Below are 144,179 nucleotides of genomic sequence, written 5' to 3'. Positions count from 1 at the left end.
CTCTCAGCCCTTAGGACCTTGGGCACAGAGTAGATATTTTCTCATTGGAAGGGGGATGACAAGTTTGTTATTTGGGAAGAAGGAATATTTAGAATGCCTTGTTTCTTTTGGGTTGACAGGGATCCTTAAGCTGAGATCAGCTAGTTATGTCTGCAGAAGGCTCGAGTAAGATGAGAGGTATTGTGTGTGCTAGGGGTTTATCATTCCCGCTATGGTGAACAACAAGACATTACATCCAACAGAGGAAAGAACTTTATTGCTAGGTTGGGTGGCAATGGAGGGTACTACTTTTATGTAAACTTGGCCTTGAATGTCACCCCATGGGTAAACAAGAGAATGTGTGCTTGGCACATATGATGTAAATGGCAAGGAGGGACACCTATGTGGGATGGTTTTTCCATGTCTCCTGCCATCCTGATTACAGTGTGGGAGGAAAGCCCTGTTGCCATAGGTTGAGGTTAAGCTTTAACTTGGCCCAAATTAAATGGCTGCAGATTATGATTAATTGATTTTGATTAAAGTGGATTTTAATATCTATTGCCTATCCTTATAAATGTAATTTCTTGCTGAAGGCATTCTTTATGTAGAGGTTTAAAAGAAAAATTGATAAATAAAGCCCAGCTGTTGGATTTCTATTTCCTCTCCAACTCCTGCCTGTACCATTGTTGCCAGCGCTTCTCAGAGCCTTCCTTGAAACTGTCCTGTTTTACATGTCCTGGTCATTCAGTTACTGGCTCCTTTGTTCACCAGTAAACTGAGGCTCTGGCTAGCGTCGTGCCACGGGAACAGCTCCCTGAGAAGCGAGTTTGGGCGATCTCTCATAATGTGGCCTACTTCCATGCCCTGAAAGCATGTTTCTTGATGGGGACTCCTGGCCCCTGAGGGCTACTGGTTCTCCCACGTCTCACCAAATGATGCTCTTAGTGAATTAAAGCTGTTCTCATTTTGCTCACGCCAGGTTTCAGAGTGCTTTTTCAAGAAACATGCAGCCCTGCCTCCACCAAGGCTTGTCCGGGACTCTACATTTTTATAAAGCACCAACCTATTTGTTTTTCTATTTCCTTCTGTGGCTCCCTTTCTGTTCAAGGCTCTTGGCAAAACTGTGAAGTAACTGCTGTTGTTCTTCCCAGCCTTCCTTGCTGTGTCCCATTGCTCTGTGGAAGCTCTGCAACCGTCTTCCATGGAGAGTTTCCCATTCCTGAGCACTGGCTCCTGCAGTGAGCCAGACCTGCCTTAGCGATGTATACCCTAACACCCATTTAAATTCTCTCAGTAAATCTCTCTGCTGTTTTAAAGAAGAGGGAAATTGAGGCTCAGGGAGGTCAAGTAACGTTGCTAGTTTCCTCCCCAGTAAGAAAATGGGTTCGGCTCAGGTGTAAAGTCCGAGCTGTGGAGTGTCCCCCGTAGGCTGTCACCCACCCCGCCCCCTGACCCCTCTTTTCTCCCGTTCCCTATAACATCTGCTCTCAGCAGCCTCTATTTTCCTAGCCGTTGTCATCTGTTCTCATTCATTTTCTATTCCGTTATTTTCCTCGATGACAGTGCTGCCTCTTTAAAATACAAATCCAATCACATTCCCCCTTAGGATAAAATTATTCCTGGCTTCCCATTGCTTTCCAGACAGAATCCAGGCAAGCACAGCCTCTCGGGCCTGAGGGGCCTTTACTCTCCTCCATTCTGTCCTCTACTCCTCCCCGACTCCATCAGGGATGCTCACCCCTTGCACGCTGCACAGAATTGTTGGCAGCCCCTAGAAGATCCCCTGACTCTCTTTCACCATCATTCCTTTGCCTGTGATATTCTCTGCTACCTAAAATGGGCACACTTCTGCCTGACCTTGGAGATTCAGCTGAGGAGTCGCTGCTCTGGGAAGCCAGCTGGGCTGGGCCATTCTGTGTGGAACCCCTCCCTGCAGGACAGCCTGCTCTGGGTTTGGTGCTCTGGAGGCCCCTCCTGCAGCCAGACCCTGCCTGCCCAGCCTGTGCCCCTCATCTAGACCATGACCGGAGTGTCAGGACCTGGAATATTCTTCCCAGAGGGCCCCAGCCTGCTTCCAGGGCCTGAGGGGTCAGAGTGACAGCCAAGGGGAGGCCACTTTTCAGGAGAGGAATGTCATGTGAACTTAGGCTTACAGACTGGGTTGGACACGAATATGCTTGGGAGGCCTTTTGTGATGTCCCATGAAGCCAGGATGGGAACAGAAAGTGGGGATGGTGAGCTGGGGCTGGGAGCACGCCGCTGCTGGGTGCTACAAGTACTAAACATGGCCTGCAGATACCGCTGTGCTTCCTTTCCTCCCTTCCTTCCTTCCTCCCTCCCTCCCTTCCTTTATTGTTGTAAAAGAACACCTAACACACAATTTACTGTATTAACCCTTTTCTTTTTATCAATATTAAGAAGGATCTGCTAACACTCGGGGTGCGGCTTTTTCATACGAGGAATTCTGGAGGTGAGACCACACCTGGGCAGCCAAGGCCGGGGAGTTTGATTTTGATTGAGAAAGAGTAAAGTTTGGATTGGAAGGCCAGCTCTGGGCAGGTGATGGCTGGGGTTGGTCAGAAGCAAGGTCAAAAGACAGGGCCTTGGAATTATTGTCAGCACCTTGAAACGAGACTTTCAAGTTCAGGTCCAGAGAGGGTCGTGACGCAGGCTAAATCCCTGCAGGGTCCTGAGGCTGAATGTTATGCCAGGAAAACACCTTTTAAACGGCCTTTGCTCACTTTCCAGGCCTGGACTGGGTGTATCCCTGATCAATATACTTTGAGAGACAGTGACAAGCTGGAGGTTTCCAGAGTAGGGTAAACAGGGCTCTGGACGTGTGCCCTGGAAGAGTGCGAGATGTGTGCTCTGAAGAGAAGACTCACTGGGGCCATTGATTCGTCTTCAAATCAATGTTATATATAATTCATAGCATAAAATACTGCATAACTAACTGGAGAAAGAGCCCCCAACGCACCACGAATCAGAAGAAGCCAGTTACGGAACAGTGTGCTTGGAGTGTCCTCATGTTTTAAAACTGTTAACAAACATATACGTATGCATACCTGTGTATGTGTGAGTATTCATACGTGTGTGTGTGTGTGTGTGTATAAATGTATTGGATACAATGTTTCAGAAGTCGAGCCGTTTGTAAAACTCAGCTTTTCAGTCTACAAAAATGAATTTTCTTTCATCTCTCCATCCGCATTCACCTTAGAAAAGAAGTCCTCGTTTCTGTGAGGGTAGGAAAACGGAAACCTTGCCACCACAGGGCACTTAATCATTTCTGGCCTGAACTTTGAGCTTTTGGGGGAAATGTCAGTTAATTGAAGGTTGTCACCGTGACACTCTCTCCACGAGGTGGTGGCCGTGTGTCTGGTCAGGGAGTGTCTGCTGGCTCCATCCTGGACCTCCCGCTTCTGGGCTGGTCCAGGTGGGCCTGGTCCAGTGTCTGTGCCTGCACAGTGGTCTCTGCCAGCCAGAGATGCAGGTTTCCTTGGGCCATGATGGCTTCACACTGGTTTCCTGTTGCAGGTGCCTCTCAGAGGTGCGGCCGCGGCTCCTTTCAGCCTCTGACGGTCTTGTATGTGACACTACTGATCCCTTGGGGTGACAGAGAGATGCTGGGTCCCTTTCCATGGCCCCTGATCCTCAGGGAATTGGTGATTATTGATGATGATGGGGTAGAGTGGTCTATCTTCTCATTCTTAACTGGTGAGGGGGACACTTGGGCCAGTGTTCTGACTTCAGAAATCTGAAATCAAGGGGAAGACACAAATCCCCTATATTCAGAGTCACCTTTAATCTCCAGGGAGGGTCTGATCCATCACTCCAGAGGGGGAGGGGCACACAGTTCTTACCCTTCTTTTTCTAACAAGTGACTCCCTGTTCCCCTGCCCTCCTCCATCGTCACTGTATCTACAGTACTGCACTGGACTGGTCACCAGAAAGAGCAAGCACTAGAGAGTTGGGACTTTTAGAGCCGTGACCTCTGGGAGAGGTGGGGGGCTGGAGCTTGAATTCAATCACATGGCTAATGATTTAATCAATCATGGCTATGTAATGAACCCCCAATAAAAACTCAGGATACTGACGCTGGTGGAGCTTCCTGGTTGGGGAGCACATTGATGTGTGGGGAAGGTGAAGCGCCCTGGCTCCACGGGGAGTGTCATAGAAGCCTTGAGTCTGGAACCCTCCCAGACCTTGCCCTAAGCCTGTGGGGTCAACACTAACTCCAGGTTGTTGGTGTCAGAATTTTACTGCAGTGCACCCAGTTGGGGTGAAACAGCACAAGTGTATATACCTAGGAGTGGAATTGCTGCCAGGTTATTTTCCAAAGCGTTTGACCAATTCACATTGCCATCAGTACTGTATAAGTGTTCTGGTTATACAGTACACTGGTTACTCCTTGCCCTATACAAATGGCAGACTGTCTAACTTATGCCAGTCTGGAGGTACCATTGCTTTCTTACTGTGGTTTTAACTTGAATTTCCCTTTTACCCAAGGAGATTAAATATCTTCTCATACAGTCATTGGCCATTCAGGTTTTCATCTTTTATAAAGTGCCTGTTTACCTGTTTTGCTTATTTTTTTTCTGTTGAAATCAGTAAATAAAATCTATCATCTTTTTCTCATTGATTATTTATACATGATATTAATTTCTGTCTTGACTTTCCACTTTCATTTTGATGTCTTTTGAAGAATTTAAATATAGTAGTGTTTATTAATCTTTTTCTTCATGGTTTGTGCTTTCTAGGTCTTGTACAAGAAATAAATCTTTACCTTCAAAGTCTTTTTTTTAAAAAACTACTTCCACACATTTTATTTTATTTTGTTTTTAACATCTTTATTGGAGTATAATTTCTTTATAATGGTGTGTTAGTTTCTGCTTTATAACAAAGTGAATCAGCTATACATATACATATATCCCCATATCTCTTCCCTCTTGCGTCTCCCTCCCTCCCACCCTTCTAGGTGGTCACAAAGCACTGAGCTGATCTCCCTGTGCTATGCAGCTGCTTCCCACTAGCTATTGGTTTTATATTTAGTAGTGTATATATGTCCATTCCACTCTCTCACTTTGTCCCAGCTTACCCTTCCCCCTCCCTGTGTCCTCAAGTCCATTCTCTAGTAGGTCTGTGTCTTTATTCCCATCCTTCCCCTAGGTTCTTCATGACCATTTTTTTTTTACATTCCATATATATGTGTTAGCGTATGGTATTTGTTTTTCTCTTTCTGACTTACTTCACTCTGTATGACAGACTCTAGGTCCAGCCACCTCACTAAAAATAACTCAATTTCGTTTCTTTATATGGCTGAGTAATACTCCATTGTATATATGTGCCACATCTTCTTTATCCATTCATCTGTCGATGGACACTTAGGTTGCTTCCATGTCCTGGCTATTGTAAATAGAGCTGCAATGAACATTGTGGTACATGATTCCTTTTGAATTATGGTTTTCTCAGGGTACGTGCCTGGTAGTGGGATTGCTGGATCGTATGGTAGTTCTATTTTTAGTTTCTTAAGGAACCTCCACACTGTTCTCCATAGTGGCTGTATCAGTTTACATTCCCACCAACAGTGCGAGTACCTTCAAAGTCTTAAAGATGTTTTACTGTATTGTGTTCATAATTAAAATTTTTGATTTTCACATTTAAATGTTTAATGTACCCGGAATTTATTGGTGTGTATCACGTGAGGTAAGGGCCCAATTTCATTTATTTCTACATAAATAACCAATTATCCCAACACCAATTATTGCTTGGTCCTCCTTTGCTACTAAAGTGTCAGCTTTATTGTAAATCAGTTTTTCATGTATAAGAAGGTTTGGTTCTGGTTTTCTATTCTTTTTGTTTTAATTGAGGTATAATTGACATACAGCCTTATATTAGTTTCAGGTGTATAACATGATTTGATATTTGTGTATATTATGAAATGATCACCATGATAAGTCTAGTTAACATCCATCACCACATATAGTTACAGAATTTTTTTCCTTGTGATGAGAACTTTGAAGATTTACTCTCTCAACAACTTTCAAATATGCAGTGTAGTGTTATTAACTATAGTTGCCATGCTGTGCATTACATCCTCATGACTTATATTTTATAACTGGAAGTCTGTACCCTTTGTATCCCTTCACCCACTTCACTCACCCTCTACCTCCTGCCTCTGGCAACCAATCTGTTCTCTGTAACTATGAGCTTCATGATTTTTTTTTTAGATTTCACATGTAAGTGGGATCATATGGTACCTCAAGATCCATCCATGTTGTCACAAATGGCAAGATTTCATTCTTTTTTATGGCTGAATAATATCCCATTGTATACACCACATTTTCTTTATCCATTCGTCTGTTGATGGACACTTAGGCTGCATCCATATCCTGGCTGTTGTAAATAATGTTACAATGAACATGGAATTTTTGAATTGGTGTTTTTGTTTTCTTTGGATAAATACCCAGAAGTGGAATTAATAGATCATATGGTAGTTGTTTTAGTTTTCTGAGGAACTTCTATACTGTTTTCCACACTGGCGGAACCAATTTACATTCCCATCAACAGTGTATGAGCGTTCCCTTTTCTCCATATCCTCACCAACACTTGTGATTTGTTGTGTTTTTTTGTTTTTTTTTTTGCGGTACGCAGGCCTCTCACTGTTGTGGCCTCTCCCATTGCGGAGCACAGGCTCCGGACGCGCAGGTTCAGTGGCCATGGCTCACAGGCCCAGCCGCTCCACGGCATGTGGGATCTTCACAGACCAGGGCACAAACCTGTGTCCCCTGCATCGGCAGGGGGACTCTCAACCACTGCGCCACCAGGGAAGTCCTGTTGTGTTTTTGATAGCAGTCTTTCTAATAGGTGTGAGGTGAGATCTCATAGTGGTTTTGATTTGTATTTCCCTGATGATTAGTGATGTTGAATATCTTTTTATGTACCTATTGGCTGTCTGAATATCTTCTTTGGAAAAACATCTATTCAGGTCCCCTGGCCAATATTTAATCAGATTTTTTTTGCTGTTAAGTTGTATGAGTTCTTTATATATTTTGGATATTAACTTCTTACTAGATATATGATTTGCAAATATTTTCTCCTATTTAGTAGGTTACTTTTTCATTTTGTTGGTGGTTTCCTTTGCTGCGTCTCACTTTCTATTCTATTTCGCCGATCTATTTGTCCATTTTGCACAAATACCATACTGTCTTCATTGCTCTTTTTGGTGTATGCTGAGATGAATTACTTCTACTCATTCTAATGTCTTGATTATTCTTGATCTTTTGTTCTATATATGTACATATTGGAATCAGCTTAGCAAATTCCATTAAAATAAAAACTCTTGGAATTGTGATTAGAATGTTATTAAATCTAAAGTTTACTTTGAGGATAATTGACCATTACATGATATTAAGTCTCTCAATCCATTAATATGGTATGCCTATTTATCTGTTTAGGTATTTTTAAATAATTTACAATGTAGGTCTTGCACAATTTTAATAAAATTTATTCTTAAACATGTTAGTCTATATGTTGATATATGATTTTGTAAATTGTATACTGTTCTAAATTACATCTTTTTTTTTTTTTTTTTTTTGCGGCATGCAGGCCTCTCACTGCTGTGGCCTCTCCCGTTGCGGAGCACAGGCTCTGGATGTGCAGGCTCAGCGGCCATGGCTCATGGGCCCAGCTGCTCTGCGGCATGTGGGATCTTCCCGGACCGGGGCACGAACCCATGTCCCCTGCATCAGCAGGCGGATTCCCAACCACTGCGCTACCAGGGAAGCCCTAAATTACATCTTTTAAAAATTATATTTTGAACTTTTTTACCAGTATATGGAAATGAAAAATATTTTTACATTTTGGTTTCAAATCTGACAAACTTCTCAAACTCTCTTACTAATTCTAATTATCCATAGATGCTTTTGGGTTTTCTGTGTACTTAATAGTATAATCTGCAAACAACAATAGTTTTGTTTCTTTCTTTCCAATCCTTATATATTTTCTTTTTCAAAAATTTTCTTTTAGAAAAGAAAATTAGAAAAATTTTCTTCTTTTTATTATTCTGGTGTTTTTTTAGGCCTCAAGATCAGAGGGTCAAGTTAATTATGCTTCTCAGTTCAGGGTGAATTATCATAATGGATTCATGCAAGGCACTTCTCCTCCATCATTTATTTATTCCTTGTTTCTAACACTCTCCCATCCCACTGCCCTCCCCCTACTCCAGAGACAGCCACTCCAATATGTTTAATGTGTAGACTTTATTTTGTATGTATTCTTGGAAGAGAGATATTATTTTTTTTGTAGGAATATATTTTTAACTTGTGCTATATAGATCATTCTGTTTCTTTTTATATTTAAATATATGAATACTTAATCCACCATTTCTAACTGCTTCATAGTAAATATATTTTGTCTCTTCATCTCTCAGTAATGGATGTCAGAAAACCCCTTTGCCACACAAATACAGCTACAATAAACATCTCCATATATATTCCCTTACAGACCTGCATAAGGGTATATTTGGAATCTAACGAGGGAGTGGAATTGCCAGCTCACGGGGAATGCATATTCCTAATTTGATGAAGTGGTCCCCATGGTGTTTCAGGACAGCTATTGTCAGCAATACCTGCTGTTTCTGTGTCTTCACATGTCCTCTGATATTTAGCATTATGCCATCTTCCTAATTTTTGCCAATCTAATAAATGTAAGTGGATATTTTATTGTTATTTTAATTTGCATTTCTTTGATTCCTAATGAGTTTGAACATCTTTTCATAAACTTGTTAGATTGGGGATTTCTCTTTTGTAAGATGCTTGTTTATATTTTTGCTCATTTTTCTATTGTGTTTTTGTTTCTTCCTTGTTGATTTGCAGACATTCCTTGTATATTTTATATATTATTCTCTTGTTGATTTTAGTCATCACAAATATCTTTTCCTAGTCTGTCTACTTTCTATTAAGTTTGTCCATGATGTCTTACATAGAACAGAAATCTTTCATTTTGATGTAATCAATTTTATTCCCCCTTCCGTTTTTTTTTTGCCTTATGATTTATGTTTTTGAAAATTTGTTTACAAAGTTCTTCCTTGCCCTGGATCACAAAAATGTTCTTCTGCATTTTCTTTGATTAATTTTATATTCATATTACCTTTCATATTTAGGTCCATCAGAAGTTCACCTTCTTATGTAGTATCAGGTTTAAATTCGGATTTAATGATTCATTCTTTCCACTTGATTCATGGTGTCACCTTTGTTTCACATTCAATTCCTATACACAAACGTGTATATGCATTTTGTGTGTGGGTGTGTGTATGTGTGTATCCATAGATTTGGCTTAAACCTGTGGGTTTGACCCTGAGCTCTCCATTTTCTTCCATTGGTATACTTATCTATTCTTTCTCTACGACCAAAACGTTTTTGTTAATATGTCAATATGACTTTGTAGACTGTCTTAATATATTTTCAGAAAAGACCATTTCTTTATTTTTATTTTATTTTATTTTATACATATATATTTTTTGTGGTACGCGGGCCTCTCACTGTTGTGGCCTCTCCCGTTGCAGAGCACAGGCTCCGGACACGCAGGCTCAGTGGCCATGGCTCACGGGCCCAGCTGCTCCACAGCATGTGGGATCTTCCCAGACCAGGGCACGAACTCATGTCCCCTGCATTGGCAGGCAGACTCTCAACCACTGCGCCACCAGGGAAGCCCCATTTCTTTATTTTTAAAAGGTGACTTACCTATCCCTGAATATTTATTCTTGTATGTAAATTTTAAAATTTATTAAGTTCCTAAAAAATCCAAACAGAATTTTATTGTATAGAGTTTATACACTAATTTGGGCAGAATGTCTATAACATTAAATCATGCCATTAAAGAAAATGAGATACAATATCTCTGCATTTATTTAGATAGTTTTAAATGTTCCTTATTGAATTTTAAAGTTTCTCCATAGATGTATATCCTCAGTGAAGCTTTTTCTTAGATACTTTATAGTTGTATTGATTTGGGGAACTATGTTTTATTTTTAATTATATTTTCTATATGGTTAGAAAGGTCATGTAGAGATAAGCTGTTGAGTCTTGTAGGTTAAACCTCTCTCTGGGCCCTGATTAGGTATGTGTGAAGCCACTCTCATCTCTATGTTTCTTAATCTTTCTTTCCTACTTTCTATTTGTTTTTCCATGTGCTGCTTTTTGGATAATTTATTCATCTGTAACTTCCAGTCAAGTAATTCTCTCTTCAGCTGTGTCTAAGGTACTCCACCTCTGTAGTCTATTTTTAGAAAAAAAATTCCCTCAAGTTATCTTTCTTTTCAAAAGTAGGTTTATTGAGATATAATTTATGGCTGATAAAATCTCTAATTTTAATTGTTCAGTTTTATCAGTTTTGACAAAATTATATAATAGTGTAACCATCACCAAAATCAATATATAAAGCATCTCCAATCCCTTCAAAAATTCCTCATAATCTTTTATAATCAATTCCTTCCAACTCTTCCAAGTTCCTGGCAACCATTGATTTATTTTCTGACTTTATAATTTTGCCTTTTCCAGAATGTCATTTAAATGAAACCATATAGTATATAGCCTTTTGTATTTGGCTTCTTTCACTTAAGCATAATCTTTTCCAGACTTATTCATGTATCCTGTAGTTTATGTATTAGCAGTTCATTCCATTTGGCCACTGAACAGTATCCCAACGTATGGATGTACCACAATTTATTTATCCATTCTCCAGTTGATAGAATTTAGGTTGTTTCCAGTATTTGGCTATTATGAATAAAAGCGCTATGAACATTTGCTTACAGGTCTTTGTGTGAACATATGTTTCATTTATTATGAGTAAACACTTAGGAGTGAGATTTCTGGATCACATGGTAAATGTATGTTTAATGTTATAAAACACTGCCAGAACTTTTCCCAAAGTTTCCATACCATTTTGCATTTCCTCTGGCAATGTATGAGAGCTCCAATTGCTCCACATCCTTGCCAGCATTTGATATTGCCAGTTTTTTTTAAGTTCAGCCAATGTAGTGAGTGTACAGTGTTTCTGCAGTATATTTTCAATTTCAATTATTATATATATATTATATATATATATATTTATTTATTTAATTTTTCTTTTTTGGTGGTATGTGGGTCTCTCACTGTTGTGGCCTCTCCCGTTGCAGAGCACAGGCTCCAGACATGCAGGTCCAGCGGCCATGGGCTATGGGCCCAGCTGCTCCACAGCATGTGGGATCCTCCCAGACCAGGGCATGAACCCGTGTCCCCTGCATCGGCAGGTTGACTCTCAACCACTGCGCCACCAGGGAAGCCTCATTTATTATATTTTTTATTTCTAGAGGTTCTATTCATTTTCCCCCAAATATTCTTAGTCTTTTTAAGATATGCTTTCTCCTTCCTCAACTCTCCTTTACTTTTAAAAATTATTATATAAGTTTTAGGTGTACTGCATTATAATTCAACATCTGTGTATACTACAATGTGCAACTTTACTTTTAAAAGGCATATTAAACTGAGTTTATGTTCTGTGTCTAATAATCCCGGTATCTTACCATGTTTTAAGGTCTTATTCTGCTGTCTTTGTTTTCAGCTGGCTTTGGTTCATGATTTCTTGTTGTTGATTATGAGCTATATTACTTGCAACTTTACCTGTGGAAATACTTTGAGGGTGGGGTTGAAGATGACTTCCTTCAGATAAGGAAGGCATTGCTCGCTGTCAGGTGTCTGAGGAATTACCATCCCAGGACTATTTAAACTAAATTCTCACCCTGAGATTTTTCAAATCAACCAGTTATTTTGAATTCAGTCTGTGAACCTGCCTGAGTCTGACTTGAGATTACACACTCTCAGGGGAGATTTCTTTTTTCTCCTCTACTCGCCACAAAGACTTGAGACAGATCATTTTCCTTGTAGTCCTTAGAGAGGTGGGTTTATTTCCAGAGCACTCTTACACTGGGGGATAGCATTTAGGTAGCATTCCAGCTTTTTGTTGGGGGTCTCCAATTACACACTATTTTGAGGGGACTCTGGGCTTTGCTCTAGCAGCAGGAAAGACGGGAAGGAAATGGAAATGAATTGGCAACCACCCCTATCTACTACAAACACTATTTTAAATAAAAATCACATTAAAGTAATGAATGGAAACACATCCTAAAATGAGGAAATGCAAGGACACAGGAGTAGGAACAGAATCTTTATAGGTTTAAAGATTTTTTTTCTTTTACCTAATGATTTATCCAATTTTTCCATTCTATTTTAAGATTCTTTTCCCATATAGGCTATTATAGAGTACTGAGTAGAGTTCCCTGTGCTCTACAGTAGGTTCTTGTTAGCTATCTATTTTATATATAGTAGTGTGTATATGTCAGTCCCAATCTCCCAATTTATCCCCCCCCCAACCCCCAAGAATCCTTGTAGGTTTACCTGAAGACATGGAGTGAGTTGACTCCAAGGTCTTACACATCTCTTCCTGCGTTAAGATTCACACATCATTATCCCATTCTAGAAATGTTCCTTGAGTTCTTTGCAGTGTGTTGATAAGAGGTCAACTAGCAATAGCAAAGCATTTACTTCCTGTCCTTTAAAAAATATTAGTAGATGGGGCTTCCCTGGTGGCGCAGTGGTTGAGAGTCCGCCTGCCGATGCAGGGGACACGGGTTTGTGCCCCGGTCCGGGAGGATCCCGCATGACGTGGAGCAGCTAGGCCTGTGAGCCATGGCCGCTGAGCCTGCACGTCCGGAGCCTGTGCTCGGCAACGGGAGAGGCCACAACAGTGAGAATCCCGCGTACCACAAAAAAAATAAATAAATTAATTAATTAAAAAAATAAAAAGTATTAGTAGAAGAATATAGTAGAAATAGTATGGTAGAAATTAACACTTTCCAACTCAGATGTGAAAACCCGTCTGGGAATGTCAGTTATTTCCAATACTGACAGAGATTGAATTTCTTTCTTTCTTGTTGTCTGATGAACTTGTTAAGATAAATACTAGAAGCAGAATTGCAAGGTCAGCTGTATGTTGATTTTAAATTTGGAGAAGTATTACCTAACTTTCCTTCAGATACCCTACTATCAGCAGAATGTGAGCGTTAATTTTCCTCTCTACCCTAGTCAACATTGGCTATAATTAAAAAAATTTGTTTTTTGCATAGTCTTTTGTAGTCTTGTAACAGTTCTCATAAGTTATTTCTAACTGTCATCTATAACTAACTAATCAAATTCAATGTTCAAACCTCTACCAGGCCAATATTTCTTCTTTCAAATGCTTTGTTCTATCTTTTCAAGATGGTGTTTGGGTATAGATATAGATGTATGTGATTTCGTGGCAGCTAAGGGGTCCTTTTGCCATCCCCTGGATTCTTGATGACTCCTCTGGAGAGAATCTTTGTCATGCCTGCTCAATGGGCATCCTACTGGCATCTGCCTCTTACGACTGTTGAAGATGGGACTTGGTTCTGTCACTACCCCATTGGCTAAATCCCACCTAGGTTCTTGTTGGCCTCACAGAACTTGAGTCTCGCCACACTTTCCATCTGGCTGCTGGCTTGGGCCATCCCCTCTGCAACCTCTGCCTTCCATGGGCTTCCCTTAACTCTCACTGCAGGCCTGATGCCTTGCAACACTCTACTACTTCCTGCGTTCCCTAGGGTAAAGCAGTGTGAGGATTCTGGCAGCTCTCTCACTAGGGAAACATCCTCACGGTATCCCAATGTACACATGCTGAGGCAAGGCAGATAAAGGCTGCACAGCCTAGCAAATAGTAGGTACATAAAGTCTATTTTCCTTCCCTTCTCTTTCTACAGTAGGCAACCAAATGTCTGGCTCTGATCCTGTCACTAATCAACCATGCTAGAATAGTGGATTAAGAAAGAAAAGGAAATAGTTCCACTGCTGAGAGATAAGCACTCTGACCATTCTGATAGATATTCATCTCCAGACTTTTTTTCTGTGAATATTGAAATCTATGTTAAGGTTGGGGTAGGGGGAACGTCCTTCCTCTTGTCTCCATCTTTCCAAATGTTAGGACCTCTAGTAGAGTAACATCCTAGCCTTTCTCTAATGCCTCACTTAATCCTCTGAAGAGAAGGAGCTGGGAGAAGAAGCTGGGTCTGTGAGGCTCAGTACCTCCACCTTCCAGAGATAGGCTGAGAGCCCCTATTCTGCCTTGGGGCTCCCTGCTTTGAGTTTTACAGAGACAAGATTTGGTCCTGCTGAGGGAGCCTGTGTTTGTCCAATGTAGCCTGTGATCGAGTAGGCAAGGAAGTCAGTTGTGGGGTTCTGTATTGGGAAGTTTGTAATAAGTATTTTCTCTCTCTCTGTCATAGAGTGTTTAACCCCCTATGGATGGTAATTAAGTTGTTTCCATATTTTACTATTAAAACACAGGCTTTGTAAACATTCTTGTATATATTTCTTTTCTGCTTGCCTGATGAACTCATTAGGATAAATTACTAGACACAGAATTGCAGGGTCAAATGTATGCCGATTTTAAATTTGGAGAGGTATTACCCAATTTTTCTTCAGTTACTCTCTCATCACCACAGTGTGGGAGTTCCTTTTCCTCCACACCTTAGCCAACATGAGCTATAATTAATTAAAAAACTTTGCTCATCTGCTAGCTTAAATATTGTTTTAATTTCCATTCATTTTATTACTAGTGAGCTTGAACATATCTTCAATTTGTTTTTCTTTAATTTGCTTGTGCATGTTCTTTGAAAATTTTTCCATTAGGGTGGGTTTTCCCTCTTCTTTGATTTGTAAGAGTGATTTTTGTGTTAAGAATCTCAATCCTTTTTTTTTTTTTTTTTTTTTGCAGTACGTGGACCTCTCACTGTTGTGGTCTTTCCCGTTGCAGAGCACAGGCTCCAGATGCACAAGCTCAGCAGCCATGGCTCACGGGCCCAGCTGCTCCGCGGCATGTGGGATCTTCCCGGACCGGGGCACGAACCCCTGTCCCCTGCATCGGCAGGCGGACTCTCAACCACTGCGCCACCAGGGAAGCCCATCTGTCCTTTGTTGATGGCAGATTAGTGTAGCGATTGACAGCTTGGGTTTTCCAGATGTGACTTTGGACCAAGTCACTTAAATTCTGTTGTCACTTCTTCATCTCTACGTTAGTTCGTATATATCTATATCCCTGTCACTTCTACACCTCTACGTTAGTTACAGGTATGAATATCACTGCTCTCCTCTCACACCCTCCCCCTCAACTGCTCCAGGAGTAATGTGGATAGACAGTATTGGTAGTAGCCAGAGGATCGGATGACTTTACATGATAGTGACTTATCTAGAGAGGGCAGCAATCATAAAGAGAAGAACAAGGCAACGTTTTGGAGGAGGGATGTAGAGAGAAGATTGGAGGTAGCTGCCACACTCTGTGGCCTGTCGGGAGGATAGATGGGCTAAACATTTTTTAGGGATGTTTTTCTGAGTGTTATAACCTCTTTGTAGGCTCTGACCCTGCAGAGCTACTTATTAAATAGTGTTCTTTTCCTGAGCTTTGATTCAGAATTGTATGTCTTCATTATCTTCCACTGTGTGTCACTGGATTTAGAAAGAGCAAGAAGGCTCACTTGACCAGGGTATTAACTGAAATGGGGTATGTAAGGTGAATGTTGAAGATATTTTCCCCAATCTGTTATTAGCCTATGCTAAGTTTATGGCATTTTGCCATAAAGAAAAATTGTTTTAACTTTAACTATTTTAAAATAATATCTTCTAGGCTTGTGCCAGTTGGGAAGTATTTGTCTGCAGATAACAGAAGACACAGCGTAGAGGGGCTTGAACTGTAATCAAAAGTGTCGGCTCATGTGAAAGGAGGTCTAGCAGTGGGATGGACCTCAGATACAGGACTCAGAGCTTTTCGTCTTTCTGCTCCACCTTTCACAGTGTCAGTGACATCTTAAGGTTGATTTCTCTTGTGGTTATAAGATACCTGCCAGTAACAGTCAGGGTTTCATCCCTGTCCTGCTCGTGTCTGGGTTGGGGGAAGAGAGAGAAAGTCTAGTTTGCCCTGTGCTTCTCTTTTTTTTTTTTTGCAGTACGCGGGCCTCTCACTGTTGTGGCCTCTCCCGTTGCGGAGCACAGGCTCTGGACCCGCAGGCTCAGCGGCCATGGCTCACGCGCCCAGCCGCTCTGCGGCATGTGGGATCTTCCCGGACCGGGGCACGAACCCGCGTCCCCTGCATCGGCAGGCGGACTCCCAACCACTGCGCCACCAGGGAAGGGAAGCCCCCAGATGACCTTTTAAACCTACCTTTTTAAATTGAACAATTAGCATATGCACATAGTGAAATTTTGTAATTGTGGAAAAGTATAGGTGGGCATACGATGCTCACAATGCTCACTTGCTTTTTTCATGTAATGTATCAGGGAGATAATTTTATGTCAACGCCCATAAATCTCTTTCATTCTTCCTATTATTCCATTTTATGAATGTTTCATAATTTCTTCCATCAGTCTCCTGTGGATGGACTTTTATGTTGTTTCTAATCTTTTGCTAATACAAACAATGTTTCAATTAATGAATATCTGTGTCCATATATCTTTGCATGAGAGCAGATATGCAGAAGCGGAATTTCCAGCTCAAAGCGAGGTGCCTTTGAAATTTGGATAGATATTTACCAATTGTCTTCCACCGAGTGGCACCAAGACTGTATAAGAATGCTCGTTTCCTCACATCCCATCAACTCTAGGTATTACCACACTTCTAGATCTTTGATTATCTGATAAGCGAAATATTATTTTCATGTGTTTTTGTTATTTAAATGGGCATTTTCTCATTTATGAGAAAGGTTGGGTTACTTTGTGTTATTTTCTTATGCTTAAAATTCACTTTTACATCTTCTCCTCGGGGCCGGCCACACAGACATCCATATTTAAGTGGTTTCCTCAAAGAATTCTGGCTTCAGCATCATGCAAAAAAAAAAAAGGTTTTTAACTCTAAGATTTTAAACAGATGTTTTAGGGACTTCCCTGGTGGCATAGTGGTTAAGAATCAGCCTGCCAATGCAGGGGACACGGGTTTGATCCTTGGTGCGGGAAGATCCCACATACTGCAAAGCAACTAAGCCAGTGTGCCACAACTACTGAGCCTGTGCTCTAGATCCTGTGAGTCACAACTACTGAGCCCACGTGCCACAACTACTGAAGCCCGCACACCTAGAGTCCATGTTCCGCAACAAGAGAAGCCACTGCAATGAGAAGCCCGTGCACTGCAACCAAGAGTAGACCCTGCTCACCGCAACTAGAGAAAGCCCACGTGCAGCAACGAAGACCCAACGCAGACAAAAATAAATAAAATAAAATAAATTTATAAAAAAAGATAAAGTGATGTTCTAATAGAAAAGAGATTAAATAAAGCATCTCTGGGAGTGATAAAGAAGGTCAGTGCTGTTCTCTTTGCAAAAATTTGGCTTGTTCAGACGTTTCAGGAATTCCTGAAAATGTCTTGGGCACAGAGTGGAACAGGTGTATTTCTTTACCATCCAGAGGCCTGGTTAAAATGGTTTTTAACCCTTCCATTGAACGATTACGAATCGCATCAAGTCTGAGCTTTTGGTGGAGACACGAGCTCTCCTTGTGTAGGATGAGGCGTTTACAGCTCCAGCATGGGACTCTGATGGAATCCCTCACAGGATGCCCTGTTCTCACCCTGCTGTTGTTTTCATCCCATTCCTAGGGCCTAGTTGATCCTCTGTGAGTCGCTTTCAAATACCAGCTCCTATGGGTCTTGTTAAAATACTTTATCAATGCCCATCTTTCTTGCCAGGGATGACCTTTAACTCAGCTTTGCTGTCACTACCTGACTAGGATAACCTCCAAAGGAAGGTTGCCATGGCGATCCTGCATTCAGCTCAACCAAATCTGGCTTCTGTATCTTATTAAATGTTCCCTAAAAAGGAAATCACACAGAGACACGGAAGAGGAGGGTCATTCACGTGTAGCTGTCATGTTCTCTCGCCCTCTCCCCCTCCCTGATTACCAGTGTCTCTTCCTCCTCCAACGTGAGTTAGTTCACTCATGGCCCCTCTGCTTCTTTTCCTAATCCCAGCTGCCATGGTAAGTGCTTAAGTCTTAGGACTCGAGGGGGTGGAGGGTGGTTAGGCAAATGTCAATTTGCCTTTCAAAAGACATTTTTGCAGCTCAAATCTAACACCACTGGCAAATGTCAGAAGTGGATGTATAATGAGGCTATGTTAGAGACACTAATTGGATGGATATTCTTTTTTTTTTTTTTTATTGTGGTGCTTTTCCCCTTTTTCCTGGGGACTCTGTTTTCACAGTGGCTCTCATTAAATCTGAAGAGATTATCTCCTTTAAACTACAAGCTCCATGCCCCTTGTTCTGGGAGAGACAATTGCTGCTGTGGGCTTTCAGGAGATTGTTCTGTATTCACCCGATGGTTGAAGGAAGAGGGGAGAAGGCAAGAAATATGTGACACGCACAAGAGTCTGCAGGAGGGTAGGTCAGGCACTCCATTTTTGGCTAACAGTCAGTCTGACGAAAGGGATGATTGGGCATCAGGGAAGATAAAGTCTGCTCTCAGAAATAGCACAGGGACTCTGCTCAATATTATGTAACACCTAAATGGGAAAAGAATTTGAAAAAGAATAGATCCATTTATAGGTATAATTGAATCACACCTGAAACTATCACAACACGGTTAATCAACTATACTCCAATATAAAATAAAAAGTTAAAAAAAAAGGCAGTGCTGTCCTCAGTCCCTGAGGGGTCCCTACCCCTCCACCACCCCCACCCCCGCCCCGCCTCTGGGAGCAGGGGGCCCACATCTGCTCTGAGAGGAGGGGAGGCCTGACTCTCATCCAGCACACAGGACACAGAGAAGAGCAGTGGGATGCTAAGCAGGCAGAGAAGAGAGCTCTGCTGCCTGGGGCCAGGTCCTCGCCTCCTTCTGGAAAGTCTTTCCCACCGTTAGTTTGCTAGGGCTGCCATGACAAAATACTGCAGACTGGGGAGCTTAAACAACAGAAGTATATTTTCTCCTGGTTCTGGAGGCTGGATGTCTAAGATCAAGGTGTTGGCCAAGGCACTTTCTCTTGAGGCCTATCTCCTTGGCTTGCAGACAGCCGTCTTCTCCTTGTATCTTTACACGGTCTCCTCTCTGTGTGTGTCTGTGTCCTAACCTCCTCTTCTTATAAAGACGCCAGTCCTCTTGGATTAGGGCCCACCCCAATGAATTCATTTTCACTTAATTACCTCTTTTAAGGTCCTGTCTCCAAACATAGTCACATTCTGAGGTCCTGGGGCTCAGGACTTCAACATATGAATTTTGCTGGAACACAGGTCAGCCCATTATACACACCTGTTCCTGACCAGCCCTCTTTTCTGGGCCACTCTTGCCCTCACGTTGTGTTTGTGGGGGGAACAGCCACATGTCTCAGAAGGAAGCAAACCAGGACAGTGTTTGGAACCTCATTTTTACCAGATGTCAATCGTTGTTATGATGGAATGCCAAGAAAACTTGATGTTTAAATAATATAATAATCTGCTGTTGAAAACATAATAAAATATAATGTTCCAATAAAATAATCAAAGTGGTAGATGAGGTTGCTCATAATATTCTCTCACGGTCCTCTGTTCTTCTCTTCTGTTGCACTCAGCAGAGCCCTAATTGATACATTGCCTGTAGAATGATTATTTTCTTGTTCATCCATTCCTGGTGATGGATACTCCATCTGGGCGAGAACCAACACTGTTCTCTTCACCCTGTATCCTGACCACCTTGCACAGGGCCTGGCACACAGTGTGTGCTTAGAAATAAACTGTGAGTTAATGAATTTATATGCATTCTTATGTCTCCCTCTCTCAGAAAATAAATGACCATGGCATCAGATGCTTTTCGAGCAAGTGAGTGTCCACCTTCCACATACACTGGGGAAATCCACCCACAAGTTCTGAATGGGGAACACTTCTTTAGAGAGGAGGGGCACCCCCTCCTCCAGAAGTCTGCCTTGGCCCCAAAGTTAAACACTGACTCTTCCCTTTCCTTTCTTTTTTTAAGTCCAGGCCGTGTGGCATGTGGGATCTTAGTTCCCCTACCAGGGATCGAACCTTTACCCCTGCATTGGAAGCGTGGAGTCTTAACCACTGGACTGCCAGGTAAGTCCTCTTCCCTTTATTTTCTAATAGACTAACACAAACACCGATCTTTTTAAAAGCTTCACCAAGACTTGAAGGAATTACATGAAAGAAAATAAAACCTTAAAATTGGCTCTGGGGTTTCACTTCCTGCAAAACACATCATCCTGTCTCTGTCCTCACTCCCCTCCCTATAGCAAGCTTTTGGCTGAGCCCCAGGTCTGCCCAAGTTATGAGGTCTCTCCTTCCACACCTGATTCGGTCTGGTGTTCCTATCCCCTCACCCCAACTCCCACCTTAGTTCTAGAGCTCCCACCCCTGTGTCTGGCCAGGTTGGAGCTGTCAGAAGTGAGCTAGCATCAAAATCATCTTTGGAGAGATATCCTCTAACTCCTGCAGAGCTCTCCTTCTACGTTATCAAAACTGCAGATCCACAACCCAATAGAAGCATTTGCTTCCAGATTTGTTCATCCAGATGCCTACACGGGACTTGTGTCTGCACCCTGTAAAAGAGGCACCGGAATGCTCTTTCCCAGAAGCAGGGAGAGCCTGTTCCAAAGGAAAATCGCAGCTTCTGTCCCAAAGCCACCTGAAATGAATACTTCAGGCTCTGGCTTCTGGCCATTCGAGTCTCAGAAATATTAGGACTCAATGTCAGAGACCCTTGTTTTGCAAACCTCTTCACCCATAAGCTAGGGCCAAGGTGACACTCTCAGACATTAAGGGACAGTGAGTTGCCTGGAAAGTTCAGCTTACAGCAAAGGCAGTAAGACTGTCCAGTGAGGAGTTGCTGGCACAGAAACAGCATGGTCTCGGGTCCCTGACGCTTACCTGGGTCACTCAGAACATGTCCCCCACGCAGGGTGAAGCCTGCTAAGTCTGAGTGCAGTGGGGAGGAAAAGAGGGTATTGTAATCAGCCCTTCACTCCACAAACGCAGGACAAACTCAGAGCACCCTGGCTCAGATCTTAAAAGACAGGGCTTTCCTGGGGATGGGGACAGCGGGGGCCTGTGCCCAGCTCCTTGGAGGAGGGGAGCCACACAAACACCCAGAAGCTCTGGGGAGGGCCAGCCCTGTCTGCATGAGGGGGATGCTCTGTCCTAAAATACTCTGCTGCCCATTCCAGTTCACAACCTGCTTTCCAGGGACGGGGTCCTGGTTTGTCCCTACCATGACCACAGGCTGCCTTGTCTCCAACCCTCTCTTATTTGTATTTATTTATTTTTAATTTAAAAAAATTTTGTTTATTTATTTGGTTGTGTCCGGGTTTAGTTGCGGTGCGTGGGCGGCACACAGGCTTCTCTCTAGTCATGGTGCATGGGCTCTAAAGCCTGCGAGCTTAGTTGCCCCGGGGCACGTGGGATCTTAGTTCCCCAGCTAGGGATCGAAGCCGCGTCCCCTGCATTGGAAGGTGGATTCTTAACTACTGGACCACCAGGGAAGTCCCTTTCCAATCCTCTCTTGTATCACCTTCTACAAAGGGTGGCAAACAGACCACACCTGGGCTGTTCCTGTGTGGCCACCTGGAGGGTGGTGACATATTTCTAAAAGATGTTGACTGTTTTTGTCCCTTGATTATTCCTGTCTTTGCTTCCCCTACTCCACCGTGATTATCTTGCAGCCACAGCAGCAAGAAGTTATGTCAAACTCAACAAATCCAACAGAGTCCCACACGCGACTGTCCTTCAGGGAAGGTGAGATCCCCAGGGAGTGAGCATGATTATGGAGACATCAAGGGTAGAACCCGGAAGCTGGGTGACCATCCTCAGCCCCACCAGCCCTACCCTGAGGCCCAGAAGAACAGAATCAGTCCTGGACCCTCCGACAGGCATAGAGACAGTGGAGGGCTGGCCTGAAGCGCATGGAAGAGAGGAATGAAGGGGGTGCTGGTGGATGCCTGGGTTGATAAGTTGACACCAAGGACCAGATGGCACCCCTGCCCCCATGCCGTGCACCAAATAAGTCCCCAGGATTTAGGCATAGTCACAGGGAGGTGAGGAAATTCTGAATTGATTGAGTTAGCGTTTCCCCCAGCCCTGTGGAGTGATGGCTCAAAATAGAAATAAACTTGAGTTATAGAAAGATGAGGCAAGTTTTATTACTTGCGCACCGAACTGAGGAATGCGATTCGTGTCTGCAACACATGTTTCAAGACTGAAAGGCCCTTTCTTCAGGGGGCAGAACGCTGGGCTTATTTACAGATTCGACGTTGGAGAAGGAGGGAGGGGCGGTCTTGAATTAGGGAGTAGAGGACACAGGCTTGTATGCTCAGGGGTAGAGTGGGGATGAGGGAGAGGCACGTGGAGGGGGGGAGGGTGCGGATGGCTGGTTAGCTTCTTTGTCCCGGGAAGGTGGTGAGGCAGCGGGCCAGTGACTCAGCATATCATCAGTTTTCCAGGACCTGGGCTCAGTAGGCAATTTTCTTTTAGAAGCAGGAGATGGCTCTGAGCTGTGCAGCCAGGCCCTCTTCCTGGGACCAAGCTCCAGCTCAGCTCAGCTCAGCATCTCCTCACACTACTTGTTAACTTTTATAATACAACCATGCCCATGAAACATTGCCACTTGCTGGGTCAGCTGCTGACAAATAGCTTCTCGATGAAGAACTCCGATGGGTGTGCTCTGTGATAGGGGAACCTGAAATAAATTGTGCTAAGCCTCATGCTGGGTGTTGAAATGAAGACAGAGAAGAGAAGGGACCACAAAAAGAAAAAAGAAAAGAAAGAAAAGAAAAGAACGTCTGACTTTCCAGCAAAGAAATTCCCTGATCCATTTTTACAAGAAATCCGTATTTTACTCTTTTAGGATAAATTCTTTTAGAATGGATACTGAAGAGCTAAAACCATCTCCTTTTAATTTCCTTATTCCTTTCACCTCCATCTTGAAGGCACCAAAAGACACATAACAAACAGATGCAATGACCTCCTTGAAACCAAGCAATAAGCAAGGAACGATCGCCTTGCACGTGCCGCGTGCCTCCTGCAAAAGAAAAGCTGCTTCTGACCAAAGGGTTCTATTAACACTCTCTCCTGGAAATGATTCAAGCTTGAGTTCCCTCGAACTGTACCTTCTGTGATCACCTAGGTGGTATAGTTAGCTTAATGGGTGCAATTATGAAAATGGCTCTTGTTAACCGTAAGCCCGGTAGCTTTCCACAGTAACTGTGTTTCCTAGCAAGAAACTGGGGAATGTGTCCCTGACTCCAGGTCTTCCAGGATCCTTACGGGTAGAAGGAGGAAAATGGGTCTAAAACCCTGGATTTCCAATGGTGTTGTTTGGAACCTTTAAATTGCTTAGAATCTTCAGGGTTTGTCCTTTGGAGGAGAAGAAAGCTAGGAGTCACCTACTCCCTCTTAAGATGGAGGGGTTCTGTTTGTCAGTTTCATTTGAGGGAGGTAAGGTCTATGCTGCTGAAATAGATTTGAAAAGCACGTGACTATGACAACCAAGAATGGACCGTCAATCAGTCTTCCCTTCAAAGGGAAAGTTGGGCAATGTGGGGTTTTTGGTGAACTTCTGCCTGGATCAGGGGAGTCTTGATCTGAGTCATATAATACGGTACTGAGGAAACCAGTCCCATCCATGTGGGAATGATGCCATTGAGGTTTTGTGCAGGTTTCTGCCCTACACTGCTTGACTGAGGGTCATGACTAGAGTGTGATGGCTTTTCTTGTCAGTCCTAGTTTGAGTTAACTAGTACTTTAAAGAGGGTGGGCTGTCCTATGGAGAGATGTAACAGCTTAAGTGGGTGTTCATAGGGACAGCTGCACCACCTTTTGCTGTTCAATCTCAGCATAGCCTTTGGGGCAGGAATACTGGTGTTCTTGGTCTGCCAGTCACTATCTCTTTGACCTTGGCACCTTTTTTAAAAAAAAAAATTATTTATTATTTAGTTATTTTGGCTGCGCCAGGTCTTAGCTGTGGCATGTGGGATCTTTAGTTGCAGCACACAGACTTCTTAGTTGCAGCACATGAACTCTTAGTTGCGACATGCATGTGGGATCTAGTTCCCTGACCAGGGATTGAATGCCGGGACCCCTGCATTGGGAGCACAGAGACTTACACAGGGAAGTTCCTGACCTTGGCCACTTTTTAAACTTCAGCCTCTTCATCTGAAAAGTGTGGAGGACAGAGACTATCTTATGAAGTTATTGTAAGAATGGAATCAGATACTTCACATGTAATGTGTAGCATGATGCCTGGCACAGAGCAGGATCTCAGTGTATCATTCCCTTTATCATCATTATCCTGAGAGTGGATGCCTAGCTCATTGACTGAACAGTGCTGAGGCTGCACATGAGCTCATGGAGATATTCCAGTGGAATATGAGGCATGGAAGCCCAGTGCAGTCATTCAAGGATGAACTCCAAGTTCTCTCCTGTTGCATTCAGGAAGGGCAAGGTCTCCTGCTCACTGGGTATGCTACTGATGCTAATGACAAGTGGTCCTTGGAGATTTACCGGGAGGGCATGAACAAGATGGCTCCATTAGGCAGCTTTTGAAAGAGCATTTTCTTGAATTCTCCCTCCCAACCTGGTGTTGGGAAGTTGAAGTAGGATCATCTGTGTCCAGTGCTGTGGACTTTATGAAATGCAGCTCATTACAGAAGCCAAAATGCTTAGTGGATTTCCTGAGGGGAAATGGTACAAAATAACTTAACAGAGAATGGCTTGAAAGAAGGAACAAAAAGGCGTTTTGTTCCTTAAAGGAGAATGTTGAACACTCAGTCCAAACACCCCCATAATAATTCATTACTTTACACCAAGCAGACATCTTTTAAATTAGGCAGAATACAAATGAGACTTGTTTTGTGCCGTTAATTTCAATGGTTTTACAAAATATTTGAAGCACTGGCTTTTCTGCCTCCTTTGGAGGCAGACCAAGTCAGGCTGAATCTACTTGTATTAAAAGCCATTCATGGGACCCAGCCAGCCCCATCTTACAGATGGAGCACCATATGTTTGGGCTTGCCCCCGCCCTACCCCCATATGGAGTGGTCATGTGCAGTCCAAGAATAGAATGCACTATTTCTCTACGTCTGCATTTCTGATTCACCTCTAACCTACAACCACTTTGCATTCTGGACGGAGGTAGGCAAGTTCATCTGGAAAAGATTCAGAGAGATGCTGAGAGTCAGAAGGGATGATTTTGGTGTTCTTTTGTCCCTTCTAGACTCAAGACATCAAATGCAATCGCATCCAAGAGCTTAGTGCATCTATAAAATGGGACTTGGAAGTATTCCATTTTTACTTTTCCAGGAATATATTAGGCCTTTTAACTTGGAAGCGTAACACTGACTTTTTATTAAGGTCGGGAGGCTCTAGAAAGAATGAATTAAGTGGTTCTGGCCCACTCCAAAGCATTTGATCTTAATTTGATGCTTCTTGGGGGGAATCCCAGAATGGAAAAGCAGAAGTACTGTTGCTCATATGAGACTGGTGAGTGTGGAATCTGAATCATATCTACAGCTAGAGTAAGCCTTGAGTGTTTGGAGGGACTTGATGGGAAGAATGGACCAAAGGTAGGTAAGAGAGAAATGCTCGTTTTCCCATTTATTCAGGCTGGAATGGTTGAAAGAGCATGGAACAGGGAAGTCTGGTCTTTTCCCTGCTTTTGACCTTGAGCAAGTGATAGGACAACTTTCCTCACCTGTACAATAAGGGAATCAGGTAGAACTGGCCAATAGATTTCATCTTTCATGCCATCTTGCATTGATGGGTACTGACTGAGGCTGGGCTTTGTGGGTGGCGTGGTGAGATGAATTAGATGTTTGCCATGAGCCCAGGATCTGAGAGAGAGTGTGTTTACCACTTATTGTATTCAGCCTCAAATGTCTCCAAGGTCCCCTCCAGGAGTAACATTTTGTAACTGTGATTCAGTTTGTTCAACAATTGACCTTCAGAGGCATGGGCCCCATTTGGAAACCTCTTAGTGACTGAAGAAGGGCACTTCAGCTTCCAAATCATTCTCTAACACCAGGAGAGCCTCTGTACAAACTCCTATTTCCATTGGCCCATTGCTATGAAGTTTTACTTCCTCGCTAAGGTACTGTTCTAGCAACAAACAATTTGATGTCATGGTAACACAGATGCAGCTAATATGAAATTCTGATTTCAAGGAGATTGTAAGCCAGAAGCGAGAGGCAGATAATGGAAGTTCATCTTGTTTCAGATTGCTATAGTGTGGCCCACATCTTCTTACAGTTCTTGAAGTTTCAATCAGCCGTAATCACGGTGCTCGAGTTACCAGATGTCTATTTTCTGGGTCCTTAGAGAGGGAGCTCTACAAATCTAGGTCTCTGACATCATCTGACCCTGTAGGGTGGGCTTTCAAGTAAGCTGCCTGAACCATTACCTGTCACAGCATGTTAAAACAGGACTTTCTGTCTCCTTTAGCTGAGATGCCAAAGGCCAAGAACAAAACAAAAGCAGCCAAGCACCTTCATATTCCAAAACCAGGAGCTAGACATCTAAGCAGGGCTTACAAAGGGAGTGACTTAAACCAGTGTCCTGACCCTCAGTCCATCACCCATCTCAAGGGTATAAAGGAATCAAAACTGGAAACTGAAAAGAGAGGATATTTGGGGGGAGAATTGTTGGTATGTGAGGCGACCCACCCCATATCCCAATCCACACTCTGTAGGGGAGAGGAGCCATCTGGAGGACCACCTGGAAAGTTATTATTCCCTGGAATTGGAGGACACTGTGGACTGTGACCTGATATATGTATGAGTTAGAAGTTAAGGTACCAGAGCTGGGAGAATCAGGGCTGCTGGGTGGCAGTGTGGTGAATCTCCCATGTGTCAAAGGAGATTTGTCCTAGAGATTCCTTAAGAGGGACTTTGACCAAGAGATACAATTGGAAGGGTGCCAGACCAGATGTCTGATAATACTTGAGTGCCCACATTTTACATTGTATACCTAAATGGTGTTTGAAAACCGTGTGTGTGTGTGTGTGTGTGTGTGTGTGTCTTTGTGTTAGTCAGGAGAGACTAGACTTGTGTTTTGAAACAATCTCCAGTTTTCAGTGGCCTAACACAATAAAGGTTAATTTTGCACATCACATAAGCAGTGAAGGTTGCTATTGAACTCTATTCCACACTCAGAGACCCAGGCTGATGGAGGTTCCCTCATTCTGGAGTTGTTTCATCTCGATCCTGCAGTCTCTTTGTGCACCTCATAGGGAAACAGAGAGCCAGATGGTTGTATGCTGGTTCTTATGTTTTATTCCAGAAGTACCATGCCACGCCTGCCTGTAGTCAACTGGCCAGATCTAGTTACAGTTAACCCCCAACCGAAAGTGGGGTGGGTAGCGTGGAGGGCAGGTGGAATGCTTCTTGACCGTTGCTGCCTTTGCCACAGGCTTTTTGATTGTGAGCTTCAGTGTACAGGGATCTGGCTGGCCTCAGGTGTCAGTATCTTTGTTTTTTTCTCTTGAGTTGGTCATATTCCAGAAGAAGTCTCTTCTACTCTCTTACCTAGAGAGTGAGGCCTAGTAGCCAATCTCTGGAAGAGGGAAGGAGGCGGAATGGGTGGTGAGGGGAGTCTCAGCACTGAGTATGCATAGGGTCATTCAGTTCCACTGTTCTGTACATATTCTTTGGTTTCATCTGCTTCAATGTTAGCTGTGGGAGGAGCCATCACCCAGTTTCTTAGAGGGGAGAGGAAATCAGAGGGTCTAATCACTTCTTTAAAGTCTTTTAACCAGTTTTCCTGTTTTTAGCCTCATCTTCATACCCAAATTCATGGGCACCTGGTGCCACCTTTCCTGCTGCCAGCTTAGAGCATAGCCAAGCCATTCACCCATCTGTCTTTCATCTTCCCAATTTCTCATTTTCTCTCCCATTCTTTATGTGCCAGAGAATTTGTATCCCTTTTTAAATATTTTAATAGGGTTTCTGAAGGAAGTAGAGGTGGATGGATGCTTTAAACCCCCATCTTGAGGCAGAAGACACGTTCTCACAATTTTTAGAAAACCCCCTTTCTAATAGGACGCCCACGCCTTGAGTTGTGTATACGTCTTACTTCCAACTGTTTTTATTGGAACTTGGGACAGCTCTGTCCGACTGCCATTCAGGAAGAGAAAATGAGCATTTTTACTCACTCTGTCTTCCTCCTCTTTAGCAAGGGTAATAAGTAGATTTCTTAATTTTGGAGCATTTTTGCAGATGACAGACCATGGTTAATTCAAGGAAGCTTGGTAGAGTAGGGCCAATGTATGTGGAAAAGGGTGTTTCCTTTCTCATCAACCAGATCACATATTCATCTACCCAATATGCCCTCAAGACCTAAAACGCTGTGCTCTGAATGGTACCATAAACCTTCAGAGTGGGAAACAACAGCATAGTGTGGCTTTATCATAAACGTTTTCAATGTAGAAGAGGCAGAGGGTCTCTTAATGTTTTAAGAGTTTATTTAATGGCTTATTTGAAGCTTGATGAGAGCCCACTTTGTTCTCTTTATAGGGAGTTATAAAAGACCTGATTTCCAGAAACACATTGTAATTTAGCTGGCTCTTTTTTTCTCAGAGAATATGGTGGAATGAAGGGAGACTTTGGGGAGTGGGTGGTGTATGTGAGACACAGGGACACCATGTTGAAGTTACAGCCTGGACTGAGCTCTCACAGGCTTTATTTTGTCTCCAGTAGAAACGAGTCATTGTTTGTGCTTTCCAAAGGGAGGACAAACAAATGCTTTGTGCTTGGGGTTTAGCTTCTGAACCCTGGTATAGTGTTTAGAAGATTATTGGGACTCAGTTAATCAACACTGCTTTCACATGTGATCATTTGACATCTTCCAGTTCCCTGGTGTAGAGCTAAGGCCCTCTGAGTTGAGCTCTGATGGCAGTCACCTGATGCCACACCTAGGAACCAGGGGCTAGAATTATGGAGCTAGAACAATGTCCTCTGCACCATCCAGGCCAGCTTTCTGCCTTTAGCACATGCTAAGGAAAAGTTCGGTTTGAATCTAGCCTATGACTTAATGGTTCCCGGGGAAACCTCACTGTAGTTCCATAATGGAAGTCACATTGTTCTTTAGATTCTCTCTCAGGATTGGCAAGGACAACGCCTAAGTCATAAGCAGGCAGGGCTCCTCTTTGTGCCCCAGTTCTAGAAAAATGCTAGACCCCCCTCATTGTGCATGCCCTTTTCAATAGGCTGAGTTCAGAGTTACCATCTGGTATAGGCAGGAGTGGAGCTGGTGTCTCGATTTCACCTTGCTTCCTCCAACATCTTTTCATCAGTCTTGATGACTGTCCTGTCAATTTATTACCTTAAATATTTTTGAAAAGGCACCACTTTGTAGAATGGGCTTCTCTTCTGTCCTCTACCCCCACCTCCAGATATGATTCAGGGGAGAGCCTCCTGTTAGTTTTTCTCCGTTTCTTTTTTCTTTCTTTTTTTTTTTGTGGAACGAGGGCCTCTCACTGTTGTGGCGTCTCCTGCTGTGGAGCACAGGCTCCAGACACGCAGGCTCAGTGGCCATGGCTCATGGGCCCAGCCGCTATGCGGCATGTGGGATCTTCCCGGACTGGGGCACGAACTCGTGTCCCCTGCATCGGCAGGCAGACTCTCAACCACTGCGCCACCAGGGTAGTCCTTCCCCCTTTCTTTTTAACTGAGAAAGCGAATTGTGAGGCACACCACTCTTTACCATGCTGCATTTATTCCTGCCATTCATTTCTTCCTCTTGTAAGTGGGAGGCTCACATTTAAGACTGTACATCCTTCATGTCCACGGAGAGGGTAAGAATAATGCCCTTGTTCAGGATGGGAAACTGGAGATTATGGTCACATTAGTGGGATCCTGACTGATGACATCATTAGGTGCTTCGATCCTGCTCCTCATAGCCAAGAAAAGTCCTTTTGTCCCTAGGTCAGAAGAAAAAGTATAGGCTCCTGCTAGCCCAGCTGAGCAATTTGAGGAGCTCCCACTGCTTTCCGCCTCAACTCCTCTTCTCTGTCTATTGTGACTCCCATTAGAGGGTGGCAGGAGACTTCCACTATCCCTGAAAAGGATCAGGAAAAAGCTGAGTTGCACCTGAATGGCCTATGCAGTTGACAGCAATCCTGGGAAACTGTAGTATTTCCTGAAAGATTGGATTGGAGACTAGCAGAATTTCAGAGGTCATCACAGACCTTCTGAAGAGGCACCTTGGAAGTTGGAGTGGAGGGTGGCTGGGACTCCTCCATGTACTAGCTTGGAAGTTAACAACATCAAGTTAAAAGTGGACAAACCCCAGATAACCAGGGATCAGTTGAAGCTGGTAGAGGAGACATGGACAGCCAGCATCAGGACCATCTGAGGCAGAATACCACTGGAGAGGGGGAGACAAAGCTGCATGGAAATGCTATGAAATAAGACACCCATACTGGCTGCCCCTGGAGTGGGAGAAATTTGTTCCTAGCAAGTTTCTGAAGATGCACTGCAGGAAGGACAGTATAGGTTATGAAAGTTTGTGTCCTAAATATTATATGAGACAGGAGAATGTTGTAGAAAGAGCATGGGCTCAGAAGTGAGATCAGTTGTCACTTGTTGGTTGTTACGTCCTTGGACAAATTACCTAACAAGTCTGATCTCCATTTATTCATGTGGAAAATGTGGAAATGTGGAATATATATCTATATACCACTAACTTAGTGCTTGGAGAAATGTGGACACTTGGTGTATTAGATGTGGGAAACTAACATTCATCCCTACTCCCTTATAAAGTCTCTGCTATATTTGTGGGGTTGGAATTCTGAGAACTACACTTCCCAGCATCCCTTATCAGCAGGATTCTAATTTAGATTCAGAATGGGAGGCATCCAGGTGTGATTTAGAAACAGAAAATACAAACAGAAGTCGCTATTGCACCTGCAAATTTTTGGACAGTTACATGAACTTCAGAAAACAGTAGACATGAGCTTTTGCCAGTGGCTTCTGGGACTGCCCCCAAAAGTTGACCCACTTTAGGGCAATGGGCAGCATAGATCACTAGTGGCAGTTTTTTTTTGGGGGGGGTCTCTGTACTTTCTCATTTCCTGAAAGTTAGTTTTGACTTTCCCTGACTTTATCTTCTCAGTTTATCCAATAGTATTGTAAACCTCTAATTCCCTGCACTAAATCCCTTCCTGTTCAAAATACCTAGGGAGGTTTCTGTTTTCCTGGCTGAATCTTACTAACATATCTGAGTTTTAAAAATACAGAAAGAATGGTGAGAATGAATGGTCTTATGTTTTCCTAATAAAAAGAGGAACATTTGCAAATCTGAAAGATGACACTGAGGTCTAGAATTGTAACAATTGGCATTGAGAATTGGGAAAACTTGGCTCAGGTTTAACCAGGAGAGCTTGAGGAAGAGAGGATAGGAAGTCATAGGTATCTGGGTAAGAAGTGAAATTTTAATTGTTTATCTTTCCCTGCCACTGGACAAGGAATTCTTGACAGCAGAATGATCTCAAGCAGAATAAATTGAACAAAGAAAAATGTAACCTGAATGGAAAAATAAGCTTCCTAATACTGATGTACATGAGACTGTAGGTGGAGAAGAGGTGATTGAAATAAAGAGATTTACCCCATAATAGATAGAGGTGCACCCATGTAACCTACGGTGGGAGGAAGAAACCTATAACTGCAACGAAATGATATCTCTTTAATGTTTTATTAGACAAACCTCCTGACCCTTTTAAAATAAATGTCATCTGCACCCCATTCAAATAGCCCTTTCAAAGTTGGTTAAATTATAAGTTTGTCTTCCTATTCTCTAAGGGAAAGCATGAGCCCTTCCTTCCATGCAGACCACAAGGCACTTCTCAGAGAGGATCTCAGGTGGCACCTTGGTATAACAGAAAGCCTGTAATTTTGATGCATTCAGCAGTGGAGGTGCAGTTGTCAGTCTGCTTCTACTTGTGAGAATTCTCTTCACCCTCTTCTTCCATGCAGCTTTTCAGTAAAGACAAAGCCTTATTTTTTTTAAAAATTGAAGTACAGTTGATTTACAGTGTTGTGTTAATTACTGCTGTACAGCAAAGTGATTCAGTTATACATTGTTTTTTTTAATATTCTTTTCCATTATGGTTTATCATAGGACATTGAATATAGCTGCCTGTGCTATACAGTAGGACCTTGTTGTTTTTCCATTCTAGATATAAAAGCTTACATCTACTAACACCAACCTCCCACTCCATCCCTCCTCCAACCCCCTCCCCCTTTGCAACCACCAGTCTGTTCTCTATGTCCATGATTATGTTTCTGTTTCACAGATAGGTTCATTTGTGTCATAGTTTAGACTCCACATATAACTGATGTCATATTGTATTTGTCCTTCTCTTTCTGACTTACTTCACTTAGTATGATAATCTCTAGTTGCATTACGTTGCTGCAAATGGCATTATTTCATTCTTTTTTTAAATGACTGAGTAGTATTTCATTGTATATATATACCAAATCTTCTTTATCCATTTAGGTTGTTTCCATGTCTTAGCTATTGTGAATAGTGCTGCTATGAACATAGGGGCACATGTATCTTTTTGAATTATAGTTTTGTCTGAATATAGGCCCAGGACTAAGATTGTTGGATCATGTGGAAATTCTATTTTTATTTTTCTGAGGAACTTCCATACTGCTTTCCACAGTGGCTACACCAACTTACATTCCCACCAACAGTGTAGGAGGGTTCCCTAAGACAGAACCTTATTTTAAACTCTGAGTTTGTTACCTTATTTTCCACAACAAAATCAATCCAGATAAAAGAGCAAATACAAAAAGAGACTTCATCAAGTAACAGAGATGTGTCTCTTCCATGATCTGTTCATGACTGTCCACACCAGACTGGGGTTGAGAGAGGCAATTTCAATATTTTGAATTGTCCAGATGGCTCCTCCAATCTGAGCTTCCACTTTCCTCCGGGGCTTGAGTGCAGTTCCCTCCAATGTTCACAGCTGACTGGATGGGGGTGGAATACCTAAGGGGTGAGGTCCAAGAAATTCCTGTCTTTGCCCACCTGGGCCACCCAAGGGGAGATTTCTTTGAAGAGACTCTGAAATGAGCCAGGGATCAGTCGCTCTGGGGTCCACTCAGTGTGCTGGGCCAGATGGAAGACAGCAGTAATGAATGAACATGAGCTAGGGAGGACATGGCTAGTCAAGGCCACAAGGAGCGGGCAAATGGAGATGCTACATCAGAAGATAGGGCATAGTGATGCCAGTGGCTCAGGACATGAGAGGGAGCAGACTCAGAGCCCTCTCGTCTTGGACATAGTCAGAGGAACTTGTGGTTTCTGGGTTGGGCATATTTCATGTATAATTTTGAATTCTCATGCCAGAGTACAAGAGATGCATTAAGGTGTCTGGCTACCTCTAACTCCAACTTTTTCTACCATTCGGTAGATTTGGTTAGATAATCTGTTGTTTTGGAGGACACACATATATTAGGATAAGTAATGACCATGTTGATAATATATTTCTTGAGGAACTATTTAGGGTGTTTGTAAAGACATAAGGTTGTCCTTATATATATGTGGACATATTCTGTCTGTTGCTTTTGGTAGAATTAAAAGTGTTAAGTAAATCAAGAGAGCAGATCCCCTACAGTAGGGACTGGGGTAAAGTGAAGAGATTAGGAGGAGGGAACCACAGTGCGTGGCCACGATGAGGAGGTCCAAGAGCACAGCTTATTGTTGATCGGGTGGAGCCGAGAATGCAGCCAGGAGCACCCTCAGCAGCCTGCACCCAGCCCAGTTGCTATGGTTAGAGGGTCTCCTGCAAGAAAAAGAGCATAGTCCTGCTCGCCCAGCTCAGAGATCTATGGAGCTGCCACTACTTTCATCCTTAGCTCCTCCTTTCTATCCGCTTGACTCCCACTGGTGAGAAGCAAGAGAATACTATCCTCCATGAGAATGACCAGGAGAGAGAGGATATGGGCTTCAGTGGCCAATGGAGTTAACAGCCATCCTGGGAAACGCTGTAGCATTTCCTCAAGGACTGGACAGGTGACTGGTATTACAGTGAGAAGAGCTGCAAACCAACCACGGAAACTGTGATTAGAAATGGAACACCGAGGTCTTGTTAGCCACACCTTGGGGGAAGGCACAGTGGGAAGAAGATGAAGCCATGAGGGGTGGGCTTGGATTGGAAGAAACAAGCTGACACAGTGGACAACAGCTGCCTACTGAGTGGGCACCTGCCTGTCCTTCCTCCCCCTGGCACGGCAGAGACCACTATCCACAAATCAACATTCTCATGAATCCAAGTGGCCTCCCCTGGGGCAGCGTCAAGACCTAGAGGGGTGGCGGGACTGGTGATGGCAGGGCTGATTCCTTTGGTGGCTTTTGTGAATTGGCGGAAATTGGCAGCAGTGTGGCAGCCAGCTGCTTGAGCTGTCCCCTGTCCTTTGCTGTCACCAAGGAGGGGAAACTTCCCAGAGAGGGTAGTCGAGAGTCTATCCATCTATCAAAATTCCATGCATTCAAGGCCCAGCTCATCTATCATCTCCTCTGTGAAACCTGTTCTGAATCCCCCCAGCTTGGATAGGTGGTTCCCTTTTATTTTGCTCTGCCTTGGTTGTACATAATTGTTCCATTAGACTTGAACCTGCAGGGGCAGGAATTATGTCTCCCACAATGACCGGAACAGGGCTAGTTCCTTGCTGCCTCTCAGTGTGTCCATGAAATTGAATGAATGACTGGAAGATGACGTGGTTAGGCACACTGGGAGCCTTCTCCTTACCTGTTCTCGTTGGTGCCATCTGTTGAGTGGCTCGTTAGTTGGGGGTTGTGTACTGTACATGTGGACTACACCCCAGAGCTGCCCCAGAGCTGGACGGTCACCACGCTTTGGGAGTATGGGAGGATAAGGCCAGAGTGTCCCATCCCTCCCTCTCCCTTTGTGGTCCCTGTGTGTGTAGAGGAAAGGGGAGCTGTCTTCATAGGTGCGTGAACTAAGTCCCTAGGGCTTGTTTCCAAGTTCTGCTTCCCCTCAGTAGTAGAGGTCGTCATAAAGAATGGTAAGTTGAAGAGGAAGAATCTGTAGTGCGTGAATTAGAGAACTAACAGCAAGGGGAACACTCATTTACTGCAGGAATTCAAATGCCCCCTCCTCTGTGAAGCATGTCCCCTAGTGTCCTCCCGGGTGAACCTTCCTACAAGCAGAGTTCTTTGCTCATTTCTTTCTGTTCTCTCTCTCTCTCTTTCAGCAGCAATCTGCTCATTCCTCTACATTAACCCTTACAGCGCTGTACCATATCTCCACCCTCCCTCCTCCACTCCCACCCCTGGGCTATGAGTCCCTCAAGACCATGGACAGAGTGTTCATGTGTCATGACACCCGGTGGGAATGCCCTGATGTTTCTTAAAGGAATGGATATAGAGATGAATGAATGAGTGAGTGAATGAATGCATGGGCCTCAATTGCTGTGCAGATAGGGAGGCAGAGATTCATAGAAGGAATTCTGAACCTGGGTTAAACCCTAGCTTGACCACTTCCTAGCCATCTGATAAGCCATGGGCCTTGGCCGCCACATCTGTAAAATGGGGATAAATAATCCTGACCTTACGGCGCTGATGGAGGAGGGAGATTATCTAGTCAAAGGTCCCAAGGCAGTGGCTGACACATGCTAGACACTCAACAAATGGACAATTCTAAGACTACTTGACTCAGGGTGTTGCAGGGATACCAAGCCATTTGGAAAAAGGTGCCTCTTCTGGAGTGCAATAGGGAGGGAATTGAGGGGGTGCCAACACTAAACTAGGGGTGCCGACTGACATTCAAAACCCTCAGCTCTCTGTTCCATTACTATGAACACTCCTGCAGCTCTCTGGTAGAGGGAGGTGGAGAAACCTACCTATTCTGTTCAGGTACGGACACCGAGGTCTGGGCAGCCCATCTGGTGAGTAGCCAGAGAGAAATGTTTTCAGGAAACAGGGAAGCACCAGAACATTCATTCATTCAACAGGCATTCCTTCATTATTGGGCACCTACTGCCTGTCAGGCCCTCCTACTTGCTGCAAAGACAGCCAAGGAGGTGAGCTGAGCCAGGTGGGAGCTGAGAACTCTCCACACACTAGTCCTTGTCCCTTGAGCCTGGGAGAGTGGCTGGAAAAGAAGGCAGTGAGTTGCCCTGCATTTATCAGCTGCCTTCTGTGGGTGAAGGACTCAAGGTGTCTCATCAGGTTCAATTCCAAGAGCATCTGAGCCAGGAGGTGTCTTTTCTCAGTTTACTGATGAGGAAACAGAGACAGGAGGTGAGGCAGCTGGACCCAGCCCACGCTGCAGACAGAATGCTGTAAAGGAGAGGTTAGACCTGTGTGGTCTGAGGTCCCCAAGTTTCCCAATGCTGCAGAGGGCTGGAGGCCACCTCTCGGCTGTAACCCAGTCTGGTATGAACACCTAATTTTGAGGCATGCTGTTGGAGCAAAGGTCCTAACTAGGATAGCTGGTGACATCTTGCAGAGGCCACAGGGAAGCACCAGGACATTTCCCAACCTGTATCTGTGGTCTTGCTCATCATTCATGCCTTTCTGTCCTCTGTTTCATTGGTTTTACTTCTCGTTTCCAGCCCGGCCTCTGCCAGAAGGTGATTCCACATTTTTCTAGCAGCCCATGGTTTGGCTGCCCCCATCTCATTCCCAGACACCAGGCCAAGCGACCCAGCATGTGCAGGTGGGAATGTGTAATTCCAGCTTCCCTGCCAAGTTCAAAAGGCAGCAGCTGCATCCACAGGGCCCAAGGCTGTGCAGCCAGTGCCTGTCACTGTCACTGCACTAATGAGAGTTTCCACTGGGGGTGACAGCTTGGGGTGTGGAGGGGCTAGCGGCTGCAGCTGGTGTGGGAACAGCACCTGTGGATCACTCACCACAGCTGGATCACTCACCAGCAAGGCTAATGCAGACCCCAGGGCATCAAGGGATACAGGTCAAAGTGAAGCTTAGGGGCTTCCTGAACCCCTTTGGAACCTGAGGACTTGGGTTCAAATCCCAGCTCAACCACTTCCTAGCTTTTTGATCTTGAGCAAGTTAACCAGCTTCTTTGCCTCAGTTTTCTCATCTGCGAAGTGGGAATATTAATAGCATCCACATGAAAGGGGTGGCCGTGAGGTTTAAATGACTTAGTCCATGTAAAGCATTTAGTTAGAGCTCAATAAACATTATCTGTTCTTTTCTGGTTCTCTGCCACCCGCTCCGTGCCCCATCACCCTTCTGCCTGCCAGCCCTCACAGATACTATTCAAAATAGTTGTTTCCCATCACTGGTCTTGCCTGACTGTCCTAAGATGCCTCTCCTTCTCCGTGTGCCTCCCACGTTTCTAGAATTGAATTTGAAATCTGTACTCACAGGGCCACACAGATCATGTTCTCCGGGTTAAGGGATGTACCCATGGAAAACAAGAGGGAGAAAAGGCAGCCACTTCTCTAGGCTTGGCTTCCACAAAAACACCAATGTGATGAGGCTCTGGTGTCTTGCCCAGTGGTCCAAAATGCCCAAGCAGCCCTCCTGCCTGGAGCGTGTGCGAGCAGGGGTGATATGCGAAATATTCAACAATTCAGAGGGGCCCTGACCAATCAGAGTGGACTCTGGCCACAGTGCTGGATCACGGGGTACTGGGGGCTGGGGTCTGTAGCTCTTGACCAATTGGCAAGGAAGTAGTTTAACAATCGACATTGCTGCACAGGTATGTTCTGGGTCTATAGCAGCTCCCCTGGTGGGAAGAGTCGATGAGGGGCCTGTGTGGAGTCTGGGTGGAAGGAAGGCAAGTCCTGTTCTCTCTCCATGACCACATGGTAGAAGGTTGAGAGAATTAAGTGGTCTTGAGGGGCTAGCAGGGTGGGCTGGTGTTAACTGTGTTGGCTTTGACATCAAACTATCCACTTATGAGTTTTGGCATCTTGAGCAAGTTTTTAACCTCTGAGAAACTTGGTTATCTAATCTGTGAAATGGGGGCAATGAAACACACAGGACTATTGCTAAGGATAAGTGTGATAGAAATCACCAGAATGCAGGGCCTAGCTGAGGAAGTGGGAGCAATCTCTGTTCCTCTTTAGGATGCCTTGGTGTTCTCTCCATCAGGTGGGACTCCTCCCAACTTTGGGGATCAATGAGGTACAAGTCTTTCTTCGAAGCACTCACACACCTGTGCAGCTCATGCTTGTTCTTTCATTCATGCAATGGGGGTTTACTAAGTGCCTTCTCTGTGCCGGGCACAGTTCCAGCAGCTGGAGAGGTTCCAGGGAACACACCAGACAGGGCCCCTGTCCTCATGGAGCTTGCATTTTGGAAGGAGAAGCAAGCAATATGGCAGCCAAGCCTTTCCTCCTGCATCAGGCACTCAACAGTCCTGAGTCCTGGACGTGACTGACACAGGAGCAGCAACAATAAAACCTGCTAACCTGAAATCAAGGAAGAAAACCCTCAGAAGCCATAAATGAAAGCATGGCCTCCAACCAGAGGCCTGAGCTGGGCTGCTGTGGAAGAGGTGCCGGGGTTCAGGAACTGGATCTGGGTCAGCACTTTCCAGCTGGGGCTGCACCTCAGCACTAGCTGGGGAGCTTCTGGAGATGCACAGGCCACACCCCAGACCAATCCCATCAGAATCCCGGGGTGTGGGGTCCAGGTACCAGTGTGTTTTAAACTCCCCCAGTGGCTCCAATGTGCAGCTGAGCTGGCCAAGGTCTTTGAAGTGGGGCTGGGGATGAGCCTCCCGTGTAGGGCAAGAGTCATGAAGGTCTCTGAGTAGGTGGAAGGAGACTGGAAAAACTCCTCCCACCAGCTCAGCTAAAGGGGTAAAATGCTGGTCATCTACCTGCAGGGGCCACAGGGGACAAAGTGTCACTGTGAGAATTCAGAGCTCGTCTGTGCCTCCTGAGAGGGCCAGGAAAGTGGTCACACTGTCGTCTGTTGCCAGTGCCCCAAGAAAAGACATTAACCATAACCGTGGAGGGTGGCCACTTCTGCCACCCAGGGCACAAGACACTGCTATGGAAAACAAGTCCCCACTGAACAGTCTAGAAGGGCAGGCAAACAATAAACAGGGGAGCAAATATGTCAGTGTTTCCCAATCCTGGCCGTGCACTAGAAGGAGTTTTTTTTTTTTTTTTTTTAAACTTATGTCCCTCATTTGTTTCTGGAGATATTGATTAAACTTGTCCCCATTGTGGCCTGGATATGGGGGTCTTTTATGAATTTTCTCAGGATTGAGAACTACAAAATAAGTGAGATAATTCAGATGGTTTATAAGGACCACCTAGCAGGATAATGTGTATGTAATAGAGAGTGATTGGCTGAGAGAGACTTGCGACAGACTCCCCCGGAGGTGACGTTCAGTTTGAGACTTGAAAGATGAGGTAGGTGTGTCCTGCAAGGAGCTGGAGAAGAAGCTTTCCAGGCAGAGGGGACAGAATGTGCAAAGGCTGGAATGAGTCTGGAAAGTACTAGGAGAAGCAAAAAAGCCTGTGTGGCTGGTGTGCAGTGAGCCAGAGGGGAGGGGAGCATTCAAGACTACATAAGCCATGGTAAGATGCTTCGAATTCTCTTCCAAGGGCGAAGGAAAGCCACTGATATGTTTAAGCAGGGCAATTACATGAGCAGAATCCTAAAACTCGTGGCTGCATGCATTTCATTGGCTCCCACTTACCCCCACCCGACTTTTCTCTCTGCCCCATCCTTTATTTGCATTTTCACAATTACTCTGGGAAGAAGGTAGGTAGCTGTCTTCTCCATTTTATAGCTGAGAAGGCACCAGTGTTGAATGACTCATCCGTGTCCCCTGGGTTCTTGAATGGCAGGCTTCTGGATCATCTCGTACCCGTCCCAGAGCTCTTGCCCAGAGATACTCCTGAGCACGAGAAGTCACAGTTGTTGTTACAGCGAGTCCCCGACATATGAAGCTCCAAGCTGCGAACTTTTGAAGATGCAAATGTGCATTCGCATGTCCAATTACGTTAGTTCACATGTCTGGTGTACATTGTCACGTGTGTGCATCCTCTGCAAGTAGTTGTACTTTTGTGTGTTGGGTTGGCCAATATGTTCATTCGTTTTTTTCCATCAGCTGGCTCTAATAGCACTTAGTTGTCTTTAACTTCATTCGAAACGATTTTGTTAGATTGTATGTGACAGCTGTCATATCAGCGTGCATTTAAAAAAAGACTTATCAAACTTGGTGAATTTTTGTGTAGCCATTTTAATATTGAAGATGGAAGGAAAAAAAGCAACATTTTTGGCATACTATTCTTTATTATTTCGAGAAAGGTAAAAACACAACCAAAACACACACACACACACAAAAAGATTTGTGTAGTGTATGGAGAAGGTGCTGTGACTGATCGAATGGTCGTGTCAAAAGTGGCTTTCGAGGTTTCATGCTGGAGAGTTCTCCTTGCTGGATGATGCTCCACGGTTGGATAGACCAGCTGAAGTTGATAGTTATTGAGACACTAATTGAAAACAATCAATGTTATACCATGTGGGAGATAGCCAACATACTCAAAATATCCAAATCAAGTGTTGAAAAGCATTTGTACCAGCTTGGTTATGTTCATCGCTTTGATGTTTGGGTTCCACATAAATTAAGCGAAAAAAACCTTCTGGACCATATTTCCACATGCGATTCTCTACTTAAATGTAATGAAAACATTCCATTTTTAAAACAAATTGTGATGGGTGATGAAAAGTGGATACTGTACAACAATGTGGAATGGAAGAAATCGTGGGGCAAAGGAAATTAACCATCACCAACCACACCAAAGGCCGGTCTTCATCCAAAGAAGGTGATGTGTATATGGTGGAATTGGAAGGGAGTCCTCTATTATGAGCTCCTTCTGGAAAACCAAACAATTAATTCCAACAAGTACTTCTCCCAATTAGACCAACTGAAAGCAGCACTCGACGAAAAGAGTCCAGAATTAGTCAACAGAAAACACATAATGTTCCATCAGGATAATGCAAGACTGCCTGTTTCTTTGATGACCAGACAAAAACTGTTACAGCTTGGCTGGGAAGTTCTGATTCATCCACCATATTCAACAGACATTGCACCTTCGGATTTCCATGTATTTCGGTCTTTACATAATTCTCTTAATGGAAAAAAATTTCAATTCCCTGGAAGACTGTAAAAGGCACCTGGAACCATTCTTTGCTCAAAAAGTTTTGGGAAGGTGGAATTATGAAGTTGCCTGAAAAATAGCAGAAAGTAGTGGAATAAAAGGGTGAATAGGTTGTTCAATAAAGTTCTTGGAGAAAATGAAAAATATGTCTTTTATTTTTACTTAAAAACCGAAGGCACTTTTTGGCCAACCCGATACTTTACAGTACTGTATAGAGTACAGTAGTACGGGTACCGTTATTTCAAACTCAGGATGTCTGGAAGCAAGCGTAAAAGCAGTGGTACATAGCCGATTGTGTTCGTTGGGTACCTAGGCTAACTTTGTTGGACTTACAAACAAAGTGGACTTATGAATGTGCTCTCAGAATGGAACTCATTCATACGTAGGGGACTTACTATACATTGAGTTACATTCACTGCAACTCTGGCCGTGGGGATGGGAAAGTTCAATCCTGGCTTTCCTTGAGCAAAGCAGCTCACCCCAAAGTGGTCTTCTTTGCAACAGCCAACATCCCATCACAGACACTGTCCTGTAACTCTACCGTGACAGACTTGTTCTAGAAAATGAAGGCACTTTGAAATAAATCAAAGGGGTGTTTTGCGGCGCCAGCCTCACCTTGACTTACCTCAATGTTCCGCCCTGGAGTCTGCAGTCCTTGTTGGCCGGGCCTGCTCTGTAGGGTCCACGTGGGCCACGGGGCCATCTCCCCACTGCCTGGTTGTCAGCCAGGCAGTAATATTCTATTACTTCCCCAGGGACTGACTGCTGACAGCTAGTGCTAGATCAGTTTTAGGGAAACCTCTTTAATACTTGAACATGTTGTCATGGCTGGAGTATTTGGGGTTTTCTTGACACACGTCTTGGAACCCCTTGGGAATCCCATTTCCCACCCCAAGTTCTAGGGGGAGGTGGGATGGTTGAGGAAGTGGCAAGGAAGACGGAGAGAGGCCACAAAGGACCTTCAGTGTCCTTGCTGGGTGGCTCTGTTGGGCTTTGGCTACAGCCAACTGGGGTGATTCTAAACACATGGGATGACCTGGGGTTGGAGAGCTCAATGCACTGTATGTGGAAACTGGTCCCACCACCTGGACCACTAAGGATGGAAATGAAACTCCTACCCTCATCATGAAGCCCAAAGGTGACAAAAACATTGCTTCTAGACAGTAACCATGGAAACCTCTCATTGCTATGGATGGCCCACCACCAGAACAGCTCCTTGTTCTATGGCATAGAGTGCCCCCCTCTCTCCTCCCCTCCTGCCACTTCACTACATTGCCCCAGGCCAGGGCTCCGGTCCCCAGGAAGAGCTATAACTTGGTTCTCCAAGGTTCACCCTGATTTTGGTGGGTGCCAAGGCAAAGAGCCCTGGAGAGGAGAAAACGAAAGGATGGAGATAAAGATGGGAAAAGATGATGACATCTGGCAGTGCTGGTGAGAGACAGGCAGGCTGGGGCAGACTGTCAGTGTCATTGGGGATGCTATTAAGGGCATTCATGAGGTAGCATGCATGTCTGGAGTCCCATCTGACTGGCATCATTCATTCCTGTTCCTGTTCCATTCATTCTGGAAGGGGAGCCTTAATTAGGCATGAAGAGATTTATCAAAAGCAGCCCCTTGGAGCTGGTAGTCTCTTTGCCATCTGGACGGATGGTTTCTACCTTGTGACAACAGCAGTGGGAATGATTTATGAGGTCCCACAGCTCCACCCCCTGGGCCTGGTAAAACCTGAATGGCTTTTGTTCTCTCCAAAAAAGAGCGAGATTTTGCCTGTGTTGATGGGCTCATGAGCGGGGCTTCACAGTAAGGTTTGCCCGACTCTGTGAAGTTGATGCCCAGACCCGTGGCAGTTTTCAATTTACAGTGACTCAACTGCAAGGATGAACAGAAAAAGCCCTGGAGTGGGGACCAGAAGACCTGGATGCAAATTCTTTTGGTGAGCTATGTGGCTTCATGTGTTTTTTGCCTCAGTCTTATGACTTATACAATGGGGATAATGATTTCTGCATCTTCCTAACTCACATGATTCTTTGGAAGTTCCTGTGACACTATAAGACACAAAATGACTTTCTTAATTATACAACCCTTGATAGGCATTGAGGATTTAATCCAACAAACATTTATTGAGCAATTGCTGTGTGCTATGCACCACCCCTGGTGCTGTGATGGACATGGATGAATACAACACAGTCCCTGCCCTTGGCGAGCTTACAGTCTAAGAACGGTCATAAGACAAGTGCACAATAACTATAATACAAGGCAGAATATGGTAAGTGCCATGAGAAAGGTACAAATAAAGTGCTACGGTGGTTCAGCGGAGGGAGAGATCCCAGTGGTTGGTAGATCGGGAGGGGGCTTCATGAAAGATGTGGTTTCTGCATGGGCCTTGAAAGAACCAGGAGAGAGTGTTTCAGGGGATGAGAACAGCAAGACCAAAGGCACAGAGACAGGAAAACCGGGCACCCCTTCCAGGAATGACGGCTACTCTAGATGGACTGGTACAAGGTGTAAAGGAAGGATGGGGCTGTACTGGATGGTCTGTAATGTCAGGATGAAGACTTGCACATTATTTTAAAAGTTGTGAATGGCTGGAGATAAAAAAAAAAAAAAACTCTATGAATGTCTAGGATGGACTGGAGAACATGAAAGTGTGCCCAGAGGAAATCTGGGAGAGGAGACTGCTGCTGAAATTGAGAGACCAGAAGACAAGGATAGTGCAAGAGCAGCAAGGGAATGCATGGAGAAGACATGAAGATGACTTTAGGGTCTCAGAATTGGGTGGTTGAGAGGATCATGGGTCTTCGAACAGTAAAAGGAGAGACTGTAGAGGAAGGGGAGGCAGAGATGATACACTTGGCTTCAGAGATGTTGAGTTTCTGGCGCTGCCGGAGCCGATGGGGTGAATGGCCAACGAGCCGTGTGCAATCGAGCCTGGAGCTCAGGGGAGGCGCTAGGCTGCAGGAAGTGTCGGATGCCTCCGAAGGAAGGCGGGAGGTTGCTGATGAGTGTGCAGGGATGTGACGAAAGGGGGCCGAGGAGAGGACACCAAGGTGGGGAAGATCTCAGTGTGGGGTAAGAAGGAGAGAGGGAAATCATGGTCGGATCTACCTCAGCTACTTTTTAGATGAAGGTAAGGGTGTCAATAAATAAATCATAAATACATAAATAAATAAATACATAAATAAACAACAAAGGGGCATCGGCAAAGGAGAAGAGTCACGAGAACGCGGCTTCCTGGGCACCAAGGGGACAGGGAACGCCCAGGAGGCGTCAGTGTAGGGCGAAGCAGTGCAAAAAGCTTGGTGATGAGAAAGGGCTTTTGACGTGGCAGCTGAGTCTCTGGTCCCAGGAGCATGGGGGCCACGAGGGGGTCGAGAGGAAAGGCGGTGCCAGCACCAGAAAGCCCCCCACCCCCAGGTCTGGTGGTGAAGGGACGAGCCACAGCAGCCAGGATGGGGGGAATGAGTGCCCGTTGGTGGAAAGAGAGGACAGAGGCAGCAGGGTGGCTGAGGACCGGTGAGAGGATGAATGTCGTTTCCCCAGAAGTGGGAGGAAGGAAGTGAAAGGGGAGGGGAGAGATCAAGAGATTTTGAGGAGAGACTGCATTTCAGGTGATTCCACCTCTTCACCGAAGGAGGAGGCTGACGGTAGGGGTCATTTGGGGGTTTGAGGCAAATGGAGAAGATCTGAGGGGCTTCAGGGTGGGTGATGATGGGGTGACTGGGGATTGACTGATGGTCAAAAGGAGGTTGGCTGACGGAGCACCTGCTCCCGGAGGCCTGTGGCCACTGTTATTACAAGGCAGCAGATCAGGGTACCGGGTACCAGGTACAGGCCGGGACTCCGTGGGGCTGCCCCAGACTAGCTGGGCTGCGTCAGAGGCTACAGTGGAACCTCGGGCAAATTGAGCTCTAAATAGGAGAAAAGGACAGGCTGCCTCCTGATCATGGTGCCCAGATGGAGAGGGCAAGGGGGGAAAGGAAGCCGAGGTCTCTGGAACTCACGCCATCACAGGGCCAAAGTGTTTTGGCAGTACAGGACCTGCGGGTTGGGAATGGTGATGTGCGGATTGCCCTGGGTCCCCAGCCCTCTCTGGAGAGAATCCGGAGGCAGGTTTTAAGAGTTCCTTCCCTTTCCACTCCATCAATTTCAGTTTAAGGACCCAAGACTGAGAAGAGACAGAAAGAAAACCGTGTTTTCCAAAGAGCTCTGGCCCCTTTACTCCCCTGCAGGTGGGCACTGGCAGGTATGTGGAGTGTAGGGCCAACTCCAAGACCTGACATCGAGTTCCTCTCTGCACTCACCACTGGAAACTTCTGGAACCCAAGGCCTTAGCTAACCCACTGAGGCCCCACTGGCAATTTTGCCTGTTCCCCAGGGCACTGCGAGCTTCAACAATGAAATGTCTTCCAAGGTCTCTGAGAGGCTCAAGAAGAAAGGCCCTGGAGAAGTGTAAAATGTGATACTAATTATTTCCACTTCTTGTGAGAAGTCCAAACCACTCTGTCCCCATAGAGTCTGTTAGGGCTGCTGCTTTTTTAAATATTAATTTTCTAATGCAAATCCCAAACCTCAGACTTCAAGCGTCAACAAGAAGAACAAGGGAAGAAACACAGAGACATCGTATCGTGATCTCGGTCTGGAGCTGGAGCGTCTGCATGCAGGGTTAATAGGTTCTGAGCATCCTTCCACTGTCTCCACTGGCTTCCCGTCAGGCATTAATTTAGAGCAAATGTCCTGCTTGAATTGCCATTGATTAATTATGTCGTCTCATATGCTTGGGAGCGGATCTTGATCCCTGTTCTTAACCCCCTTCACCTTCAATATAATGTTTTTTGACTTATCTTTCAAATATATTTGAAAACACCGTTATTTATCAGGCAAGGGAATGAATCTATCAAATCAAGCTGGCTAATGCTTGTCTACATGTGACGTGTCATTCCAGCCCCTAAATTATCGGCATCAAGCCCAGGTTTCCCTGGGGAGAGTATGTCCAGTATTTGGATTCTACATTTGCCTTTGGGTTTTGCAAAAAAGTCTTAACTCTTAATCTTAATAGGGGGGAAAAGGATTTTGCCAAATTCTAAAATCACTGCCTCTGTGAAAAGAAGGAGGTGGGGATGGACATTGCAACCTCTCCCCACAGAGCTGAAAACCTCAGGGTTGGAGCTCAGTGCTGGCAAGTGTGACGATCAGGGTAAGAAAGTGACAAGAAAGTGACATTGACACAGCAGTCTGGCTGCAGAGACACCCCCCCACCCCCTCCGGAGTGCAGGATGCAGAAAGCAAACACAGTGGCTGTAGAGAAATGGAGCTCGATGCTTCACATTCTTCCACACTCTGGGGCCTCACACTCTGGGGCTCCCGAGGCACCCGGGAAGGCAATCACCTATATTTTAAAGGGATGACATTTATCTTTGCGGTGCCCTTTCAAGCTTTTGCGGCGGCTTCCCTGGAGGCAGAAGGGAAGAGAACAGTCCTTCCTGTGACATTCTAACAGAGCAGGAAGGAGGCTAACCCTGAGGATGAAAGCCCAGGGTCCCTTCCTCCTTGACAACTCAAGTGGCTTTAAAGAACAACCACCACACTTTGGACACTCTTTTGCCTTATTCGGGGCTGGAGGGCTGACTCTTAGTAGGAAGCTGCGATTTTTCGAAAACACGATTTGGAACACCCTAGCAATTTAGTGTCATCTGCCTGCTCGGTCCCAGGTTCTTGGGGGTTCTTGCAAAGCCAGAATAGGACCTGTCCACTGTCTTCTCCAGCCTTCTCTCCAGAGCTATGGAGGCTGGTCTGGGACAGGTGGGTCAACTGTGGTTCGTCCTGTGGGCAGTTCAACTCTAAGTTCATGGAACCGAGTCCTCAGCTCTGACGTGGCCTCTGCTCCTTTTGGTGACCTTGTGCTCCTTGGCTGGGCTGAATGTTCCAACCTCCCTCTTCCTGGGAACAGCACCATTTTAGACTTGGGTCAAGTTGTCCCCTCTGGTCTTGGCTCACCCAGAATCCACATTTCTCAGAGGCTCGGGGCAGCGGCCAACAAGTGGTTCTCCAAACATCCGTGAGCCCAAAGACCCCTCCAACTTGGGAGGCAGTGTGTCATCCAGTCATGGGACTGACATCTCTTCCCGTCAAGTCCTTCTGCCCCCAAAGATGCTCTGAGTCTCAATCTGATCCAGGTGGGTTCTCCACACCTTCTTCCTGTGGCTTATCTGCCTAATGCTAGATGAACACCACACAGTTATAAATACTCAGGTCAATATATATATGCAGGTATAGATATATATATTCTGGTCACTGTTTTACACTTGAACAAAGAAAACCACTAGCCTGCTTGTTCTAGAGTTTGTGCCACCCCGACTCCCATCTGCCTGTGGTGTAGCTGGCAGGAAATGTGAGCCACTGAGTCCCACGGGGCGCTCACCTTACGTGGCCCCGTCGCACTGGCCGACAGTCAGTTTCAAAGCCCCCTGCTCGTGCAGGTTCTTCAGGGCCTTGAACTCCAAGGGCATGGTATGGGGACCGGCCTGGGAAGTGTAGCCGTACTTGAGGCTGTCGTAATAGTGGTACTTGACGGGGTTCTGGTTCTGATCTAGCGGAAAGGGCCAGAAGCCATAGAGGTAGATCTGGTTGCAGAAACGCGTGGCCAGGGTGTACATCAAGAGGCCCGTGGTGGGTCTTTTGATGTGAACTTTGTTAGTCAGCCAGTATCTGGGGGGAAAAAAAAAAAAGAAAGTGAGACAAAGAAACAAAAAAGAAACCTGAGTTTGCGAATTATCCTTTCCAGGAAGGGGAAGATTTTGTCCTGGGCCACAGCCTGCCGCCTGCTGAGGACATGAGGTTCAGAGATGAAAGGGGCTTGCCCAGGTTCACCTGGGTAGAAAGGGCAGGACCTTGACTTGAGCTCAGGCTGGTTGAAACCTAAAGCAGGGGCTGCAAACTTTTTCTGTAAAGGGCCAGGTGGCAACAATGGCTGGCTTTGCGGCCATACTCCTGGCCTCTGCCACTGTAGCCCGAGAGCGCCACGGACAACACACATGGGTGTGGCTGCCCCATAGTTTGCCGACCCTGATACAGGGCCGCCTCTTGCATGGTGCCCACTGCCTATTGCCACACCTGACTTTGGCAGGGGTTGACCTCCTTACCTCCTAAGCATCATCAGATTTCTTTCCCATCCCTGCCCACAGGCCCCACACCCCGCCCCCTTCTGCCTCTGATGCAGGCTGCCCATCTCTGAGCATACGTGGCTTCCCTGGAGGGCAGAGGGAGCAGCAAACAGTGGCCTTCCCTGTGAGGCTGGGTTCTGCAAAGGATTCTGTCGGAAGTATGAGAGGAAACACGGGGAGGGGGCAGGGCGGGGAGAGCAGAGCTTTAGGCTAAGGGCTTCCTGTGTTGAGTGAGGTGCTGAGCTACCTTTGTACATAGAGGGCCTTGGTTTACCTTAATCGAGAAAGAAGTGAGGAAGAAACCATCTTCATTTCACAGGCTAAGCAACAGAGGTTGAGAGGTGGTTTCAGTGACAGTTCTGTCTACAACTACCGGTGTGCCTTTGAGCAAGTTGCTTCTCCCTGCTGGACCCACTTTTTCACATTTATGCAACGATGGGGCACAGACCAAGGGATTGCCAAGACAGCCTCCAAGTTCCGCCACAATCCAAAAGTGTCTTCAGAACTGGGAAAATAGACACTCTCTTTGCCATCATTTTTGTTTTCCATCATGGTTTTTCTCCTGCTTGGATTTAGAACCCACTGGAATGTGTGGTCCAACCTCTTTATTTCTAGTAAAACCTTCCACTTACCCAATGCTGAATCCTTTTAGATGTAATGCGTATGCCTTGGTGGAAAGCCGTACTTCCCTATCACAAAGTCCTTACTACTGTGTCTCCACCAGACAGTGTCCGTGGTTTTCTGTACTCAAACACACTCTGTGGGCCCCCATCCCACGAGCTCCCATTTGCCACTGTGAGAAACACCCACCCCCCATCGGAAGCACAGGCCAACGACGTTCCCCGTGGCGCCTAGGCATAGTGATGCCCAAGACTATAAAGTCACACGTGTCAGTGAAATTCATGCCAAAGGTAAAACGACGCTGCACAGAACGCTTACATGTTGCTGAAAGTTACAACTGTTTTACATTATTAACAGTGCTTCTAGCTCAAAGTTTGGGGGCAGCTTCTCTAGAAGCCCAAGTACACCCTTTTGCAAGAGGTTCCTTCTGCAGCTCCAAAATAGGGACCCCCAAACATTTCAGAGACTCAAGCTTAAATCCTTTAGCTTTTGGGGGAGGCATTAGCCTTTGTATCAGACAAGGTTATAGATTCCTAATAACCCATATAATTTCAGTAAATCATATACTATTGGATATAATAAAACTTATTTCAAGGCTCCCTCCCACCCCATCCTGTCTGTCAGGCCAGGGTGGTCTGAATTTCCCCCCTAACATTGATGATGGAGTCTGTGGTCCCCAGCGGCCGGAATCAGAGTGAACATGATTCTTCTGGGCTCTGCAGGCGGCCCCCTTTCACAACGGCTGTTGTTTCATAAGCCTGTCAGTTGAAGGCCCCTTTCTTTGTACCCTCTCCTTTTTCATCTTGTCTGAGCCAAGAAACTTCCCTGCAGCTGAATTTTCCAACCTGGAATCAGACAGAGAGGCAGAGGCAGAGGACCGAAGAATGGCTCTAGTAACTGCAAACACAATACAAAAAATAATAGGAAAAGAGTTGGCGGACATACCACAGAACTTCATCATTTCTGTCCTGCATGGTTGAGAAGTTTCATCCCAGCTGATATGTAGGAGGCATGGTGCTGGCTCAGGGGGCTGCTTGAAGCTGAGACTGGGGCTTATTAGATAGGGAGCCCTTCCTTAGACTACCTCAATACTCTATATGCTCAGTGGGGCTGAGCTGAGCTTGGGAGGACCCTGGGGGTTGAGGGCAGGAAGAGTGCACGGAGGAGAAGAATTCAGAAGAGCAGCAGCTGACACCTCGGCTTAACTACATCTAATAATGGGGAGCTCACCCCCTCTTGAGCTACTCCATTGCACTTTCAGCTTTAACTTAATGGTTCTCAACCTAGGCTGCCCCTGCCTGGAGCTTTAAGAGGACCCATCCTGGGTCCCACATCCAGGTGCAGCCTGGACGCTGGGATTTTTAAAACCTCCCCCAGTAATTCAAATGTGCAGCCAAGGCTAAGAAGCCCTGCTCTACCTGGTAGGTGGTTCTGCCAGAAGAACTTGAGAACGAGACTTATTTAGAGAAAAGAGGGGAAAAAAGTAAGCATAAGGGATAGTCATCGAGTTTTAAAGACAGTTGGGCCTGGAGAACTCATCTAGCTCAGCGGTCTGGCAGGGGATATAGCTGAGCGAGCTGGGAGTTGGGACATGTGTGTAAGGAAAACTGACACTGGCCTCTGTGTTGCCAAGGCAATAGGGAGTGGGGGGGACTGTGGCATCTAAAGGGGTAGCTGGTTTTATTGTTGTCTTGTATGGTCATGTCAAATTTTCTGATTTTTTCGAAGGTATCAGAAATCTGGATTTTAACACAAATTCTCCAAATTTTTAAATGTTGGCAACTACTTAAAAAAATTTTTTTTTAAATCCGGTGAGTCCCTATTGAGTGAGTTAACAGACCATATCTATGGGTAATCCACGGTTCTCCTGGATTGAACTTGTCCTCTTCTTTCAATTTACAGAGGAAAAAGTGAGACTCCAGGGTGACTTGCCTGAGAAGAGACAAACCTCTCACACAGCTGGTCAGATAGAGCTTGGATAAAATGCAGCCTCCCCACTCCTGGTTCTTGGGCTTTTTCACTCCATAGTGATTCTGGGGGGTGGGGGCGTTGCCGGGCTTGGGGATGAGCTGGCTGCAGCTGCTGTTGACACTATCCAGGGACACATGAGCCACGGGCTGTGTCCCCTTATGAGAGCATCTCAAAGACCGTTCACTCCCTGAGAAATTCAAGTCCTAACAACGGCCACATGACAGATTAGGGATTTGCGGTTTGTTTATTTTCTGATTGTAAGGGCTTAGCAGGGTAAGGCTTTCAGAAATAAATTTCTTTTCAAGCCATTGATGCTCTGCCCAGAGAGAGGCAGGGAAGAATTGAATCAGTGGGGAAACGTCCAAGCAGCTCATAGGTGGGTCTGAGTTTACCCAGACAAGTGCAGTGCCCTCCCCGTAGATGTGCCTCTCCCCTACATGTCCTCTTGGTGAACTCTCTTTTTTTTTTTTCCCCTCAAACTGAGCACGTGAATCACGTCTTCCTGGAAATGCTCCCTTTGTTCCACTCTCAGCTCAAACTGAATTAGTCATTCCCCCCTTATTATTATGAGTTTTGTTTCCATGGATGCTATCGTGCGTATCAACCCGAGCTGATCCTTCATTACTGTATGGGTTGGACTCCCACTTGAAACTGTACTGTGATCTCCCCAAGGGCAGAGGCCATGCCTTACACTCCTTTGTGGGGTCATCAGAGGCACCTGGCTCAGTGTGTGGTGCAGCCAAGGCACTATGGCAGAGACAGCATCACTCAACCAATCCTCCATGGGCTTGCCTATATCTCTCAGCATCCCTTGTAAATGAGCTGGGGTCCCATGACCAGTTCTGGCCCATAGACTGCAATAGGAAATGGTCCCTGCTGGACCAACTGTTCCCCAAGAGCTTACTCCTGCCTTGGAGAACCTCAGTGCCTCCTGGAAAGATGATGTCAGCCTAAGATGAAAGAAGCCTAAATCCTAGAATCACTGGTTGGAAGACAGCTCCAACCAACCTACATCGCACTTTGCGAGTATGAGAAATAAACTTCTGTTGTGCTAAATCACAAGGGTTTCAGGGATCGTTACCGTAACATAAACTAGAATTGATTATCCTGCTTCCATGGCGCTCGGCAACTTCGGACTTAAATGGAATTGAAAAATGGGAAGAAGTAGAAAAGGAGAGGGGGGAAGCTAGCAGTGCATGCAGCTTTGTGACTCTGGCCAGCTAAGACAGGAATAGAAACACCCAGCCTCTCAGATCTGCTGCCCAGAATTGCTCACTGGGAAAGGTGTTAACAGCAAAAGAGGCTCCGGAATGAATTGAGAGCTCAGTGGCAGGGAGGGACCCTCTCGTTTCCGATTCTGCCTCTGTGGGTAAACAAGAGCTCCTGAGTGAGGTCTGACAGGGACACGGGGACGCCGTTTAATGAGCAGCTTGTTCTAGAAGCTGACAGTTATGCGGGAACAAATCACTCTCCATTTCCTTTATCGCTCCTCAGTCGCCCTGGCCAATTTAGAGACTGTGTGCATGGCCGACTTGTAGATGATTTCTTTCCTTGAGATAACAGCTGGGTGTTAAAACACAAACTAATTAATTTTGCCTTCCTAAACGAGGTTAGCTGGGTGCATCCAGGATGCTGTATTGACAATGCCCCTTTAATATCGCAGTCTGGAGGCTTTAATTAGAAGGCAAAGTAATCTCCAAAAAGGCAGTAATTATTTTTCAAATTTGTTACCCCAATTGCCAAGACAATTAAGTGGCATATTTTATGAGCATGGACGGCAATAAATGAAGATTGCCAAAATCATCACCAAAGCACACTTGTCCTTCTCCCTGGATTCCTGTGCTTGGTATGTGGCAAGCATGGTGGCTGCCACGGTTGGAAAAAGTGACCAAAGGGGCTTTCTCTAAGAAGCTGAAAGCACTTTGTGGGTTATAGCTCATATCATCCTTAAGGAACAGGAATGCCTCACAGGTGGTCATCGAGGGATACTTGGTGATGCTTTGCACAGGATCATCAGCAAAGCCAGAAACAGGGCTCTCAGACTCCTGTTCTCTCGTCATCTACATCACCAGCCCGGTCTCTGGTCCAGGAGCCTCAAAGCCCATTGCTGTCTTTCCTTGGGAGCACCTTAGAGCTCTGGTGTCTTGGGGGGCATCTCGGGATGTAGCTTCCCAGCTTTGTGGAACTGGAGATCGGGGGGCTTGTTTCAGAATTTGGGGCTGGTGTGCAGAGCTGGTTAAGCCCTGGGGATGCTTGAGGCTGATTCCTGGTCCCCAGGCCTCCATGCTTACCCAAGCCAGTGCTCTCATTCAAGTAAGCCAGGCTAGCCTCAAGTATTACCATGCCACCAAAAGCTCCCCCATGACTCCTGGGGTCCACAGGGTAACATCCAGCAGCCTCAGCCCAACTTGTGAAGCCCTTGAGATTTGGGCCTGAAATCCCTCCCACCACCTGGCATGCACAGCCACACCGCCACCAGGAACTTCTGGTTTCTTCCAGGACACCACCACCTCCTACTGCTACTGGCTGGCAACTCCTTCTCAGCTTCCCTGAAGGAAGCCTTCTAGGACCTGCCTGGATGGTTTTGTGTACTGTATGCTGTTCTTTTCCTATCCTAGCGCTGATCATGCTATGCTGTAATCATTTGTTTACTTGTCTTCCTCCTCCCCTGCAATTTAAACTTCTATGAGCGAGTGGGTTGACTTTTTGCTTCCACGTAACCCCAGATCCGAGCATAGCTCACCCATAGAGTGGGTGCTTCACAGATCTCTGTTTAATGAAGCAGTGAGTAAAGATTAGCAAGTAGGGGTTAATGTCTCCCTTCGGGGGCACTGGCAGGAGAGGTGGAAGGAGCCTGGCCTTACCCTAAACCCTTCTAGGCAGCCACTGGGTTCTCACATGTGAAACGTGGGCTAACAGCATCCTAGACGGTATGTTGCCAAAAGAAAGAAGGAAAAACCATGATGCCGGTTACTTAAGGCGTTCCTCCTGCTACACGTGGGGGTGGCCCCAGGGAGTCTAGAGACCGCAGCTCCCGCACAGGTATCGCTTCTGTCGCTAGAGGCCCTGCAGGGACCCAGCAAGACCATTTCTTGGGGGTTTAAACCTTCTGGCTAGATTCTGGAATCTAAACGGAGGCCACTACAAGTAGAAAAAAAAGTTATATTTAACCTCATTCATAATTAAAGGAAAATTCAATTTCATACAACGAGATGCCATTTTTCACCGGATTGGCAGAGATAATAGTTGTTGATAACACATCATGTTGGGGAGGTTATGGGAAAACAGGTATTTTCAATAATCATAGGTGGGAGTGTAAATTGGTACATACCTCTGTGGTGGGCAATTTGGCAATCTCCATGAAAACTAACAATGCGTACAGCATATATCCATCTCTCTTTTTTAGCAATGGCACATCTAAAAAGCAAGACTACATATATACATATGTGTGTAGATGCCAGTCCAGGACAATTGCTGTAATACTGATCATACCAGCAGAAGACTGGAAAAGCTTGCGATGCCCACTGATGCCTTCTGCTAACGGAAATTGTGGTCCAGACACGGTGGAGTGTAAGGCAGCTGTGAAGGAGAATGAGGTGTTGCATGTCGATATGGAATAATTTCCGGAATTTGGCAAAGTGCAGTACTTAAAACATGCTCCCTTAGGTGTGAAAGGGGATATTTCTGGAAAGATACACATAGAAAAACCAGTTTAATAGGCTGCTTCTGTGGAGGAGGCTCACTTTTCACTTGAAATCCTTCCATACTATTTGGCTTTTTCTTTTGACTATGTCCATTGCTATTTAAAAAAAAAATCCATTAAAAATGACCAATGCCATCTGTGCTTTAACACCCCAGACCTTCCTCCCTTTCTGTAGGTAACACCACCATGCAATGCACTTCCACACTCCGTGTCCACTGCAGGAGACTGGGCCTCAACTCCTGTGACCAGCCCTGGAGACATGCTCTGTGGACTCTGATAGGCATGTCTGGGAGGGACCCCCTCCAGACTTAGCTGGTCTCTCCCCTGCCTCCCTGCACCCTGCTTCCTCTCTCACCCTGGACCTGCCCTCCGGCCTCAGGTTCTGCTCCCCTCTGACAGGCAGCAAGGCCTACTTTGCCGAGCCGCTGCTCCAGCCCTGGCAGTGGTGCCCGCTGGATCAGTGCCTTCCGAGGGCCTAGGCTCAGCACTCCTGATGCCTAATTAAGCATGAATTCACCGGCCTTCTGTGCCCTAGGCTTCTGGGCTGGGCGGCTGGCTACATAGGCCAGCCAGCGAGCTGCTTTCCTGCCCGAGGGCAGCCCTCTCTGTAGGTCCCAGCCTTCCCCATTGTGGTAACTGAATTAGAGCCATTCACTACCAGCTGCTGACCAGAGCCTCCCACTTCCTGCAGCCAAATTCAATTGCCTGGGTGTCCTTCCCCTCCATTGCTCACGCCCCTTGCCGACAGCCAGCCAGGGCACTGTGCCACCTTGAGGGCCGGCAGAGCCAGAAGCTCTTGGAAGCCAGGTTGGGTCAGGGGCAGTGAGTGTCGAAGGGCAGGCCTTCTGCTCAGTGTCTCTGCCTCACGCTGCCCACTTCCCTGTAATGTCCAGGACCGATAACTGCCACAGATGGCAGGAATCTTGAGAGTACATGGTGGGTAGAGATTCTCCTAGCACAGGTGTGTTGAATCAAAGGCTCTCTGTGCAGGGTGGGGGGGGGCGGGGGGCGGGTACTATCTAGCCCAACTGTTAAAGGCTGAATTGCATCCCCTTGAAACTCATATGTTGAAGTCATAACTTCCAGTACTTCAGAATGTGACCTTTGGAGATAAGGGTCTTTACAGAGACAACCAAGTTAAAATGAGGCTACTAGAGTGAGTTCTAATCCAATATAACTGATGTCCTTAAATCTGGAGACAGACAGGGAGAATGATGAAGATGGCCATCTATGAGCCAAAGAGAGAGGCCTGGAAGAGATTGTTCCCTCAGAGGCCCCAGAAGGATTTCTAGCCTCCAGAACTGTAGGGCAATACATTTCTGTTCTTTAGGCCACCCAGCCTGTGGTACTTTGTTACAGCAGCCCTAGCAAACTAACACCCTAACTGTATAATACATATTTCCCTCTCCACAGCCCAGTAAGGGGCATCCCTTGCTGTCTGGGCATCTCCAAGAATGCAGAATTCATCCGTTCCTAATAGGCAACTATACTCATTTCAGATGATCTTTATTTGTTGGAATGTTCTTCCCAGTGTCCAGAGGAAACCAGACTTACTCTAGATCCTTTCCCGACCCTAGTGCATACCTGGAGACTCACAGCCTAAATCTGCGAGCCCTTCAAGGGCAGGAGCCTTGATTTATTGATTTTTGTGTTCCCCCAGCACAGGCCTGGAACCCTTGAGGTGCCTGTAAGTATTTGCTGAATAAGAAAGATTGCTCTCATACTCCTTGGAGACTTCTCTTCCCAAATCCTTTCAACTTTTGAATTTCTTTGCCACTGTGGCCCCTCTCCAGCCTGGTACCCAAAACGGAATGTGGCTCTCCAACAATCCATCGCTGACCTCCCTGACTCTCAAAGATGTTACCCATCCATCCATTGCTATGGATGTGTAATGCTAAGATCACATTATCCCTTTGAGCAATCACACATCTGCTGATGGTTGGTACTGTTTATCCCTCTTTACCTGTACAACTGTTTGGAACCCAAGTACAGAATCTTGCATTCATTCATATGAAATTTCTTCCTCTTAGATTGGCTCGTTGTTTCAGCCTGTCAAGAGAAATTTGGATTCAACTCTGAGGCCCCCAATATTGGGAATTCCCCAAAAGTCACATCACCTGTGAATTTGCTAAGCAGACAATTGATGCCTTCAAGTAAGTCACTGGTAAAAATGGGGACAGTTGGCAGGACAGGGTGCTGGTGGCCTGTTCTTAAAGATCTCCATGAAGTCAACATTAATCTAATCAATTAGTGTCTTTGGGGCATCAATGGTCAACAGACAGTGGTCAGTCTGTGTGTCAAGGATATGGGAAGGCGGGTGGCAGTGGGAAAAGCAGAGACTCTGAAGCCTCTACGTGTGGATTCTAATCCCCCTCTTCCCATCTGAGTGATCTTGGGCAATCCTCTTCACATTCCTGAGCCTGTTTCCTTATGAGTAAACTGGGGATGGAAATAGTATCTATCTTATAAGGCTGTTCTGAGGTGTCCTGACCTTCCCGCTTGTGCTGCTTGGTGGGGAAGCTGCCCTGTGCTTGCGATAACGGTGCTGTGCAGGTGGAGTCTTGACACGCTGCTATCCACTGCGGTCTACTAACACCACACCTTCAGTGCAGCAGCTCCCAGCCCTCTGAGCTCATAGCACCCCCAAATCCAGAACTGGGTGGGTGTGAATTTCTGCTGCATCTGGTGCATTGCATTAAAGCGAGACAATGTGGTTAAGTTCATGGTTGTGACTCTTACTGGCTGGGTGACCTCATACAAATCACCCAACTTGTCTGGTCATCAAGTTCCTCATTTGTAAGATGAAGACACTAGGGTGCTCAAAGTCAATTGCCACTTGACAGTCTGATCAACAAGCATAAGGATTCTAGTTTCCTCACACGTGTTATTTTCCACTGTTTTGATAATAGCCATTCTAGTGGGTGTGAAGTTGTAACGCATTGTTGTTTTGTCTTATATTTCCCTAGTGATTAGTGATGTTGAGCACCTTTTCATGTGCTTATTGGCCACTTGTATATCTACTTTGGAGAAATGTCTATTCAAGTCCTTTGGCCATTGTTGAATTGGGTTGTTTGATTTTTGTTGTTGTTGAGTTATAGGAGGTCTCTATATATTCTGGATATTAATCCCTTATTAGATAATATGATTTGCAAATATTTTCTCCTATTCTATGGGTAGCTTTTTAACTCTCTTGATATATTGTCTTTTTGGCACACGAAGAGTTTTAATTTTGATGAAGTCCATTTTAATCTATTTTGTTGTTTGTTGCTGTTGTTGTTACCTGTGTTTTTGGTGTCATACTTAAGAAACCATTGCCAAACCCAAGGTCATAAGGAGATTCCCTATGTTTTTCTACAAGAGTGAATTTCGTCTAAGTGAATTGTACACTTTAAAATGGTTTCAGTGGGCTATACTATCAAAAAACCAAAATAATGAGTGTTGGCCAGGATGTGGGTAAATTGAATAACAAGTGTTGGATGAATGTGGAGAAACTGGAACTCTTGTACACTGTTGGTAGATTGTAAAACGGTGCTGCCACTATGGAAAACAGTATGGAGGCTCCTTAAAAAATTAAAAATAGAGCTACGGTATGATCCAGCAATTCCATTTCTGAGTGGATATCCAAAAGAATTGAAAGCAGGGTCTCAAAGAGCTATTCACAGACCCATGTTCATAGCAGCACTATTCACAAGAGTCAAGAGGTAAAAGCAACACAGATGTCCATGGATGGATGAATGGATAAACAAATCATGGCATATACATACAATAGTATATTATTCAGCCTTCAAAAGGAAGGAGATTCTGACACATGCTGCGACATGGATGAAACTTGAGGACATTACATTAAGTGAAACAAGCCAGTCACAAATAAGCAAATACTATATTACTTTACTTATATGAGGCACCTAAAGTAGCCAAAATCATAGAAACAGAAGTAGAATGGTGGTTACCAGGGGTTGGATATATGAGGAAGAGGGGACTTGTGTTTAATCAGTACAGAGTTTTGGATTTGCATGAAGAAAAGGTTCTGGAGGTCTGTTTCACAACAATGTGAAAATACTTAACACTACTGAACTGCATAGTTGAAAATGGTTAAAATGGTAAATTTCATGTGGTGTATATTTTACCACAATAAAAAAGTGTTTATCCTGTCCCACCCCATAAATGGGGTGTTTGTTGGACAACAGATTTTTAATAAGGAAATAAGATTATTCTGCAAACTACAACCCATATTGGAACTTGGAGGTAAAGTTCAGGTGAATTTGACTTAGTCCATTGTTCTATAGACTCCTTTATTAAATGGAGCCTAAATACACTTCCCTCCCAGTGATTTCACCCTCTGGTCCTGCTTCTACCTCTTGAGTCTCCAGGACAAGTCTAATCCCTTGGTTGGGGGTTGGTGGCAGCTGCCATGATCACAGTAGTTATGACTGATTGTCTGTCTCCCCTGTGTTGGCACAGGACACACATTCTGTCGTAGGTATTGCTCCCCAGTATAAATAGAGAAAGCAGGGCACAGGAAACAAGCCACCTGGTCAAGGATGTTATACAACCAAGGGAGTAACGGAGCTGGGATGTGAACCCAGGTGTCCCTACCTCCAAAGCTCATGTTCCTGATGCTAGGCCAGATTGCCTCTTAGCCAGATTCCTCCTCAGCCTTCTTCCCTATGACCCCTTGTTGTTTTCTCAGATGCCTTTGTTCTGCATCCCTCACCAGCTCATTCTTCCTCTTGCAGTAAACACCAGGTAAGTTCCCACCTGGTGGGAACAGAGGCAAGCCCTTCCTCTCAATACAGACATTGCCCACCTTCTCAGTGATGCCCTACTGGACCCAAACCCTATAGGGCCCAGTGTCTGCACAGAGGGAGGGGGCCATTGTCAGAAATCCATCCCAAGGCCCCTGAAGCCCTCATTCCTGCTCCCTCCCCTTGCTAAAAGGAGAACCCTTTCCCATCCATCTCTCCTGCAGTATTTCCTCCCGGGAGTTCCTGCAAAGGAAGATGTTGCAATCTCAGGATTAACAGCCCGTTTGTTTAAAGGGCTTATTACTGGTGCTTAATGCTATTTTGACAGGTGAAAGTGAGTCAATTATAGCTGGAAATAGTTCTGGCTGCACAGTTTCTTCCAGGTGGTTGCCCATTCCCTAGCCAAGGGACTTTTTTTCTCTTTACCAAAGGGCACTTCGTCTCTTTCCCTCATATCCTCTGACCTCCAAACCACATAAAGACTTTCCTCCTTCCAGGAAGGAACAATGTTAAAGGCATGGAGCCTAAATCCATGAGATGCGGGCTGCTGCAGCAGCCCCCCTCCATGAGGGGGTGAAGTGAGTGCCAAAGGGAGGCTTGACAGGTCCACCTCCAGGATAAAGAATGCAGCCCTAGCGAGCCTGGGTCCATACAGATATCACTCTTCTCCATCAGCCACGAATGTGGCTGCCTCTCATTGACTGTCTCTCTAGGTCTTTCTTGAGGGCAATGGGTTTCTGTATTGATACCCATCCTAATTAGACCAGTGCTGGTCACAGGCTTGGGTGCCTCAGGTCGGGGGTCACCTTTATGAAGACAGCAGCAGTTCTTTCTGGGTGGCTCAAAGGACTTCCTAGGGTCACACCAAGTTAGGCTAAGGCCCCAGTGAAGATCATTCCAATGTCCCCCAGAAATTGTCTTATGTCACCAGAGCAGGACTGTGAACTGCCAGGTGGTTGGATGGACCACTGGATGCAGGGCCAAGCTGGCAGTCAGGAGTGTCATGAGATGTATTTGTAACAGGTATCTCACAGTGAATATGCCCAAGAAAGAGCTCTCTTCCTCAACATGCCCAAACACACAGACTTCTTCCAGACTCTCCCATCACAGGGAATGGCGCCACTGTCCACACATCTGCTCCAGCTCTAACCCTGACAGTCATCCTGGATTTCTCTCTTTCTCTCACCCCTTGAGGTCCTTAAATAGAATCCATTAGCAAATCCTGCTGCCTCTACTCCAAACGTTCTAGCAAATCTGACCAAAGCGTTGCATATCTACTACCACTGTCCCAGTCGAAGCCACAGTGATTCCCAACCTGGACTCTTGCAACCGCTTCCCAACAGATATTCCTGCTTTCCTTTTTGCCCCCCTGTGGTTCCTCCTCCACCCAGTGGCTGTCCGAGGATCATTCTCCACACTGCTCTCTGGGTGGGGGCAACAGATTGCTCAGAACTGGCACGCCACATGCCACACGTTTGCCAGCCAGCCTACTCCTCCAGGAAGGGAGGCTCAGAAAGGCCAGGTGACTTGCAGAGGTCAGACCACGAGTGAGTGGTGGAGCTGGGCTGCAAATGCACCTGGGAAAGGAAAACCGCCTCTCGAGCACCCCCCGCACCCCGTGGCTGCTCACCCGCGGACGGCGTGCAGCAGGCGCAGAGAGGGGTATGCAGTACGCACGTTGACGCGGTGCTTCAGGATGAGCTCATTGACCCACTCGACCCGCTCCTTGCCGCCCCTGGCCATGAAGGCGGGGATCCACAGGATGCTGCCGTTGAGGCTGTGCAGCCGCTGCAGCAGCTTCTCCCGCCACGTGGCGTTGACCAAGTCCTCGAAGGCCCGCTGGATGACAGAGGGGTTCATGGTCACCAGGTCTGTCTTGAGCCCCACGTCCCGGGCGTACTCCTGCACCGGGGCCAGGTTGCACCTGCCGGAGAAAAAGGCACCGATGGTCCTTTTGGGGAAGCTGAGGCACTGCTGCTTATACTTAACTTTATCCATCCTTGATCTCTCCTTGCATCCTTCTCATCCCCAAACAAAGACGTAGGGCATCCTCCTGAATTCACCAGGCCCTCCTGTCATCCCTGTTCTTTCTTCTCCTGACACACATATTGGCTGGGCCCTTAGCACATACATAGAACCTTGCTGGGCCCCGGGGTTGTACAATGCCTGCCTGTAAGTCAGCCCTCAGCCCACAAGTTGACCATGCTATAGGCAGGTGTGACCTGGTCACATTAGGTGACAGAGTGAGGGCTCTGAAGACACACTCCTGGGTTCAGAATTCAGCTCCGATATTTTCTACCTGTGTGATTCTAGGTAACCTGATCAACCTCTCTGTGCTTTCTGAGAGCTTCCTCCTGGCTAAGGAAGAGCCACAACAGTTTTTTTTAGCTATGACGGAGATCACAACAGCATCCCCTCCCAGGGATTAAGCCAGTGCCTAGACACCCAGTACTTAGAACGTTGCTGGACCACAGTGAGAGCTCAGTACATGTTAACTGTTATCATCATCATCACGGGGAGGAGCATCGGGTGGGCTTCCTGAGGTGGTGACCATCACGGGAAGTCTGGAAGGATGGCAGAGCAGAAGCCCATCTGTGGATAAGGCACCTCAGGAGAGTGTTTCTCCAGCTTGCAAGAGCAGAAGAATCATCTCAGGCAGTGGTTAAAAATACAGAACCCTGGGCTTCCCTGGTCGTGCAGTGGTTGAGAGTCCGCCTGCCGATGCAGGGGGCACGGGTTCGTGCCCCGGTCTGGGAAGATCCCACATGCCGCGGAGCGGCTGGGCCCGTGAGCCATGGCCGCTGAGCCTGCGCGTCCGGAGCCTGTGCTCCGCAACGGGAGAGGCCACAACAGTGGGAGAGGTCCGCATACCGCAAAAAAACAAACAAACAACCAAAAAACCAGAATCCCCAGGTCCCTCACCTGGAGGTCCAGATTCAGCAGGTGAGCTGAGGAATTGATATTTAGTCTTATAACCAGGCAGTTTAGGAAACATCATGCTATGGCATTTCAGGCCCAATAAATGTATCACGGGGGCCTAGGGGTATGAAGCAGTGTGGGTATTTAGGGGAAGGCAGGCTCTGATGGGGGCATATTGTGTAGAGGAGATGGGGTGAGAGAGGCAAGCAAGGTGAGATAGCAAAGGGTCTGTATGTCAGGGATGTTGCCACCTGGCAGCCAGTGGGGGTCTGTACACAGTGGCGCCGTGTGACTTTTGTCCTGAAAGACCACACAAGTCGGCCCCATAGACAGGCAGATCTGTGAGAACCATAGAGTAAAGGTCAAAGTACAGCCACACATTGTTCTAAGTGGCTCTCGCCGTGGTGTTTCAGGTCCCTCTTTTCCAAGTGCGTGTGGACCGTTGCGGACGTGAGTCCTGGGAGAGGCAGAGCATGCTGTGGCCGTGCCTCTCAAAGTGCGGTCCACTCATCGGCACAAGGGTATTTGAAATGCAGAGTCTCGGGCCCCACCCCAGACCTGATGACTCTGCATCTTGATAAACTCAGGTGATTCATATGCTGGTCATGTTTGGAGACACTGGGCTAGAGCCTAACGGAAGGACTTCAGAGACCGCCAGCCCAACCGCCCAGGTTACAGATGATGAAACTGAGGCCCAGAAAGGGGAGTGACACACTCCAAGTCACGTGACAAATGGGCAGCAGAGCCGAGACTGGACTCCAGACATCATACCACTCATCTTGCTGTGCAAGTGTCAAAAAACCGAAACAAAGCAAAACAAAAAAACTGTTGGTTAGAACCTGCTGTGGCCTCTGGAAATCCTGGGGCCAGGCTGGGTGGAGCACTGAAAACTCAATATGGAAACCAGGTCAGGAAGGCCGCCTTCAACGCTGCCAGGCTCCCCAGGAGGTGATCAGACCCTGCCAGGGTCAGCTTTTGCCCTCTGACCATACCTTTAACGCCCTCCCGAACTACCCTCACCCCTTCTCTGGCTTCCAATCAGACAAACCTGCCACTTCCCTTCTCCTCTCCCTTCTCCCCTCCATCCCCAGTTTTTCGACTGGAGAGCTTTGAGAAACAGGACTGGACCACTGGGTACGCCAGGCACAGACAGAACCTGGGAAAGGACAACAAACTAAAACAAGCGTGGCTGCGGGGCTGCAGCAGCTCGTGCATCACAGTGGATGCAGGAGTCAGCACACCATCTAATCCCACGTCCTGAGGTCCAGGGAGCTCTGTGATAAGGCCGCTTCCCAAAGCCCGGGTCAAGGCTCTCTTTGCATCAAGAGAGTCCCGATAGAAACGTGAGATGCGGTTCTGCCAGTGCTGGGCTGCTGTTTGGGATGAAACTCGAGGCTCTGTGTGCCCTACTTTTGACCAGGGGACAGCAAGTCCTTGTTTTTGAGTTGGGTTGGGGGTCAGGTATCAGGGCCGTGAGTAACTGTGTCCAAATGTGTCCCCAGGCGACTGGAAAATGAGAAATGAAAATGAGACCTGGATGGTCAAGTACAAATACAAGTTTCTCTGTCGCCCTTCACTTCCCAGATTTTGTCTACAGGAGAATAAAGGAACTAGTAGAATACACCTTAAAAGAGTTTTCCAAACTTGGGCCAACAACTGGCCAGCCCAGGAGACTTTTTTAACCAAACTTTTGTGCTGGGCTCTATCCAGGGGTCAGCAAACTTTTTCTGCAAAGGGCCAGATAAATATTTTAGGCTTGTGGGCTATATGCTCTCTCTGCTGCAATTCTTCAACTCTGTACAACTAATTCAACTCTACATCGCAGTGAGAAAGCAGCCACTGAGGATATGAGAATGAATGGGCATGGCTGTGTTTCAGTAAAACTTTATCGACAAAAACAGGTTATGGGCCATAGTCTGCCTGCCTCTGTTCTACACCAACGGTTCTCAATCTTGGCTGTACAAGATCCTTTTTGACCCACGTCCTAGAGAAATGGAAATAAAAACAAAAATGAACAAATGGGACCTAATGAAACTTAAAAGCTTTTGCACAGCAAAGGAAACCATAAACAAGATGAAAAGACAACCCTCAGAATGGGAGAAAATATTTGCAAACGAAGCAACTGACAAAGGATATATCTCCAAAATATACAAGCAGCTCATGAAGCTCAATACTGAAAGAAAGAAACAATCCAATCCAAAAATGGGCAGAAGAACTAAATAAACATTTCTCCAAAGAAGATATACAGACTGCCAACAAACACATGAGAGGATGCTCAACATTACTAATCATTAGAGAAATGCAAATCAAAACTACAATGAGGTATCACCTCACACCGGTCAGAATGGCCATCATCAAAAAATCTACAAACAATAAATGCTGGAGAGGGTGTGGAGAAAAGGGAACCCTCTTGCATTGTTGGTGGGAATGTAAACTGATACAGTCACTATGGAGAACAGTATGGAGGTTCCTTAAAAAGCTAAAAATAGAACTACCATACGACCCAGCAATCCCACTACTGGGCATATACCCTGAGAAAACCATACTTCAAAAAGAGACATGTACCACAATGTTCATTGCAGCACTATTTACAATAGCCAGGACATGGAAGCAGCCCAAGTGTCCATCGACAGAGGAATGGATAAAGAAGATGTGGCACATATATACAATGGAATATTACTCCGCCATAAAAAGAAAGGAAATGGAGCTATTTGTAGTGAGGTGGATGGACTTAGAGACTGTCATACAGAGTGAAGTATGTCAGAAAGAGAAAAACAAATACCGTATGCTAAGACATATATATGGAATGTAAAAAATAAAAAATGGTTCTGAAGAATCTAGGGGCAGGACAGGAATAAAGACGCAGCCATAGAGAATGGACTTGAGGACATGAGGAAGGGGAAGGGTAAGTTGGGACGAAGTGAGAGAGTGGCATGGACATATATATATACACTACCAAATGTAAAATAGATAGCTAGTGGGAAGCAGCCACATAGCACAGGGAGATCAGCTAGGTGCTTTGTGACCACCTAGAGGGGTGGGACAGTGAGGGTGGGAGGGAGATGCAAGAGGGAGGAGATATGGGGATATATGTATATGTACAACTGATTCACTTTGTTTTAAAGCAGAAACTAACACACCATTGTAAAGCAATTATACTCCAATAAAGATGTTTAAAAAAAAAAAAATCTTGGCTGTACACCAGAAGCCCTCAGGCTCCCTGGGCTACATGCCCCCACCCCTCAGACGGACTTAATTGGTCTGACGAGCAGTCTGGACATTGGAACTTTCCAAGGCTACCGAGCAATTCTAATGGACAGTCAAGGTTGAGAAAGGGGACTCACCCAACTAATCTTGTTTCAACCTTTTGGGACAACTGGCAAAGCTCAACTTAAATATGCCTGTCACTTTGTGTCCAGGGAACCTACTGCGGTTACCTGATGACAAAGCTGTGTGTGTCAATCTCCTGCCCGCAGCCGCTGTTCAGCAAGACCCCGGAGTTGCCCACGATGGCACAAGTCCCGAAGTGCTTGTTCTTCAGTGGAGAGGTTCTGGGGAGGAGCTCATAGAGGTTCTGGGACACGTTCATTGTGCTGTCTCGGTCGAAGATGTAATGAATAATATCTCCGGGTTTCAGGGTCCCCTTGAGGACAGAAATGTCCTTTTCAGCATCCAAGAACTTTAAGATTTGCTTCCTACGAAAATCAAACACACATGAGGAAAAAGTCTCCTGTTGCTACCTGCCCTTTGCCAACCCGGCTTTTCCTCTCCTTGGTCACCCTGCAGGGCTGACGCAGCCCAGCACACAGGGGCAGCTAGAGGTCAGATGCCCTCCGAGAATCTCTGGTTACACAGTTTTTAAAGTAAAATCTCCAGTTAGGATCCTCACCTTCCTAGGGGCAGGAATAAAACTTCCCTGGTAATTCTGAGAGGATTTCTATCCTTTTTCTGACCACATCTCATCCCGTCTATGTGTTTGACTGGAGAATCTCCAATCTCTGGTTCTGGGCAGAGACTGGCAACACGGCCCAGAGGCCGATCTGGTCCTCCTTCTAGGAGATAGGATACCTGCCCTGGGAAATGACTTCATCAGGACTAAATGTGAGCTCATCATGAAGGGCCCTGGAAGGAAGGGTGACCTGCCACCCTGGTTTGCCTAGGAAAGCATGGTTTTAGACTGAAAGCCTTGTACCCCAGGGACAAACTGTACCTGAGTCTTGGGCAAACCCAGAACATGGTCATCCTATCTCATACTCCCCTCTCTGAGTGGGATTCAGGGCCACCATCTGACAGGCAGTCCTGAATTAGGACCTGGAAACCGGAATGACAGGGGTCCCTCATTCCTCAGTGGCCAATTTTCTTCCCTGGAAGCCTTCTCTGTGCACAGGGGCCTTCCAGGGGGCGAGTGGGTGTGTGGACACTGTGAGGTGTGTCAACCACTCCCCGTTTGCGGGACTGCGAACGTGTCCTGCCGTCCGTGCACTGGTCCTTTCTGTGCTGTGTGCTCCCTGGCCCTCCTCACTGCTGGTTTGTTTGGAGTTTGTAAATACTCCAAATAGAACACAGAGCAGCGTTGCTTTGTGCTGTTTCAGAACAAAGGTGATCAAAAGACAGCTCTCTAGGCTTCAGCGTGACTTTTAGGGGGAAAGCTCCAGAAACATCTAGCAAAGCACATAGGTGGGATGGGATGTGGTCAGAAAAGGGATAGGAATCCTCTCAGAATCACCAGGGGAGTTTTATTCCTGCCCCCAGGAAGGTGAGGATCCTAACTGGAGGTTTCCCTTTAAAAACTGTGTAAACTGCCCCAAAGATTTTTAGAAATGATTCAAGTCATCCAGAGAAGGAAATCTGGTGCCCAGATCACCTGGAATTAATTTCATTTCCTGCAGCTAGCGAGCCCCCATCTAGAACAGACACAATGATGCTGTTCTCTTCCACCAAGCCCCAGAGGAACAGGACCTTCACACGCTTTGCGAATGTGAGGTTTTGCAAGGTGGGTGCCCCATGGCACAGATGCTAACACTGATCCCTGAGAGCCTGTGTGATCTGAGATGGTCACGACCTGTGGTGTATCCCAGCAGGATGCACATTCAATTATTTGGGGAGCTATAAAGAATTCAGAGGCTCCAGGCTGACGCCTGAGAAATCCTGATTCTGAGTGTGGCCCGGGTCTCAGCACGCTTTCAAAGGCTCTGCAGGGGACTCTCAGGTGGGTCCAGGTTTGGGAGCCTCTGGCGTCACCAAGGGGCACCTAGAATGCTCGACAGGGCACAGCGCTCCTGTTCCACTGGTCTTGCCTTATCAATAGTCTGGATCTCGTGCTTTCATGCAGGGGAAACCACTCTTGATGCATAATTTGTATCTCTTGATGGAAAACGGAGATACAACAGAAAACATCGTTTTTATTTATAGTGCTTTACCCGGGATTACACAACTTTACAAACTAATATGGTCTGGACATTGCTGAAACCTTTGCAATTACTTACCCCCAGAGTATTTAAAAGCAAAGAGAGCCCCCAGAAAGCCCATAGATAAACTCCTCTGTGGATGAATTAATTTCCAACTAATTGTGAGAAATTACTACTGATTAGTAAGCATCATTCCAACTCACTCACAGAATCTTTATTATGAATAATTTTGGTGACTAATTGAAGGAAGATGAAGGAAATCCTTTTCCCCCCTGGGTGAAGGCACATTGTTCCTGCCGAGGTAGCTGTGTGTTTGCAGGATCCCCATGGCGGCCACGGTCTGGTCTTCTCCGAAAGGGGGAAATATCCTTTTCTCTACCCAGTGGTGGGAGAAAGAGTGAGTGGAGATTGAGGCGGGCTTGTGCTGGCAGGAGGATTTCACTCACAGGTGGTGTAGTGGGGTGAAGAGTGGCCTCCCCAATATATGTTCACCTCCTAACCCTGGAACCTGTGAGGTGCTTTATTTGGAAACAGCATCTTTGCACATGTATTTAAATTAGGGCTCTCGAGATCATCCTGCTTACCCTGATGGGCCCTACATCCAATGACAAGTGTCCTTAGCAGAGATAGGAGAGGGGACACACAGACACAGAGCAAAAGGCCACATGAAGACAAGGCGGAGACTGGAGTGACATGGCTACGCGGCAGGGAATGCCTGGAGCCCCAGAAGCTGGACGGGGCAAGGACAGATTCTCCCCTGGAGCCTTCAGAGGGAGCGCTCGGAATTCTGAGCCCCAGAACTCTAGGGGAATCCATTTCTCTTGTGTGAAGCTACTGAGTTGGTGGAAATTTGTTACAGCAGTCCGTTTCCTCGGACTGCCTCACAGGGCTGCTGACCGGGGGTGAGTAACGCAGGTGATAGCTGTTGGGGTGTAAGGTGAAGGCCGAGGGCCCAGCCAGGGGCCCTCAGAAGAGGCCTTGAATGAGGGGAGGCAGAACGGTGGTGACAGGAGTCAGCTCCTTCAGATGCTTTCTCAGCTGCTAGGGCTCCAATCTCACACCTCTCTACTCCCCACACTTTCTCAGGCCCCAAATCCAAGCCTCAAGAACCTGGGGCTAGGGGCATTTTGACAGTGAGCCCACCTGAAGGGGAAGCTCCCTGCTCTGTATGGTGGCTATGGTCAAGGCTGACCGCCGTGCCCCAGCCCCCTGTTCTCAGCTTCCTCTCCATGATGATGGGCTGGGAAGGTGGGGCTGTGATCGTCAAGGCTTTCCCGTCTGGTCCTGGTTACTGCACCGACCTCCTCACCTCCATTCCCTCCTCCTGATGGGTGCTCCAGCAACACAGCACAAACACCAGACTTCAGGCAGCAGCTTGGCATGCCTGGCAAACTCCTAATTATCCTTCAAAACCCATTGCTCCTGGCAAGCCTTTCCTGGCCAGCCCTCTTAGCCCCCTTACAAAACGGAGTACTCTCCTCAGTATGATCTATCTCCACCTATTTATATGAGGCAACACCGCCTCCTGTGTACATCACACTGCCCTGCTCTATCTTTGTTACATTTGTGCCTCCTGCCGGCATGTCTGATTCATGTCAACGCCCCCGGCTCCCAGCACAATGTCTGCAAGTGAATGGTTGGGTTATACTGACCACTCTTTGCTGCGTCTATCACAGCTCTGTCAAAGTCAAGAGGCCAAAGTGCTGACATTGGAATCCCTTCCTTACAGTTCCCCATTCCCGCCACCCAGCAATGTCTGCACTGCTCTGGAAACATCACTCTGCAAAGATCAGGACAAGGGCTGTTCTCTGGCTAAAACAGACCTCTCCCTTTGTGGTTAGGTGTCCCATCGGCTCCTGGGTCACCTGATGCCCAGTTGTAGCTTTTCTTCATGTCATCAGGGAGTGGCTGCCTACTCAAGCCACACGGGCTGTGGGAGGAGACAGCTCTCCAAAGACCATCGCCGCTGAAAGGGGATGGATGCCAGGCAAGGACTGCTGCTTTGGGGTCCGCTGGGAGAAGCCATCTGTGATCCCCCCCGCCCCTGGCTCTCACTGCTGCTGACCCAAGAGCCTCACTCCCTCCAAACCCAGGACCTCAGCCAGTTGCTCCTGTCACTTCCCCGGCCTGAGTCGCCGCACACATGTGCTGGGCTGCCGGGCTTGCCTGGGGTTTTTATTTCCAATTGATCAGTGAGAGATGAAACCTGCCTCAGCGGGAGGTAAACATTTTATTTCTATCCCGACTTCTTTAGATGATGGAGAGCGGCAATTTGCCAGCTTGTGCCAAAGAAGGCCAAGTCTGTCTCTTGTCCTAGAGGTAATTACCACTACCTGATCCTCAGAGAGAGCGTTTGGTTGTGTCTCCACTTGGCCGAGGCTGGTTGGATGTTGCGCTTAAAGCCTTCATTACTTCTGTCAACAAGAGCCGGGGACGAGGAGCCATTTATTACAACTTCAGCTCTGGAAGGGGGAAAAAGAAAGAGGAAGAGGGGAGACATGATCTGTTAGCAAGCCAATGACAAGTCTAACAGTTTTGTTTTTGCACAAGCTTGAATGTAAACTTCTTCGGAGGAGCAAAATTGCAGTTATTACCTGAGAAGGGAAGGAAGTCTATTTATCTTCTAGAATGCACCAACTCTCTCCCTCAGGTATTACCTACATATATTCTGGGAGACAGGAAGGGGGTGATGAACTCTCTTTCTCCCCACCCCCAACCCCCAATGTTTCCTCCCAGTGAAACCTAGCCGTCACTGTCCTAATAGTAATACTTCTTCAAGCCGCTTTTGTGAAACTCCGAAGAGCAGTTGAATTAAGAACCAAGTATCATAAGATGGTTTACAAACTTAATAAAGAGGAAACAAAAACTCACATTGGGGCAATGGGATGTAGCTTTATCTCATTATCCCTCGTTTGTAAGATGCCACTTCAAACGTCTGTGTAGTTCCAGAATTATCCTAGCTCTGTTTCTCTCTCCCACTAGATTGTAAACAGGGGAGTTCCCTCACTCATTTCTATATTCCCCAATGGTCTAACATAGCAGCTGCTAAATAAATGTTTGTTGAATTTGAATTTGAATTTGACCTTGGGGGGGGTGCCTGGATGGATGAAGTTTCTGGCTGGCTCTGAATGCCCGGGGCCAATCATAATTCTGGGTGCATACCATCTTTCCACCTGACTCAGGCATTACAGGACCCGCTTGAATTCAGATGTTTGAAATCTATGCTAGTAGGTTTCTATGAAACTAGGTTATGATTACATCTCAAAAGGCAATGTAGGAGCCAGCCTGCCTCTGCCGGATGCACACAGATGCCTGTGGGTCACATCGCAAGTTCCTTTTGTCTGTGCTGACAGCAGATTCTCTCAGTTAGAATGATAAGTGGATTTCTGATGCCAAATTCTGGAGCTTTAAAGAATTCAAAGCAAACAACGATGTCCTCTGCATTTATCTTGGAACAGCCAAGTTAGAAAAGATGAAATCCTTTTAACAGGTCTAAACCCAACGCTCTATTTTGCTTTTTGTAGGTAGAAAGGAATTTATTTGGGGGTGCACTTTCTCCCCACATACCTCCATTCCCAATATTCCTGACTCCTCTGGCCGATATTACTTGTGTGGGATTCAAAAATATGTAACTTTTGCAGAGAACAGAAAATTCAAGGGTTTTGAGTAAGGTGGATGCATTCCCCCAGCCTGCAGGCTTAAAGGGAAGCTATGAAAGGAAACAAGACCTGACCCTTTGCAATTTTTGCTGTTTTCACGAACAGAAGCAGAGGGTGTAGTGAAAAGATTTCATAAGCTGTGTGACTATGGGCAAATCACTTTATCTCTCTGAGCCTGTTTCCCCATTTATAGAAAGAAGGTATAGAAGAGGAAGATATCTTCTGGATGGGGACTGGGTAGGGTCCAACCATAGCCAGTGGCAAGCCTGAGTTTGTTGGCTTGCAAGGCGTTTGCTCACACTCCTGTATCAAGCTGTCTTCTGGCCAAAGACCGTCATCCGAGGAAACACTCTTAGAATTTAGGGTGTGCCTTCAGTAATCAAGGTTAACATTTCTCAATTGACTTCCTAAATATTTTTAAGAGGTCTCAGCAAAGTTCCTGAATGCTCTATTTTCTATCTTTACCTCCTGGACAAGCCATCTACCACAATGAAATTGGGTGAAAGTCCTGATTCCTTTCAGAGTCTCTTTTATTCGGCAAAAATTCAAGTTATGAATAAGCTCATTGGTGGCTCAAGTGCCTCCAAGTGAGTGGGCTCTTTTGCAGAAAGAGACTCTTACTCATCTGAATTTTCTATCTCTGCAGCCTCTAGACCTTGGGCCATTTCACGGGCTCTCCTATCGACAACTCCCCCCGCCCCCCCCAAAAGTGATTAGGGAAATGCAAAGCCAAAGTGAAGCGAAACAGATCTCTTTGCTATTTGCTAAGTAAGAAGGGCACCATCCAGCAAAGAGGAGAAGCAGATTAATAGCTGCCTTACAGCAAAAACAAATGAACACAAAATCTAATTTACAAACCTATTAGATTTGCTATGTAAGCTGTTCACAGCTGATCTGATTGTACCTCTGCCTCCAGAATTCCTGCAAGACAAAGGAAATACATTATTTATAAACCCAGCTCTTCTTTGCAAAGCCCTCTTCAGTTGCCAGGAGATCTCACAGCCCGCCTTGGAGGACTACAGAGGGACAATGAAATCTCACCTAGGCCTCTCCAGAAATGGGCAACCTCCTGGCCCAGCCACAAACCCAGGCATTTTCAAGGAAGTAGGCCTCCTAGATCCTCCCCGGCCTCTCACTTGGACATCGTTTCAATTCTCACCAAGGTTTCCACTTGAGGATTTCATTTGAGCTTTGAGACAAACTCCTTTGTCTCCTCTGGTTAAGCCCATAGGCTAGCACGCTTGAGCCTGACTAAGCACCTGCTGCAGCATGACTCAGTATTTCCTTTAGCCGGACTCATCCTTTGCCCCTGGTCTTCGCTGGCCGTCACTCACCTGTGGTAAGACGTTGTCCATCACATGATCTCCAAACTTGAGACATCAGAAGTCCAACAGAGGCAGCAAGACTGACTCAACCAGTGCCTCCAACCAAATGTGAGAATGATTTGCTTTTTGGGGGCAGGAAAAATAATATTTAATGGTGTCACTTTACCAGGGAGCAGGAGATGGGTGAGTAATGGGGTCCTTTGCGTCTTCCTCTGGAGGAAAAGGTTTTTGGAGTAAAAGCATTCTAAGGCCCTTTCCAGCCCCACCATCTCTTCAGTTCTGTCAGATTCCACTCTGGATGGGGGCCATGAAGTTTCACCCTGCTTCGCTAATCACACTGGGCCAAGGGGAGAGATGAATCCATCTGCCCCTGGTACCCAGCCCACTTTGTGCTCTGTGTGTGTTTTTTTAAAAGTTGTACGTGAGACTAATTATTTTTATTAAGTTAAATAGTTTTTTCACCATTGATTTACAGGATATGTGGTTTGAGGAGATATTTCTTCACACTTTTCTCATTTTTTTTTTGGAGAGCTATAATTTTTTTGCGATTTTATTTTAATTTTTGAATTAACTTTTATTGGAGTATAGTTGCTTTACAATGTTGTGTTAGTTTCTACTGTACAGCAAAGTGAATCAGATATATGTATACATATGTCCCCTCTTTTTTGGATTTCCTTCTCATTTAGGTCACCACAGAGCACTGAGTAGAGCTCCCCGTGCTATACAGTAGGTTCTCATTAGTTATCTATTTTATACATAGTATCAATAGTGTATATATGTCAAGCCCAATCTCCCAATTCATCCCACCCCCCTTTGCCCCACCGGTGTCCATACGTTTGTTCTCTACGTCTGTATCTCTATTTCTGCTTTGCAAATAAGATCATCTATCATTTTTTAACATCTATCATTTTTTAAAAGTTCCATCTAGCCTTTCAGTCAAGGTGTTGGCACACTCCAAAGAAATAATTAAAATCACTGCAAAAGCTGTATATTTAAAGAATCCTGTGATTTAATAAGAACTCTTTGGGGGAAGTTAATGCCTAACTCCTCACTGGTTTTAAATCTGGATTTTTCTATCTGCTTTCTTTAGGATTCACATACTTGTAGATATAACATTGTGTGTGTGTGCGCACGCGTGTGTCTTTTCCTGATAGACTGAAATGTCCTTTCAACGTTATTTGGCAACAGGAAATATTCTGCCTCTTAGCTGGATGACCAGGCAACAGGACGTGTGCTATGACTCACCCAGTGCCTCATCTCAGGTCTCCCTTCAGGTCTCAAATTTCATTACACACAGTCTAATTCTTAATTACACAGAGTATCATTGGTTCTTCACATTTAAATCAATGCGTAATATCTCTTTTTTGTCTCTCTTCATTTACCCTTGGGATGGCGGCTTTCTCACACATCTAATCCAAGGGTCTGGGAATACCTGGCCATCTCTGGCCTGTAGCCATAATCTACTTAGGTCGGCGCCCAAGGGCTTTCCTGGGCCCGCTGCTGTCCACATGACACTGACCTTTCACATGTCCTGACCCTGACCCCAGTCCTCAAAATCAGCACTCCTTGGGGGAGGGAAGACTTGCTGGGCCAGATATTAAGTCAAGTAAGTAATTAAAAGTGTGGTCTTAGCTCAATACTAATGAAAGGTTATTGGAACAAAAAAGATTGTCTAGAAATGCTGCACATGAGAATTGATGTATGATTTTTAAAAATCATTATCAACGAGAAATTCAATAAATGGTTTGAAGTAGTTGATTAATAATCTGGAGGTGAGTTGGAGGGAAATCATGTAAGTGTTCCCTGACTTATAAATTTCAAGTGGATTTAACTAGTGTTTCTCAGACTTTAGTAATTCTCATATTCCTATCAGCAGTTTGCCATATTTTGTTTATCACCCATACTACTATCTATTAAGTTTTTAAATGGACTCATCTTTTAAAAACTTCTTAACCTACACAACACCATCCGTGAAAATATGGGTTCGATGTCATGATTATATACTCATTTGAAAAGAACACAAAACCATTACTACAAAAATATTTACCAGTGGAATTCCTAAAATCATCTTACTTATTACCAAGCATACTTATAGCACCTCTGGGGAAGACTGAATTAAACAGTTAAATATTTAAAGAAGGCAACCCATACAAAGTTGGTAAGAAAATGGAAGAGGATATTTATCAAATCTTGATGAGGTGTGAGGAATATATGTGAAGGACTTTTAAAATTCAGAAGTGGAAGAAGAAATCCTAAGAGAAAATATAATTTTAAAAAAACCTTCATAAAAATTTAAAATTCTGCTTATACAAACAGCAAACCTCAACAAACTCTGCTCAGCACCTTTCTTGAAATCTGAGAGGACTCCAGGTGAGGTGAGCACTGCATCTGTGCATCTATCTGGTTTAACGCAACCAGGGGTTTGGAGAGGACTCAATGCTGAGCAACAACTTCCTCCTGCTTTCTCTTCTCCTGCCTCCAGGCCAGGTCCTGGGGAGCATCCAGTCCTGCTGACGTGGGCACCACAAACCATGCACTTTTTCATACCAGTCCTTCCTCTAACTCTGGGTTTCCCCACCTCGGCACTATTGATATTTCAATGTGGGTGTTGGGGGTTGGGCAGCTACCTGTGCATTGTAGGGTGTTCTAGCTGCATCCCTGGCCTCTACCCACTTTATGCCAGGAGCAGCCCTCCCCACACCCCCAAACTGTGACAACTAAAAGTGCCTGCAGACATTGTCAAATGTCCCCTGGGGCAGGGAGGCAAAATGGCCTCCATTTGAGAACCTCTGCTTTGATGTTTATTTTCTACCTAATGCCTCTGAGAAGATGAATCCCCTCCATCAGCCAACCCATCCCATCACCTTCCTATGCTAAACCCCAAGCCCAACACCTGTGCTTCCCCTCAAAACCATCTTAGTTTTCAATTCTCAGCCACCTTTTCCTTCTCTTCCTAAAGCATTCTATTACAGCATTTGTCACCTTTTCATATTTAATTATTTCATGGAATCACAGATGGGAGACTTGAAAGAAATTTTGTCATTGACATAGTCTAAACTCCTCCTCTTATAGTTGAAGAAACCAAGGTCTAGAGATTGGTTTCTGGTTCCGTCTTCCTCAGCTGCTCGCCACACTAGAAGGGAAGCCCCTGGATTGTGCGCATTAACCATGTCTTTTACTTTCTTTATCTGATGCTTTGACATCTGGGACCTTGCTGACTGTGGAGGGACAGCTCCTCTCAGGGTTAGCAAATTCCTAGAGATAGTAAACAACTGGCCTGGGAGTGCACCTTTCAAATACAAATCAACTAATCTAGAGCCCATACCCCTGCCACCTCCCTTAGTGGGATCTTATTCTCTGGGCCACTGTCCACCTGCCATAACACCTGGAGCTAGGTACCAGACATCTATGCATCTATCTGGTTTAATATAACGAGGGGTTACAGTTGTCCCAGACAGGTAGGACAGCTCCTATGCCCCAGAGTCTGCTGAAGTTATCCAAACTAGCCAATCTTAAGCCTGCTTACCCTGTTTCACCCTTCCTTCCTATGGAAACCACAATAAAGGCTTTTGTCCACAGTTCCCCCTCCCCTCCCTCCTAAGTGATCTGGTGCTACTTCATGTGGCCCTGCATGATGTGGTGTGCCACCCCTCTTGGAATGTGGGAGTATAAACACTACATTTTCAATGGTGGTCATCTCCTGATCTGTTGGCCTGACCATACCTAAATAATAATAAAACCTATATTAAAACAGGGGGACCCTGTTTTGTTCACCTTCCCAGCCTTGCATAGTACTTTGTCCAGCTGGGGCTCAGTGAATCAAATCTAACTTCAGTGCTAAGTGGGACTTTTCTTCCAAAGTCTTCCCTGCAGTTTGCATGCTGTGTTCACACATATTACTTATACCTGTACAAGACACAGTTTCACCTCTCAGATACCCAGAGAATGGGGCAGACGGTCATTCAAAGAAACTCAGGTTGCAGATAATTTGGCTCAAAATGAATCACATGAATTGGCAAGGGATTTTTTTTTCTAATTAGGTTTTGCCTCCATTGTTATTAAAATAAGCTTACATCCCTTGTGACTGGGGAATGCTGATACCTGCTTGGTTGAGTGACAGAGGAAGATGATCAGGTGAGAAAAATTTGCTAAAGATAATTCATCAACTTCTGAAATCATAGAAACAAAGATGCTTAGGTCATCCAAATGAGTAAATATGTGGGAAAGCTCTTTTCACACTATAAAGAACTCTATAAAACAAGGTATAATATTAGTAATAATCCCTGTCCACTTGACCCTGCCCGTTATTCTCAGCCATAGTGAGGATGGAGTCTGATTACTCCAAAGCTCTACATTTTAAGATGTCAGTCTCCTTTCCACCATGAACATAATACTCTTTCCGAGCAGTAAACTAAGACAAAAAATAAAAATAGCCTGTTTAAAAAAATAATAACAGGGACTTCCCTGGCGGTCCAGTGGTTAAGACTTTGCCTTCCAACGCAGCGGGTGCGAGTCCAATCCCTGGTCAGGGAGCTAACAAGAAGCAATATTGTAACAAATTCAATAAAGACTTTAAAAGTGGTCCACATCAAAAACATCTTAAAAAAATAATAACATGCATAGTTGGATTTGTTTTCAGTGAAAAGCAATTAGCAAACCTGAAAACTGCATTTCTGTTTAGCCTCTTCATCCAAGCCCAGTTGTTTTATAGGTAAGGTCATGTTTCAGTGTGCTGGGGTCTCATAGCTGTGTTAGAATCTCCCACATCCTTGGTTCCTCACTGAAGAGTCAGGCTCAGTAAATGAACTTTCAAGAGCTGAACGCTTTAATTAAGTGTGCGGACCCAACTTAAACAGTTGATTAGTCCTGAGAATAAAAGATTAAACTAAAACACAATTCATGAATTTGCAGATGATTCTTCCTTTACAGTTTTGGGAAGATACTGAACGTGTGCTTTCAACTTGTGCATATAAACCACTGGGGGTCCTGCCTGTTGATCCTCCAAGCACACATTATAAGGATGTGGCCCCACAAACACATGGTAGGGAGAAAAGAAGGAAAAGGATGATTTGCAGTCATTCACATGAGCAGAGCAAGGGATTCCAACAGGGTTCAAGGGTGTTTTTTTAAAGACTTTTTCTTTTTTGTGGTGAAATATACGTAACATAAAATTTCCATGTTATCCCTTTTTAAGTGTACGATTCGGTGGCATCCAATATATTCACAATATTGTGGAGCCATCGCCAGCCTTTATCTCTAGAATTTTTTCATCACCCCCAACAGAAACTCTATACCCATTAAACAATAATTCCCCAATCCCTGCTCCCCCAACCCCCTAGTACTCTATTCTATCCTATTCTTCTATCTCTGTGAATGTGCCTACTCTAGATATTTTTTGTAAGTGGGATCATACAATATTTGTCCTTTTATGCCTGGCTTCTTTGACTTAATAAAGTATTTCAGGGTTCATCCATGGAAGCCTAGCTTTGGATGTGGCCATTCTCAGGAGCTAGAATATCACAGAGACGGGGGAAGGAAAGTCCCTTCCAAAGTGTTTGTGTCTGGATCATTGAGCACCTGTGATTAGGACAGGAGCAGAAGTCCCACCAGCTGACAAGCGCTTGGGGCTCAAGAGCTCAGGGGCTCTCCTGCCCAGAGCATACTTGGCTAGGAACTTCCTGAAATTTTTGCTGGCAAATTGAGCTTTGATGTCCATTTCCTCCTCCATTTGAAGAGCTGGTCGTACTTGGCCAAGTGCTCAGATGGGCAAGGGGGCACCTGCCTTGGTTGGTCCAGTGCAGATCCAGTCACAAGGCTGGCAATGACAGTATCTTCAGTTTCCCTGGCACAGTGAGAAATATGGTGCCCCATCCTTTGGACTGGGCCAGTTTGAACTCCTGAAAAGACTCTGTCACAGGGTCTTTTTCATTCATTCTGAGCAGAAGGCAGTTGCACAGGGTCCTTGCCCATAGGCTTGGGAATACTTTTCAGGTTGGTCACTGTGCAACCATCCCCTACCACCTGGGCACCACCTCCACTAGTGGAGAACTTCCAAGCTTTACAGTCACACTGGCCTAAGGCATGTTCAGTGGATGCCACTAGGTAGTCCTTGATGAAGGACTTGTACTCATTCACCAACTCATCAGATTGATGTAATGGCTGGGGTCATCAGGAGACCCAAAGTTCAAGGTCATACTTTCCAAACTCTAAGGGTTAGATGCTGCTGCATCTGTGCCATTCACCAGGCTTTCCCATCACATTCCACAGCAACTCCAAGGCCCTGAATTCTTTAGGATATAAGTTGGCAAACTTTTCCTTAAAGGGCCAGACAGCAAATATTTTAGGCTTTGTGGGCCAAGAGGAAAAATTGAAGATCTTATGCAGATGAAGATACTTAAACAACAAAAGAGAAAACAAATTTCAACAAAGTTCTTATTGATGAAATTAAAAATATAATAGTAATGATTGAGTACATTATTTTGGGTAACAGGTCTATTAATAAGAAGAATGTAATTCTTTTTGGGGGATGAGACTTTAGTTAACTGAGGTTCAAAGTTAGTGTTCCTGTCATCATGGTAGAAAGGTGGCCCCATTCCTCTATAGAGCCTTCCCTTGCTTCTCTGAAACACTGTTACCTTCCCTCTGGTGAACTCACCGGATTGTGTCACCTGAATCTCTCTTTTGGACTTATACTCTATACACCCTAACAGTGTTGGAGAACTTGTCATATGGGGAAGCAAGTTAAGAGCACAAGCTCTGATATAAGACTCCCAGTGTCTGCATTCCAGCTGAACTAATCATTAGCTGTGTGATCTTTGACTACTGCTAACCTATCTAGAAGCTTCCATTTGTTTCCTCATCTAAAAAAATGAGTAATAGTATCTACTTCACGGAGTTTTTATAAAGATTAAGTGAGCTAATGAGTGCAGAGATTAAAACAGTGCATGACATATCATAAAGCACTTGGTATTAATGTTATACTTATTTAGACTTTTTTGCAACCCTTTAAAACTGTAAAATCGTCTCAGCTGGAGAGCCACACGGTAACAGGTAGCTGCCCTGTGAGGTAGGGTAGGCTTTGACCTGTGAGGTAGGCTTTGACCTGTGAGCCTTTGCTAATTCCTTCTCTAGGATGTTAGGAGCAAAATGCCCCTCCACAAAGCATCTCTGCCCCATTTCTGATGACATCCTTCTGGTCGAGGCAGGCTTCTGCTGCCCTGAGCATGGCTTTCCTGAAGTCACAGCTCCAACAGTGAGGATCAAAAACTCCTGTACTGTCGGCTCGTTAGCAGCGTGAAAACTACCCTGGATCACAATGAAAGCTGGCACTGGCCAGTCACTTCCGCACTGCCAGCCAGGACTCAGTGTGACGGTACAGGGGGCCCCCTCTCAGCAGCTGCGGCTTTACAGGCAGCAAACGACACTTCTGGTATGATGTTCGCACCAAATTTAGGTTTATTCCCAGTGCCACCCGTGTCTGACAGCAGTTTGTTACCCTCCTCCGGGTCCACCCACTCAGCTTCCAGCTCTTCAGGCCAGGTCTAACACCTTCACTGATGTGCTCGACAGTCTGAGACGCCTTTTCCTATTCAGCAAGTCTCATCATGGCACTGGAGCTCCTGGACCTCACAGACGCTGAAACGCTGCTGGGCATAGAGCTCCGAAGAGACCAGTGTAGGTTTCAGCCTTGACAATGGTGCTTCCATGACAATTGAGACCTCTGGCTTCTGTGGGTGTTGTAGGTGCTAACAGGAGGGTTACAGCAGCAAGCTCATGGGCTTCTGTCTTCTTATGCCCACCTCACTGAATGCTCAGCTCCTTCTTCTGCCATCCTCTCTTCCTTCACGTTAAATATTAGCTTGGTTTGATGTATCCGCTGGCTGCAATTTCAGCAAACTTTTGTTTGGTAATCAGCTTCCATCAGTGTTCAAAAAGGTACCAGCTCACTCTTGGCTCTTCCCTCTGCTCGACCTCAGAAAATATTCGTGAGAACGGAGGGCTTTGATTCCAGCCAATTTCCCCAGTCTCTTATACTAGTCATCTGCACATCAGAAAAGTAAACAAGCCACTTGGATGCCAAGCATTTCCCATAACACTTATTCCTGATCTTTTCTCTTTCTCATCATGACCAACAACCAGGCGAGAGACCATATAATTTATCATCCAGACCAAACACTTTCGCAGTAAACCGAGGCACCAGCCAGAAACGATACATGAACTGGGATGACCAACTCATGTGGTACTGGTCCTCCTCCAATCTACACTCATTTTATAAAGGAGACAGACTTTATAATACAAAGACTTCTAAGAGAATGATGCGTTCCAAATCCAGACCACTCAAAACCCCAGAAACCAACGCAGTTAAAACTCAGAGACGATACATATCTCTGCAGTTGGTTGAACTGGAGCTGGTGAAAGCTGTCAGTAGAGAAGACTTCTCCAGTAAGTAGTTCATGGCTATGGAGCCTTTTCTGAGTCCCTCCCGCCCCACTTCTGAAGACCCTTCTTTACAGTGAACCAGCGTCCCTTGACCTGCCTCGGTGTCCTGGTCACACCTGCAGCAAGGTTCTCCCTACACTCAGCTACCACTGCAGCTTCACCTAGCACGTGGCTTCGCCACCAGCCCCTAGACTGGGGCCAAGCCTAGGACAGGGTCCTGATCATCTCTGCATTACCATGAAGGGGTGGAGGTCACATATCTCCTGCACATCCAATGTGCTGCAAAGAGGACTGCTGAATGAATAGATGAGTCAAAAAAGCTGAAGCCATCCCTTCACTGTAGAGAAGAGGATTCAGCCCCCGCCGGAAGCGTGTCTCGGGGAGGAAGAAGGGAAACCCCAGCCTCACTCCCACCTCCACTGCCCACCTACCCACACCTGCCAGGAGTGCTCCAGATATAGGGCTTTCGCAGTGGCTGTTCCCTCTCCCTGGAACATTTTTCCAACAGATACCCCATGGCTCACTCCTCCCTTTCCCCCTTTTTCAAATCTTGGCTCCTATCGGACCTTCTCAGAGTGGCCTTCCCTGACCATCCCATTTAACATAGCATCTGCTGTCCTACTCCCCCCACGGTGGCCCTTCCCACTCCCATCCCCTTTTGTCTTCTCATCACCGTATCATGTACCTTGTGTACGGTCTGCCTCTGCCACAGGAGTGTAAGTTCCATGATGGAAGCACTGTGTCTATCTTGTTGACGGCTGCACCCCTAGTGCCTGGACATCATCAGAAGTCAGTGAATATTTACAAGTAGAAGGAGTCTGCCTCCTCCTGTCCTTTGTTACAAGAAGCCAGCTGTCCTCTTATCCAAACCCAGGACCTCCACCTGTGTTTGGAATTGCATCCTTTCCTGCCTTTGGCGATTCTTATTCCATCAACTACTTCTTCTCTCTTCCCCATATAGTTAAAGCTTCATTTCAGTTGCATACTAATTCTGGTCTTTATCTTGGACCTTGTATATGCCAGACTCTGTCCTACAAATTTTATATTACTTCATTTAAGCCTGACAGTAGCCCGAGAATGTAGAAATGATGATCCATTTCTACCTGAGAGGAAACAGAGGCACAGAGAAGGGGAAAATCCTGCCCGGGGCCACACAACTACTAAGAAGGGATGTCAGGATTTGAACCCAGCAGGCTGGCTCAGACCAGCGCCTTATGACTCTGCCATGTTGCTGGCTCATCCCCACTAGCATTTACATATATGTTTGCTTTTCTCATCTTCAATAAACGACCCAACTTTCCTTCCATACACCCCTCAGCTACTTCTCTGTCTCTTTCCAGCACTTTGCAAACTTCTACACTGTCTGCGATTCCTTGCTCCACCCTCTCCCCCCTACCACTCCATTCTGGTTCATGTCCCCAACACTCTATCAAAAGCACTCTTGTATGAACACCTTGTGATGGGCATGTCTGTCCCCATCTTATTTGAACTCTGTCAACGTTTGGTGGCACGTCCTCCTTCCTGGATAAGTAAAGTCGGGACTTCCTGGTTCTGGCCACAGCGTGGCCCTGGACAAACCTTCTCCCGCTGGAGGAAATAAGCTACTGGGAAGGGTCATGATAAACGATCCCAAGTGAAGAGAAGGGTTAGAGTCCTCAGGGCATCTTTAAGATTCCTTCTGGCTCTGAAAATCCATTATTTTAAATCACAATCCTCTCAACACTTTAAGGTTCCATTAATAACGACATAAAAACCCTCCTTGATTCTTTCTGTTCCCCTAACAGAGGGTGCCCCCCAATTAAAAAAATCTCAATTTTTCTCTATATTCACACGCAACAAGATTTTGTCCAGCATTACTTTCTATCAAAATATAGAAAATATTTTTCTTACAAAATATTAGTTTTATAAAATTTTCAGATAAAAAATATGGTTGAATATTTTTGTCAACATCTTCCTGCCCCCACCAAAATTTACTCCCCAAGAGCGATGGCTTCATTATTCCAGGTGACAATCCCAGTCCCAGACGTACATGTTAACAAAACACATCCTTAGGAAGGGGATGTGGATTCCAAGAGAACAGTGAAAAGTATTAATAACTTCATTTGCTTGAGCTCCACCCTGTGCCAGGCACTGTACCAGTGGCATGTTAATTTTCATATTTTGGTTTTAGAAATAGGACATGCAGGCTCAAAAAGTTTAAGTGATTTGCCCAGGGTCACCCCCAGCAAATAAACTGTCAGAGCAGGGATTCAGTTTGCATATAGTCCAACCACATGTGCCTGCAGAACACTGGCTCCTGCACCCTGCCCTTCACCTGCTGCATGTAAGAATTTAATACACAGTCAAAGAGATGCCAGAGACTTAAGAGGAAGCAAAGGTTACTCAACAAGTAGTTGCGAGACACTTGGTGAGCTAACTGGGAAAATATTCAAGTCAGATTCTCCACTGGCACCACACCAATAAGGACAAAATGTGATCTAGCCATTAAAAACTACGCTTAGGAAGAGTTTTATATGAAAATTCATTCAATCCTGTTTTAGTCCATTTGGGCAGCTAGAACATAATACCGTAGTCTGGGGAGCTTATAAACAACACCAATTGATTGCTCACAGTTCTGGAGGCTGGAAGTCTGAGGTCAGGGTGCCAGCATGGCCAGATGAGGGCCCTCTTCTAGGTCACAGACGTCTTTTATCCTCACATGGCGGAAGGGGTGAGGGGTCTCTCTGAAGCCTCTTCTATAAGGGCACTAACCCCATTCATGAGGCCTCCACCCTCATGACCTAATCACCCCCAAAGGCCCCATCTCCAAATACCATCACATTGGGCATTAGGATTCCAACATGTGAATTTGCGGGGTGGAGGACACAAACATTCAAACCGTAGCACTTCCACTGGCCCGTCACTTAGCGTCCACTATTGACAGTTGCTGCGGCCTCCTGCTGCAGACACAGTGTTAGCCTTGGCTGTCGTTTTCCGTTTTTTTATTGTATTAGAAATATACCACTGCAGAACCTTAACGGAGAGGTTGGCAGCCCTGAAAACTTCTCATTTCATTCATGTCACACGGCGTGGATAAATCCGTGCTCTTTAAAGAGAAGCAGAACGTCTGTCCGACGGGCCGTGCTCTGCTCTTGAACCCGCCTCGCTGGGACTTGAAAGCTCTCTGCCTTAAGCCGGCCTTTCTTCCCTCCCCTTTGTTCACTTCTTGACAGACCTGCATTCAGAGAGGCCGTGTCCCTATTAACACAGCTGCAGCCTTTTCCTGAGAAAACCCCTGGAGGGCACCTGGGTTGGGGACGACTTTAAAGTCACTTTTCTTCTGGGTGTTTGATATGTCTTGTCCCCTTCCCTACTCTGCGGGACCTGGATAAATGCGGCTCCCCCCCGACAGCCGACACCACTCAGGGAATGTTGCCATCACCTGGAAGGAGGACGGCGGGACCGTCAGTAAGGGTGCTGGAGTTCTGGTTCCCAACGTGCTCTAGCTTTGCAGCCCTTGGCCTCTCGAGGTCTTGAGGTCCTTCTCTGCAAAGCGGGGTCCTGTGGTGGGATTAAAGCAAGAAGCTCCGGGCAGACGTGCATGTCAGTTGCAGTGTTGTTATTGAAGGCGATGGCTGCTGCCTTCGGGGTCAGAAGAAACCACTGCTGCGTGTGGACTCTGCTGAGGCCCCTCAGATCAGCTGTCCTCAGGGAAGCTGCCTTCCAACAGCATGGTCCATTAGGGAGAAATCAGGAGCGGCGGATGGAAGAAAATGGAATGTGTTATCTGTGGCAGGACTGTGATTCTCACCGCTGCTGCTGCTCTGTCGGATGGCTCTGCGGCCGTCCAGTGGGGAGATCTGCCCGAGATTAAATTAGTGCACTTTCTTTTCTTCAGCAAAGAAGTGCTCAGCTAACTAGCACGAGAGGCACATCTGACAGTCATATTGCCAAGACCTGGGTGTGGTCCATCCACCAGCCACGGGGCTGTGCCGGATGGAGCCCCAGTGGGACCCACAGGGTGTGGCCTGGTCCCTGAGTGGGTTGACGACACAACAGTTCTCCTGAACGAGACCCTGAAATGTCCCTTAGGTCCTAGATTCCCTCCTCCTTCATCAAGTGTCAACACTCCTCCAGGTTTTCCTTCAAACTCTTCCCTGCTGCTCCCTCCCAGGCCTTCCTCCTAGGCCCTTCCCCTAGATGTCAGGGTTGCTCAGAGCCCACCCTTAGCCCTTGAGAAGCCCCGGCTTCGACTGTTCATCTATATGCCCACAACTCCTGATGCACTTTCAGGTTCCAGAATCACAGAACAGCCTAGTCACCGCCACACAGTCCTCAGACCTGACCGGCACTCACACCCCCAACCTGCTCTCCCCCAGGTTTCCCTCAGGGAATGGTACCCACCCAGTCATGCAGAGTGCTGTGGACACTCCCCATCCTCTCTCACCAGGTTTCCCCAAGATCACCCAGCCTTCAGACTCTCCCACCTGAGGACAGCAGGTGCCTTCCCTCAGGTTCCCCGCCATGGTTTCTCTCTTACCTCCCTGTCCGCAGAGAGTCATCCTTTGCCAAACGCTCCCACGTGGGACCCGGATTTCCAAAATGCAAAGTGCAACACGGCGCTTCCTCCTTGAAGTGGGTTCCCTCACCGAGCCCCATTGCTTTCAAAATAAAGTTCGGGTTCCTTAGCATAGCACAGAAGACTCTGAGTCAGTCCTCATCTTCACTTTCTCACACATCCACCTGCTAACTCCACCAAGCAATGGGCAGTTTCCAGAACGTGTGAGTCAGATCATAAGATTGTGCCTTTGAACGTTATCCTCTCTCTCCAGAACCCTTTATTCTGTTTTCCATTTTCTTAATTCAGAGTTTATGACTTGCCAGCCCCAGGTCGTATCTGGCCTGGGGAGCTTGCACAATGTTAAATCTTTTAGGATTAAGAGGCCAATGGTAAAAACTCAAGGGATTAGTCATTATAAAATATCTTAAGTTTTGGCTTCTTTTGAACAATCAGAACCCTGAACCATAGTAACTGGTGGAGATGAGAAGCAGCTGTGCCTCACTTTGGGGGCGGGGTATAAACTATATTTTCCCACAGTCCACATCACTCCTTACTGTCTTACACTGTACTGTTTCACTTATTTATGTGACCTGCCTAGACCTTGAAGGCATTTGAGTTTGAGATCCCTAGACCCACTCCTACTCAGGTAGCAAAACTCAGCTCATGTCACCTTCTCCATGACCTTCCCTGACTCAGAAGCCCCACTTATGCCAGGTACAGCAACGCTACGGGACCTGAGGGTGTATAGGAAGTGGCAGGGAGTACTAGTTCCTTGCTCCCTTTCAATGACAACTGACAAGATGCTTATTGATAAAATCAACCAGAGCAGAAGAGGAACACCCAGAGGCACCATCATCCCCACCTCACACACAATATTCAGAAGACAAAAGTTCTGGAAAAGAAAATTTGGGAGCTCCATTCTCCCTATGATGTGGCACAAGGCTGCTTTCTTGGACTTGCTGATTGAATCACTAACTGATAGACTAGTAATGGAAAGCCAGTCCTGGCTCTGGAGGGATACTCAGCCCTAACGCCTCAGGTGTGAGCTGTGGTCTCCATCCCCACTCCCCAGCGCATGTTCTGTGGGAGTCCAAGGCTCTGGGGAGGAACTGGGGGGGGGGTTCTGCCCTTTGGGTCCCCCTTGTGAGCTGCTTTCTGATTGCCTTTGAGAAAAGCCCCGAGACAGTGCTCAGGGTGGAGGAAATGAACTCCAGCCCTGTTGCTTCAGGGCACGGAAAGTGACATCAGCCAACAAACATCACTGCAGCTGGTAGCAGGTGGGGGGTGGGATGCGGATGGGCATAGGGAAGATGCTGGCACCCAAGGCTGTGTCCAGGTTGATGCTAGAATCGGGTGTCTGAATGGGGACTTGAGACATCTGCTCAGACGAATAGTGGAGAAGCGACCGTGACCAGAGTTAACACTGACTAGGCACTTACCACGGGGCAGACACAGACCAAACCCTCACTGTGGATTTTCTCCTTTTGTCCCTATCGCAGCCCTAAGAGGTGGGCCTTTTTATGACTCCCATTTTGTTTAGGGATGTTAAGCATCATATCCAAGGGTTTACAGGGAAGAGGGAGCTGGGGCAGGATTTGAACGTGGCTCTGTCTGACGGATTATCTCCAAATCAGGAACTTGGTGCAAGAGGTTGGGGTGGAGTGGTGGTGAAAGTCTGAGCTCAGTCAGAACCGGGGCATGCTGTAACGGGAGCAAACCCAGAAGAGAAGCCAGAGAGCAGGGCCAGACGGGCATCGTACCTGGGACTCTACGCCTGACTCCAGACATGCCCGCAACTCCAGCTGCCACAGCTGAGAGGAGGAGGTGTGAAGCCATGTCAGGACAAGCGGAGTGTACGAGTGACCCGGGGTTGTTCCATACTCCTTGATTCCCACCCCTCATTCTAGGAGACTTTGACCTTAACACTTTGAATATTTCCAGCAGCTCTGGACAGGAAGTTCAGGCTGTGCAGAAGGCTGGGAACCTGGTTCCTGTTCTAAAGAAGTACAAAGGAGAGGAACAAAGATGGGTTAACAGGAAGCCCCCCTCCTTTGATTTTCCTCTTGCCCTAAGCATCAGGCCAGACATCCAGGGTGGGCTGGGGCCTGAGGCGGCATCACACTCACAGGCCTGCCTACCTCCAAGGTCTGGGCTGGTGGCTCTGGACGGTGCCCAGGGGACAGTGGCCCAAGTTGTCACTAAGGGCTCTGCATCTGGGGGCTGCTTCAGAGCCTCACCCTCTTTCCATTTCTCCTGCCATCACATTCCTGTAGAAAGTGCCAGGGGAGAAGGCTAGGGTGAAGGGGGACACCCCGGCCCCTCCTTGAGGTTTAGAATAATCAAGAGGCAAAGAGAATTCTCTACCTCCCGACTGACAGGTGGACAGGAAATTTAACCCTTTTTTTTTTCTAGATAGTAGAACACCTGCACGTGCTTTGCACGGGCACATTCAGAACCAGGTGATGCTGTGGGCGGGAGCAGGGAGAGGATACACAGAGCCTACCCATCCCCTGGCAGAGGGGATGGGAGAAAGCGATCTAGCCTCTTGTTTTCTTGATGGAAATGCCTCTTTCATCCAACACTGTCGTTAACATGGGCTTTGGTTAGATCCCTAACTCCACCCTCACTAGCGGAATATGGAGAACGGAGCTTCCTCACCTCTTAAAATGAGTAAACCATGAAGAGTAAAAGAGATAATGATGACGTATAAACAGCTTGCCAGATGCTATTTTAAATTTTATTTTTATTGTTGTTCCTATTAAACTTTTCTGAGAAGAGAGAGTAGGTCATAGCTGAATTCTTCTTCCTTCTCTTCTTTTTGTTCTAATTAACGTGCATGATGGGCCCCGGGCTGGGCTCTGGGGTCACAATGGGGGATGGAGACAGTCTCCTGTCTGAAGGTGCTTAAAATTGAAATCTGGAGACAAGAAACACTCACACACATACACATACAGGAAACACTGCAGCAAAGGAACAGAATCATAACCGCCCATCCATACACTGGGTGATGCTAAGAAGAAACGAGGAGAAGCAGTGATTAGAGACTGAGGGTATACTTGGGAGCAGGCAGGGAAGAGCTGTTTGGGGGGTGGCATTTTGTCAGAACCCCAGAATACGAGGAGGGCAGCCTCGAAAGGGCTGTGGGAAGAGCATCAGGCAGAGGGGTCTGCACAAGCCATGGTCCCAAAGCAAGAGGAGCCTGATGGGTGAATGGATCCCAATCTTCCCTCATGTAAAATTCATGTTGTTTCTGGGCCCTCCTCGCCCCAGAAGATGGTCTCTGAATCTTCATATCCGCCTATGTTTATTGGTCCCATTTTCTCCTCAAGATTGTGACTTTCTCATATAACCTCTCCCTCTTTCCTTCTCTCCCCTCATTGCTTCTTTACCTTATTTTTACAAATACACTTTTTTAATTTTAAAAATATTCTTCTTCTGCCTGGTCCTGCTCTCGACCTGCTTCTCTTTGCCTCTCAAACCTCTAGCAAGGCCAGACTGTAATCATGGCCCCCTTTTATCAGGGACCTCTCTGAAATCTCGCATCACCTCACCACACCAAGGAAAGAGGTCTCTCAACTGTCACCCAGAGCCCGCTGATGCCCCAGCCAGTGGCCCTGGAGCATCCTCATCCCATGCGCCCTTCCACTGGGGGCGCTTGCCCCCCCTTGGTCACAGCTTTGGTCTCTCGGTTCTCCCCTCACTTCTTTGTCCTTCTCCATGCCCTTTGCTCCCTTGGTTCCTCCTTCCAACTCTCTAAATGAGGGCAAAGACCGAAGCTTAATCCTGGGGTCTCTGCTATGTTAAAGACGGCTACACTCATGGCTTCAACCGTCTCCCTCCAAATGGCTTCTGATCTCCATCTCAGCTCTGACCTCTCTCTGAAATATTATTCACTTACATATTGGTTACAGTTGCCCACCATCCAGGTGACTATGGACAAGTCCCTTCCCATCTTGGGGTGTCATCGCTGTACCTGGAAAATACAGGGGAATGGGCTGGCTGGCCTCTTTTGTACCTACACTTCAATAATTGGTGATTCAATGATTTTTAAATGTCTTCATTCCTACGCAGATGAACTCTATCCTGTTAAAATCATCATGTTTAAAGTCAAACTCACCATTGGACCTTAAGGCACAGCTTTCCCTCTGGATTCCAATACCCACAGTGGGCTTGGCCATCACTGACCATCCCAGAGTATTGTCATTTCTCCTCTGTAACCAAGACTCCCTAGCTCTCTCTTCCTTTCCATTTGTAGCCCCTACCCCCCAGCCCAGACCCTCCATGCTGCTCCTATAGATGACCTGGGTGGTCTCCCTAGCTTCTGCCCCTTCCAGCAACATACAGTCTACACATTCCTGTTCAAAACATTTCAAGGGTCTCAATTGTTCACAGCAGCTCCTCTTCAGCTTTGTGGAATCCTTTAAAATGTATGGATCCTCTGCCCAGAGAAATGCCTAAGATTTCAAGAGGTGCATGGATCTCCTAAAACCCATCACAGACTCTTTAGAGGTCTTTGGACCCCAGATTAGACCAAAGCAACCCCCCAAAGAATCAAGTGTGAGTTCCTCAGCTCCTGACAGCCTGGCTCTGCACCCCCTGTCCTATCGTATTTTCCTCCACCCTCAGGTCGTCCCGAAGCCCCCCACTCCAGCCAAGCCCCAAAGGCAGGAACAGCTCTTTGATGTGCACTTGAACCTTCTTTGTCTCAGGCCATTCTCCCCATCTGGATCATCAATTTCATTCTTCTTCCAGCTAAGTCTTGGGCCATTCCTTCAAGTTCCCACCCTGATCCCACCTCGTCTAGAAAATGTTTCTCTTGCCACCGCCCTTTGTGGGGACTCCCTCTTTGGAGCTCCTACAGATCTGAATCATCATCACTAGGAGCACAAGATTGTCAGTTTTTGCTTCTGTGACATGGCAGGGCTCACCACTGAGGACAGGGACGCTTACTAGGTTGAGATGCTTGCTGGTGATAATGAATCTTCCTGATAACTGAAGGAAGAAGGCTTCCGAAATCCTCCAATTGAGCTATGACTGATGCCAGCTTTTCTATATTTTATTACATACACTCTCACATGCTTTTCTAAAATGTGGTACATTGAGCATAATTTATCAGGAACACCCATCCTGCTGTAATAGAATGATTCTCCAAGTGGTACTGAGAGGCGGGGAATAAAGATGCTGCTGAGCCTGCCTTGCCAGTTCATCAGGAGGCTTCGTTGAGATGTGAAAGCATCCACTGCGATGCCTGGCATGTGGCAGACCCTCAGTGTGTAAGTTTGCCTTCCACCTCCCTTAGAGTGGCTTTTTCCCCTTTTAAATGTAGAGCAGGTGGTAGGTGAAAATAGCTCAGCACCTACTTATTGCCCTTCTCTAAGATTTCAGGGCAAGGAATTTAGAGGCATAGAAAAAGGATTAGCTATTTCCAGTGAGTCTGGACTCACTCAACAGGGAAGGTATCCAGCGGTGATGCTTTGCAGCTAGAGAAGACCTGTGGGGTTGTTGAACCTCATTTACAGATGGGGAAATTGAGGCCCTGAGAGCTTAGGGACTGCCCTTGAGGTGGCAGATCTCCCAGCTCTCACTCACCCCAGACATGTTTCTCATCCTCACACAGGACGATGTGTGATGCACATTCCTGTTCACAACATTTCAAGGGTCTCAACTGTTCATAGCAGCTCCTCTTCAGCTTTGTGGTATCCTTTGAGAATCCTTTAAAATGTATGGGGTCCTTCCCTGGTGGCTCAGTGGTTGGGAGTCTGCCTGCCAATGCAGGGGACAAGGGTTCGATCCCTGGTCTGGGAGGATCCCACATGCCGTGGAGTGGCTGGGCCCGTGCGCCATAACTGCTGAGCCTGTGCTCCAGAGCCCGCGAGCCACTACCGAAGCCCGTGCTGCCTAGAGCCTGTGCTCCGCAACGAGAAGCCACCGCAATAAGAAGCCCACTCACTGCAGCCAAGAGCGGCCCCCTCTCGCCACAACTAGAGAAAGCCCACGTGCAGCAATGAAGCCCAACACAGTCAAAAATAAATAAATAAATATTTAAAAATGTATGGATCCTCTGGCCAGAGAAATGCCTAAACTTTCAAGAGTTTCTCCTCCATCAGACCACAAACTCCTCAAGCACTTTTTCTGTGCTGGGTTCATCTTCGCCTGTCACCAGCATCTCACACAGGGCTTGGGAGCCCTTGTGTGTGACGAATCAGATGCATTTTGCTCACACAGCTTTGTGATGACCACACCAGACTCGTGGTAACAGTCACGGAAACCAGGTACCAGGGAGCCTTCCTGCGGCTTTTCTCCAGGGGCACTGGGATGCCTTGTAAGGCGGCTGTTTCTGCACCTAGTTGGGAACAGACTGACTTTTCCAGCAGACTTGGCCCCTGGCAGAGAGTGTGCTGGTTACACTAAGTGCTGTACTTGAGATATAGTCATTGAGCATTTACTGGGCGACTTGCCCTGGGTATACGGAGATGAACAGGCTAGAAATGGATCTTTCCCTCATGGAGAACCATCTTGTGGAAGATGAAAAAAAGAAGAACAGAAGTAAATATACCATCACCTGGTCCAGGCAGAACAACCCTCTCCAGTGGCTAATCTCCACCTATTTCCAAGACAGAAAATAAAAACAACGCTACACAATGGGAATCTGATGAAGACCCCAAACCCAAAAGTCAACACGGTTTGCTTTATTTTATCTCAATTGATCTCAACTCTCAAATATTCCAGCTTCAAAAGGTAAGATTAGGTACCATTAAGCCAGCCAGACCAGCAATGATTTAAAAACCCTCCTTGATACTACAGGATGGAGGAGGTTGCAGACCCTTATTAATCTCTTTGTTATCAGCACGATCTCAGCCTGCCAGGAGCCAGCGCACCTGATTCCCAATTCTGGCCACATCCACATCCCTCCGGTCCTCTGGCTTCTGTGTACCAGGCCATGGAGCTTGTATATAGCACCATGAATTACCCTGTTAAGAAACCTTTAACAGTGGGCTGGTCTTTTCTCCAAGGAATCAGGGAAAAGGAAAAGTGCGTTTCATCTATAACCAAGACGGAACTCAATGGATTTCAAATCAGACAATCATGTGGGAGCTGATATAAACCATCGTATTTTCTCTCCTTTGGCCACGGAAAGGAATATATAAATGATTGCAGAATGTAGGTGGCAGGAGCTGTTCTGAGCTTCTCTCTGGAACTAACTCCCTCCTTCCTGCCCTCCCTCCTTTCCTTCCTTTATTCTCCAAACCAGCACTTACTCTCTGCCAGGCACTGTGCAAGGGGCTGAAAGTACAACGCAGCACAGATGTGAAATGGTTCTAGCCCTCCTAAAGCTACAATCTACCAGGCAGGAAAGGCACCATGCAAGAAATATGAACCGTGAGGAGGAAAATATAGAGGGCGCCGGGAGACTCTAAGACGGGAGTCTCACCTAGTGGTGTTTCTGGGAGTTGGTGGCAGGGCTCAATCATCCTTGCCTTTTGAGTCATCCACAAGGTTGTTTCATCGGAGAATTCTTTTTTTGAGCACTGGGCAATTTCCCAGATACAATGAGAAATCGTATCTGTAACTAGGTACTTTTTTGGAAGATTAACTCACTTACTCTCTATAGAAGTTTTACAAGGACTTGTGGCGGCTTTGCTGCCAAGGGGGCAGATAATGGTCACAGAGAGAAGTAAAGCAGCCACATCATCACAGCATCGACTTCAGTCATTTTTGGGGTCTACCTTTACGTGTTTTGCTAATCCCACTTTATTGACTTAATAGTTTTCTTTAAATCGACTCACTTAAAAACTTAAATGAATTATCATCAAAGGAACCTTTATATCATTACCATAAATAGAATACCAATATCCCTTGCCCTAAATAGAAAGTAATGGCAAAAATAAATACAATTAAATTCTTGGCTTCCAGCCTGCCCAGAGGCTGTCTTTATCTGAAGTAGCAGATTGGTTTTAAAAGGCTCCCCTCTACTTGCCTTCGATAGCCCCTAGAGGCCTCCCCCATCAATTCCTCTGCTTTTTATAACTGAGAATGGAGTTTGGAATTAGATTGCTGGCTGGGCAGGCCACCAAAACCACTCAGGAACCCCAAGAACCCTAGGGAACTGTAACCACGTGTGCCAACTGTGAAGTGGGGCCATCGGCTGTGCGAATGATCACTTCCAAGCCAAGCTCATGAGGGGACTTAATGACACAGTCAAGGAATACTTGGCTGACCAGCTTCTCTGGAAATTTCTATCACATACTCCAGCCCTGGGTCAAAGTTATTCTGGTACAGACATTGCGGCCTCCTTAAGCTCATTTAATAAATCAATTCAACGCTTGGTTAAGATTTCTCCTTGCCTTGGGACTCCCCTGGTGGTCCAGTGGTTAAGATGCTGTGCTCCCAATGCAGAGGGCATGGGTTCGATCTCTGGTGGGAGAACTAATATCCCATATGCTGCACGGCATGGCTAAAATAAACCCAAAAAACAAAAACCAAGTTTTAAGACCTTCTTGGCCAAGAAAGTTGCAAAGAAAGGGTTAACTCTGAAATCAAGATTTAAAAAAACAAGCCTCATGGATGAAATGGAAAATAAACTGCATTAAAAAAAAAAAAATTTCTCCTTGCCTTACTTCATGCCTCAGGCCTCATTTGTGGGAGGGTGAAAGGGAGAGAAGAAGGTTAATCCACAGGCCTAAACCCCGGCACCCCGGAAACGGCCAGGTAGACCTTCATAAAATTCAGTTCTTTTTTCTGTGTTTATCAAGCAGTTACTTTACCTGAGTCTCAGTTTACTCATCCATAAAATGGGTTTTTCCAGGGTTTTATAATGAAATAATGTATGAAAACCCCTAGTGTGCACACAGGCATCCAGCTGTAATAAGAACCATTACTGATTTTTCTGACATTCTTTTGAGAGTCAAGGCCAACTCTGATGGGCAACAGGGATCCTCAGACAGGTTTCCCCTGGTTTGATGGGCCAAGGTCTTTGCCTTGGGCTGGGGCTCTGCAGAAGGCCATGAAACCAATTCTTCCCACCAGTGCAGGGAGTGTGTAAGCAAATTACCTGGGGTCTTGTTCTGATGCAGATTTCATCAGGTGTGGGTCTGGGGTGAGGCCTGAGATTTTGCATTTCTACCAAAACTCCAGGTGAAGCCCATGTGGCTGGTCCGAGAACCGCACTTTGATTGACAAGGCCCAGTGGTTCTCCAAGTGTGGTCCTCGAAAGGGCTAGAGATATCAGCATCACCTGGAACTTGTTAGTGATGCCAGTTTTCAGGCTCCACCCCAGACCTGCTGAATCAGAAACTCTGGGGTGGGGCCGGCACTGTTTGTAACAGTCCCCAGTTTGGGGACTGCCTGACCCTGGAAACCACAGCACTTGCTCACTCCAGTTGTCTTCTGGGAGTTGCCTGGCACGAGCCTAAATGGGGAGAGTCAGCTGTATCTCAGCAGGTTCCAGACCAGCAGGAACTCCCTTCTCTGTTCCCTTGAGCCAAAAACACTAACCATGGCTACTCTGATACAGATGGTAAGAAAAGCGCAGCTAGGAACCCAGATCTGGGAGGGAGGGGTGGTCTGGGCACCCTTGGCCTCCCACCTCTCTCCCCCCTGCTTCCCTCCCCCACCACTCCCTGACTTCCATGCAGTTTAGACTTTGACAGAGACCTTATGGGCCCCTCCACTGAAGTTAGACAGGAAGGCAGGCCAACGAGTAGTTACAGAGAGTCCACGAAAAGTATGTTTGCACTTTCCAAGGTCCTAAATCCCAGGTGTTGGGAATTTGGGCCCCCTCCAGCAAGTGTAGCCAGATACGCTCACAACAAAGAAATGGTTTGTGTATCTCTAATTCCAGTCTACGTCCCTTTCTCTTTTTCTCCCTCTACTGCCTCCCAACCATGATTTTTGTACTATATCATTTTCTGAATTAAATAGTACTCACATTGACGTTGCTTTGTTAATACCACAACTATGCTCTTCAAATAAATCAATGTGTCTTGAGCACCTGCCAGGCACTCTTCTGGCTGCTTTCGTTTGTGTGTGTGTGTGTGTGTGTGTGTGTGTGTGTGTGTGTGCGTGTGTGTTTAGTTGTGGTAAAGTACACCTAACATAAAATTTACCATTTTCACCATTTTCAGCTGTACGGTTCAGTAGTGTCATGTACATTCACATTGCTGTGCAACCAGTCTGCAGAGTTCTCATCCTGCAGACAAAACTGAAGCTCTGTGTGCCAACTGAACAGCAACTCCCCTCCCGCAGCTCCTGGCAACTACCCCTCTACTTCCTGTCTCCATGAATTTGACTATTCTAGTCATCTCATATAAGTGGACTCATACAATATCTGTTCTCTGTGTCTGGTGTATTTCACTTAGTATAATGTCCTCAAGGCTCATCCATGTTGTAGCACGTATCAGAATTTCTTTCCCTTTTAAGGCTGAGTAACATTCCGTTGTATATGCCTACCACATTTTGCTTATCCATTCATCCGTTGATCGACATTTTTTGGCTATTGCAAATAATACTGCTATAAACACGGGTATAAAAATATCTGTTCAAATCCCTGCTTTTGATTCTTTGGGGTATATACCCAGGAGAGGAATTGCTGGGTCAGATGGTAATTCTATTTTTAATTTTTTGAGGAACCACCCTGTTGTTTTTCACAGCAGCTGCACCATTTTACATTCCCACGATTTATAATTTATTCCTCAGAACACTGTGAGTTGGACACTAGTAACTCCATTATACAGATTAGGAAACTGAGGCTCAGAGAGGTGAAGCCACCTGCCTGAGGTCACGCAGGTAATAAGTGTTTCATCAGCGATTAGAGCCTCAGTCTTTCCATAGCAGCTCCCAGGGGCTCCAAAGGTGTGGCCTAGTGTCCAGAGGCATGAGCAGTGAGTCTGGCTCATAGGGAAGACTTGACAGTCCTTACTGACCGGAGAAAAGGAAAGCCCCAGGCTGGCAGCTGGGAGAGGTTTACAAAGAAGCCCTAAGGGAGTCATCCTAATGACGCTGGAGGGTAGAGCTTTGGCGGCGGTACCCTCTGGGGAAGGGGCTGCAGAGCCTTAGCTGGCTCCACCCCCAATGCTGGATGGTCCCGGTCTTCTGGAGCTATTTGTCGAGGAGCAGTTGCTCTCGTGCTGCAGTCTAAGAGGCTCTCTACCCGGGCCAGGACCTGTACACCACTGTGGGTTTCTCTCTTACCCTTCTCTTTGCCTCTCCTGGGAACTAAACCTATGGACTGGGGTATAGTTTGGACATCAGGCAGAGTCCGCTTAGAGCTAAATCCCAAACTTAGGAACCTCAGAGGTGCAGTAGGAGGGGCTTTGCTGCTTACAGGAGAGGAGCAAACGAAAGTCGCCTGATCAATTTACCAGCTCATTTTCTCCGGGTATCTTAGCCTCCCCGCTGCATTATTTAAGCCACGCTGGCTTTTACTAAGCAAGAAGGTGTGAATTAATCCTGTGTAGCGCTCCTCTGAGCATGGCCAATATTCTTGTTCTTGAAACTGGAGATGGGAAGCCTAGCAGCAAGGACAGAGCTCAAGGGTGTGTGTGCCCCTCCCCTCCTCAGTCTTGCTGAGACGTTGCACCCAAGGGCACGGTCGCCATAGTGCTTGGGAGGCTCGCCTGACATGCCACGAGTCCTTTCTGAAGTCCTAATGTTGCCAGCTTCCCTTTGCAAACTGTCTTTGTGGTACAGAAAATGGCCCAAGGCAGGAGACGGGAGGCAGGGGGGACAGGGGCAGGCGGCCCGGTGATTCGGGGACACAGAGTCACTATGAACGGCGTGGGTGATGGAGTCGGGCAATCTTGGCTAGCACCTCATTTCCTTGTTACTGGCTGTGTGTCCTTAGCAAGTCTTGGCACCCCTTTGGGCCCCTACTTCCTCATCTGCAGATGAGCAAACGTGGCGGCTGTGAGGCTTGAGAGATTGCCCCGTGCAGCTCTCGGCACAATGTCAGCTCCCAGGAAACGGGCTCCCTGGGTCTGTACAATCTCCCTGCAGAAGCCTGTCCCCTCCCAGCCTACTTTCTTCCCTCTTTGCCAGGTTCCGGGAAGCGGACTGCACTAGCCCTTCTCTCTTTCCCCAGAAGAAAATTCCTCCAGGTCTTAATCATCTGTGCTGTTTTTCTCTCCCATCAGTGTGTGTGTACGTGTGTGTGTCTACTCTAATGAGTTGGTCAAACGAATGTGCTCCAGAACCACTCTGATGAGACCTGGTGGGGACGAAAAGGGGGCTGGACGGGAGGGAAAGGGGGAAGGTGGAGTGGGGGGCACCATTCCAAAACAAGATGCTGCGGATCTGGTGACCCTAAATCGCATTGATCTTCTGGGTTGCCATATGGCTGCCGTTACGGCCTCACCTCTAGTTTCCTGTCTCCTGAGCTCTCTTCCAGCGTTGCTGCTTTCCGGGTTTCTCTCTCCCACAGACCTCTCTCTTTCCAAGCTTCACCCTTCGGAAACACGAGCATGCATATTTTCCCCACTGGATGTCATTTCGTATGTCCGTTTGGGAGAGTTCTACTGATTCCCTGGAACCTGGGTTCCCATCCCAGCTCTGCAACTGACCAGCTATGTGACCTCGGCCAAGTTACTTAACTGTTCTGTGCCTCGGGTTCCTCATTATAAAATGGAGATAATAACAATCTGGACCTCATAGGATTGTGGGGAAGATTACAGGTGTGAACAGAGCTAAAGTGCCTAGGCTATAATAGGGCACACAGCAGACCCGCCCCCAAAAACATGACTGTTGTCACTCTCTGCTGGCGTCAGCCTCCACGGAGGAAAGATGTATGAGGCATGAGCCCCTGTTTCTAGAAGTGATGCCCTCTGTTTACTCTTCAAGGTAAACTGAGACCCCAGACTACAGATTTCAGTGATCGGTAACATTTCGAAAGAATTGGGGTTGGGGACTCAGTTTAGGAAAAAGATCACCACTATCTACCATCACCCTCTTTCAAGAGAGAAAGGACATCAATACCCAAAAGAAAAAAAAAAAAAGAACAGCATCTCAAAGGATAGTTCTTGGGAAATGACAGTTGGCATATTTGAAACTAACATAATTGTCATGGCTACACTGTGTTTTTTATTTTTATTTTTTCTTTTATTTTTTCCTTCTGGATCACCACCCATCAGCACTGGGAAATGCTGATCTCAGGGTCATTTCAACCTCCAGCCATCAACTAAGAGAAGGAGGAGAAATTGTAGCCCGGAGCCTTAAAAGGGGACGAGGAAGCAGAGCTGAGCGTCTCCGTGTTTCTCCAACAATAAGAGCAAAGTGCTGAGGAAACTCTGTGACAGAGCCAGGAGCTTCCTTCTCACAGAGCAATTTCAGAACTCAAACACACACCCACACAGCAAGGCAGGACGCTGGGTTTCCAAGAGCAGCGAATCAGGATTCCAAGTGCTAGAAGTGTCCGGAGGAGCTGCTCCCTGCCGTGTGTAACACAGACACCCCTTGAGCAGTTCCCTTTGCCACTGCGAAGTCTGTGACAGCTGAAGCTAAGAAAATGCTGTGACAAACAGGTCCTGTCAGGACACTGGGCGGCTTCCTAGCCAAGTGACCAACTGCAGGAGACTGGGGAGAATTTAAATCCAGCCCAGCTGCCCCCCAGGAGAGTGACTAATCCCAACACTTAAGGACAAGCGCCAGACCAGCAGTCACTCATTCACAGGGGACGGTTTCCCTGTGCGCAGATGACACCCAAGCGTCTCACCTTGGGGCTTCTCCTGGAGAGGTGGACCTGTCCCTGTTCCCTGGCAGGAGGCGGCCACCTGACCACCCCCCTGGTGGCATTCATGTTCCTGCCTCTGCCTTACTCCTTTCACTGTATCTTTCCACCTGCCTCTTGAATTTGTTTTTGCTCGAGGCAGCTGAGAGGTGCGAGGCTCCTGAAACCCACTGAGGGTCCTTGCAGCTGCTATGAGTCTTGGCTAATCCGTCACGATTCCCTGGTTTGACCAGTGTTTGAAAATCATAACACCACTTAAAAGTGCTTAATAGAGAAAATCTTGGAGATGACACACATCAACCTGACCTCTTACTTCTTACTCCCTCAACGTTTCAAACACACAACACAGCCTTTCTGTTCAGCATCCTTTCTGGGGACCAGCCTTTGGAAGGAAACAGTTGGCCCCAACTTAAGTCTGCTCTTCACGCCAGTGTGGAAGCCGTTAAGGTGATAAAGATGGACAGAGCAGGCACTTCCTCTCCAGGCAGAAGGAGGACGGGGGAGGCGCTGGCACTGTTGGCAGTGGCAGGGCTAGAAAGGGCTCTCTGGAGAAAAGGAGCTGGACAGAGGCTTGGAGGTGGGGCTCTACCTCTTTGCTTTTTATCTGCACTGACAGTGGGAAACTTATCACTGGGCCCTCCTCTTTCACAAATTAGAAAGGTGCTTTCATTCCCATTGGCCTGTTCTACAACATTCTGAGACAATGAAAACTGTGCCCTTAACTGGGCTGTGGCCTCCATGCTGGATACACATGTTGGGAAAAGCAAGGGCCTTTCTGAGCAAGTGGAGGGTGTTTAATTGTTATTAGAATCGTGTAGACCTTTGGGGTCAGAAAGGCTGAATGCTTACTTTTGCCATGTGCTAGGCCCAAGTTTGTTCATCCTAAAAATACTTTATGGGCTCTATTTACTAAACCATATACTTATCACCAGGGGCTGGGGATAAGGGAAAAAATAAAACAAAATTGTTGAGTTCATCTCCATAGGATACTGTCACTATGGGATGCTAAGTGTACACACGGGAGAGGCAGCTACCCCAGACTGTCCAAGGAAGGTCTGGGGTCCTGGAATTCTTTGCAAAGGAGGTGATACTAGCCTTCGCCTTAAAGGAGGAGGGAGGGGAAGTAAGGATGGGTGGGGTGTGGGGTTAAGAATAGTGTGTGCAAGGAGGTTGTTCTAGAAAGCAGTAAGAACATGTGCAAAGGCACAGAGGCATGAAGTCATGGTACCTTCCAGGGAACTGTGAGCAATACAGAATGTCTGGAGGCCAGGAAGGCTGAAGAGAGAGGCTGGGGCCAGATTAGGTATTACCTTGTACGCCATGCTAAAAGCAATGGGAGCCTTTAGAGAATTCCACTATCTCTGAGATCATTTGCCATCTACAACAGCCCCAATTTGTAAAACCTAAGCAATTTTAAAATCTAGCAACCCCGCTTTACAAGGGGAAAGAGGCCCTGAGTGGTGAATTGGTTTCTAAGATGGATATCTATTTGCAATTTAAATGTGATGCTAGGAACAGTTGGCAACAAGGGCTTGGAGCAAGTCAGTTAAACACCAGACTTTCTTTCTGTCCTATTTTATCCTCCAATCATGTTTATACTTGAGTGAAGTACATGAGGACTGGGGCGAAGAGTGGGCTTTAAAAAAATGTTGCACGGCCTTGTGCGAATATGTGTGTTTCTTAGAGTGCCTGGACTGCAACTGCCCAAGGTCATTTCCTTTCTCATCCACCTGGACTCATCCACTAAAAGGTGCACCTCACCTCATCCTCAGCTGATGGCAGTAGTTACCAGCCCACGGATCTGTGGGTCAGAGCTAGTCCTTCCTTGTCTATTACCTTCCCAGACAGTGTCTGATGTCTGGGGGGCACCAGGACCCTGACCATGGTGTACTGGACGGCATCAGTTCTGACCAGTCAGATGTCCATTCTCACAGGTCAGTGCCTGAGAGGGACCAGTTGTTAAGCATCTTTAACTATCACCTAGTCCAGGTTCCTGGATGCCCAATCTTGTGGTGTGTAGAAGTGAGGAAGGCGTATTCTACTGACATCAGAATCAGGGCTGCAATGGAATGGGAGTTTTCCCTCCTTCAGAAGCGTTAGCCCAAGGCCCCACCTATAAGTCTGGGATGCTCAGGCCCATGGCCAGTGAGCTTGTCTGGCAAACCAGGGTATAGCATCACACTGAACTTTGACTGGACCAGAGGGGCATTTTGGGGAGACGAGCCCCGAGTCCTTCTCCAGTCCTCATTACTCAACTTCCCTCCTTCTAAACCGCTGAGGGCAGGGGAGCAGGTAACTACTAAGTCAGACCAGGCTCTTAGGAAAACTGGGCCTTTGAAAGGATGCGGGGGGATGAGTTAGGAAGGCTAGTTCTGAGACCTATTATGTAATGTTACTGCACGGGGCAAAGAATTCGTAGGACAGGGCAGTATACCACGGCAGTCAAGACAGGGGCTTTGGCTTCTCTTAGAATTAGGGTCATTTGCTTTATCACAAGCAAGTTATACAACCTCTCTGAGCCTCAGTTTCCTCACTGATGAACTAAAGATAGCCACCCTACCTAGCTTCAAGAGGTTTGGTGAGGACTGAGTGAGCTAGTGCTTTAAAGCAGTAAGCACGGTGTCTGGCAGTATTTGTGCTCAACAAATAGTAGCTTTTGGCGCCACTAGTAGGTGACCATTGGGTTGCCAGGAGGATGACGTGTGTTAGCGTCTATAAAGCACTTGGAATAGCTCTTGGTTCATAGCAAGCACTCAATAAATAAATGAATGTTAATGACCACCATCATCTTCACCTTCACCATTGCCATGATTTCTGTTATTACTAGCTACATCCTCTTTAACAAGAGTTCTGTAACTGTTTTACGATTAGAGACCTCATTTGGGGACTAGGGCATTGGGTTATAAGTGAGGAGACCTGTGCAGGCTTGCCCTGTCCCTAACCAGCCAGGGTGTGATCTTGGATAAGAGATGCTACTTCTCAGGGTCAAATTTATCCTAATTGTAAAAAGAGAGGAAGTTTCTTAGGGGGAGCCCTGCCCTCCTTTCTCACCCTAAGGCTCTGTGAGTGTCAGCCTTCCCTAAGGATGCCGTGTATGCCCAACACTGGGCCAGACCCCAGAAAGATATTTATTCAGTAGATGTTTACTGAATGCCTTCTGTGTGTCAGGTTCTGAAGGCATCACGGTGGGCAAGACAGCCATGCCCATAACTCTCTCTTGAAGGTTACACTCAAGACTAAAGCCCAGGGGATAATCAGAAAAAGAGTTTTAGCTTACGACTTGGTCCAACGGACTCTAAATTTGGGGTGCTGCATGAGTTGATGGGGGCTGTTTTACCAAAGCTCCACCCAATCTCTGATTTAGAATTTGAATTCACTCTTTGAATGCTTTGAAGAGCATTTTACATTTTTTTTTTTCCTCATTCAGCCCTAGGGAGACATTTCCCCAAGCAAGCAATTTAGAAACAGAACTTTGAAAATCATCACTTAGGAAGAGACGTGTCTCTAGGGAAATAGGCCCTGGAAGAAAACCCCTGCCCTTCATAACCCGTTATATGATTCCTTGGGCAGGACAGAACTTCTGAGATCACCACAGCAAAAGCCTTATTTTACAATAAAAGGAATCAAGAGTTTAGCAAAAATATATCTCAGTTTTGTTCCTCTAGACGATACACATGAAGTTGTCTTTCCTCTTTTACTTCTCATGTGTTAATCCTTGGAAAATTTACTTCAAGAAGAGATTTTCCCTTCTTTCCTTCCTTCCTTCTTTCCTTCCTTCCTTCCGTCCTTCCTTCTTTCCTTCCTAAAAGATCACAGGGTGCCACCACTGCCTTCCAGAAATAGCCATCCTTTCACAGAATTGTCTTCTCCCAGGGAGTGGTACTGGCAGGTAACTTGTAATCTTCCCTAGCACAGGTCAATATCAAGTAGGGGAAGGGTGGGCAGGGCTGGTGCAATAGCACCGTGGTCTCGAGGATGATCCCAGGTCTCCCGGAAAGGCAAAGCATAGGGTGAGGAAGATGAGTCCTGCTCCTGGCGCCGCCTCACTGGCCACTGTACTAGGACACTGAGCCCCCTCTGGCTGCTCAAAGTTGGGGTGCTTCCAAGGATTAAATAAGTGACTGAGCTTGAAACTTGGCTTGAAAAACAGATATAGGGGGCTGCGGGGATGCTGGTCCTCTGTTTCATGTCCTTCCTCCCCCAGTTATGGCAAATCCCAGGTGAGTTAACAGTGTGTGGGGAAGACTGGGGGGTGGGACTGGACGAAGGGCTGCGGGAGAGGGGTCTCAGGCCTGGGTCAGGACTGGTCAAGTCAGGGGTCAGCCTGCGGACAGGGGCACCAGAAGGGGGGATAACATCACACCAGATGACACAAAATTGTTAGACAATTTTCCCCAGTGTGGGCCCAAGCAGGACCCCCCCCCCCCCCAACAATGAAACACAGCCATAGCACAAGAGCCCTGGGATTTAAATATATATGTAAATGCCCTTCTTAGCTCAGGCCTTGCAGCTTATTTCTGGATACCGTTAGAACAACCTAATGTGGGGAGGTTGGCAGGGAAGTGTAGCATTATGTGCAAAGTGATTTGTTGATTGCATTTGAAAACTTAAAAGTCACTGGCCTATAGAAGACATTCGGTAAAAGTTCAGTGAATGGACAAGGAGGGATGCCTGAATGGGTGCAGCTCTTACGTTTTCATAGCAGAACAATGGGCAGCTGCTGGTCCTTCCCTCACATGTCAAGGTCAGCAAGGGGTCTGGGCCAGGCAGAGCCCACATCTGGGAGAAGAGTGTGGGAGCCGAGAGGAAGACCCTCCCCACCGCGTCCTCCATCACCTCAAGACTTGTCTTGCCTGATTTCCTTTCCGATCCACGTTTTTGAGGCGAACAGCTACAGAACGTAGCGTTTCTCTATCTCCGCGTGGGAGCATGTCGTGTATTAACTGAACACTATTTGTGAAAGTTTTCTGAGCTCTTGGGGAAACCGAGAATGAGGAGGAGGGAGAGGCAGAGAAACGTTTGGTACTTGAAGAGCGCTGGAGTTCACAGAAGGAATTCTGCGGTGGCCAAGATGGGAAGGGGCAAGGAGAAAAGGAAAGAGCAGGTAGTGGCGCCTGCCCCAGGTTTGAGTCCTTAGGGCCTTGGCATCCTGGACCAGGACTGGCCTTTCCCTTTTGAGGGATCTGTCAGCTTAGCGAGCCCTCAACTAGCGCTGATAGTGAATGAAATAACAGATGGGACAAAGGAGGGGCGCACGCGGTGCGGGACTAGCCCCACGGAGGAAGGGACTTTCTGCCCACTCTGCGACCTCACTTTCTCTCTGCCCAGGGCCAGGAGGCTCTCCAAAGGGCCCCTCAGAACCCTGGCTGCACACTCCCCCTCCTGCCTATAGCGGGTTGGTGGCTCTTTGTAGCGGCGAAGCGGAGAGGGGCCGGCCCAGGGGCGGGGCGCGACTCTCAGCCTCCAGGACCCACAGCAGGTGCGTCCCGCGCCGCAAGCGCGCACTCTTGGAAGTCCGGCGGCAGGGCAGGGGCTCGCGGTCCCCCCGCTCCCCCCGGAGAGATCGGGAGAAAAGCGAGGGCTAGACCGCGTGCTAGGCATCCTCCTCCCCAGCCCCCGAAGACGAGAGGGCGGTGGTACAGACTTTCCCGAAAGGTCTCCATCGCGGCGCTGCGAGCGCACAGGAACCCGGGGGCACAGGGGGAGCCGCGGGATTAGCTGAGCGCCCAAAGCCAGGTGAGGGTGGGGAAGGGATCTTAGCTAACCCCCGCGCGCTCCGCCTCTAGCGGTGTCAGCCCACACCCCTGTGCTGGGCTCCCGGGCCGGCGGGAGGCGCGTGTGCGTGTCTGTAGGTACTGGGGACACTCGCCTTCCCGGGAGCCCGTGAAGAACCCCGCCCTCCGCCCCGGCCCGGGAATCCCCTCCCCCAGCACAGAGATCCCCGCGCGCCCCCTGCCCACTTTGCTCAGGCGACAAAGCGGCCGAGCAGGAGACAAAGAAACTCCTGCCTCCTCCACTCTCGGCCCCTCCGCCCGCCCCAGACACTCCCGGGCGCCCTCCCTCGACCCCGGCGACAACGCGCGCGGACATGCAGAGGCAAGGAGGCAGGGTGGGCGAGTCCGCTCCCCGACGCGGTCCAGCTGGAGGCTGGCAGTGCTCCCTGCCCGGGGACTCCCAGTGGCAGCCGCGCCCCCACCCTCCGCTCCCCAAACAGTCCCGGGCTCCCTGCACAGCCACCCCCGGCCAAAATCGTCCCCCGGCTCTCCAGCGGAGCGACAGGGGGGCGCGGCGCACACAAAGCGGGCGTGAGGGAGGATGCGGAGTACCGGGGTGGTAAGAGATCCCGCCAGGGCTCGGCACGGGCCCAGGCGCAGCTATTTACCCGATTTCTTCTTCGATCTCCGAGATGTCTGCGAAGATGAGGAAGACCACGAGCAGCGTGAGCGCAGCCAGCATCCAGCTCCGGAACTGCAGCTGCATGGTGGGTTCGCGCCCACCGGGACCCACGCGGGCCGGCGCAAGGAGCTGGGGCTGGAGGGCGCAGCGGCAGGCGCGGGAGCCTCCGCGCGCGGCGCCCAGCGGGGCAGACACCCTGCGCTCCGGGCGAGTCCGGGCCGGCGGCGGCGGCGGTGGCGACAGCGGCAGACAAGGGTTGCTCAGGCGCGGCGAGCCGGCTCGCTCCCTCTCAGCTCCCGTCCGCCCCTCCTCTCTACTCCCCTCCCCTCCCTTCCCCCGCCCCGCGCGGGGCTCCGCGCGCAGTTTGACAGCTTCGCTCAGCTCCTCTGCCCTCCTCCTCCCACCCCAGTCAACTCCAGTGTCCAGCCTCCCGCCTTTGCTTCTCCCGCCTGGCTTCTTTCAGCTCCCGAGGGCGCTGGGATGTGGCCGGAGCCTGCCACTCCCCGCTTAAGGAGGCTGGGCTCGGGGCACCGGGTGCGTCCGCGTACAGAGCTGAGCCCAGGGAAGAACGCGCACCGCCCGGCGTACCCCGCCGGCTGGCAAACGCCCTCCCTCGCTCGCTCTTTGTCCAGCGCCCTCGGTTTCTCACAAAGTTTTACCGACACAAAGACTAACACCTGGGGACAGCCCCCGCGCGCGACGAGGAGGCCGTTTCAGCCAGGCAGATGTTTCAGCAGTTGACGAATTAGGAGAGGTGGTGGAGGAAGGGGAGGGGAGAAGAAATATCCAAGACAGGCCAACTTCGGCAGAGATGCAGGTTGCAATTTGTGGGCGAGGTGCTCGACCGCCGAGAAACCACCGCCTTCAGGCGGTCATCTTGGTCTCCACTGATAGACCCAAGGAGACCGGGTCCAGAGAGTCCCCTGAGTGGACTGAGCTCTTGCAGCCTTGCCTAGAACCCTGGCTCCTGCTGGAGTGACTGCTCTACCCACAATGGCAGGCTCAGTGCCCGCCCTGCCTGGGCCCTCGCGGTGCTAATTCTGAGCTGGGCTTCACCTTACCAGCTCTTGCCCTCTCCTGGCAAAATCAATAATCCCCGCCCCGGAGTCTTATCTTGATCTAAAGGTCTGCTAGAAAATATGGCTCCCACAAGGGGTAATGCCCCCCGTGCTGAATATTTTATGCTTCCCCAACCTTAGACAGCTTAACTTAAATTACATTTTGCACCAACCATTAGCCTGGGGTGGGAAGGGCCCCATTAAGTTTTACTGGAATTAGATAATTGCCCAAATTTTCTTTTTCTTGCACTAATTGTAACAATCCTGAAATCAGGAAACTTCCCAGAAATGACAAGCTGGTTATGAAAGTGAGAAGCTACATGGAATGTCCTCTCTGGAAAGCCCTGGTGAATGAGTGGGAGAAGCAGATTGGCTGTGCCCCCGGGGCCACCCATACAGAGCCAGGTCCCAGAGGGGCTTGGAGAGGAGCTGGCAGTGTCTAAGCCCCTTCAGAAGAACTCTGGGTTGGTAAGAGGGCCTTTTTGATTTCCCCTCCAAAGCACTGGCTGTGCTCTGCCTCTTTGCCTTCTTCTGCCTCTTTGTGTGTAGGAGTTGTATTTGTTATCATTTTGCCTTGTTCTGAGATGAATGGTTGGGATTGTGGGATAGGGAGAGGACAGAACAGGATACAGCTGTTATGCTGCCTAACATTTCAATCACTCATCCATTCACTCCGTCACTTGGCAGTATTTATTGAGCATCTGCTCTGTGCCAGGCTCTGTGCTAGGGGCTAGAGAGAGCATAAGAAGAGAGAGGCACATGTTTCCTGCCCTCTAGTGGTTCATGGTTCACGAGGAAGACAGACCTGGAAATTTGTAGTTGTGGTAGGGGCTGTGAGCTACAGTACAGCTATGGCCTCTTGAATAGCTTATAATTGATTAATAAGATCACCTGCAAAAGCAAGAAGGAACTGGCTGGCCTCTCTCTCCCCAGCTCTCTGCTTCTCTAACAACTACACCCTTACTATGCGGAATATCGTGGAGAGATTGCCATGATCCTAAATTTATCCCAGGTCAGGTAAACGTCGCTGCTATAAGCACTGCTACAATAGAGTCTATTTCCACTTTCTATTAGGTGACCCATGTTATCATCCCAGCCTCAGAGGCTTCCTTCTTTGGACTCACTTGAGGAGTCATTATAAGTGGCCAGGAAGAGTAGAAACTTGGTGAATAGTTCCATCCCTTATAGAGAAATCCTTGTAACCAGACCCAAAGAGCAACATCCCTCAAGTACATCTGCTGGGAAGTAGCACGAGCTTTGTAACGTGGAGGCTGTTCTCGCACTGAGAGTCATTGAGATGGGATTTTACTCGGAGAATAATAGGGAACCCTTGTGATAGTTGATTGTGGAATGCTGTCCCTAAGCACTTGGGCTTGAGTCTGTGTGGGCCAGCTACTCTTACAGTGATCTGTGTACATTCACCGCCCCTTGCAGCTGTCTCCAAAAACTGAGTTTGTTCCTGGCATCTGGAAAGAGGAAGAATGATTGGATCAAAGGTGTCACGTCTGCTGATGCTGGGTAACCTGCCGTGTGGGCCCACGCTTGGCTTGGCCATCCTGACCCCTCCTCTCCTTCTGACCCCTCTGTTTAAGCGTGACTTTTTCCTGCCTTGGTTTGTCCAAGAAACTGGAAGGTCCCACAGTAATCATTTCTTTAAGCTAAGTCATTGAATGTGTGGGTTAAAATATAGGAGTTTATGGGAGTGGCAGCAAATGAAAAGTCACTACTACCCATTAACATTTTAGCTCAAATTAATAGAGTCTATTAGCTATTCAGGCACCTCATCAGGCCCCGGGAAGTGCGTATTAATGAGGAAAAGAGGAACAGGAAGCTCTGCAGAGCCCTGAAGGGGCTCAGTGGAGTCACACCCAGTCATGGGGCGGTTCCTTCTCATCCCTGACACTGGCTAAGGGCGTGCTTCCCCTTCCAGGGTCCAACTTCAGGAGTGGGGACCGCAACCCAGACCTGAAACTTGGAGAAACTCAAAATTGCATGTACCATTTACACATCTAACTAAACTCCCTCCACCTCTCACCCCCAGATATATAGACTTTTCACCAGACCTACTTCTTAGGTGGTAATGAAGAATCCTTTTGGCAATCCTTTCACATGGGTACCACCTTCTTCATTTTACACTGGAGGAAACGGAGGCTCAAAGAGGCTAAATTGCCCAAGATGTTTCACCTGGCAGAGAGGAAATTTTAATTCAGTTAGGCCTCCCCGGGCCTCAGCAACTTCTGGGATCAGACTGCCAAGGCCCCCTCCAGCACTCCAGGCAGCTCTAAATGGATTTGTAAGCTACCATTGCCTTTGATTCTTACTGTATCTTCTTAGTTCTGGGATGTCAGGATTCAAGGAACAAATTTATCTTCACTCCCTGCACACCCTTCATCATTGGAGAGACCATGATCGTAAATCTCAATTTTTGTCTTTCCACATGAAAGAGCCTAGGCCTTTCAGTCAATCCAAACTTGTTTTAAAAACTCAATAATAAGTAATAATTTTCTCATTCAGAACTCTTACCTGGTAACTATCACCCTTGACCTCTCCGAGAGAGAGAGAGAGAGAGAGAGAGAGAGAGAGAGAGAGAGAGAGAGAGAGAGAGAGAAGAATTTTGACATTTTTAACATTTTAGAATGTTAATGACCTGCAAAGTGGTAATGACCTGACTTTTTCATCATCTCTGAAGCAGAAGCTATGAACAGCTATCGGTGGGACAGGGTGGGTTGGGGGGTATAAGGAAATAGGATATCTTAGTTGGAACAGACTAATAGGCTGTTGTGTTTCTGCACCTCCAATAGCTGAGAGAACCTGCCTTCCTTTCTGAAATTTACTCTAAATTTGAATGTTCTCAGAAATGCAACTTTTCACCCTTCAAAATCAGAATCGAGCCATAACAAGGAAAAGTAAACAGGCACGTCTGCATTCCATCTGTAGCTTTTGTAATTGGTAAAACTGTATATTAGCCAAAGAAAGGAAGGAAATATATCCAGGCAATTGCTGTAAATGTTTCTGGAATTATCAGCAGGAGATCTTGGAAGGGACTGTGCTCCCCAGAGAATTGGAGGTGTTAGCAGAGAGTGGGGAAATGGTTCAGTTTTGCTGGGATTTTTCTAACCCTTCAGACGGTATTAAAGGTAGTTTGAACCAAAGCATGAAGTCAGGTACCAGATGGCAACGATAAACCTAAAAGAATATCCTCACTTTGCTGTATATCTGAAACTAGCACAACTTTGTAAATCAACTATGCTTCAATAAAAAAGGGTTTAACCAAAAAAAAAAAAAAAAGGAATCATACAATTAAAAAAAAAGCATCCATGATACCAGTCCTTTGTCAGATACACATATTAAAAATACTTTCTTACAGTCCAAAAAAAAAAAAAAAGTATGTCCTTTCTCTATTCTGACCAGTGCTTCAGCGAAATTATCACTGCGATCCTGGAATCAGCTTTCTCTGAGTCAGCTCACCTAACTTTGCTCAGAGTCCAGCATGACCCCTCACCTGCCACCACTCCTTGAGGCATCTGAGGAAGCTGGCCCGAGCCGGCCATCCCTGGCACTCAGTTCTGTGTCTCTTCTTTTAACCTCAGTTTGTATCATGGAGCTCCATATTTTCAGAGCTGGAAGAGTGGGTAGAGACAGCTCCTGACCACTCATTTACTTAAGTGTTGCTGCATCACCTGTCATGTGTCTGGAACTCTGCCAGAGGGCTGGGATGTAGTGGGGATCCGTAGGTACAGTTTCTGCTCTTCTGCAGCTTGGAGTCCTGGGGGATTTTACAGATGGAAAACCCTGGGACCCAGAGACAAAAAGACTTGACCACAGCCCCACTGCTAATTTCAGAACTGAGAACAGAGTTCAGCTCTCCTGTCTTCTAGTTGAGTTCAGTGCTAGCTCTCCTGCACATACCAATTTTATTTAGTTTTTCACAACATTTCAGTGAGATTGTAAATTCTCAAGGGGTGTGGACCTCTATTTCTCTTCTGGTCCCATGTTATCCATTATGGTAGAAACCAACTCAATACCTGTTCCAGCCATGGCCAATCTCAAGCCCCAACCATCACCTCACTGAAGGCAACGTTGCGAAGAGTTGATATAGTATTTCTACCATGTACAGACCATACATGAAATAATCTCAAGAACATAGGTAAGGGACTTCCCTGGTGGCGCAGTGGTTAAGAATCTGCCTGCCGGGCTTCCCTGGTGGCTCAGTGGTTGAGAGTCCGCCTGCCAAAGCAGGGGACACGGGTTCGTGCCCCAGTCTGGGAGGATCCCAGATGCCGCAGAGCGGCTGGGCCCGTGAGCTATGGCCGTTGAGCCTGCGCGTCCGGAGCCTGTGCTCCACAATGGGAGAGGCCACAACAGTGAGAGGCCCACATACCGCAAAAAAAAAAAAAAAAAAAAAAGAATCTGCCTGCCAATGCAGGGGATACAGGTTCAATCCCTGGTCCAGGAAGATCCCACATGCTGCAGAGCAACTAAGTGCAGGCACCACAACTACTGAGCCTGAGCTTTACAGCCCGCAAGACACAACTACTGAAGCCGGCGTGCCTAGAGCCCGTGCTCCGCAACAAGAGAAGCCACCGCAGTAAGAAGCTCATGCACTGCAATGACGAGGAGCCCCCACTCGCCACAACTAGAGAAAAGCCCACGTGCAGCAACGAAGACCCAATGAAGTCCAAATAATGATAATAATAATGATAAATAAATAAAAATTTTAAAAAAAGAACATGGGTAAAATGTAGAAAATAAAATTAAGAAGTGATGCATTCCAAGTATGCATTGCCTTTAATATAATTTATTAATGTAAGTTTATATACTTTAATGTTTAATGACAGCCCTGTTTAACAATCAGGCATTTCCAGCACAACACTGGTGACCAGTGGCAACAGGAAGTTGCCACAGTCACATCATCCTGGTGAGCAGGTTTGGTGAAATACCATTTCTAAAGTGGACTCCAGATGGGATAGTCTCCAAAGCCATGGTAGCGTTCATCAGAATATCCACCTGCTGGGATCTTAGCACAAAACACTGGTTAAAGGGGAGTGCCCCTTGGCCCCAAGTGGGTTTCTTGTACAATGTCCCTTTAGGAGTCCTCTTCTACTTCTCCTCAAATGTATTATTTGTGGTTGTACGTCTTTTTTTCCCAGTTCCCCAAGTCAGGTTTGATAAAGCAGATTGGGAAAGTTGCAGAAGGATCAAGAGGCCAGTGGTTTTATGAGTGAATTAGTTTGGATTAAGTTTAGCTGCAAGCAACAGTAAACACAAAATGCCCAAAACCAAGTTTTTTGTTTTTTTTGTTTTTTCTCCTGTGCGAGTCTCCAAGCACATAGCCAGGGCCGGTTTGGCCATGGGGTCCCCAAGGTCCTTAGGGACTCAGGTCCTTCCAGCTTTCCTCTCTCTCATCCCTACAGTGAGGCCCTTTCCTTGTGACCCATCACATCCAAGTTCTAAACAATAGCATGGAGGAAGAGACAAAGTCAAAAAGAAAGTTCTTGAAACTGGCCACATGATACTTTTGCTTCTGCCCCTTTGTCCTGAATACTGTCATGTGGCCACGCCTAGCTGCAAGAGAAGCATGAACAAATCTTTATTCTGGCCTTCTAGGTGCTCAGCTAAGAAGTCTATCATGGAAGAAGGGAAGGAGAGATGTGGGGGACAACTGGCAGGCTCTCCCACAGTGGGGATGGAAAAGACCACGGCAGGCTTTTTCTCTCCCACCTCCAGCTCTGCACACAAACCCTCATTAGGCCTGCCTTCAGATGACTGTGTGAAGCAAGGACTTGCTGGAAGTTGCTGACCAGAAATAAGCATGTGTGTGGGTAGCAGAGCTGTTTCTGTAGCTGAGTTTCATGTTGTTGCATTTTCTGTTTCTTAGCACCCTACTTTCCCACCTTTATTTCATTGTTATCACCCTAGGAGGCAGTGTAGTGGTTTGTATTAAGCAGGTATTTTGGTTCTAATGCTTTGACATCTGGATCCTTGCTGACCCCGCAGAGACAGGGAGACCCTGCCCAGGGTAGTCAGTTCCTAGAGATGGTAAAGGATTTGCCTGGAATTGTACCTTTCACGTGCAAGCCAAACAATCCAGGGTCCACACCCCAACCACCTCCTTATGGGGCGCTCAGTCTGGGCCACTATCCCCTTGTCCTAAATACCCTAAGGCCAGTACCAGATACCTAGAGACAGCCCCTATGCCCCAGAGCCCACTGAAATTATGCAAACCAGCCTATCCTAAGCCTGCTTATCCTGCCTCACCTGTTCCTTTCCATGGAAACCACAATAAAGGCTCTTGCCCACATTTTTTCCCTACACATTCTGCTTTCTGACTGACCCTGGTGCTTCCCCTGGTGGTCCTGCATGGCATGTCACGCCCCCTCCTCTTGGAACTGTGAGTAACAAACTATCTTTTCGATGGCTCTCCTGATCCATTTGCCTCACTATAGCTGAATAATAACACCTACATTTAAAAACAGAGCAGTGCTCCTCAAACTATTCATGGTGCAGGACCAGCATTTTTATTAGGTTTTAAGTTGCTCATCGATTGCAGACCAGTGCATGTCCTTCTGCATGACTAGTATGCATTTCACACCATGGGCTACTCACTGTGGCTGTCAGGCATCCCCAAACCCTCTTCATCTAGGGGAGCCCTTAATCACACACAGAGATGTTGCAAATGTGAAATTGTTATAAAGGTTTCTAAATGTTTGTCTTTACTTTCTGTACGTCTCTCAGCAGGGATCAGTAACATACAGTTCACACACCAGTACTGGTCCATGGACCACACTTTGAGTAGTTCTGGTTTAGAGTTGATTTCCACATCACATAGATCACTGTTCAGAACTTAGCTTCTTGTGTGATCTGTATTCAAGTTTCAGTCTCCTAAATATTAAGTGAGGAAAATAACAATACTCAGCTCACAAATTTCCGTGAGAATGAACTAAGATAACGTATCTAAAGTACATGGAATTCTAGCATAAAGTAAATGCTCATCACATATGGACTTTCATTTATTATTTAGGATAATGCAAACATAGAAAGGATATATATATAAAATGTGAGCAGTGGTTATTGCTGGATGGTGAAACTTGAGTGGATCTGTATTTTTCTACATACTTTTCTCTGTTTTATAAAATTTTCTACAATGATCATAAATGACTCTGTAATCAAGAAAAATGTCATTAAAATTTGTCATACCTATTTTCTCTGCACTGAATTTTTTTCTCCCAAAGTTTAACATTCTTTCTCAATAACCCAATATAAACACACATATTAAGAAAATTGGTTTTGCAAACAATTTCCAATCTTTCTTTGATGTTTCGTAAACATCTACCTAGTATTCATATTGCAATTTACAATGAAGGAAAGCACGGTCTACAACACCGTGCCACACTCATGTTGGGAGCCTCGGAGAGTCTTCCCTCTCATATACTTCTCACCTGATGTCACTGATCATCACTTAACCTGGATTTCTCTGTTAGTTGTTCTACATCTCAGCCCAGCCCCAGCTTCTGGAGCAAAGGGGCGATTCAGAGAGCCACCTGCAGAGAGAGGAGACAGTGGCTTAACGCCCACATGGTGCCCCAAATCTTGCAACTCGCAGGGGTTGAAGGGGCCTCTTCCCCTCTGCCCCACCATTGCTCAAATTCTGCTGACCATGGTTTCATGCTGGCAACAATACTGACGATCTGTTAAAATGAAGGGTGAGGGTGAAAGAAACATGAAGTTCATAAAGACATCCTTTCTTTTCAAATCTTCACAAATAAAGCTCTTGTCCAGGCCTTCAAGGCATCCTATGGTGCACAGCTCTCTTTGAGAAGAATAATCCTCACTTTAAATGCAGTTAGGTGACCACTACACATCTTGAAATATCCTTTTTTTTGCTGGGAGGAAATTTATTGAGATGAAAAAGAAAGCCGTAATTTAAGTTTCCCCAGACAACATATATATTTTTAGAAATTTATTAAATCCAAATTGTCTCAAACTCATCCAAACTCTAAAAGGGTATTATTACTACTCAACGTTTATTACAGTGAACATTTTCTTGGAAAGACTATGTTTACCACCAAGTAGAGTTGCATGTTTTTATGTTACAAATATTCTTCATAGTACATTGGGATCGCACATGCAATTGAAGCTTAGACTAAAAGTTTACATCCGGGGAGATAATTTTGACAATTCTGAATGATTATGGAGATTTCTAGCTGTGTACCTGCCTTTACGTAAGCATATTATTGGTGATAGCTATGATTTACTTGCTTCCAAGTCCTTCGTCAGTAATAGAACCCCAGCTATAACCATGATCCCGTGAAGAAATACAGTCCATTTCTTAGGTTTCTGGAAATTCACTGAGATGACAGATGAGAGCTGGGTCCCTCTTTTGGTCCGAAAGCTGTTTAGTAGATTTTCCTGAGTGGCCCTGGGAGCCGCCTCTAGCCATCTGACATCAGTGGGAGGTAGGCTGGGCACCTAACAGCCACCCTGGTGAGCACTTACATTGCTCACATACTGAGTCAGAGAAATGCCACAAGATTTTCCCAATATAGCAGCGCATGGGTTCTGGAGAGATTAGGAAGGCCAGTTTACTCTTTCAGTTTTCTTCCAAAAGGAAAAAAACTGGAGTCTCCGATCCAGAAGGGCCCCATTGTGGGTTATTTTACCTCTGTAAGTGCTCATGAGGTCCTTGGCCAAACTCTCTCACATCCACTGATTCAGCTGTTTGTGTGGACTGTGCTTCTAGAGCTTACAGGGAAGGTCAGGAAGAAAGAGAGACCCAGTGACAGCTGGAGAACTTGGAAGACTTTCTTTACCATGTCCTTCCTTTCCCCTTTTCCTTTGTGTGAATAATCCCCATTTGGACAATTTGATGAGTTTTGTCATTCTTTTTTTTGGGGGGGTGTATAGTTGATTTACAATGTTGTGTTAGTTTTAGGTGTACAGTAAAATGAATCTGTTATACATATACATACATCCACTCCTTTTTAGATTCTTTTCCTATATAGGCCATTACAGAGTACTGAGCAGAGTTCCCTGTGCTATACAGTAGGTCCTTATTAGTTATCTGTTTTAGATATAGTAGTGTATATGTGTCAATCCCAATCTTCCAATTTATCCCTCCCCTCCCCTTACCCCCCAGTAACCATAAGTTTATTCTCTACATCTGTAACTCTATTTCTTATTTTGTAGTTTTCAAGATATAAGTGAGTTCCTTTGGCCTTTTATAACAAACCCCCCCTCACATTCTCAGCACTGTCATCCTATTTTCTACTTGAATTGGTAACGTCTTAGCTTTTATGGGTTTTATAAACCTTTTGTTTTTTTCCCTATAGTTCAGCTCATTTCAAAGGATACTATTCTCTTGTGGTTCCAGGCCTAGCAAAGGGGATGGCATCTTCACCTCCCCTTCCTTACCATGTCTGTGTGCCAGCCGCTGGGAGGGGCAGATGTCCTTCATGCAGGATGAGTGCCCCAGGATCAGACCACAGCTGGCCTCTGGCAGAGGTGTGCCACTGCAAAGGAAGAAAACAAAAGCAAAGCTGCATTCATTTCAAGCTCCATTAGGGGCATGTGTTGGGAAAGGAAATCAATGGGAAAGATGAAGCTGGCAGGAAAAGAACTTCTTTTCCTTCGTTTCTAGAATGGAATTGACCACAAATAACGACAAAGCAGAAATCACTAAGCAGCATCTATTTTTAAAAATAGGGAAATTTAAAAATCACATCTCAGAAACATTTTGTTGTTATTTCTAAAGCATAGCGAAAGAAAACAAAAAGAAGATAAATACTAAAAAGATTACTGCCACTTGGTTCTTTCTTCCTTCACACGGAAAAATATTAGCCAGGACCCAGGACAACAGTGCACAGCTAGCCATTGTGAGATTATGAGAGGGAGACTCTTTGAATGAAGAGACTCTTTGAATTGTTGTTGCAAGGTCGCTGCAGCCGTTTGAAAGGATAAACTCTTAAGTATCAATAATATTGATGATTCAACATAATTTTCTAGATAATAGAAAACCATTTTACAGTTTTGCTTTCAGAAGCCGGTAAAGAGAGGGCTTTCACAGGGAGAGGTTTACCACTCAAAAGTCATCCTCCTTCATTCACTGACAAAATAAAATATAAAAGGTATTTTCAAAGAAGATGTGGATAGGAATATAGTTTTGGATGTTTGTAAACTAGTCCCTGCAGAATCAATCCTTACTCTGCATTCATACAACTTGTGAATTTATGGCCGTTCCACAAAAGGAGGAAATTTTTTCTATCAGTCATTTGATTTCTTTTATGCAGTCAGTCCTGGATGCTTTCATTTCCATTCATTTGATAAGCTTTTCCCCGCAACTGCTTTTGTTGTCCTGCTGTAATAGCTGAGGGAAACCACCAGGTGGCACTGTGCAAGATGGGCGGCGGGGTGGGGGTCGGGCTTACCCAGAATGACGTGGTATCCCTGGGCTGAGCCAGTGCCAGGAAAGTACTGGACCACGAAGAGTCGAAAGGGAAATTGAGAGAATGGGAGTATAGCGAGGAGACAATCACCTACAGAGGCAAGAATCTTACATTTTGCTTATTGACCTGTCTCAGAAGCCAGTTTCAATCACAATGTAACGGGAATTGAGATGAAAAAGTCGTTACAGTAGTATCTCTGGAAATGAGTATCCAAGGCAAACAAGTCAAGGGGATATGGATGTGGATGATCAAAAACTAGTTGGAAAATCCGAGTTATTCCTTCAGAGGAATCCAAGGTATTTCTTCAGAGGAGTCCTTTTCTTAATGCCCCTTCTAGCTTGGGTGAAGGAATTAAATTTGAGCAGTTCTTCAAACAATCAATAACAAAAGTCAGTAATAGAATGACGCCTTGCATCATCAGTGAAAATCAATAATAAATCAACACTTTGCACTATTCCTGATTTGGGCACAACCACAGTAAGATGTATATTTCTAGCTGTTTTAAATCAAAAAGTTAAAAATATGAAATGTCCCCACTTTCCCCAGATATCCTGACATGTAATTAGACCAAAAACCAGAGTCTTTCTCTTGACATCCCTTCCCCTCCCCCAAAGAAAGGGAGATAAAACAGCAAATCCACTTCCTTGAAGGAGGAGGAAGAGGGTGATATTAAGACAGTATTTGTGTCCTCACAGCTCACACACCTGCCACAAGACCCTAGTAAACATCCTCCCCTTATGTGCCCAGCTCTGTGCCCAGCAATCTGATTTTTAAGAAACTGAAGCCAGAGCTTTTCCCTCAGAGTCTTTGCAAAAGATCCCCAATTCAATTATGAGGTGACACTTGTCACATGTTGCATAGATATAGCTGCACCCAACTCCTCATTAACTGAATGGATTCCTATAGTCAGTCCTCCAGGGATGTGGAGATTCATGGCAAGTGTGGGAGTATTTATAAATGCATCTCCCATTACTCACAAGTTCTGAAAGTGAGAGTGTTCTACTCCTGTAGCAGGTAGGGAGGAAGGGAACACAGTACCAGAAAAGCTGTCATCATTTGTTCATTCATTTATGCTTTTTATGACACCTAGTTTTGCTTCCCAAGAAGAGAATGTTTATTAATCTTCATGCCCTTTGTCCATCTTGGAGTTCCTGCTGACCCATTTCATATGACATTTTTGGAGTAAAGACTTAAGTGTCACCTATCTAGGGCAGTTGGCTTTGCTGACAGATTGCATTTTTCCATGTCCAGAGGAAATTATTTTTTGCCAAGTGTCTCTCAAGTATAAATCATGGATCATAAACTCATAGCCCAAGTTTATGCTGAGTCACAAAAATATCTTCTTGGGCCAGCAAAGTAGTTTAAAATGTTTTGAGTCTAAAGGCCTTTAGTGGGCCACAGACTTCAGCTCTCAACAGGGTCCACCACTCCCTGTTGTTTTAACATCTAGTCTGATTCACATACCTGTGATCTGTGCTTGGCTCCGGGGGCATCTAAGAACTAGATCTGTGTGAAACTCACATTGTTGTTAGGAAAAGAACCCAGCATGTGTGCACTTTATTGAGGATGGGTCAGCACCTTCTCATATAATAGATTTTAAATAGAGGGGGATAATCCCATATACTGTTCACAGGGGGGTAATTTGGAGCAACTTCTCTGGAGGGCAAACCTAGTGATATAATGGAAATCATGTTATATGGAACATCTGTTCTATAGAGGAATTGATGGTCAGTGAGAATGGAAATGGGCAGACCCACCAGGAAGAGGCCTGCTCCTGCACAGCCATTATGCTCTAGGAGCAGCAGTACGATTTACAGAGAGGAATGAAGGCCTTTTGTTAACCTAAGTCCATTAAATGGAGATCAGTTAAAAACACCTCATAACATAACAAAAGTCTTTAAAAAGAGTATGTCCTCAACCCAACAATTCCATCCATCTCTAGAAATGTTTTCCTAAGCAAACATATAAATGAGTGTGGAAATGTTTAGTTACAAGGATGTTCACAGCAACATCGTTTATAGAAATGGAAAATCGAAAACAACCAATTGTCTGGCAATAGGGTTTCATGAATAAATCATGTGATGGCTATTCAGTGGAATACTATGCAGTCCTTGACTCATAAATAAGTGACATTTGTGCATACAGAAGTTAGGTTGCATTTTAACCTAAGTGTCCATCGACAGATAAATGCATAAAGAAGATGTGGCACATATATACAATGGAATATTACTCAGCCATAAAAAGAAACGAAATTGAGTTATTTGTAGTGAGGTGGATGGACCTAGATTCTGTTATACAGAGTGAAGTAAGTCAGAAAGAGAAAAACAAATACCATATGCTAACACATATATATGGAATTAAAAAAAAATGGTTCTGAAGAACTAGGGACAGGATAGGAATAGAGACACAGATGTAGAGAATGGACTGGAGGATACAGGGAGGGGGAAGGCTAAGCTGGGACGAAGTGAGAAAGTTGCATGGACATATATACACTACCAAATGTAAAATAGATAGCTAGTGGGAAGCAGCTGCATAGCACAGGGAGATCAGCTCAGTGCTTTGTGTCCAGCTAGAGGGGTGGGATAGGGAGGGTGGGAGGGAGGCACAAGAGGGAGAAGATATGGGGATGTATGTATATGTATAGCTGATTCACTTTGTTGTACAGCAGAAACTAACACACCATTGTGAAGCAATTATACTCCAATAAAGATGTTAAAAAAAAGTTAAGTTGCATTTTTAGTAAGTGAAAGTTTATAAAACAATATGATCCCACTTTGCAAGCATAAACATGTACATATTTTCATGGTGGAGTGGGCATCGTCCAAGATGGTGCCCAGGGATGTCTGCCTCCTGGTATTCATGGCCTTGTATAATCCTCTTCCAATGAGTAACTTGTTTCTTACCAGTAGAACACAGCAACACAGGGATTTCAATTCTATGATTAGCCTACAAAAGATTGTGACTTTTGTCTTGCTATCAGACTCTCTCCATTGCCTTCTTGGCTCGTACATTTTGATGAAGCCAACCACCATGTTGGAAAGGCCCATTTGGCAAGGAACTGAGCGCAGCCTCCAGCCAACAGCCACTGGAGAATTGAGGCCCTCGGTCCAATAGCCCATGGGGAACTGAATCTTGCTAGCAACCATTGAGTGAACTTCCCCAGTTGAGCCTTCAGATGAGACCCAGCCCTGGCCAACATCTTGTATGCAGCCTGTTGGAAACTCCAAGAAAGAGGATGTCCAGAATCCTTACCCATAGAAGCTGTGAGATAGTAAATGTGTGTTGTTTTAAGCTGTCAAATTTGTGGTAATTTGGTACTAATAGATAACTAATACCTAGGATAAGAGGTCTGGAGGTATATATTGGAAAATATTGGTTGTCAGTATGTCTGGATGGCATGAATGTAGCATTCTTAAAATGTTTGGGGGCTACAGATCACTTGCACGTGATACTGGCAATCTTTAATATTTTATTCTGATGAAAAATTTGAGATTTTGACACTGTTATTGAATAAACAGAAGAGTGTCTTAACAGTTTACAATGTATTTGGCTGATTTCATATACTTATGTCAGAGCGATCATGTCTCTGAGACACGCTCTCTATTTATGGTGGGGGTTGTGATTTGGGGTGACTTTAATTCACATATTTTTCCTCCTCTTTATTGCAGTTTGTGTTCTCTGGAGGCAGGCACTAAAACAGAGTTTAACTTCCAAGATTGTTAAGGATCAACACCTGTGAAAGGAGGGGGAGGAGTGGTATTGGGTAGAAGGAGACAGTGAACTACAGTGCAGGTCTTATAAAACCTCATCCACCCAGAGGGGAACCTGGAGACAATATTGTCTCCTCCATGGTGGATGCTCTCTGGTAGATGTTAATATGTGATATAAAGATCTTCATACCTTGTGTCCACTGCCATATGGGCATCTGCGTGCTGCTACCCAAGACCTCTTTGTCTTCAATCTCCAAATCTTTCTCTGTCCAGACTCCTGACCACCCAAACTACTCATATTACCCATGAGCTATAATGTGTTCTTACTACGGTCCAATTCTCCTTCTGCACAAAGTGAACGATGAGGTGCACTGCATGAAGTAGAACCCATTGGAAGGGTTTTCCTCACCTCTGACTTTCAAAGCCACCCTTAAGCAAGACTCTAGAGCAACTGCAATGGCTATCCACTTTTAGCTTGTATTCACATACCAAGATGACTATCTCAGACAGCTCAGCTACTCTAACAAAATACCATAGATTGGGTGGGCTAAATAGCAGACACTTGTTTCTCACAGTTCTGGAGGCTGGAAGTCCAAGATAAAGGTGCTGGAAGATTTTGTTCCTGGTGAGGACCTTCTTCCTGGCTTGTAGACAGCTCCCTTCTCTCTTTATCCTCACATGGCAGAGATAAGTTTTGGGGTCTCTTATTCTTTTTATATGGGCACTAATCCTGTCATGGGGACTCCACCCTCATGACCTCATCTAAACCTCATCATCTCCCATAGGTCTCTCCTCCTAATACCATCACGTTGAGGGTTGGCACTTCAACATATGAATTTGGGGGGGTATAAATATTTAGCCCATAACATTGACCCATCTGTAAACCAAGCTTGGGTTTTTCCTCCTTCAGCTTGTCATACAGGCTCCTGTATATGACGAGCTGAGAGTGAAGTCATGAGGATCTAGGCTATCTATTCATGCAGCTTGCTTGCACCCTCTGGGCCAACCGTTGCTCAGTCTCATCCCATTCATTTTTGTTGGGCTGCTGCTGGGCCAGCCCAACCTGAGGACATGATTGACAGACTTAGATCATGATGGAAAATTCTGGACTCATGGTCACCTTGTGTTCCATGGTCAGGTGCTCCATCTCTACCAGAAGCTATTTTCTAAAGGTGTATAATTCTACACTGCAGATCTATGGCCTTGCAGAACCCTGGGTTCTTCACTGTGGTTATTTCACTGGAATTTACCATTTGCTTCACACAGCATCTTTGTCCACCACCGTCAACTCAATAGCATAGGTTCTGCTGGGTCATACAGCTCAAGTAGCAAGGCTGCTTGCACTGCAGTCTAGACTTGCTACAAAGTCCTTTCTGGCTCTGGCTCTACTCGAAGTATACAGTATTTCATTTCAGCCAGTATATGAGCTAGAACAGTACTGCAAAGTATATAATATGATACTTCCAGAACTTGACAAAATCTACCAGTGTTTTGTCAAGCACTGTGCTTCCTTCCTTCTTCATGGGAGGTATAAATGCAATACTTTACCTTTTTCTTGGGAGGAGATGTCTTGGCGTGCCCCTGACCACTGTACTCCTAAAAATTGTATTGATGTGGCAGACTCTGATTATTCCTTTCACTCTCAGGAGCATATGTGTCACACTAAAGCATCCCATGTGCTAGCCAATTCTTTCTTATCTGACCCAAATTATTGCAATATCATCTATGTAGAGGATAGACTGAATGTGCTGTGCTGTGGGATGTTCAAAGCATTCATATCTCTTTTGCAGGGAGAGTTCATATATCCCTGGGACAAAATTATGAATGCATATTGTTGCCTGTTCCATGTGGGTGCAAACTGTTTCAGATCCTCCTTTCTGGTAGGAATGTAAAAGAATTCATTTATCAAATCAATTACCACATATCATGTACCTGAGGCCATGTTAATTTGAGCTAACAAAGTCAATACATCTGGCATGACAGCTGCAATTGGGGCTACAACTTGGTTGAGTTTGTGGTAGTTCATTGTCATCTTTCAGGATCCATCTGGTTTCTTCCAGGGTCCAGACTGAGGCATGTATGGAGATGGCATATTCTGACATCTTTAGATCATGAGTCAGTAAACCTTTTCTGCAAAAGGCCAGATAATAAGTATTTTAGGCTTTGTGGCCATACATTCTCTGATGTAACTACTCAACTCTGCTGCTATACTGCAAAAACAGCCATAAACAATATGTAAACAAATGAGTGGCTGTGTTTCAATAAAACTTTATTTAGAGAAACAGGTGGTGGGCCAGATTTTGCCTGTGGGCTGTAATTTACCAACTCCTGCTTTAGGTCTTTAAGAGTGTCAGCAATTCCTGCCATCCTTTCCAGGACGTGATCCTGTTTTTGATTTGCTCTCTTGTTTAGGAGGGGGATGGAGAGTCAGGCCAAGCAATCAAGCAGTTCATAAGGTTTGCTTTCTGCACTTTCATACATTTGATTGGTAACAAAACAATGAGGCAAAAATGCATTCAGACAATATATTTATTAGTTATGGCACAAAATGTTTGCATGGATTCCCATTGTCCCCCAAGCTCCATGGGACAATGTGGAGTGGGCTTAGTGGATGCTACACACACACACACACACACACACACACACACACACACACACACACACGTCTATGTCACAGGCAAGGAACAACGAGCTTAGGAAACACTAAATCCTACATGAGGCTGCTGGCAAACACACCCATCCTCCTCTCCAGAGAAAGATTAGGCTTATTACTCTAGAAGGTAAGAAAATCTTCTGGGAGGAGGGAGATTTTATCTCCCTGGAATGTGTCTGAGGGTCTCTATCTTAGAGACACTATTTCTAGCTTCTAAGACTGTCTGTTATAGAAACAGTCTTGCAGCGTGCTTGGCTCAGAAGATGAGCAGAAGTGCCATAACTACAGAGAATTACCTCCAAACAAGGACAGAGTTCCAAGGCTTCCCCTTTGCCTTCCCCACTATGATAGTTCCCACCCTACTGATCAAGAATCCTGTATGGGGGTTGCACCAACTACTGAATACATGAATCGCAAAGATGCATATCGAGCCCACAGAAGTGACCACTAGGGGGCTTCCCTGGTGGCGCAGTGGTTGAGAATCTGCCTGCCAGTGCAGGGGATGTGGGTTTGAGCCCTGGTCTGGGAAGATCCCCCATGCCGCAGAGCAACTGGGCCCACGAGCCACAACTACTGAGCCTGTGCGTCTGGAGCCTGTGCTCCGCAACAAGAGAGGCCGCGACAGTGAGAGGCTTGCGCACCGCAATGAAGAGTGGCCCCCGCTCGCTGCAACTGAAGAAAGCCCACGCACAGAAATGAAAACCCAACACAGCCAAGAATAAATAAATAAATAAATAAATAAATAAAATTAAAAAAAAAAAGAAGTGACCACTAGGTGGGTCCATGGACCCAGTGGATCCATTGTAAGCCAGATCTTGGCCAGGACCCCACTTATTACCTGGTCCCTATGTACCCCTGACTCTAACAGAGGGGGAAGGATAGTGATGCCTTAGTTTTTTGAGTATCAGTGTTAACTCAGACTTATGTCCAACAGTCCTCCAAATGTTTGACTGTTCCCCTTTCCCCAGTGTACAGCTACCCAAGTAAATAGCTATAGGTTCCTTTGAGGAAGGACTGTGGGAGTCATTACTCTGTACTTGCCATGGTGTTGTAGACTCCTTCCTCCTGGGACAAAGCCACCTCTTCAGTCAATTGGTCTGAGTCTGAAAACTGGCTCAAATCAAGAATATGGATAAGAGGATGTGACATTTTATTGGGGTGACAGCCTTCAGCCTTCTGCTCATCTATTCTTGTTTTCTTCTGGTGGTACAAGCTTAATGGTACCATTGTGGGATGCCCATCTATCTCACCTCTAGTGACATTATGTTCTGTTACTTGTCTCCATAACAGGAATTTTCTGTGGGTCTAGCTCCCTTGGATGCCACTCCTATCACAATTACTGTGTACTCATCGCAATAACTGTGTCCACCTGGGCTTTATTGTTCCAGGGTCCCATCATCCCCATTGTTCTCAGTGTGCCTAGCTCTGTAACAGCTTCTCCACCACCAGCCCAGGCTTACAGAGGAGAGTTACTACTGAACTTTTTAGTGATGCTGGTGCCCTCCAACCACTGACTTTAGAAAGTGGTGTCTTTTTCAAGACTTCCTTGGAACATGCGCTGAAACTTCTGGCTTTACATTGTGTATTCACTCCAGCCCATCCACTTCTCTGAGCCTTTTAATCCCTTTCTCCAGCATCTGCATGGTAGTTCTGGCATTTCAACTTCACTTAGCATGAGCCATCACTACTCCATGCTTCTAGGTGCCATCCTTGTGGCAAGTCAGCACCATCTCCTGGGGTCCTTGCTAGGGTGCATCTTGTCCACTCTTAAATGAAGTCCTGAGCCGAGGTCTCAGTTTTCTTTTGTCCTCTCACTACAGGAGATGAAAGCCCCTTTTTTGGCTATCAGGGAAGACCTCTGGCTTTCACACTTGACTCTTGTCAGCTTTTTGTGAACTTTCTCTAGGGTACCAGTGGTGCTTAAGAATAGCCATCCAATCCATTGTCTTTATAGGTACTATGCCCCACCCCTACCCCAATACACTCTTGATAAGTTGCACCAGCTAATGCATTCCCTTCAGCTGGTTCACCATTCCAATTGATCAAAGGTGAGAATTCTAACAAATGAACTCTCTGCATTTTAACTACCACCAGTCATGGGGTCTTCATTGCCAACCAAGCAGCCAGTGATCCTCTAAATCTTCATCCTATTGCCTGCTTTCTTGGACCACTCCCAGTACCGGTTATCCCAGGTTGGGTTCTCTCCAAGTAGATGTCGAGATGGGAGTTTTTAATGGGGCCCAACACCTGTGAGAGGAAACATGATTGGGCAAAGAAGGAACAAAATTAGCATGCATGCTTAGTAAAGCCCTGGCCAACCTCCCAGAGAGTTCTGAAGCATGCATGGCCCATCAGAGTTGTCCCCTATTGGGCTGAAATGTCCAGGCATCAATGATGAGTCACTGGGCATGAACTCCCCTGGAAGGGCATGTTCTTGGGCAAGGTGGTGCTCAGGAGCTGAGGCAGACACTGAAGGACCTGACATCTGGAGCTGTCTGCTGACTGCACACCCAGTAGCTGAGGCAACAAGTCTTTCCTTGATTGGGAATCTGGGTGAGGCATCCTCCTGTCCACCATACTGCTGAAACGTAATTCCTCATTTTTTTCCCTACAGTGTTCATGTATTATTTTTCTAACTAAATTAAGAAAAGAAGAAAATAAGACAACATTTTTTATTTCAAGGTGAAATTCAAATCAGATCAACCTCTCCTAATTTGATTTTTTGTTTCAACTAATTTGTTTACAATTTCTAGGGTGCAAGGTAGCATATATGATCAAGCTTCCAAACATCTATTTAGAAAGGGGTAAATTCAGTAAATCAGTTGATCAGTAGATAATTTTAACACCTTTGTGGAGCCCACTACTGACTCTCAGCCTCTCTTGGGTTGACTATATCAGGTGCATTTGACATCCACACAAGATGAATTCAGATTTCACAGCCAATCAGATAGCCCAGGCCCTGGGAAGTAATGTCATGTGATGTCCTTAGGAAGACAGTGAGTGACACGCAGATCGTAATCCCATCTCAGTGTGGCATTGACTTGTCCATGTTGTACTCATTTTTGGAGTTCTTTTTTCTGAGTCTGGCTTAGATTCATGTGGCCATTAGAGTCAATCCATTTGCACAAATACTGATTTATTAACCTGAAACAATCAAAGGGAGGGAGTGTTCTTTCTTCTCCCCTGTATCCATTTGAATGTTCTCTTTCTGTGAAAGTGCTTTTGGGAGTGAATTAGTAGAAGTCCTTTGCTTTTGAAGATATGAAGACCTGCCTCATCCCTCAGCAGGATGGGGCCTCATCCTTGCTTCTGTCTAATAAGATCTCTTTTCTAATAAGAAAAGTCACCTTCTGACAAGAGGCTTTGAGGAGTAAGTAGGGAATTTAGTTTCTTTCCAATAACTATGGGAAAACAAGCCCAGAGGAAAAAACAACCTGAAAAATTGTGGAGGGTCTGTCTGGGGGGAGGGAAGATAACACAGGATTTGGTGACAGTCAAGCTCAGGGGTAGAGGTTTAAATACCACCTATTTGTATGAGACTTTGGTCAAATCATATAAACTCTCTGAAATTCAGTTTCTTCCTATAAATAACCAAGATCCTGGTGTTGGGCCATTTCTCTGTCCTTTTTCATAGCAAAATGTGCTTGCTGTCAATTCTCTGTCTCCATTTCCTTTATGCTTACTTTCTCCTCAACCAATTCCCAACAGTGCTTTGCCCACCATTCTGCTGAAGTGGCTCTTAGCTACCTCACCAATGGCCTCCATCTTGCCAAGCAAGGAGTCCATTTTCAGACCTCCCAGCAGCATCTGACTTGGTTGGCCCTTCCTTCCTCTTCAAAGACTTCCCCCTCTAGGGTTCCAGACAAAACACTCTCTTGGGTGGCCCTTTCTTCTCTTGTTTTTGACCATTTCCTCTTCCTCTGGCAGACCAGGGCCAAATTATGAGTCTCTTCAGATCTTCTGTAGTAACACACTTTCTCTAATGATGTCATCTTGGGGATTCAAGACTTTAAATATTACCTACAGGCTGAGGACTTTCACACTTAGATCTCCAGCCCTGACTTGCCCCTGACTTTCAGTCTAGATATCCAGTTGCTTACTTCACATCTCCATTTGAATGACTCATCAGCATCTCAAACAGACTCTTGTTTTTTCCCACTGTGCCAGTGGGGAATGGGCTCAGTGAGGAACCCAAGAGCATCCTCCCCTTTTTACTCTGCTCCCATCAAAGGTTCTGGGAATCAAGCAACTCCATTTCCCCAAATCCCTGACAATGGGTTTCCAGTTTAGATTCCACTAACAGGAGCCTTTGTATGAGATTTGGAGGAAATTAGAGAAGCAGAAACCAAATAATTGCTCCTCATGGAATCAGCAAATGAAAGATTTTGCCGTGGCCCCCAGCAATTTCGTATGAATCATCTACCTCTGAAGCTGAAATTATTTCAAGAGGTTTTCTGAACTTCCACAGCTTCCTCTCTCTCTGTAAGCTGGAGGTAAACCAAGCTACCCGGGGCACCTTTCCCTGACCTGTATTCTTTCTCCGTTTCAAGGGTTTGGTAACCACCTACTACCTTAAATCCTTTCCTGCTTAAAATAACTCAAATTCTTTCACTTCTGGTATATCCTCCAAATCACCAGCCCTCACACATTAGCATGCATCAGAAGTACCTGTTAAAATGTCTGTTAAAATAGACTGGTGGGTCCACCACAGAGTTTCTGATTCAGTAGGTTTGGGGTGGCAGTGAGATGATGCTCATGCTGCTGGTCCAGGGGCCATAGTTTGAGAACCATGACCTAAACCTTTGCCATCTGAGTTAATGGTATCACCATCTATATAGTTGCTCTGTCACCAAATCCTATGCTATCTTTCATCCCCATGGTAGACCTATCACAATATTTTAAATTGGGGAAACAGTTTGTATCTGCATCTCTTCATCCATGAAGACAGAGGAAGGGTCACCAGCTAAAAGAAGTTGGAGGTTTAAGAAGTGAGGGGCCTGTATGATCTGGTCACCTAGTAGAGCAGAAAGTCCTTGGACTAGGTAAGAGTTGTTGAATTGCTAGGCATGGTTGGGGTGCATTTTGAGATTTGAAGTTAAATTTTTATTTTTTGGTGAATTATACTTGATTTACAATATTGTGTTAGTTTTGGGTATACAGCAAAGTGATTCAGGTATATATACATTTATGTGTGTGTACATATATATAATATATATTATTTTTCAGATTCTTTTCCATTATAGGTTATTACAAGATATTGAATATAGTTCCCTGTGCTATACAGTAAATCCTTGCTGTTTATCTACTGTATATAGAGTAGTTAATCCCAAACTCTTAATTTATCTCTCCCCTCTCCTTTCCCCTTTAGTAACCATAAGTTTGTTTTCTATGCCTGTGAGTCTGTTTCTGTTTTGTAAATAAGTTCATCTGTATTATTTTTTAGATTCAGCATATAAGAGATAGCATATAATATTTGTCTTTTTCTGTCTTACTTTCTATGATAATCTCTAGGTGCATCCATGTTTTGTTAAATGGCATTATTTCATTCTTTTTTAATGGCTGAGTAGTATTCCATTATATATATATATATATATATATATATATATATATATATATATATATATAGTTATCCATTCATCTGTTGATGGACAGTTTGCTTCCATGTCTTGGATATTATAAATAATGCTGCTATGAACATTGGGGTGCATATATCTTTTCAAATTAGAGTTTTCATCTTTTCCAAATATATGCCCAGGAGTGTGATGGCTGGATCATATGGTAGCTCTATTTTTAGTTGTTTAGGGAACTTCTATATTGTTTTTCATAGTGGCTGCCACAATTTAAATGACCACCAACAGTGTAGGAGGGTTCCCTTTTCTCCACACTTGAGGTGAATCCAGTGCGTCCAGTCTGCACAGGCATGGAATTTTCTCCAGAAATGTTTGCATAGGCCACTGTAGCTCTTGAAGAGTCCAGGAGCAGAATTGCTACATCAGGAATCATATACACTTTACATTTTGGTGACCATTGCCAAAGAGCTATGCAAATGTACTCTCCCATCAAAATGTTCTCCACACCTGTTAATATACACAAACTTGTGTATCTTTGCCATCTGCTAGGTGAAAAAAAAGTCTATTTTGTTGTTTTTAATGCAAATTATTTCATTATATGTGAGAGTGAATATCTTTTTGTATGCTGCTTCTGTGAACTGCCTATTCCTGATGGGGACTACTTATGAATATGGGGATAGTCAAGTTAAAAGAAAAATACATTGTTTGTCCAAGCTACCACGCAAATACCTGCTATTAAAATATTAAGGAGCAGGTCCTAATACCTTGGGGCTCAAATTTAGACACTGGCATCAGAGGTGTGACTTTTTCTAGAAAGTAAGGTTCCTTTGTTCTGGCTAGAAGCATTTTAGCTGGGGTCACAATCCTTCTCAAAAACATCCTCATCCTACCAAAGTGTAGGTACCAGCCAATCAGAGACTGGTACCCAGATTCCCAGCTCCTACCACTGTAACCCCGTGACAGGTGAAATTTTGCCCATGACACAGCCCTAGGGAAACACTGAGAGGGAAGGAGAAGCAATGAATAAAATGAAACAATAAAATAAATCCTCTTGCTTATAGGTTCAGTGGGAACTGTGAGTCAGAATGATGCATTTGGCAGCATAGAAATGATGCTAATGAATACAAAACTTATGATCATACACTTTTTTTTTTAAAGAAGATGTTGGGGGTAGGAGTTTATTAATTTATTTATTTTTGCTGTGTTGCATCTTCGTTTCTGTGCGAGGGCTTTCTCTAGTTGCGGCAAGCGGGGGCCCCTCTTCATTGCGGTGCACGGGCCTCTCACTATCGCGGCCTCTCTTGTTGCGGAGCACAGGCTCCAGACGCGCAGGCTCAGTAGTTGTGGCTCACGGGCCCAGTTGCTGTGCGGCATATGGGATCCTCCCAGACCAGGGCTTGAACCCGTATCCTCTGCATTAGCAGTCAGACCCCCAACCACTGCGCCACCAGGGAAGCCCTGATCATACACTTTTTAACCCACTGTACAGCTCCTTAAGAGAAAATAAGACTCCTAAATCTAGTAAGTTTGTCTAAACTGAGACCCATGGTGCGTACACATACTGTGCTCTTCCAAATTTTTAACCTGGAGTATGAAAGAAATAAATCCCTTGGACTGCTTTTCTTGTTTTGTTGGGGGAGGGTTATACATAGATTCTGTTGAAAAGTGGCTGAGAATCCCTCTAAGCCCATGCGTGCAGAGGGGGCATGGTGCTGATATCGGAGAAAGAACATAGGGTATTGGGATAAGATGCTGGTACAGAGTAGACGCCTGTCCTGAGGGTGTGGTTGTGGCCCCAGGAGTCCAGGCAGGTAAGAGGGAAAGAAGTTGATGTGTTTTGGGAATGTCCAGGAGGCTGATGTGATGGGTATATGGTAAAGCTGGGGGAGAGAGAAAGAGACAAGTACAGAGGGGGAGGCAGTGTCAGGCCACATAGAGATGGGGTTAGGGTAAGGGCAGTTGGATGAATGACCTCCACATCACCATCCCAAGTAGTCAGGTGTAGGGAGATGAGGAAGGCAGGGAGCAGTGAGAAGTACCTACAAAGGCAGAGCTTTACTGCCAAAGGGAGTGAGGTCTGCAGGCTCCCTGGATGCTGCGGCAGGTGGGCACATAGCTGAGTAAGCGCATCCTAGACGGCCCCGCTCTATGCTGTGTTAAAGCTCTTTCTTACTGGGAGCTTCCTTACTGGGAGCCCAGTCGCTCTGCATATGGGAGGATGTGGTTAGTGGCTTGTTTCACTAGCAGCAACAAAGCAATTAATCTTTCTGGAGCTGCATGAGCCTTTGCCTGAGCATTTCACAAGCGTGCTGCTGAGAAATCATCCCAGGTAAGTGTCTGGGCTTCCTTCAAGCCCCCTGATTACAACAGCACTCCTCTAGGGCAATTCTCAGGCCGGCATAATCCCATATTTGCCAAGGGCAGAACGGGAAGGGCATGGCTATCTCCAGAAACCTTTTTCCAGATGAGAAAACTGGGGCCGAGAGAAGTGACTTATCCAAGGGAACTGAGGGTGTTGGAGGCAGAGCTGGGACTAGACCCAAAGGGAGGGCTGAGGAACTGGTCTTGACATTAAGCCAGGGTCAATGCACCTGACCTGGGTGAACGAGTGCTGCTTCCTCCCTGGAGGTTTCACTTGGGTTGAGTTAACAGGAGTTTGGTCTCAAGGACAAGGGGGATGATTTTATTTTTCTCGAGTTGAGGTCACAGCAGGCACACTGAGGGATTTTCTGGAAGACCCCATATTTAAGGGGTGCACATAAAATATTTAGAATGCATTAAGAGAGTGAGACCAATGGCAAGAGAGAGTGACAGCGTGGCACGTGGACAGTGGGCAGTGGAACCGACAGCATACAGCTCAGAGGATCTGGGGGTTGGCTGCACAGAACATGGTAATGAAGTCCAAATATATGAAGGGCTGACATGAACAAATAATGTACTTTGCTTGATTATTATTATTTTCTCTGTCGTTAATTAATAATCCTATTGCCACAGAGCTACTTCTCATGTTTTATTCCAAGTATGTAGGACTGTAATTCCTTCACACAGGGTTAACTGCTTGGGACCTGAATCATCCTTTAGAAGAAAGAGTCCCAACTCTAGCTGCACATTTTAGGGGCTTTGCAGTTCCCATACCCCACCCCAGAATTTTTATTTAATTGGTCTGGGATGGAGCACTGTGGTAGTTTGGACCATTAGGCAGAGTATTTTTTCCCATCTTGTTGATATTGAGCTTGGCTGTGGGATGTTACTGGACATGACAAGAGCAGAAGCCTTAAATGTGCTTAGTTTGGCTTGTCTCACATACTCCATTGATGGGTCATGAGAAGAATGTACCCCAGGTAGCCACTGCTCTAAGGAGTATGAAACATACATAAAGCTCACCAGAATACAACCTGCAGTCCAGAGCGTTTCCCCAGTTGAGCCCAACGTAGATCAGCCAAGCTCCAGTCCACCCACAGACCTGTGAGTGAGAAATGAATGCTTGTTGCTTTAAGCCACTGAGTTTTGAGATGTTTGTTACACAGCATTGTTACAGTAATATCTAACTAATACAAGGCCTTAGCCCTAAGATGTTCTGATTCAGTTGATCTGAGTTGAGGTCCAGGCATTAGTATTTTTCAAAATGCTGCCCAGGTGATTCTATGGACAACCAGGGTTGATAATTGCTGATTTGGAACACTGCTTTTCTGCCCAGGATTTGGGTGATTCTATCACAGCTCAAGCCGGTGTTTCTTAAAACCTGGCTTTGGTACCATGTACATCAGAATTCCTGGGATAATAGGGCATCTCACATATTAAGAATGGAGATTCTTGGGGCCTGCCCCAGACCTACTGAATCAGACTCTCTGGAGTGGACCCAGGACTTTGCATTTTTAACATGCATACCTTCTCCCACCTCCCCTTCCCAACCCTGGTCATGTTTCAAGCACACTGAAGTTTGGGAATGGCTGATTTAGGGATGCTTTCCCATTTCCCACCACTCTGCAGTAATAGAGTTGATGATAATTGAAACTTTCTTACTAAAAATTCAAACCATTTCTGCTTGCCTCTATGAACATTTGACTTTAGTCTTTTAAGTCTTTATAGTGGAACAGAGGAGAAATAGTTTCTGATCTGATTTTGATATAATGGAGAAGGTTGGACTACATTATTTTGTCCAGCTCTAATACTCTATGATTCTACACCGTTATATTTGTCATATAATCTGTGTAGCAGGGGTATGAAGTGGCTCAACCATTAGCTACTGCAGCCAGAATGGTGTCTAAGAGCTGTAAGCAGGAAGTCACAGGTCCTTACGGGTCCTGCCTCAGACATCAAGCCAAGCTGAACACTGGGGCTCTAGATACCTTGGCCTTCAAGTCTGAGCTGTAGCCCCACCAGCCAGGGCCCTTGCAGAGGCCACTCTGGATCCTTGTGGCTCTTGTCTGGTTGACTTTCTTTACACTGTGCTCCATTTCTGCTCCACTTTGAACTCTTGGCTTTCCAGTGTGGATGCCAATCCTGTTGCTAGTCCTTTGGACTTGAAGTTGAGATTTGCTCTCCCCTGAAACGGAAGCTCACTTTTTCTTGATGACTCTGATTGGCTCCCACCTCTAGACTAGCAGTTCTCCATCTCACCTGGGGAACTTGAAACGACCTTGATTCAGGCTCCCTCCTCCCAGGTAATTCAATCAGAATCTCTAGGGTGGGACAGAGGTGTCAGAATTTCAAACACTCCCCAGGGGATTCCAAAGGGCAGCCAGGGTTGAGAGAGCCACTCTCTGGCAGAAACCACACCACTCTGTAGCCCCCCCCACCACCTCCATTTCCAAAGCTTCGGTTAAACCTCCCTCACCAGGATGCTGCTTCTGCCAGGAGGATTTCAACACAGTAACCATGTTTCTACGCAATAGAAGAGCTCTTTTTAATGTCAGTCCCAAACTGGTCATTACCTTCCCCACCCACAAGAAGTAGAGGGCTTGAAATATGCCCCCAATCATCAGGTTGCAGTCTGAGAACAGAGGCAGCTGGCCAAGGAAAACAGAGCGCTCCATGAGAGAGACAGAGACAGAAAGCTTCAGGGCCATGCAAAATAGGAAGAGAAGCCATTCCCTTTAATGAGTAACCAGCAGCAGGCAATTTGCTGAGCAATACAGTTGATAAATACTCTGTACTTAAAGTGAACTTTGAACAAATGCATAAGCAGAGATTGAGTGTTTTCTGCAAATAGAAGCAAGAAAGGGCTTCATACAAAGAAGCCGTGTCCCAGCACAGACTGAAGTGCGACAGGAACGGGGTTAGAGACACAGCAGAAATAGAGTAGCCAAACCTAGGTGGTAAAATAAACTTCAAAACACCCAAAGGAATCAGATGACAGGCAAGCTTCTTAACGATACTAAAGAGGGGTTGCACGAGTTCTGTAGCGAGAAGAAATTGGAAACTTCTATCAGAATCTCACTGTATGTTATTTACAGTTTGCTCTTTGCTGACTGTATAGTAAGTGGTTTATCATTTTTCTTTCCACAGGGTGGGCTCATCATTTTCCATTAATTCTTTTGTTGTCTTCACAAAGGCCAGAACTAAGGGTTCTTTTACGGAAACATACCTGGACGAGGGGTTTGGACATCCAGCCTGGGGGCAGACCAGGTAAGTAGCTCCCCTTAGAGAATGGGCCTTCAGCATCTTAATTTCTCTCTAGGGATGATGCAAGTTAAGTCAGCACTATCAGCCCCCAGAACAGAAGATAATCAGTGGCTGTGAGAAAGGATGAATGTTAAAGTCCCGGGAACGATGTGGTTGGGACCGTCTTCAGTGAGACGAGGAACCAGAAAAATCTGGAAAGGGTACTTGTCGTCAAACTGGAGGGGTTGAGAGAGTCAGGAGGAGTGTTTCCAAGAGCCATGTCTGCCTTTCATTAAGATGAAAAGCCAGATAACTTCCTAGTGCAATACCAACAGATCTCAACAAGGCAGCCCAAACTCACCAGCCCATCAGTTCCAATGGCAACGAGCCTGTGAGAATGGGATCTGACTCCCTTGTCTGCCAGGACCCGATATTAATTTTAGTTTCTGACGGAAATAAACAGGATTTGCTTTTCTCGGTGATTTAAACACACATAATTAAACAAGAAACATCAGGACTGAAAGAGTAAAGTGCCGTGAACGACTTATTCTTTTAGCTTTCCTTTCATTCCTGGTCCTCCAGGGAGGCACCTCTCAGCTCCCCCACTGCTGGTGATTCGTTTTGGAGGAGTTTCTGGAAACTCGGCAGAGGAGAGGGTTAAACGACATTGTGGCTGAATGATTACATGAGAGCTGGGCTGAAACAGAGCCCTGCCCTGGCAGTCAGCTCCTGACAACAGCACGAAGTTACGTTATGTGGAAGGTCTCCTTGGATTTTCACAGAAAAGGGCAGATTATCAGCAAACAAAAGGATACAAAGCCCAGACCTTAAATAGCTAGAGAGAAGCTGGGTGGGAGAAACAGTCCTTGCCAGGTTCTGTCTCTTGGAGCCTTTGAGGCCAAATCCCATTTTGCACCAGATTTAATGGAGAATTCTTCTGAAAGTCAGGATCTGCCCACCGCCTTTGAACATCTTCCTTTAAAACGGTGTTAATGAGCTTGACTCCATCTTCAAGACCACGAGGCCCCATTGCTGCACCGGCAGTGTTGCCATCTATCTACCCAGGCCCTACCATCTGATGGGAGATTCAGTTTCACTCCCGATTTTCCTTTTTTATTCCTTTATCTGAGAAGAAAAGAATATTTAGACATTTAATTGTCATGTAACGAGATAACTATAACAAGTTAATTAGTTCTCAATTAAGTTGCATTTACCATAGCACCTGAATGTGTTCTCAGCAATTAGGGGCGTCTAATGAACTTGCAGTAGCTGCCTGCTTCCCACAGCCAGCAGCACCGTGAAAGCATCGCTCCCGGGATCTGAGGCACCATGTTCTCTAGAAAGCTAGCATCCGTGTATACATCCAACCTGTCTTAGAATCAACTGGATGTAACAGCTGGTCAATCCTCGAAACAAAAAGCCGGACCAGCTCCGTGAAAATGGAAACAAAGAATCGTGGAATTCATGTAACGGAAAGAGCACTGGCTTTGGAATCCAAGGGATATGGGTTCAAGTCCTGACTACTACTTTCTAGTGATGTGACTTTGGGCAAGTATCTCCCCAAATCTCTGAGGCTCAGTTTCCCCATTCCTATGCCAGGCATAACAGTAGGGAGCTTACTAAGATTCCTGGGTAGACTGGTCAGAGAGTGAGAGCAAAGCCTTACAGGTGTTGTGTATAGTAGACATTTTGTTAGTTTGTTCATGTCTCTCTGCAGGCTCTGTGGTTTTGTAGGATTTGGGCAAAGAGGTTACCTGGCTAACCATTTGGGGGGAGGGGGGGTTGTCATTTTAAGTCATTGCAGGAACCCCTAGTGACATTTCAATGTCCTGTCAGAGGAGAAAGCTCCCCGCAAGCATTATCAAAATAAGAGGGATGGCCAGGGGCTCTAGGTGGATAAGGGTAATTATTCATTTTATTCTGGTGTTTCCCTTAAGATTCAGCGAGATGGAGATCAGGAAAATGATGGGAGTTATCAGTCAAGCACTGGGGAGCAATCATGAAACTAGTCTCCTCTGGGGAGAAAACAGAGTGATGGAGGGGGAAGGAGGAGGAGGAGAACGGGTAAGTCTCTCAGAGAATCAGCATCCAGCCACAGTGAATGGGGTTCAGAATTCCAGCTCTCCCTCTCTATTCCTTTCTAGCCACGGGTTCACCTTTTGTTCAGCGCCCACTATGATTAAAAAGCCACATTGAGGAATCATCAGAAGGAGAGAAAAAAAATTTACAAACTAATTTGCATTTTAATGAATTTTTAATTGAACCCAAATCTGTTGTTTCTCTTTAAAGATGCAGCACTGACTCTTTTCCCCCCGCTGCTGTGGGCCAAGCAGGAACTTAATATGATAAAAACAATGATAATGTTAAGCTTAATTAGGTTTGAAATCTCTTCTAGAAAGGCTGCATGGAGTCCGGGAATGGTGAGCATTTGCTAGCAGCAGGCTAAGAAGCCAGAGTGCATTGGTAGATACCTTCTTCCTAAAACCACCAAGAATGCACCCCAATCAGCCAGGCACCTATGCTGGGCCAGGACACCATCAAACAGTTCTCTCCTGTCATGGTGCTTTTGGGTTTCTAGGCATGGGTACCAGGCAAGCCCAGCCAGTGGGAGGTGGACATTGGATTTCCACCCTGGCTTTGGTTTTTGTTATCATCAACTGCTTCACCTTTTGTTTATATCCCTTAGCAGGGTCACACTAAGGCACATAGATGGTGGTCTAGGTGATCCATGCACGCTTTGGGAGAAGGCGTTAAGAGGCCACCATTGAAAAGAACTGATAATGGTCTGGGATTTTATCCTACTTACAAGCTAACACATCACGGTTCCGTGGATGCTGGCAGAAGACATGACACTCCTGGGTCAGAGACAAAGGACTTTATTACTCATGGCAAAATCTGTAGCTGGAGCTTCTGTTTGTACCAGTTCTCCATGACCTACAGTCCCATGGAGGTAAAGGGAAGTGACATAGGTGGGCTTGGATGGCTGCTTCACAGGCAGTGAATTATGTTACACTGTGATTGGAGGATTCATCACTTTTATAGGGAGGGGAAGAAAGCCAGCTTTGGGGAGAGAGATGCTACCTCTTCCCTTAAGGTTAATCACTGAGGACACAGCTCTGGAAAGTAGTCCAGGTAAAGAGCAGTCAGTGCCTTGCATTCCTAGCACCCTTAGCAAGAACATACAATGATGCTCAGGGTCCATGGTGGCTTCCAATTCCAACAACCATGCCTATGTGTTACTTTCACAGTCAAGGGCCAGGTCTCAGTGGATTCGAAGGCAGTGTGTATAGTAGGTATAGTGGAAAGAGGTTTGTTTCTTTACTGGAAAGGAGTAAGTTATTTGTTGAAATTATTACTCAGGCAGTCCTCTGTTTTTTAGTATTTTTGCGGTAGATAAAATTCTGGAGTATTAATTGATGAGTACCACTCGACTCCAAATTTCTCCATTTGCTCCAAATGTCCTGCTTGCTTTCTCTCCTCCCTCCATCACCCTTTCTGAACCCTTCAGCCCCAGCAGTCAGATGTAAGCCCAGTTCCCCCAAAAGTGATGACCACGGCAGAGCCAGAGGAAAAGACATCACATACCTGGCTTTAAAGATTAAAGAACCACTGCACCAGAGTATGGCAGGAAAATTTGGGAAGGATGTTTGTTTGCCAAGCAGCTCTTTTTCTTCTCCAAACACAGACTAGATAACAACCCCAGACTAGATAACAAGCCTGAGGGCAGGAGAGAACCATCAGAGAGGAAGAAAGAGGTGTGGGTCCTTGTGAACTGTCCCCTCAGGCTGACTAGGGGGATGCCTACTCAATAGGACCCTCAGATAAATTTAAGGATAAGCTACAGTGGGAGCAAAATGGTGTCCTGGAAAATATGGTAGAGAGAACCTGAGAAACTCACAAAATTTCTTAGGGTGTGCAAGAACAGCTGAATTTTCCCTGTGGCCTAAGGTCAGCTTCCGCAGGTGGCCTGGTCATCAAGGTTGACGTAGGTTTTAGTCCAGCCTGTGAGGTCCAGTTTGTTCTTGCTCTCCCTCATATTATACCGATCTTCCCTGCCAGCTTATTAGTTCTGAGGACTTCAAGTGCAGTGTCAGACAACAGCCACACAGGGACTGCTTATAGTTGTGTAAGGTCAAATCCCTGCTGTAGCGCACACACCCACCTACCCATCCATGTACCCATCTACTCACCCACCTACCCATTCACTCACCCATGTACCCCTCCATCTACCCAGCTATCCACCCATCTACCCATCCATCCATCCACCTATCCACCCACTCATCCATTCACCCATCCACCTACCCACCCATCCAGCCATCCAACCACCCACATACTCACCCACCTACACATTCACCCTAACCCCCCACTCATCCATCCAAGTGGTTCTGCCAGTCTTTGATTTATATAGGTCACTCTGTTTCCATCTAGAAGGAAATGTCTGGAAAATGGTGGGCCTGTAGCATGGAGAGGAGAGAAGGAATTTAAGAGAAGTTTCTCCTCCATGCTTGCTCCAATCACTGAACTCTTTCCTCCCCCAAATCCTTTGAAATCTTAAGTCTACTCATCCTATAGAAGCTCTATGACAGAAGAGGAAAACCAGGCCATTTTCACTGTTGCCCAGACTGGGAAGCAGGATCATGTCTCTGCATGGGAGACAGAGAAGCCCTTCTGATTTGACAACTCTTCAAATGCATCTCTTACAATAGTGACTCCAACCAGAGAATCAATGAATCACACCAAACAAACCTAGTTATTTTTAGTACTTCTCTTTATATAAGGTGAAAGTACAAATGTTTGCAATTTTCCAGCGGTCTACTGGGAATTTTCAAAGATAGGTGTAGAAAATATCCTGAACATTTTATTTTATTTTATTCTAAATTAGGATCCAATCTAGGGAAGGCAAAAAATCTAAAGAGTTGCCAGAGGATATTCAGATACTTGATTAAGATAGGATCATTGGATGCTTGAAAAAGAATAATTGGCTACCTATTTATCAAAGTGATTATTAAATATTTTTAAATAACAGGCTTATAAAACATCTGAGTTCTTTTTATATGATGAACTGCTTTTTCATAATCAAGGACATAATAAAGTAAACATAAAGCTCAGATAGAGGGATAGAAAATTATTCTGGTAAGACAAAGAACCTTTGCTTTCTAGGAAGATTACACAGAAGGTAAAGAATATTCTTTTATATTATGGATAATGACATTGGTCAGTAAATCAAGGAAGCCAGCCCTTCAAAGCTGGGAGAACTTTGTCAAAATGTTAACATTTTCACGGCTTCTTTTCAGAGTCAGGTGTTATAAACCAGGGCAACTAGATTTCACTTTCCAAGTTGTGTCCTTCCCTTATATCTTGGAATAGACTTGCTTAAAAAGTGAAAGCACACAGACACTTGTATTTCTGTCACCATCGCTCCTAGTATTGTCTCAACCATCCATATTAATTATGACTTCTAACTAAAGTAACTAACTTCTATTTCACAGAGCAAATTAGGGGGTAGATAATGGAGGACTGTCTGTCATATATGAGTATTTTAGCAGACTAACAGAACTTGTGATACATACAACACAATTTTATATAGCTACAGACACCACTTTTACACTTTAAAATGAACATGTTTATTAACATGACCCAAAGATTTAGCTGTATAGCTTATAAAAATAAGAAGCAAAAGCACATATACTTTAAATTATAATTTGTAATCAAAGTCTCATTATTCTATCTTATTTTGAAAATAGCTAAGTATCTAAGAATTATCCATTAATTAGCTCACTCTGATATTTGTCCAAGCTTTTAATTCACCTAAAGATGTTAGAAATTGTCTAAACTGGTTCAATACAAAATATAATTACTGTTGATATGAAAAGGTCAGATAATGACTCAATTCAGTTGAATGCAAATTTACATTTTTCATAATCTTAAACCTCATTGGGAGTAATGTTAGTTTATTTGATTAGTAAACCTATATACACTTAGGAGACTCAGATTTTGTTAGGAATACAAACCCAAGTAAAATAAAATGTACTATGGTATTACACTTAACACTGATAAATCAGAGAAAAGATATAGCTAGTGTTTCTTGAACTGTGATTTGCCAACATTTTCTGTAATTATGTGTTTGGTTCCCTACAATGTTTCTGAGCTAGCAATTTATGTAACATGGATTTTTTCAGGTCTAGCACGTCGAAGTATCAGAAATTCAATGTTTCTCTTTCCTGGGAATTTTAGGAATATTCCACTATATGTTGATTTTTGTTTATAAACAAGTCAGAAGAGTGCTCCCATAATTTAAGAAACAGAATATCTTCCAGAGGTAGGAAAATATTTTATACTCTTACAAATGAGAAATCAAGGCCTTTTTCATTTATGGACTGACAGCCATATAAAGAATTTGTAGTTTCAGCTCTACAACTTTAGCCAGAAGTCAAAAGTAAATACAGAAACACAAAAAGTCACTGGTCCATATTTAAAAGATCCAATCTCCTTCCTTGTAGGCTGACATTCTTAATTGAGCAGAGCTTAAAATAGTCAAATAGACAAACTAGGTAATCTGTCACCTGTCTCACCCAACAGAGACTCTAACATCCCTCTACAGAGATTACTACATGGTCAGATCATAAAACCAAAATCCCAATCATTACTGCCACCCCAGGGATTCATTTATTGGTGCCAAGTGAACCACAGACAAGACAAAGATACCAAATCAGTAGAAAGGAAAAACCTTGTCTTTCTGCCTTTCCTCTTGACTGACCCTCACGTTCAGAGCAAGTTTCTGCTGCTATGACCTGAGTCACACAGGCAGATCTGGGGAGCAGATGGTCCGGTGTGGTCCTTTGCGGTATAAGGCAACACAATTGGTGTGTCGATCTCAGTGTGATGCTCTTAGAGTGACAGAGCAAATGCCACACTGGGAGCTAACTAACACATGTCTGAGGCAATAGAGAAGGAGGGTTTCCCCATGGACTTAGAATTGGTAGGGAGCTTAGTGATCTTCCCACCCAATGTCCTCATTTGCAGAAGGGGAAACTGAGTCCCTCAGAGGCCAAGATTCTCTCCCAGGGTCCCACACCAAGTTATAGGTAGCTCCAGGGCCAGGAAATGCAGACCTTCTGTCTTCTAATTTTCACAACCAGTGATGTTCATAGTAAGTTACATCATGTGGCCAAGTTATTTTTCTGGTACTGAAAACCCCTAAAAGTCGTCATATGTATTCAACACCCTGGTCAGTTATTTTCACTGCTTTTGTCATTATCAGGAGTCTGATTATTTGATTCTGTAGAAGATTTAGAGGAAGCCAGATACTGTGTGCTCAGAAATGGTCTCATTCTTTTCTGGATCAAAGATAATTATAATAATAGAAATTCTATTCATGAGTCTGTTCTGTAGGCTGGATACTCTACTATGGGCTTTACATTCATTCTCTCATGCAGTCCTATACAATAACCCTTCAAGAAGGCACAGTCATTGCCATTTATAGATAAGCAACCTGTGGCACAGAATGGGAGAGTGATTAAGGCCAAAGTTTCACAGGATTAAATGCCAGTGCTGGGATTTGAACTGGGATCTGATTCTTGATCCTGAACTCTTGCCACGTTTGAAGAATATTAAGTCAAGATTCTGGAAGGTTTTGAAAGTCAAGTTACTCAGTCTGGATATTATTTTTCAGGCAGGCCTTTTCCAAGGCTTATTCTATAAGATATAGTCTTGAGATTTTAGCAGATGTTTCAAAGGACAATACATCTCTGTAGCCCAATTCATTGAGAAGACCCCAAAACACAGGAAACAGGTCTGTACTCCCTTTAATATGCTACTGTACATTGTAAAACACAGAGAGGATCTTATCTGCAGCGTCTCCCCCAAACTTATTTGGCCGCATTTCCATGCTCAGAATATCATCTGTGGACAAACTACAGCAGTGGAGAGCCTCAGATAATTTCTGAGCAGAAACGTAGTCAGATCTGTGTTTACAAAGGCAACTGAGGCAGTGGATTCAAGCATGGACACAGTGGTTTCCACCCTCTGGGAGACCAGTTAGAAAGTAGCTAATTCCACTGAGGTAGAAAGAAAAAGAAAAGTAACCTCATTCATCCATCTGCTAATGGGCAGAGTGGGATGCAGGGACCACGATTACCAACATGTTTAAAATCCTCGTCCAGTTAAAAACCCATCCTGTTTGAGACAGCACTTTGAAAACCATGTACAGCTACACACACACACACACAGATTAGCAAAGACTAGACATCAGAGATGCTGTGTGAACACACAGACTCCAGCCTTAGTTCATCCTGTGTCTAGACCTCAGCCCGCCCGCTGTGTTGATCCCAGTTGTCAACACGCACAGTCTAGGAATGTAAGCTCCCACTGCATCAATCCAACCACCAGGCTCACCACGGACATTCATCCGCCACATCATTCACAGCTCCCTTCTACACCAAGGCCAAGCCTGCTCATCCAGAGACGCCATCCGTTGGCAAAGTATGTCTGTGGCACCATCCAATTCTCCACCCACATGGGAGCACTCGAGGCAGTGAGTGTTGGTCATGGGTCTTGTCAACTGATGTCGTCTTTTCTTGTTTCTCTTGGCAGGTGTAGGTGTGTGTGTTTGGTTCTTTGCATCTCCTTACTCTTCCCATCATAACAGACCTTGCCGGACTCTCTGGATTGTGGGTGAGTTCTACTAAAAACATGTCTCATTGGGAATATGGGAATATTTGGACCATTACTTTCGTGATTACCTTCTAAGGTTCGGTTAAAACAAACCGCAGCAGTGTACAAGGGGAACACCTAGGCTTGTGGTGGAGGGGACAGACTAACTGCTATAGAACAAGATAGAGTGGATGGGATTCCTGACTCCATGTCTTAATAGCCATGGACCTTGGACAAGTTATCAACCCTCTCTAAATTCCAATTTCCAAACATCCAAAATGGGAATCTGGGACTATTTCTACAGTGGGTTTAAGGATTAAAAGAGGATAAAGCACTCAATAAATGACAGGGCCCGACATCTGTCCACAGGGAGGACTTGGTGGTTAGTACAATTGGCTTCTGCTGCTGGCACAAATCTCTTTCCTATTTCACTTTGCTTTTGCCTGTCAGGTCCAGTGGTTCTGATGGCCAGGCAATTGCCTTTGCAAGCTTATCCAGATGTTCCAATTCTAGCCATATCTGATCCATATCTCTGTATCAGGGACCTAAATGAAAATTGCTATGAGGCTCAATTCCATCAACTCTGGAAATTGCTGGGCTCCAAACTCTCCCTCAAGGGAGACTTTTGGCAACATAACTTAGATTATAGTTCAGCTCATGTTTAGTGAACACCTGCTATGTGCTAGGCATGATGCTGTGCTTTCATACAAGTTATTTCACTAA

At 45.9% G+C, this 144,179-nt stretch overlaps 1 protein-coding gene across 2 annotated transcripts; it reads right to left on the bottom strand.

Moving 5' to 3' along the window:
* Nucleotides 1-47,570: 47,570 nt before the first annotated feature.
* Nucleotides 47,571-105,851, bottom strand: ST8SIA2 (ST8 alpha-N-acetyl-neuraminide alpha-2,8-sialyltransferase 2; the record flags this gene model as incomplete). 2 transcript variants are annotated; one of them, XM_079914944.1, is made up of 6 exons in its annotated part: nucleotides 47,571-47,866; nucleotides 60,992-61,285; nucleotides 65,718-65,975; nucleotides 70,022-70,150; nucleotides 72,206-72,268; nucleotides 105,754-105,851. In XM_079914944.1, 6 exons carry the CDS (start codon nucleotides 105,849-105,851, stop codon nucleotides 47,581-47,583), a joined length of 1,128 nt encoding a protein of 375 aa, XP_079771070.1. In that variant the 3' UTR covers nucleotides 47,571-47,580. The 2 variants fall into 2 exon arrangements, with proteins under 2 accessions (XP_079771070.1, XP_079771071.1); XM_079914945.1 differs by lacking the exon at nucleotides 72,206-72,268.
* Between the last annotated feature and the right edge of the window lie 38,328 nt (nucleotides 105,852-144,179).

The sequence above is a fragment of the Stenella coeruleoalba genome, assembly GCF_951394435.1.
Source record: "Stenella coeruleoalba genome assembly, chromosome: 2".
Taxonomy (NCBI): Eukaryota; Metazoa; Chordata; class Mammalia; order Artiodactyla; family Delphinidae; genus Stenella; species Stenella coeruleoalba.
Note: the sequence above shows the minus strand (reverse complement) of the source record. Positions and strands in the feature narration are given on the sequence as shown.